Here is a 144179-nt window from a genome sequence, read left to right as displayed (position 1 = left end):
AAATTTAATTCTGTACGTAACTTACTAATTGATGACTAACTATTTACGTGATTTGCTAAAGTAGAAATTTTAGTTGTACGGAATTATATAGAACGTTTTAGTTAAGACGTTGGAATTAAATTTCCTAATCACTAACACTTAGACGAAGGCTGGAGGAGGCTGATAAGAGAAATATGCAAAACAGAAGTTTCCCTGTTCAGGATTTAAATCTCTTCCCTCTCACTCTTTAGTTACACATCCTTGCGGTAGTAATTTAATTATCAGTTTTGTAATGCAAATATTATTTTCATCAAGAAGTATTTTACGTGAACATTTTAAAATACTACAAGTTATCCGGGAATTAAATACATATCCCTTATGAGATTTATGGGTCAATCCGTTTGGACCTGTTTTAATCATCAACAAAAATTATGGTTTCAATAGGCATATGGTTGTCATAGACTCTTCCAACTCTACTCACGGGGGAGGTTAGAGCGGGGTTCAAATCCCTCCAAATCACCAATGGCAACCCCTAGGTCTAGCCAGAAGTAACGTGAAAAACAACCACGGGCTCGTACCTAGCGTCCTAGGAGAAATATAATAACCCTACCCTCAGGTGTTCATTTAATCTTCTTTATTGCAACGAATCATAGAACTCGTTGAAATTTGTATGTTATACGTAATTCAATTATTATCATCCACTATTATATTAAAATTAAAGTTATGTTAGGTGCTGATGGGGGTATCGATATACGGTGAATATACAGTGTGTAAATTAAGTATGGAAACAAATCTGTATTTTTAAAACCGAAATAGATAGAAATATTCTATTTGTGGCAATAATAGTTAACAAAGATTCCGCAATTTTTCACATGAAAAATATTTTTTTACCCCCCTAACAGGGTAGGTGGTAGGGGGTGACTTATTTTTTTCAAATAGCAACCCCTATTGAGTGACCTCTCATTTTGAAGGGTTTGTCAAAAGAAACACAATGACGCAAATCCGAGGTGAATATCTCACTCCTAGCTAACATGGCGGATATTCCAAAATGGGTTTTTTTTTACAAAAATTAAATTTTTCATTACCCACCATTTAGGCTAGGGGTGAAATATCTACCTCGGGTTTGCGTCATTCTTTTTCTTTTAACAAACCCTTCAAAATGAGGGGTCACTCAATAGGGGTTGTTGTTGAAAAAAATAAGTCACTCCCACCCCCTACCCTGTTAAAGGGATTGAAAAAATATTGTTGATTAAAAAAATTGCGGAACCTATGTCAACAATCAATTCCACAAACAGAATATTTCTATCTATTTCGGTTTTAAAAATACAGATTTCTTTCCATTATTTGTGAAATTGGTGCTTTTCACGTACAATAAATCAAATTTTGGAATATCCGCCATTTGGGCTAGGAGTGAGATATTCACCTCGGATTTGCGTCATTGTGTTTCTTTTGACAAACTCTTCAAAATGAGGGGTCACTCAATAGGGGTTGCTATTTGAAAAAAATAAGTCACCCCCTACCACCTACCCTGTTAGGGGGGTAAAAAAATATTTTTCATGTGAAAAATTGCGGAATCTTTGTTAACTATTATTGCCACAAATAGAATATTTCTATCTATTTCGGTTTTAAAAATACAGATTTGTTTCCATACTTAATTTACACACTGTATATTCCAGGTATTTCATTGACGAATGCTTAACTATATTTTATATACATGGAATTTAGTTACAATATAAATATAAGGTTTCCCTTGTTTTTATTTCCTTACTACTCAAATCAATGGAAGTAGTACTAGATGAAACTCAAGTCCCACTTAGGTCCCCTCGGGGGAAATTGGAACTGCATGTTTAATAAACTCTCTTCACCAATTGTACCAGCCTCAGTGGCCGATGTGAAGACCTGGGTAACGTTAGTCATTTAACTTGGACACGCAATTAATATTATAATAAACACAGAGTAAATAATTAAATCGACAAACTTTAAATCATATATTCACTTGAATGGCAAAAAAGATAATAGGTATCTCGTGCATGATAACTAATTGATCAGTTTTTTTTGTCAAATCCTCCATGTTAAATATCTCTCATCAACCCTATTGAATAAAATAGTTACAGGACCTCCTAGGATAATGATATAACAGTGCTTTTCAGCTGAGTAGGCTTGGGTAAATGTTATAAATCCCTTTAAAAATAAAAATAAAACAAGATAGATTTATATACTAGTATAGTTTTAAAATGAGTAATATTACTGTTTATATTGGAAATATGAGGCTTCCGTATAATATTCTACATAAATGATAATATTCTCGTTATAATAAAGGCAGAATACGATTTCGTTTGGATAAAAATTGTCACAGACTGGAAACGGAAAATAGTACAGGTAGTTGTTACGTATTTGTCATTGATAGTTTACATTATTTTAAGTATTTTTGGGACGTCCCTAGAACTTCTAATTTGTCTACAATGAACAACAATTAAAGCCTTATTATTCTGTCTTTTCTATGTAAAAAGAACTATTAAGACCGCTTTCGTCTTATATTAGTTACATGTAATAATGCAAGATAGAACTTCTATTTCCATACCGGATTGTGAATAGATTTAGTCCTTTCAGCATTATTTATTGTTTAGAATTTAGTGCTCTTACAAACTATTTAGGTTTTTTTATAATTTTTACAGTGTTTTGGTTTATTGATTCTGTGATACTGTATTTATAATTTGTTAACATATTTCCTATCTTAGTTTGATTGAGTAAAATAAATACTTTAAAACTAATCTGAAATGGTGACGATACAACGATAGGTATTTTAAGCCAAGTATTAATGGAGATGAGTGTAGGATGAGTGGCGCGGGACCTTATAGTTTCTAGTGGAATCCGAAATAAATCAAGTTAAATAGTTTTAGCCTTTATAACCTTCTTTGTTGCTTAGAGATTGTGTTAGAGAGAAGTGTTGTGGTTTGTTGACACTGTATTTATATTTTTAACAGATTTGCTATCATAGTTTGATTGAATAAAAAAAATAGAATCAAGTTCAATTCCTAAACATGTTGAAGACCTCTTACCAAGCTGGATGGCAGCTGGCACAATGAGCAAGGTGAGGTTATTAAACATGCAGCCCCAATTTAGCCCGGGGGAGAAGAGAGCCAGAGGGGTCCTAAGTGGGCCTCGTGTTTCATCTCGTAACATTTTATTTTTCTATCGCTGAAACCATGTTCAGTTCCAAAAGAAATATATGAATATTCTATGGATATACTGTAGTACAGAACATTTTATTTTACACAATTTAATGGTCTTTTATCTATACTGTATTTGATACTGATATTTTAGTGACGTTTTGAATAATTTTAGTATTTATATTTTCTTTAACCAAATCAAATGAAAGCTTATATAATCAAATTTCCCTTGTGTAATACAGATAAAAGATCCAGTATACGTCATAAAATACAAAACCCCGTTACAATATTTACAATGAGAAACGGAAAATGACTAAACTATTTATAACAGAAATAAAAAGGATCAATAAAATAAAAAATTAAATCAACCATCTCTTACAAAATGATAATTTTATCTTAGTTTCTAACTTTGTATTTAATTTCATCATTTTTTTAGGCGTTCCTCCAAAATAAACTTCTAAGACTTGGTACGCGTTACTATGTAGTGACGTCACGGCCCTGCTGACACAGCGGTATATAAACTGGTCGGCTTTTCTGTAAGCCTCTTATTTCCATACATGATGCAAATCTTGATTCAACTTTGGCGCACTCTACCTTATAAAATAATATTAAAAATATAATATGTAAGAGGAGCATTTAGTTTTAATGTAAAAAAACTTAAATAACTTGTATTACTTGTATAAAATATAAACTAAATAAATAAAAATTAAATATAAGGAGTAAGAGGTGCATCTACTTTTAACGTAAAAAAATATACTTTCAGTAATAGTCAATAACTCAATAAATAATGAGCAATGATGAAAAAAGATTATTATATTTAGTGATAAGTAATTTTATTCAATTTTGGTACCGTTGTAATGGCACTTAAGTTTAAATGGTGGGTAAAAACTGCTACTAAGTTTAATCAAAAGTTTAATCAGAAGCACGGTGTATAGTATTTTCCTCTCCCTCAATCGAGTTGTTGATCATCGATAAACTAGTTTGCACTCATCTTACTTTTGCCTATCTCAGACATTGGTTCCTCGTGTTAGAGGATATACAGATATAGTTTGAGTATTATGGCTGTTACAACATCCATGTTAGAGGATATACAGATATAGTTTGAGTATTATGGCTGTTACAACATCCATGCATCCCACCAAAACAAACCAGTATCATGAGTGCCAAAATATTTTTACCTACCCATTATAGTTGACAGTGTCCTAACAACACAAGTTCCACAACTTCCAACCTAAACCATAAAGAATTACAGTTACTAGTAATATGAATGTCACAAAATCTAACTGCACCCATGACAGTGTTGAATTTTTCGTTTCGCTGTGAGTTGCATATTTCATTATAGTAATTTATCCCTCTTATGCTTCACCAGGTTCTTGCAACCCTTTTCCATTGTGTTAATCTCATTAATATGCTCACCCGAGTGGTGGGGGTGGGAGGGGCTCTGAGTGGTTAATTCTACCCGGGAGCCCTCAACATCCTCGCCCTAACCTCGGGGAACAGCGGTGATTACTTCGTCTATGATTGGACAAATAGACCTAGTCTTCAATAAAGAAATATTTACACCTTAAAAAAACTACTATTTTAGGTAGCAAGATTGAGTAAATATAACGGGAGCTATTGTATATGTAGTGCTCACCTAATTATCGAAAGATGAGTGGTAAAATGATCAATTATATCACAGATTCATATTATGCATCTAGATTCTTACCCTGCAAAACATGTAGCGGATTGGTAACCGTGCTTGCTTCGTACAATTAAATTGTCAATGCTAGTACTAACCGCCACTAATTGTCGCTTCATTAAAATTTGCTAGTTGACGGTTCAAAACTAGACGTGATGGGCGGAATTGATTGTTGTTTCTAGTTAAGGCAACTGCTGATATTGGCATTATATTAGTCAACACAACAGTTTTTGAATAATCTCTACACCTATTGACTTTCACGTGTCTTAATTGATGTGCCAAAATCGTAAAAAATATATTATAATGTTGACTAACTAAAGTGAAAACAAATCTTTACATATTTGTATATCCTACTACTCTAGGACTAGATAAATAAACTGATTCTTTCGTATTATTACGATTAATTTAAAGAAAATTGGTCCAACTAACTTTGTAAGTATTATGAGTGTAGTTCAGTATTTAAATCATTACACGTTAAAGCTGAATAAATTTCAATGGAAGAAAGACGAAAACTAAACCTCGTTTGGGTGCTTCGGTCAATTTTAGTACCAATCACGTCGACATTTTGTTCAATGTAACGTCAGATTAATAATAACTGTGTTTTGCTGGATAATTTATTTGGAACAATAAATCCACAAGTGAAGGTAGCACGTATTGCTAATCAAATTCTGTCAGTTTTCCATTTTGAAAACATTTTATATCCAGCCTACCTAATTCTCTAAAAAAGGCACCGTTATTTTAAATTTCAAAAACAAGTTCTACCCATATAGTTTTCACTCCTAAATCGAAGCAAGAAGATTATTACAGACTTTTGATGATGCATTATAAGACAACTCAACATAAGATTGGTGAGAACAGATCAAATTTCAATTAGGCCTTAGCTCTGATTCTTCAGCATCCATTTTGGACTTGAGTTTAACGTGAATGCAATAGACACAGTGCAGTACAGTAGAGTACATGGACACTCTGTCTATATCTCATCAGATCACTCTAGTGTCAGACGCTTCTCAGCAATATGTAAAGTACCTCTTTCAGCTTTTAACGTTACGGACTTCATACACTGTATCAAATATGTTTTTATGATATTATAAACTTTAAACTTATAGTATATGAATGTTTAAAGTTAACTTTTATACGTGAAACTTACTTAGGTAGTGATGTATTTTTATTTTGTTATCCATTTTTATAATGGATAGAAGATACAATCAGAATTGTTTGTCTCTTTTGACTAATTATCACTTTAACTTCATTTTATGCATCTATTACACCCAAGCTGCGAATGCTTATTAGCAAAGCGATATGGATTCCAAATTTCCGTTTGGGTAAAAAAATATACGGACCTTTTTTATTTTGTTTTAATGTATATTGGAATTAGTGAAATGGTTTTCCGTGAAATACTAGGCCATTTTGAGGCATTCCGTAAAGAAAATGGTTTCTTTTTCATATACTGTAAGCACACGAATATAATTATTGTGACATATTCCGGGATATTACCTTTCATATTGTCTGGCAATTTAAATAACGAGAATACCTTTTGCAAATTCTTTTGAACTCTTTCTAACACATTTCTTGTACATTATGAAAAAAAACCTTCTTACACTTTTCAACCTAACTTCACTAAATACGTTCAATTAAATTTTTAAGTGTGAAATAATGGGTTGAATCAAACCAAATTATCCTTAGTGTGTTTGGGTATTGTAAACAGGATCAATGAGTGTATTGATCAAATTATTTTTACGTCCTCGTTTATAAAGTTTGTCATCACTAAATCTTAGCTGCTTTTATATGATACCACTTGGTGTACGTCAGGTTTGACTGTGCGTTAAGTAGCTGGAGTTGAATGTGAGGCTTGTAAGGTTACAAAGAGAGATAGAATCATCCAAGTAAGTGACTCAGGTCTCATCCACCGCCTTTGTAGAAGTAATTAAAACAGTCGAGTAATTTGTAAGGATGTAACCGTCGGAAGCTCGCTGTTACTTAAGCTAAGAATAAATGTCTTGTTTTGTATTAAAAGAAATAATTGTGTCTCATCTTTCGTTGGGATTTAATATGCGTAATATTGCTGGATGGATTAACATAGTCATTTATCAACTCAGAAAAAATAGTTTCAGTGCTTTAAACTTCTTCTCTTCGTCTGTTATTTAGTGGTAATTTTGCTTCGTACTTTATAGTTCGATATATTTAACTAAAGTATAACTAAGTTTCATAAAGCTGCTTTGAAACCTCTGGTATAATCAATGTTTATAAAAGTTTTTGTAATTTGTTAAACGAGTATTTAAATTTTAAATAAATGTTGGGCACTGTAATTTTACAAATAGTTCTTTTCATTCCATCCCATTGTAGTAATTGAAGTGATCAAAATATGTTGACCAAAATATTAACCCCGGATCTACTATGATTGTGCGGGAATCAAAACTATAGTTTATATGGAAACAAAAGTATGATAATAATATTAGGGCCTTAGTTAGTTTTTAGAGCAAAATCTCAGTTAATGGTGTAAAAAAAAACACATCGTTTTAGTGATGGAAAACGAACATACATATAAATAATTTGTATACAATATTGAGTTTGCTACTCAATTATAAATATGATTTTATTTACTCAAAAAATGTTTTAACTACATTATACCATCATTCAACCTAATGTTTGTTTTGTAAACCGGCAAACATTATAATTTGATTCCCCTGATATATTATCTAGAGCTTCTCAAAAACATGAAAGTCATTGTTGTTAGCTTGACATTGTTACAACATAGACGTGTTATAAGATGGGAATTCTTGTGTGTCATCGTGTTAATATTCAACAGATTCTGAACAAGCAAAATATCAATGGTGACTCAGCTCGGTGAAATTGATTAAACAGTTTCGCACATCATTAATTTTGTCTTTGTACTAAAAATACCAGTATTCCAGTATGAAATACCTTTTCATTCTTATGTCACTTAAAAATCAATCTTTGTAATATTGATGACAAACGATTATTGATGTTTTAGACAGGAGAAAGATGAAACATGTTATTCATTTTGCCGTAAGTGTCATTGCCAGTAAACGATACAAGGTGGAACGAAGTCAGGGTTAAAAAATTGTGTGCTGAACTGCTAGTGACAAAATGGCACCAATTGCGGATTCCATACACTCATAGTTTGGAAATAATAGACAAAATACGATTTTTTTTAAATATTTGTCTTTGCTTATTTAAAATGGACTAAATGCACTATTTTTTATCTAGTGTTACATTGTGTATTCTCATTAAACTTCAAATACTAACAGTACAGAATAGATGGGGAGTGAGCTATGGCTGAAAATATATTTGAAAAAAAAAATAAAGTCTTTTACATATCGTTTTATGTAGAAAAATAGAAGCGATGCAATAATAAAAAGAATTGGATAGTATACTTTATTTCTTCTTGGAGATATACAACCCATGCCCTAGAATTATCTATTTTTCTTTACAGTTAGTAGTACTAAGTACTAAACTAAACTCTTAGGTTAAGTCTTAACCTAAGAGTTTAGGTTAGGTACCTTAAACCTTAGAAACCTTAAGGGTTTCATAAGATGAAAACTGTCCATGCTTATTTATTTTGAAAGAAAAAGATCGATGATTGCCAGTGGGCATTATTGAAACCCCTTCTTATGAATACCCATTCATATGAATAATAATTTGAATATTTTGAATACATTTATACCTGTTTTATTATTCCGTGTTTTAAATATTGGATTAAACACTACGCAAGGTTGGTCAAATGCAGTATAATATTATAAACATGAAGATTACATGGTTGTAATAACTTAATGCGGATATCTGATACAGTGTAGGAAGTCCCGTTAAACGCTCAAACGAGGTACTTTACATATCGCTGAGCCAGCGCCTGACACTACAGTGATCTGAGATAAGAACAGAGTTTTCCTGTATATAGCCATATACTGTATACTGAATAACCGTATATATATATATTTAATAAATGTTATACTTAATCTTGGACTCTCCTTTGGTTCGGGAAATAATTTATTTCGTTTTAATTTGTAATAGTAAAAAAAGCTTAAACAAATCAAATTAAAAAAACAACTTTCATACACTATAAAAAACATCAAAATTTCGTAAAAAAAGGTAAATTACTTTTTAAAGTTATTTCGTAGAAAAACTCGACCAATAATTTTATATAATCATTATTGATTAAAGAACAAGTATTTATAAGAGGATGCAACTTATTAGTTAGTCGAGGATTACTTAACTCAATTAGTTCCAAACCATTCTAATTCATGTAACTTTTGAAATTGTAAAAAAATTTAAACAAGAACCTATTCAACATTTTAAGATATTATTTGTCAATAATTATTATTTTCAAGAAGTATCTTTCGTCGATTACACGTTGCAATCATAATCGATTGTGATAAAGGAGAACATAATAGCTTTGTATGCCACCCTCCTGTGAAACTCGGCATTAAATAATCACTGTTTGATGGTATACATATTTCTTACAATTACAATTCGATAAATGTAACAGTTAGTTTTATATAATACCTAAATAAATATGAAGTGCTGCAATTTCAATAGCGGTGTAAATTGATTTTTAGCGAATTTCCCTATAGGGAAGTAGCTATTACCGTAGGTGGCACGGTAAGACCTAGACCCGGGACCGATTTACTTTTTCATTTTGATGTCGCCAGAGGCCAAAAACACCATTCGTTAAAATTTTTATATATGTATATATATATAGACTTATATATATATATATACTTTTGTGCCCACCCGGTTTGGCAGTCAGTGCGCTGGTAATTTACTCGGTGTGGCAGTCACCCGCCCGAAAGCCAGTCAGCTCTCCCATAAGCCAGTCAGGTATGGCTTCCCGTGCACTTTATACGTATGAAAACAGCAAACCGGTGCTGCTGCCTGTGTCGATAAGCGTAACTGCAATACCAATGCGGAGACGGTCTCATCGTGTGTTCTATCGTGGAGTAGTGTACTAGTGTAGCCAGTACGGCACCCTACCCTACTTTGTAGCGGTAAAACCCAGCGGTCTGTAACCTTCGTTTACTCCTTGTTACTATTTGTGTTGGGATAGTGATTAACTACGTGTTAATGTTTAAACATGTTCATACTCCAAATAAATATGATGCACCTCTAATAAGGATCGTCGAATATTAATTAATTATAATTGGTTGAATCTTGATCCTACCCGTTCATCATCTCATATTTTAAGTTATTTTGATTTTTTTTTACCTTCAGTTGAAATTTTAGTCAACTTCTCCTTTATACAATATTTTTTATCCTAGTATTTACAGTGTTTCCACGGACCGGGAACTATACGGATTTTCTTTATCTCGAGAAATATACGTGAATCTTGTCCGAGATACTGGAACTGTTTTTTACGCAATTGCGTAACGTGAAGGAGTAACTATTACATATGACAACGATATTATTCTATCTGATAAGAATAACCATGAAACTACACTCGAAAGATAAAATATTTTTTATAATAATTTCAATTTTACAAACAAACTATTACAGGAATTATATTTTGGGACGGATGAATGATAAGGAAGCAACAAAAAAGTGGTCACGAGTGCAAATACGGGGGGGGAGGGGGGTACAATATAACGAACGCCAGAAACGATTATTTGTTTACTTTTCAGATTCCTTATCAAATCTCTCTCTCTATCTCTCTCTCTCTCTCGCTCTCTAACAATGTACAGATTGTGGACTTTACTATTTAAGTTTTCCTGCAATTATTTCAGTTCAATCCCATACCTATCCTTATGGTTTCCTATCTATTATTTTTCAAAATAAATAGTAAAGCAGGTTAAACTATTTTTTATTTTATTTTCTTGAAACCAAACACTCTTTACCATCCGGTATTCTGCAGAGTCAAATGTTTAACACTGTGTTTATAAAAATTGAATGGCCACACAATTTTGTGTTTTATTTTTTTTTACTAATAGTAACTGGGATATTTATATCCACCAATAAGTGCTGCAAGCTGTAATAAATGCTGCTGATTAATATCAAAATAAGTTATAATTTATTTTGTATAATACATCGGTCATTGAATACAAACCATATAATGGGTTTTCTATTTGTAACTTTAACTTGCAAATACAGTAGAACCTCGCTTAACTGGAGTAGCATCATCATGATGCCTATATATTATATAACCTCACAAATCCCAAGAAAATGTTTTATTAACTGTGTTTTTCAGTCTTATATTTCGATATGAACGATATATTTAACTATTTACGGTAATTTTTATGTGCAGTAGGTTCCCAATTATTGAAATATTACAGTTCATTTAACAAAAATAAGATGGAAGCAAAACGGAGAAATATCGATCAGTATCGTCAAGGTCAACCTATACGCTCGCACCTACAGACTGACAATCTTGCACTGACACTGACATACTGACAATCGTCTGCTTCTGTCTGCTGTCACAACACTACAATATTTTGTGGTTGGGTCGTTGGGTGATTAGTAACCATGACAACTTGTGGATGTCGAGAAACCAAAGAAAGAATAGAACAAAGAGAAATAATAAGAGGTGTTTTACATCATTTTTATCTTATTTTTATCATTGTTATTATTACCAGAAAGACTTAAGTACAGTACTATGATTTTATGGTGTTTTATGAGTTATTTAATATTTTTATCCCCATACTTCTGTTCTGAAACATCATGTAGTAGTAGCCTAGGATGACTACGGTATCAGTAGTCTTCTAGTCTACATTTTCATTTTGTTTTGTTCTTTACGTGATTTATTGCTGTACAGTAAGCAAGTTTTGTTTTGTTTGAGTAAGCATACGGTGTAGTTTTTATTAGTAAACCAAGGTTAATGACTTAACATATCACGGTTGCGCAATACCTATTGTATTTTGACTATGTAAAATGCAAATTTATAATCACGTTAACGTCCATTTATATAGTGTCCCGGAACGGCATTGTTCCTGAGTAAGAAACATATAAATATCATATTTAAACTATCCAGAAGTCCTTAGTTACTCAAACGGGGAAAAAAGTTTTAGGCTTAAATCATTTGAAACCTGTACATTACATATTTTTGGTCGAGTTTTCGACCACTGGACGACCACTAGTTAAAGTTAATTGTATTACAACAATCTTTATAGTAAGCAATATAAGCTTGAATCGGACTTATCTGCCTTCAGCTAATCCATCATATGATAGTACGTTAGAGAGTATGCCCATGCTGAAGTTTTACTTATACTTGAAGAATGACTTAATTTAGTACCAAGAAATAAATCACACCCCTTACATACACTGTGCTGTTTTAATGCTGTGTAGTTGATTGCTACTGTATTAACCTGTGATCGCATATTAATTCATTCATTAGGAACGTATTTAAAAAAATACTACTTTTATTTTTTTTATTTCTATGATTTATTTACAATAACAGAAATGTGTAAGATTAAAATAAATTAATGTGTTGCATTGTCCATTTAAAGTTACATCATAGTAAATTAAAATTCCACTGAAACTTAAACAATAAAAGCCGAAATTAGTTATAAAGAAAACACGAGTTTCCTTTATATTGCTTTTACAATCGAAATATACATACTGAGCCACGGCTCGGTCCCCCGGTACTTTTCATTTTAAATATTCAAATAAAGTCGATTATTTTTAATGTTTTATAAAACGTGACATAGCAAATTTCCACGGAACTTTTTTTGTCGGCTACTACTTTATTTTATTTTTTGGTCAGGTTAGTTTAAAAACAGTGGATTCTGTATACAAAAAGTGAAATGTTCTAAATCATATTTTTTTTATTTTTGGCTTATGTACGTAATTTAAATTGTACGAGAGGGGCTTCCCACCGTGCCGGATTGCGCCGTGCGGGCATATTTTGATCCAGTGGCGGGTGTTTGGTGTTTTGAATAAGAATACTGAATTGCTCGTTTTAAGATCGTATCATTACAAATCCTATCATTTTAAGATTTGCTTACACTTACGAGAAATGCATTTTCCATTTGTACATTTCTCAGGTACAAATTTTATGAAATAACGTACATTATTGCGTTGTTTGACAAGTAGCTGGGGACCAAGCTTTGTTCGGGAAACTTTACACTTTGAGAGTGTTCCTTGGTCAATGTAATGCTATCCCAAAAATAATAATTTGCGGTATTTTTTTTCTTGACATTTAACTTCTATTCAAATAATAATATCATAGTTTACTGAAATGATGAGATAGAAGAGTTTTTAAAAATTTGTTTGGTTCCCCTAAATGGCCGAAACTATAGAAATTACCCAGTATTTTTCACGCTGAATTCAAAGAAGGCTATTAGTAGTATGAAAATCTTCCCACCTTCCTTCCTTTGAAGTATTAGTCACTGCAAGAACTTGGACTCGCTCCAAAACCAGAACCGAAACGTTTAATTTACCCTCAATTTTTAAAATGTAATAAGTTACAATTTTCTGGAAACTCAGGACACTTTCTGACTGAAAATAATTACGGTTGATCCTTGTTGGTGAGTACCAAAAAGGAACCTTAGGTATAAACATGGTTGTATATCCAAGTTTGGTTGTCCTTGATATTGCACTATTTCATTGACACTGACAAATTAGGGCTAGGCTGCACTATAAGTTAATTGGAAGTTTATTTGATATCTAGTCCTAAGCTTATAGCCATCTTAAGGCAAACATAACCAAAACCTAACCACAGACATATAAATATAAGTGATATAAATATAAACACTCATCCTCTGTAGGCCTAAACAGCTACCTATCTATATTTTTTTGGGTTAGGATTAGTACTTTTTTGAGAGAGTGTCATTATGTACTGAGCACACTTAGATGATATAGGGTATCAGTGATTTATGAAATTATTTATTTATAAAAAGCAACCTAACGGAGTTACCTTAATGATGCACACAGTATTTAATACAAAAATTAAAGCTTATGCCTATGTATATTAGTTTTAAAACAGAGTAGAATAAGGCACCTATAATCTAGATTAGGCATTGATTAGTGTTTATAAACTAAACATGGATGAACCACTAAGTCAAGCTACTAATCCAGTTGTTCAGGCTAGGCTAAACTGAACTCTGAAAGCATCCATCTCAAAACGGCCACAACTTAAGAACAGATCCTAGAATTTGATTTATTTTAAACTTTATTTTTCTGAAATAGATAGCTAAACTGTCCAGTGCAATCATCCCACACTGCAAATAGCAACACTCAAACTTAGTTAGGTAAGCTAGTGGTAGGTTACAACTAATTATTATCCCTGTGACCGATTCAGTGTAACATCTGACATCAGTCAGAATCAGACGACATTATTGACAACGACACTCGTCGTGTCGTTTCTTTAATTTACGGTATAATATAGTATAAAACATCTACCATATCCATAATAATGTTCTACCACTGCACCTAAACAGCAGAAAAAAGCAAATTACCAAATTCAAATCACCAAGATTCGCACAATATGACAAATTATTTATAAATTTAAAACAGTATATCTTCTGTGCCAGTAGTTAATGCGTGATTGAACTTCAAACAAACAAACAAACACACAAACTTTCACATTTATAATATTAGTAAGATAAGATGTATTAATTAAATATTAATTACTAGCTGTGTGCCCGTTCTACGCACGGGGATCCTCTAGTGGTCAGTTGAAACCTTCCTAAATAAAGAAAAACTATTGGTTTGCATATTTTCAGATATGCTAGCCAAACTATTATATACAAACAAATACAGTATCTGACAGTTAAAAGTAAAAAAAAATGCGTAATAGATCTATGAGGGGTACACTTCCATATCTGTTGGCACAAACAACTAAATTAGTAATATTGATTATTCGATTGTTTAATTCCATATATCGTTTGGTTAGTTAGGTTAGGTTAACCTTACCTAACTAACCAAACAATATATAGTTAAAATACTATACCTCAACCTCGCCATCAAACATTCAGGTTGGAAATTTCACTATCAAAGGTGCTCTTGGCCTGTCCGTACGGAACACTGAGTTATATGTGCTACCAACTTATGAATAATTGTTTAAGCCTACGAACCCAAGAGATGGATAATTGGTCTGTTGGACGTATGGTCCAGCGAGCAGCACATAGCGTTGAGAAGACACATTAGAAATACGATTTGAGCACAATCCGTAAACCTCTGTTACAATCACCCACTGCAGTTGTCTCTAAACACTTTACACAACCACCATTGAAGTGCCGTCAACGAGTTGAAACCTTATATGTAAGCTATTGGTAACGCTTATGTAAAAAATGTAAGTTTCCCAGGCATATAGAACACTGAGTCAAAGTCTTTCCCCCGGTTATAAACCCAAAACTCGATAGAAATTCTATACACAAAGAAGCTCTATTTTCATTTACGGTTACCCTACACATTATTGCACTTGCGATTAATTAAATCCGTTATGTAAGGAAAAACGGTTTTAATCCAACTTGGTTTGGATTTGCTTTTGAAACTTGATCTGAAATAATTGCGGTATTTGTAAACAATATTCAATGTAAACATATCAGTGACAGCTAGAGAAAAATAATCTTGATCCGAACAGCTGTTCGCTATTTCATATGATGATTATGTGATAAACATTGTGAGAAAACTTGACAAAAATCGCACAAAATTGGGTTTTAAACGTCCGTAAGTTTTTTTTACAAAGTAGCGAGGCCATATTTTAATAGCTAAAGACACTTTCGCCAATCCAGTGAATACATTAAAATGATTCGAGGATCTTGATAGGTACTCTCGTTTTCAGGAGAAGGCCGCGTAAAATGGCCTTTGGACCGTGACAGACGGAAGATAGACAACAACGGAATTGAGATAATAATTGATGATTGAGATAATAACGGAATTGAGATGAAACTTTTTTCGGATTCTTGAATGTTTAAAACGTAAAAATAATCTAAAAGTTGATGATTCTGAGCAATGTACAGACAAAACTCTAATTTTATTTATATAGATTAGTACCTGTGGTGATTTTTATTAGAAATTTATTGAAGTAATTAAAAAGCAAAGTTAAAAACCATCTGACCAGTGTTTTTATTTAAAAAGTACGTAGGCCTATTTGATTGGCTTTGTTTTCTGAACTAAAATATCTATTTCCTGATCTATTTTTAGTTCCTGTTTTCGAAACATAATTTGGCAAAACAATTATTTATTCATTAAACAACTTGATCGAAAAATAATTTCTAAACATTGGAGGACAATTAAAAAACTTTTGAATTCTAATAAACCTAGCTGCCGTACCTGTGTTTTACATCGGAGAGGATTTTGAAGAGAAAAAGTTTGATACACGTCACATATTTCAAATCCCACTCCAAACACGTCATGTTAATACGTTTACTTCCTTAACTTAAGAAAGTCACAATCTCCAATTAGCAGGCTCGTAGCAAAATTAAAAGTTTCACAATTCGAATAGTTTCTACCTTTTGGACCGCAAAATCAAAGAACTTTATTGACAGCATTTAAAGCTGACTTCGTTAAACATTCTGTTATCTACATTCTTCAAAAATGTAAACATTGTGAAACTTTGGAATCCCATGGGGCGTAACTCAAAGAAAACACGTTAAATGTAATCGGTATATTTGTTAACCAGGTACAGGGCTACCTCTTGAATTGATATAGATAATAAATCAAAAAATAAAGAAATATAAGTTGATTGATTATTGGCTCTTACAAAAGGGTAAACAATCAAGGAACATGATTTAATTAAGTAACCACACATCACTGAGTCTATATCTTCATTCTTTCTTGTAAAAATCGCTTTGATTGTGGCTATATAAAATAGGGAAGTAATATTTCACTGTACAACGAGCTCAAAAGCTCGAGAACCAGCAATAAGATGGAAATAACCGGCAGAACCTTTAACCATCCACTGGCTCGCTAGTCGCTACCCCAGGTCGGTCGGTAGCCGGGTAGCCCATCAATGGAACCCGTTAGGCTCGCCCCTACCTCTCGCCACAAAAGAGACAAGAATTTTGCCTTGTTCCACACGCCTTTGATTGTTTGAGGCGGGAAAACTATTTGTGTGCTACGGCCCGCGCAACACAGGATATTGTTTTCGTATTAGATGGCCTTTTTCCAAGATGACCGTGACCGTTAACTTATTTTATGGACTCCCTTGGAGAATAATTCAAAACTACAAAGAACATTTCTAATCCCCACAGTATACTAGCTATTTAAATTATAAACACTTTGGTGTTTGAAAAATATTTTTGGACGATAAATTTTGCAGCTTTTTGAAATCATCCAAGATGGCCGCTTGCCTCCAAGGACTCAACAATAGGCCTAATTGTGCGACTATAAAGCAATAACTTCCCACCTTACGCTTGCGAATTAGTACGGTACATATTTGTATCCACAGTTGCCAGGACGACTATTAAGACGACCAAAGATTACATTGACATTTAGGTATTTAATCTGTAGAATAGTAATTGTTAAGTAATCTGGAAGACAACTAATTAAAATGAAGTGCGAAAGATGGGTTATGAGAGTGCTCAATGCCTGAAGCCATAATCCATTTGTTTGAGGTGCGGATTTTCAAGCTTGTAGAACAAATAAATATCACAAAGTAGAAGGGCAGGAGTGAAAGTGACTGAAGTGACGGGATACCCGGGTGGATTTTCAGTGACTGGATTCCAGTGGTATGCGGTAAAATATATAGTGACTGGCTTAGCAGCACAAATTTTACGTGACTGGCTTTCCCATGCAAATGCGGTGGTGACTGCATTAGCATAGCATTTTTTACGTAATTATATTTTAGTATTTTTAAGAAAAAAAGAGATATATACGTTCAGATATGTCTAGGATTAAGATATTTACCAACATATATTATATATATATCATAGTCTTGAAATATATTGGGGGGTGCAACTGACTGACTTCCAGTGTATATTTTATGTGACTGGCTTCCCGGGCGCGGCCGTGTATATATATATATATATATATATATATATATACGTCCGTGAACGCGATAACTTGAGTAATTTTTGTCCGATTTTGATGAAATTTTGTTTAAAGGTGTAAAGCGGGATAAACTTGAATGAGTTCGCGAACCAGCACGATCGGACCATGGGAACGGGGCTTTACAGGGGGTTTTATGGGGTAAAAATTGGTTTTTCTCACTTTTGACCCTCAAAACACAAAATTTCCCGATTTCTCTTTAGACCTTTTTAAAGAGCTTAAAAAACAAATAATTTAGTATATAAAAGTATTTTTGTTCGATTATTAGTAACGGAGAAAATTAAAAAAAATTGCTAATTTAAAATTCCCATGTTATTCTTATGGAGAATATTGTCAAATGTTGTAGTTTGCTTGTTTATGGATATATTTTGATCAAACTTGGCAAATTTATTTATTTTGTACTAAGCTATCAATATTTTACTCAAAAACACACTTTTTTAGTTTCCTTGTAGCAGCAAACCTAGGTACTCGTTAAACCTAATGTTATTAAAATATATTTAACTGAAAATCAATTCAGACAAATGGAAATTCGCTTAGTCGGCAGGTTTGCTGCGGCGGGGGTATTTTTATTTGTTTATCTTAATGTTGGATGTTATTGGAATTTACACTGAAATTTTTTGATCGGGAATAGAAATGTTTTTCTATGGAGAACATTTGACTTAGGTTTAGCGGTATCAGTTATATAATCAGACTGTCCCAAAAGTCCCGGACCGGTTTAATATTTTCTAAACGACAACAGATAAATCAATAAGATTTGGTACATCAACGCCACACCTAAAAATCTACTATTTTAAGGAAATGTCAATTTTCTGTCACATCATGGGGACGTCCCGCAAGGAGTCAGAAGGAAATCTTAAATAGAAGCATAGGTTGACATGTACATCAAATTAAAGGTCTTTACTAGCAGAATATAATGCCGCAAATTTGAACTCAAACGGACAACCAAGTCAAGAATGACAGTGGTTCAAAGATTCATTTCATTTGCATTTGGGGGCACAGCCCTAGGAATCGGAAAAAAATTGTTAACGTAAGCATAGGTCGATATGCACATCAAATTAAAGGTCTTCACTAGTAGATTACAATGCCGTAAATTCAATCTCAAAAGAACGCCTAAGTAAAAAATGGCAGTCGTTCAAAGATTCAAAATGGCAGGTTCAAGAAATCTTTGAACGGCTGCCATTTTTTACTAAGGCGTTCTTTAGAGCTTAAATTTACGGCATTGTAATCTACTAGTAAAGGTCTTTAATTTGATGTGCATGTCAACCTATGCTTCTATTTAAGATTTCCTTCTGACTCCTTGCGGGACGTCCCCATGATATGACAGAAAATTGATAGTTCCTTAAAAAAGTAGATTTTTAAGTGTGGTGTTGATGTGCAAAATCTTATTGATTTATCTGTTGTCGTTTAGAAAATATTAAACCGGTCCGGGACTTTTGGGACAGTCTGTATAATTAATATTATTGTAGTGCAATTGATAGTAAAAACAAAACTGAGTATGCAGTACTGTTTTTGCTTCTTCGGATAATCATTTGAATTTGATTTAAGGATTTGAGGGTAGGAAGTTTTCATATTTAATTTTAAAATATGTTGCATGTTTTAATAACAAATATATTAAATCGATTACGGTATATCTACTTCCAAAATCCTAACAGTTTAAATATTTAGATTTTTTCTAGTACGTTTTGTTCAAACAAAATTGAATTTCTTATGTTATTAATAACTTGGTCGTCTTAATTTCAAACTGTATTATTATTTGTGTTAATGTATTTACGATAAGATCGAGGCTACTACATAACATAATTAATTGTCAAAACACTGGTTTGGTTTAAAAAACATGGAGGCTTTCAATTGCGGTAGTACGTTTCAATTAGCATAGTACCTGAAGACAGCTGATTTGTTATAAAAGATCTTACTGTGGTTAGTAATATTCAGAAGTGGGTTTTCCATTAAACAGTAATGCTTGGTCATTACAATTAGGTTCCCCAATCCTTTAACATTTGTATCGCATTAACTTTACCGCTTTTATTGGGAGGCAAAATTAAAATGTTTTTGTGAGTGTACAGAAGTGTAGTTCTCAGTAGTTCTGCCAACGCCCGACAGGTGGTAGTAGTCGTATTAACTAAGGGCTGCTTAGTTGTTGATAGATGAATATATCAATAGAATGCAAGACTATATTCTTCGGTTGATTGATTTTAGCATTGAAACACATTTTTTTAGTAAGAAAATCCGTTAGGTGGATTTTAAAATGTTATTTTTTTTTTTCAATTTCACAGCACTCTCTATTTTGTCCGATACAAAATACACCAAAGATAACACAAAAACGATACTATTGTTTCATGTGTTAGTTTTTGGTAGGTGAAATTAAATGAAATAGTATTTTTTCCCCCAATTGCATAATACAATTCAATGATTACAAAGTGATGACAATACAATGATTATAAAGACCTTTCCTGAGCTTGCTGTAATAGATTTTAATTAGGTAAAGAGACGAGGTATTCCAATAGATGTATAACGATTTACTGGTATAGGTTCTGTAATACGTTTACTTCCTCATTACATGGAATAATGTTTTGTATATTTATTTTTTTCCTACAGTCACCCGACAAAGTGGGCTATCTTGTACTGATTATAGTACATAAAGCCAGTATTCCAACCAAACAACACAAAATAGCGTGCTGTTATTATACACGTAATCCGCGTACGCTTGAATGTAGATTGGCAACACTTAAAGATAATACGACTATGATCAGCTGCTTATATATTTATTAAATTTATTTATTTTTCTAGTTTGTCTTTTCTTAGACAGTATTTATAACATTAAGTAATACTAATAGACTTTTTAGATATTAAATAAAATATTAATTGTTAATAAGAACAAAACTGATAACCTAAAGAAATTTTTAACAGGATAATTACATGTGAAGAAAATATTTTAACTTAGCTCCTCTTTTCTTGTTTAAAATGCAGTATATGTAATTAAATATTTTAAAAAAATAATGATTAAAAACTTGTTAGTTATCATAACAACAAAATAAAATCATATATCTGTCAGTGAGTGACAATCAAACCCATAACTTTTATTAACGTCGATTTAAAGGATCTTGTTAAGCTTTTTTTATTTTTTTTTAGATCACATTACTGCAACAACCTTTTTTAAGGAGGCCTTTTTTAAACCTTTTTAACTTGTTTTAAGTGAAATGTATTTTAAATGATAATTCTTTTACCAACTTTATAATATCAGTACATATTTATTTATGAGACGTAGCCAATATATTTTCGATTTAAACAGTGTAAAACTGTTTTAAGGGAGAGAAAGAGATGTTCAGAGATTTTAAAGATATGTAGCAACGCAATCTATGAATATTTATGACGACGTTCTGTTTTAACGCTTCCCGCAAATTCAAAAAATGCTTGTACGAGAGATCCAACCCAAGTACCTTAGTGATAACTCGCTTCGGTCATGGAAATATAACTCTTGAGTAAAACTGGTATATTTACCAGACTGTTATTTTTTTTTTAAGTTAATGAACACGAATCATTCTACCAATTATATGGAATTAGAGTGCGGATTAATGGACAAACTACTATCTCGGGGATTTGCAAATTGAATAGTAATAAATAAGTCATTATTAATTATTCCTAGCTATTGCGGTTTTATTTTTTTTTTTTGGGAAATTCAATATTAATTTCGAAAAAACACAATTTTCAAGGTTACAATAAAAAATGGTCTTATATATGTTAAACAAATAAATAGTTCCATACTTTAATGTGTGTTTATATTTAAAGGGAAATATGTACAAAGGAAAAATCTATTTTTATTTCGATATAAGTTCCTGACCTAATTTTTTGCTAATTAATATTTGATCTCAATAGATAAATCATTATATCGTAACCATCGTAGTTTTCTCCAGATAAGCCACCAGTCTCATCATTTACACCTTGACAGCCTGGACGTGTGTGTCAGGTGATATACATGCATTATTCAATGTTCTCTAACAAGCCTTCTTGACAATTCTCCTTATTTGAACACAGTATATTGTAACCATCGTAGTTTTCTCCAGATAAGCGACCAGTCTCGTCATTTACACCTCGACAGCCTGGACGTGTGTGTCAGGTGATACATGCATTATTCAATGTTCTCTAACAAGCCTTCTTGACAATTCTCCTTATTTGAACCCAGTATATCGTAACCATTGTAGTTTTCTCCAGATAAGCTACCAGTCTCGTCATTTACACCTCGACAGCCTGGACGTGTGTGTCAGGTGATATACATGCATTATTCAATGTTCTCTAACAAGCCTTCTTGACAATTCTCCTTATTTGAACCCAGTATATCGTAACCATTGTAGTTTTCTCCAGATAAGCTACCAGTCTCGTCATTTACACCTCGACAGCCTGGACGAGTGTGTCAGGTGATATACATGCATTATTCAATGTTCTCTAACAAGCCTTCTTGACAATTCTCCTTATTTGAACCCAGTATATCGTAACCATTGTAGTTTTCTCCAGATAAGCTACCAGTCTCTGGAAGCTGATTATTTTCTCAGTTGAGAAAATTCTTAAATTATAGCAAGAGCTTATTCAACAGCGTATCTTAGAAACCTAAGCTAATCTTAGATCTTGTAGTTTCCAGATAAGCTACCAGTCTCGTCATTTACACCTCGACAGCCTGGACGTGTGTGTCAGGTGATACATACATTATTCAATGTCCTCTAACAAGCCTTCTTTACAATTCCCCTTATTTGAACCCACTATATTGTAACCGTTGTAGTTTCCTACAGATAAGCCACCAGTCTCGTCATTTACACCTCGACAGCCTGGACGTGTGTGTCAGATGATACATGCATTATTCAATGTTCTCTAACAAGCCTACTTTACAATTCTCCTTATTTGAACCCACTATATTGTAACCATTGTAGTTTTCTACAGATAAGCTACCAGTCTCGTCATTTACACCTCGACAGGCTGGACGTGTGTGTCAGGTGATACATGCATTATTCAATGTTCTCTAACAAGCCTTCTTTACAATTCTCCTTATTTGAACCCCGTATATTGTAACCATTGTAGTTTTCTCCAGATAAGCTACCAGTCTCGTCATTTACACCTCGACAGCCTGGACGTGTGTGTCAGGTGATACATGCATTATTCAATGTTCTCTAACAAGCCTACTTTACAATTCTCCTTATTTGAACCCATATTTAGAGATCTGAATGTTACCTGACCTTTAATACTCGAGTCAGATGCATCGTTATTACTGTTTACACTGTTTAATTACATAAATATGCAGGATTATTTTTTTTTTTTTTTTGCCAAAAGTGATTTTTTATACTATTTTTTTCTTAGTTAGTTACAAGTTTGTTTGGCGATCGTAAAATAATGTTTATAAAGTAATCATTGACATTTTCAACCACGATCAAAATTTTCTTGACGTTTTGTTATCTGGAAGCTGATTATTTTCTCAGTTGAGAAAATTCTTAAATTATAGCAAGAGCTTATTCAACAGCGTATCTTAGAAACCTAAGCTAATCTTAGATCATATACTAAACTATAGTATAGTGAATGAAATGCTAAAATCCTTTATATATTACAAAAGATAAGCTAAACAGTAAAGAAAGTAATGTTAAAATGTTTAATTCGTTAAAAATAGAAAATATAACTACTTATTGAATTGGAGTATTGAATTTAGTTAGACTAACTTGCATGTTTGATGACTCTAGTGTAAACATTCATTAAACACTTTTTAATCTTAAAACACACTTTATTAGTTTCCTTGTAGCAGCAAACCTAGGTGATCGTTAAACATAATGTTATTTAATTCGACAAATGTAAATAGGATAAAAATAGAAATAGTGTTAATTTTTTTTATAATTTTAACCATACGAGAAAGTGATTTGAGACAGCTTAGCTCGTAAAATATTATATTAAACACTGGTGTATCGAGAATGTCAAGATTAGTATAACTGCAGTAATTGAAGTATTCCAATAACGATTATTTATCTGTATGAAAAATAATGTCATCGAGTCAATCGTTTAAAGTTAAACATACATCCACAAAAATTCTAATTACACTTGCATATAAAGTTATACATAATTTCCTGTTAGTATATCCAGATTTCCAGCACTTTATTTCAATCTGTCGAGGAAATTAAATAAACTTGTGATTGACATAGAGATGATTGGTTCATACCGAAAAGGAAATTGGTTTCACCCGTCATTTGGCAATTGCATCCACAATGCAGTATAAAATCCTGTTGACCTATGTATTTAAATTCGTAATAAAATCACAAAAAAAACATAAACTTCACTTATATTTTTCAGGCTAACAGAAAAAAAATCCTGCCTTGTTCTTATTGTATTATTATATAGTTATAGTTATATTATTAGAAATCTTATTATAAATAAATGTACAAAATCATTCACAGGTCGTCTAGATTATTAAATTTATATGACATATTTACAAGGGCCTTTTAAAGTCCTTTTAAATATGTGAATAACAATGAAAGACACACAGTTTTTTGTGGTAGCTCTTATGATGTAGAAGTACTGTATTGTAAATAATTTATTTGAGGTTTTCAGTTTAATATATTTAACTTATCTTGAAACTGATTACCCAAACCTTTTATTAATAATAACATAAAATCTATTCTAATGTCATATTACCATACAAAATTAGTTATTTTTACAATCTTTCACTTTGAAGATTAACATAAGTTGTTAAAAACAAAAGGGGCACTTATGTTTTACAATTAATACATAAATCAAAAACCGTATCATATATATCATCATATATGTATCGTTTATCGTATATTCCAAGTGAAAGTTTGTAAAAATCATTAGTTTTGTATAGTTACTAGTCAGTAATTTCCTTTCTTATTTGAGTCATTTGAAATAATTATTAAAAATATGTCGTAAAGGATACATTTATACATTATAATACATCATAAATACATTTACGAAAGCATCAATGTTCTATTGTATTTCAAATAATTGATAGTGTCCTGATAGCATCGTAACGACCCTATTTAACAAAATCCCTGTAAACGTTTCATCAAGCGACGTGTGGCAAAGATAATGTAAGGCCTAGTAATCCCGCCCGGACGTCGACAGTGTAAATCCGGGAACAATATAACGCCCCTAAAATTTGGTACGATAACTTTACCTATGTTATTGTGAAAACCACAATATTTTCTGGATGACTTTAACCCAAAAAGATGCTAGACATGTCTTAATAAGGTCATATCGAAAATTTGCTTTATATTGCATCTGAAAAACATAGAGGTAATTTTATTTTAACTAGGAGGACATTTCCAATGCCAATATTAAAGTTTTTATTAGTTGAGAAATATCTTGTCAATGCCATCGATTCGTACAGTAGTGATGTTGTTTATTAATTTTGATAATTTATCTAATCCTGGAAATTAATACTTTGGTAAACTAAAAACAGGTATCATTAAAAACAGCATTACAATTTTTTATATCCAACAAACTGTTTTTATAAAGGAATACTGCGTTTATAAGATTTAAAAAAATCTCCTACAAACAACATGAACCATACAGCACAAACACAGCCCAAGATGTTATTTTCCGTCGAGCACGCGTCAGTAACAAGGCCTCTTGGGGTCACTTTATCACAATAAACTGCTTCAAGCCTAAAGTCATATCTAGTTTTTTTTTTTTAGTTTTACTCAGTTTTTATGAAATTACAAGATTTACTCCGAAGAAGTGCAAAAAAGGAAATAAAACTTTAATACAGTATAAAAAAATCAATTCATCTTAGTTTAAACATAACTTCATATTGATATTGAAATAATTAACAGATATATTATATTGCACAATATTGTTTATTACCCTTATAAAATTTATATACTCTGTTTACTTCTCTTATTTAACTATACAAAAGAGAAATAGCTTGAAAAGGAACATTCTCGTAATGGGTCTGAACCCACAAAATAGAGGTTATTGATGATATCCCATACAGAGAAAATCAACAGCAAAAGAGCTGTGAACTTAAGAGACTGTGATAAATGAAGAAACACTGTGAGACAGCTGCCACATATGGCTGTTACCTACAGTTGTGTTATCTTAGATAAATCTTAGCTTGGTGTGAAGAAATGTCATTTGTAAAAGTCACATGTAAAATAAACATTTGGTAAATTCTTTCAAATGCTACTAAAACGATACACAAATGTCCAGCCACATTTCTCTACATGATATCATTACTGCGGTCCGGGAAAACTCCGTTTCCATTTCTGAAAAGGCGAGTGAATGAAAGTAAAAGTATAAATGACCTCGAACCAGCTGAATAGCTTTTAATCGAACCTCAATAATAATCTCACCTGTGATTTCACGGTTCTGCCTTCGCCGGAACTTGGAGCATTTATCACAGTCTCACAGTGCAGCTCGCCCTCGTTAATTTATCTTGAATGATCATCAATAACGTCTTCATTGTGTATTTGTAAAACCCGACGTTAATACACGAAATGTTCATTAATTGGTGTTAAAATGTAAATAACTTAATTAATGTTATGGATTGGTGCGATTATACGTTTATCAATAAGTATCCCTAAACTTTTCTTTATACCTACCCTTATATTCCTAAAAATATGTACAAATGTGTGTTTAGTCACAAAAATAACAAAAGTGTCCCAAAATGTATTCTAAATGTAAAATCAAATGGAATATTTCTTTAGTGTATGTAATATATATATTTTGTAATATGTCTGCTAAAGGGGACTTATAGTTTTTCTGTAATACTTTTTAGACGTTGACGCCTGTACATTAAAATAAATCTCAAAACCCCTATAAACAAGGGTTACATACCTAGACTTTTTGAAAGTAAATAGATGTTTTGACGTTGGATTTAAATATAGCTTTATATTATTATTATATTATATAGCTTTTTAAACATAGCATTTGTTACTTGTATTTGTATTACTTTATATAGTTGAGGTTCTTGTTTTCCAAGTCTGTCATCACTGCATCTTACCTGCTTTTATCTGATACAACTATGTGTACGTTAGACAAACGTAGCTGGAGTTGAACGCGAGGTTTGTAAGGTTACAAAGAGAGATAGAATCATCCACCGCCTTTGTTGAAATAATTAAGGCAGTCGAGTAATTTGTAAGGATGTAACTGTCGGGAGCTCGCTGTTACTTAAGCTAGTAATAAATTAACTGTTTTGTTTTAAATGAACTTATTATATTTCATTATTAGCTAATATTTACGAATCGTAGTTAGGTAAAATAATGAGAACAATAAATTAACGTCCTAGATAGTTAGTTTTACGAAATGTAATATTCGAATTGGTTTCAAATAACCTGTGTTGCGTTGTATAAATACAAGTAAATTTAGAGCACAAAAAACTTAATTCATTGGCAATCATATACTAGTGTCTAAAACCTGCATCTACATGAATCACCTATAGCACGTTTTCATCTAATTAGAACATGGTCCAGCAACATAGACGGTTACTCTAAAAATCACAACTGGACATTCTACACTTGGTCTAAAATTTATAGGGTAAGGAAAAATGGAGTAATAATTTAAACACTTTGGTTAAGCATTGTGTATATTCCCTAGGCATGCTATAGAATGCCAACAGGTGTGCCAGGAAAAGTATAAAATAAAGATATTTTGTGGGTAAAACCCATATACTTAACATTATTAATTTATTTTGTGTATGGTTATGTTAGTTCGGTCATTTCATGTTATATTGGTTAATGCCAAGAAAAAATTAAACGCCTAAAGAGAATCTTTAGAAAAACAAATATTTTCTATATAACTAAGTTAGTCTATTTAAATAAGGTTAAGGTAAGTTAATGCCAATGAAGGATACAACGGTGCCAAAAAATTCCTGCAACACAATATTTTATACCTTATGCAGTTCCAACGGGAATTCTAAAAAAATGACTAGGCAAAGTATATAATGAGCTCTAAATTTGCATAGTTTTCGACAATGCATAGAATGCCTGGTAAAATAGCAATGCCTTTTCTATAGAAAAGAAATTCAATAGAAAATTGAATGATTAAATTAGAATATAGTCGAATAACATAGAATGTTTCTTTAATAACTACATTTTTCTCTGTTATATTTGTTAATCAACGTGACATTCAGGATGATTTATCTTAAAGAAAGCTATCCTCTCAGATTGGATTGGTTAAACGTTGGTGTATTCTACATAAATAAGTATTGGACAGTACCACATTATGTCGTTCTACCAGTTAAACTAAGTTCATTTAAATTCTAAAACAGGTTACAACTTCAATTTAGATATACGTGTCGACTACTATCCCGGATTAATGTTTACTTACTTTAGTTATTGTCATTTTAAACATAACACTCATTAATATTTACCATCCATACTCCCTTCCACCTCTAATCTTTGAACGCCCGCTTTTGAAAGCCCTCAGTTGATATTGATACGAAAATATGTTTAAAAAACCATATTGATTTCGTGCAAAATCTCAGGAAATGGTCTAGTATTTTACGTGGTGGAAAGACAAACATAATTACACTTTATTTTTTGCAGTATGGAATTCACCTATTTGACGGTGAATAGTTTTATTTTACTTCAATATTTAAACAATCCACTAGTACTCAATTTATTTTAAGTATATCCAAGTCGGAATTACGCATTAATCTCTAGCTTATCCAGCAATGAAAGTCATTGTTGTTAGCTTGACATTGTTACCACAACATTGACGTGTTATAAGATGGGAATTCTTGTGTGTCATCATGCTAATATTCAACAGATTCTGAACACGCAAAATATCAATGGTGACTCAGCTCGGTGAAATTGATTAAACAGTTTCGTACATCATTAATTTTGTCTTTGTACTTAAGTATGAAATACCTTTACATTGCATTGTTGCTTTAAAAAAACAATCTTTGTGACAAGAGATTGTCGATATTTTAGACAAGAGAAAGATGAAACTCGTTATTTATGTGATGGTAAGTGTTTTTGCCAATAAACCATATTTAAACTCTTGTACTGAAAACTCATGAACTGCTTAGAAGTACGAACATGTTTTTAGAAATATTTATTGAAATCCTAGATTGGAATTTGCAGCAATAGTGCAGCAACTTAACCTACTAGTTTACTGAAAAATCAACAAAGAAAGTTTGTACCTAACATGGTTGTTACAAGAAATAGTGAAACATGTAGGAAAAGTAAGCAAAAACGTATTACGTATAAGTTCTCTACTAAATAATATCTAAGAAGCTTATTTCATTGGCCAAGGATAATATCAATGCAAAACTTAGTCCTTGCATGCATGAACCTTCCTCTGAATAATCTCTAGTTAAAAATAACTTTATGAAGTATGTTTATAATGACTGTGAAACTGTGTTGGTCGAATTTCTAACTGGATTATTGAAAGTTTAAAACATTATGTTTTATGTCTTAGAAAATAAGGGAATTATAAATAATAAAGCTTGATTTAGAAGTGAAAAGATGATTTTTAGTGGTTATGCCAAAATTTGGATACATAATGAGGGATTATTGGTCTTAGGAATAAGATTATACAGAAGAATAAAAACAAGAGAGTAAAGACATTAGAAGTGAACAGACAATTTTCAGTGGTTATGCCAAAAGTAGATACAGAATGTGGGATCCTCGACAAGGAAAAATGAATGTAACCCGGGATGTAGTATTTGATAAATGGAAACAGAAAGACATGGATAAAAGTAAGAAAGCTTATCAAAGTCAATGTTTTGGAAATGCATCAAGAAGGCGATTCACATGAAAATAAAGAACGGAGGGTAGAGGATTGAGGATAGGAAGAGATTGGGATAGAAATAAAGCATCCAAAAGAGGTTTGATAACCTATTCAGTCATGACATATTGTGAACTGTTAAATGTTTGAAAAGGAAAATTGGAATTCTGATATTGAAAAAGAGGAATAGCCACTGAGTTGGAACAAGACCTAGGAGATGGTGTACAAAAGTGAAGCAGGCGAAAATAATATACTATAAATTAAATGGGTGTTAAAAAAGAAAGATGATACGTATAAGCTAGAACACTAATGTAGTTTCACTCACAAAATATAATAATAAAATATTTTATACGAGAATATCAAAATTATATCAGTAACACTGCATTAAATCAAATATCTCAAGTACATCCAGGCAGATGTAATAAAAATAATTTCATCGTGCTAACTATTCTAAATTATAATATCCTCCAACAATAATCTCAAGAACACATGCATATAAATTTGGCTTTATTTGTTACCAAAACTATTCGCCGTGTTATATCTTTCTGCTAATATATCCAGATTTCCAAGCATTTGATTTAAATTTGTCTTGGAACTTAAATAAATTTGAGAAAAAATTGCATCAACAATGCAGTTTTAATTTTTCATGATATGTAATTTTTTTTTATTTTCAGCAAGTGACATGGAGCAAAGATATTGTATGGCCTAGTAATCCCGCTTGGACGTCGACAGTTTAAATCCGGAAACAAATAATACCTCCAATACATGGCACGATGCGTTCAACCGTGTCATTGTGAGACTCATAATATAGTAAACACTCTGGTTTCTTTTGCTGGAGTGTGTATATCAAGTAGACACTGATTATAAACCGTTATAGTAAAAAACAGTCTAACGCTTATATAAAGATTTCTGTAAGAGACATTTTTTTACGCTATCAGGCAGTTTTTAAATGTCAAAAATAAAGAGAGTTGAGTATGAGTAATAATTATAACTGTACAGAAGCCATTCTCACACACTTCAATATCACAAAATTTACCTTTAACAAATTACTGTTGGGAGCAAAACTGATTAAATTAAAATAACAATAAAAATAAAAATAAAAATTAAAATTAAACTGTTTATTGTAATTAAAATAAAAGTTCTTAATTTTTACATGACGTGATTTTTTTAACTGTTTGGTTGTAAAGTGTTTCGATTATTTAAAGTCACATTCCTTCACACCAAGCTAAGATTTATCTAAGAAAACACAATTCTAGGTAACAGCCATATGCGGCAGCTGTCTCACAGTGTTTCTTCATTTATCACAGTCTCTTAAGTTCACAGCTCTTTTGCTGTTGATTTTCCTCGAATGTGATATCATCAATAACCTCTATTTTGTGGGTTCAGACCCATTACGAGAATGTTTCTTTTCAAGCTGTTTCTCTCTTCTATGGTTGAATGAAAAAGTAAACCGAGTATTTTAAGATATAAACTGAAGAACTAAAAAAATATTGAAATTCAATTAGTATAGACATCTTTAATTTATCGATTAAAATTCTGTATATTGCCTGTCCAGTCCTTTTATCCTCGTTGAAAAAACTGGGCGAAACACAAAAACTATAGATGAATTCAGGTCTGAAGCAGTTTATCGTGAAAAAGTGATCCCAAGATTCCTTGTTACTCACGCGCCCTCTGAGGAAAATAACATCTTGGGCTGTGTTTGTGTGTTACAACGTCCATATTGTTTTTTAGTGATTTTTTTTAAATTTTGTAAACGTGATATATTAGTGTAGGTAGATAAAAAAATCTAATGCTATGTTTTCGAAAGACCTAACATAATTATAATTATTTCTTTACAAAATGTGTGTACCATCTGGTTAACATTAAACAATAAGTAAATATGATGACATTTATATAAATAAAATAAAAATTGGGAAACATGAGTTAGCAGCTAAACAGCTTTAGCACTAACAAAAATAGTAAAGAAAAGAAATGTCAGAGCTGCTGTACAAATCGAGTCGGAAGGTCTAAAACATTTAGTCTGTAGACATGTTGACTGTTGTCTAGGAGGTTGAGGGCCAAATGGTTTGGATGACACTCAAGCTTGGAGAAGTTTTTTTTTTTAATGCAGCTCGTAACTTCTTCAGTAACAAATGGAATTTTGCAATCATTGTGAATGTTGACATTGGATACAAACCAAAGGGCTTTCGGGATGGTTCTTACTAATTTTGACTGAAATCTTTTTAATATATCCCATTGATTTTGAAGGTGTTCCTCACAAAGAAATGCCATATGTCTAAATTGTAGTGTTTGAGAAGCAAAAAATGGGTTTTCATGGGATGTAAGGAGTGCTGTGTCGTCTGCAAATGTAGATAAAAATAAATTGTAAAATAGTAATTGAAAATAAATCTTGTACGTTTGACGTTGGTTGTTTCAGGTAGTCCTGGTATGTTTGAGGGCCCACTTGTTGCAATCATTTTTTTATTTATGTCAAAAATTTGACTATAGTTAGGTCTGCTATACCAAGGCCTTATAGTGAAATCCTAAATTGTAGTGACATAGGCAAAATAGTTCAAATTGTTTGAGTTGTAATATACAGCTGCTGCCTCTTTTTGCTATCATTCTAGTTTTGTTTTTTTTCACGACATGTGCAAAAGTGTTATTCTCCTTCATCATAAGGTCAGGCTTCTGCTTGATAAGACTCAAACTCTAACTAAACACAAATCCCTTTTTTTACAGTTACAATCTGCTTAATAGCGTCAACATGAATTTCTCATAAAACTAAAACAACATGATCTTATCGACAAAATTACAAATTCTTCGACACTGCAGCAACTGCGTGAAAAAATAAGAGTCCCAACTCCTTTACCAAATTTTTCAATATGGTTTCCATCTTCACAGAGCGGACAACGAATTAATCAGGTTAATGCCATTGTGAAATAAGTGATAACAAAAACAGTTTTTTTTTTGTGTGGGTTTAAGGATATATATAAATGGACGGGAAAGTAAGAATTTTATTGTTAACAAAAGGTGTTGTACAGGATAATATACGATGCTCCTTAAATACTGTTCTGATGATTTTCTTTTCTCTTATTGAAAGCTGAATAGCTTTTAATCGAACCTTAATAATAATCTCACCTTTGGTTTCACAGATCTGCCTTCGCCGGATCTTGGAGCATTTATCACAGTCTCACAGTGCAGCTCGCCCTCGTTAATTTATCTTGGATGATCATCAATAACATCTTCATTGTGTATTTGTGAAACCAGCATTAACCTAATAAACGAAATTGAAAATATTTGTTTGACAAAAATAAATAACACAAGGTTTTGTTATCTATACAATATGGTGATTAGCATTTTACGTAATATTATTCGTTGGTGTTTTTATCCAATTTTAAGTAAATAGTATTCCTAAATATGTTGTATATACCTACGTTTATACTGCAGACATTTACAAGCTATTAAATATATGTAATGGTAGATTTAGACCTTAAACACGCCTAATAGTTGGCAACCACGATGAGACATAGTATTAGGGTTTAATCTCCAGTTTTTTTGCTTATTAACCCTACTCTTTGTTTTGCGAATGTAAAAAGTGTACAATATCTTTCAAATGTCATTTGTTTCATTAGAAATAGGGATGAAAAAAGTTTCCCTGTAAATAGGGTTGAAAATAATTTTACAAATTTTCCACTAAAATACTCAGGACTCAATGACCTTTAAAATGAGGTATAAAACTCCCCCCTTTATTTTTGAGAATTTCCCAAAAACCACCCTCACCCCCCAAAATCTGCCCTTTGGGGTTCATTTTTGGGTTTGGAAATAATTTATCTGTATTACTCGGGGTCGAAATAGGGTGTTCCAGATGCAATTAGGTTTCCATTTGCTTTCATATTGGAGGTATACAAGCCGGCCAGGTGGTCTGAGACACCCTGTATTACTCTAACGACTATTATAGTAAACTAGCAAATATTCATTCGCTATAGATTCCTTGTAAAGACTCTGTATATTTTATACGAAATAAATACAATTACAAATCCATACAGGGTGTTCTGAGGTTAGGGCAATCAACTTTACAATAAATATAATCTGGTCATAAAAATTACCTTATGAATCATTATTATACACGTTTGAAAAAAAAAATTTAAAATCAAATCGATCAAATACCGGTACTAAACAACAAAATGTATGATGATTTAGAGTAAGCCATATACAAGTTACTTCATCCATTTTGAAAAATAATATATCAGTCAAAAATATAGTTGAAATGTTAAGTTATTATTATGGACGCGAATAACAATTTAATTAATTTATTATGCCACAAAGTCATACATGCTTACACTTATTACAAAATGTTTATAATCAACGTCACGCATCCAAACGCATTTGTTTCAGAGTGTATTAGGTTTTCCATGGAGAGACCCACTTTGCATACATATTACATTTCTTTATTGTATCTTCTCAATATACATATCGTATTTGAATTGGACATATTTTGATATTAACATTGATGAAATAAAAATTTGTATTCATTGAATGAAACAGCACATTGGCAATGGTTCCGTTTGGTGTTTCAAATTGTAATAACTTATGCCGCTTTTCGGTTACTATAACAATACATAAATAGATAGGTTTATTGATTTCATGCTGCCAATTAAGTTTCCCTTAACAATTTGGAGAGGTTATTCGGAAGACCAGAATATTCAACAATTACTAGAAACAGGATTAGTTAACGATAGCCTTTGTTAATTACAATTACGTAGTACCGAGAATAAAACACTATCGAAGACCATTATATTAGTTCTGATACGTATTAGTACTAGTATCATAACCTGAATGTGGTAATTTTCTCGTCAAATATAACGAGAAAATCCTTAGTCCAACAACCAACATTTTATAAATATGTTAATTTAAATTTAAGTACCTCCAAATTGAAATTAAATAAAAGCAAACTTTAAGAGAGTAGGCGATCATTAGTATATTCATCATCCGGAATGGTATTCAAAGCAATACAATATATACACTACTCAAGTTTCATTTATATCCTTACGTAAAAATTATCTTTTGAAACATACGTGGTAGGTTTAACAAATGTCACCAATTTGTCTTACCTTTACTCATGCAAATCAAACTCAAAAATTTCAAAAATCAAATAATCAATCAAAAAAATTAAAAATTAATCAAATATCAAAATCAAATATATTTCTACTCGAAAGTTCTCCCAGAACTAAAATTAATACAGCTTGTTTTATTGTCCTTAGCAACAGAATATGGCCTTTAGTGCAAGACCTGGCCAGTGACCATGCTACGAAGCCCACACAAACAAATACAATGTTTAGCTTCGACAGTTTGGTCTTGTTGACCTTTACAATCGATTCATGTACTTCCTAACACCCTTCATTTGAGAGAGTACAGCCACTAAAAATTGAAGTTGTATCTTTCTTTGGGAGTTTATTCCGAATGCATTCAAAGGGACGGATCAAAAATGTGCGTCCAATACAGGGATATTAAAATAAATATAAATATAAACAAATGTTTTACTCTTTTGGCTAAATCCAAGGAATGTAGTTCTATTAGTTAGCCAATGTAAATTCATTTGCTCAAGCTACGGTTTATTTTTTTAACTCGTAGCTATCCAATATTACTAATGCAGTTAGTAGTATGTTCTAATACATAGCAAATGCATCCTACTAAATTTTGTCAACAGAGCTCTTCGTTTCTCCAAATCCAAAACAAATAATAAATCACTCTTTACACAGACGTATCTACATAAACCAAACACTGCTAAGAGGTTCCATGCAAATGGAAAACAAACATTCACACTCCGACTGAGAGAGAGAATATCTCTTGTAAGCTCGTTTCCATACCTTTAAGATTGATGTGTGAAGTATATGAATTATCATTGTTTTATAGACTTGATTTTCAGAGTTAATACAATGTTAAATATTTTAAAACAACGTGAATCATTCTCTTTTAGAATACAGCGTTAGTATATTTTCTTACACTTATATTTTTCATCTATGTCGAAAAGTTGTGATATTGCTAATACAAATTTATATTTCTTTGGAAATAATGATGTTAAATCACTTCCAACAGTTCAACTGTGCCTATAAATCTAAAACAGTAAGTTTGACACCCTAAATCAAGATATGCACTTACATTAAGAACCCTAGAAACGAGGAGAGGTCAAGCACACTTACATTTTTACAGTCCATTATTGTAAAAAATGAGTGAGTCACCCAGTTCCAAAGTGTCCCTTGTCCACAAAATTAAATTATTGTTGAAAAATTTGGAAATTCATATAAGTAATGACAAATTTAACTACAGTAGAACTCCAATTATCCGAACTCCAATTAACCGAATCTCCAATTATCCGAATCGCTTATTTCAACAATTTTAAAAACGTAAAGCTACAGTAATAAGTTTTGCAAAATATCAAAGAATTGTTATTAAACACATTTAGCCAATTTTGGACTTTGATGGAACACTATTGACTTGATAACATGTATAGAACACTTGTAATATGAGCATTGTAAGCTGTAAAAATGTTCTGATTTAAATTATTATTACAGTAATTAAAAGTTTACTTAGTACCAAAAATGAGGATTTTTCTTTAAAATTCCCGGAATTCCGGTAAAACTCCGATTATCAGAATTTTTGATTATCCGAATGGGGTCTGGTCCCTATTGATTCGGATAATCGGAGTTCTACTGTATACTATTTTAGACTTTTACCACAAGGTAGTTATAAATTAGACATGTTAAAAACCTTAACATGAATGAATATAAATAATAACTTTTAAAAATGGTAAAAACTGTTGGACAAAGGACACTTTGTAACTGTAACATGGACAAGGGAAGTTTTGGAAGTTATGGACGCCTTATTTCTTAAGACAAGAGACATTTTGTTTCATGATTTGTGTGAGTTAATTTCACATTAAACAATTTTAGTTATAGTTATAAAGAAATGTTGTAATTTTAAATAATTTAACCTTATGTATATTATCTCAACATACAATTGCTACCGGTATGATATGCAATTTGAAAACAGAATTTTAGATTTATTTTGTAAACCAAAAATGGTTTTCAAGGGCAACTTTTTATTAATTAATTTACACAATATGTTTGAATAGTTTTTTAATTAAAGACAACAGAAACTAAGTTTTTATGATGAATGTAAAAATAAAACATCAAAGCTAACGGGAATAAGTAGAACAATAAGTAATCCAATGAGAAAAGTATGAGTACTTATGTGAATTCAAGTATTATCGTCTTCCTACCTCCTAAACTTTTCCTTCAACGTCCTCCATGTACCCTGCATCTTCTTGATCTTCAGGATCTATGTTTTCTTGCATTTCTCTATAAAAAAAAATGTCTGAGTAGTACTTAAAAACTGGACGAAATTTCCACTCATCTCCAAAATGAAATGCAAGCAAGCGGCTCACATCGACAACTTTCGCAGACTTCAGCGCGTTTCCTGGATTAATCTTAGCTATCTGCAGTGACCTGGTATTAACACAGGTTTAAGAACCTGGTTGCTACTTTCACAATCAGTGGAGTAAGCTACTTCTCCTTTTACTAAGACCAGTGTGCGTGGGGTGCGGCCGCGAGAGATAAGAAACCTCTTGCAAGGTGAAAACTTAAAATTCCAGTCCATTGGTGGCTTCTGATACAAACATGAAGATTCTTTTCAATCAAGCATATCAATATTGTCATCTTTGATTTTGATAACTGTACTATGATTTTCAAAATTGGACATGTACTCTTCTGGTCCAACGATCGTGTCAAAACGTTTAAGTTCCTATTCTATTCGCCCAAAGACTCGATCAGGGGACATAAACGAGTGTCCTGGCTTTGGAAAGATATGTTATGAGGGGCACACTTTCATATATTTTGTGTCAATAATTAATATGTGTAAATAGTGTTACACTTTATTCGACAAACCGATCGTTGGCTTTCAGTTGAATAGACAGAGTAGTTTCAAATAAAAACGTCAATTTCTGTCGAAGTAAAAAATTAACTTGCCCAATAGATTGTTCTAGAGTCAGCAAGAGTGGTAGTATGTCCACTTTGAATAAATATCCTGCAATGTACAGTGCAGCCCCTTGCACAATATAGAAGGCAAAGTGCTGAGCACAAGCACCATAAAGATACGTTATTGCTTGGCTTGCTTGTACTTGCTTTCGTCTTTTAGAAATAAAATTTATTTAACTTTAACTTTAAATGACATTTGAGTGTTTAAAATAAGCCATTTACTTATATTTATCCGATACATCAATGAGGTTTTAAGGGTAGAATTTTGTAATCTAAATATTTTAATTTACTTATAGTGTGTATATTGGTACTGTATTATTTTCAAAATTTTTTCGTTAGCGTGATAACTCAGAGAAACAAGGGTGAGATTGTTTATGTTGAAACTGGAATAAGTACAAAAAAATATATAAATTTCAGATCTGATGAATACAAAGTTATATTGCTATAAAAATGAAAGAAAATGTTATAATCATGTGTACAGTAATGATCTTAAAAGAAAAGTAAAAACGTATTTAAGAAATTAACACCCACAAAAACATTTCATTAAAAATATACTACTATTTAGCTCCATTTTTTAAATCAAAACTTTTAACTACTATTCTTATTAAAAAGACATTGACAAATCATAGTTTTCAATACTTTAATTTAATATAAATACGGTAACAGCTACGATTGAATATAAATATGAAAGTAATTACTTAACGAACATAAAAAAACCCAGACATAATGTCTCATTTCATCTCCTCCACATGAAATATAAATTAATAATATTGCATGTTAAATTAACTAAAATTATCTAAAAGAATTCTTTTAGATAATACTACTAGATAATACTAGATATTAGAATACTTACAACTTTTAGATAAATTTCAGCAAACAAAGGCTTATACAGAGAATTTTGTTCACGTGCATTAATATGGAACATACCTCCTTCATTGTAGGTCTCTGGAACACTGTACGACTCATCTTCACCACTTGCATCGTTATCACCTTCATGGTTTGTACACAATTGACCCTCGAGGTAATTATGTTTATTAAAACTTAATTTTCCTGAAAACCTTCTTAGGCCTATTCTTGACATTGTCCGTAGCCTTTTTACACATATATGCCAAGTGGCCTTTTTCATTACACTTGTTGCATGCATATTTTAAATATTTACGATTGGTTGAGTGGTTGGTTCTACCGCAACAATAACTAAAGAAGTAATTAGGTTTACTAGGCTTGAAACTTGAACTCGGCTCACTACGAAACTTATTTTATTTTATTTATTTATTCACAGAATGCCATTACATCATAAAATGGCAGGAAATTTGTCAATGCATTATAATACTTAAATATAAATAGTAAAAAATCAAAGTAAAATAATTTAACACTTAACCCTCCCAATTTACACTTAAAAATTCATTTAAAGAATCAAATGTTTTTTTCAGTTACCAGTCTTTACATTTTTGTTTGAACTTTTTTTGGATTTGCGATGTTTTTAAATGATCAGGAATCAAGTTATACAATTTTTGTCCAATATATTGAGGTGATGCTTCAAATAGTGATAATCTATGGCTAGTGGGCTTAATTAGGTTCTTATGTCTAGTGTTATACCTATGGTTTGTGTGACCCTCCCTGAAAATGGACATATTGATGAATGAATACCCAAAATAATGCTTCTAAAATATACAGGTCATAAAATGTCAAAACGCTAAAAGCCTGAAAGATGATTTTGCATGGACTTCTTCGGGGTACTTTCGCTATAATTCTAAGTGCCTTCTTTTGCAGACTAAAAATCTTCTTACCATGGCAAGAATTTCCCCACACAAGTGTTCCGTATGACATTAAAGTTGAAAAATATGAATGATAAACTGTTAATTGAGTTTTAGTATCCGTAACTTGAGAAATTGTTTTGAGAGAAAATATTGCTGAAGAAAGTTTTTACCGTAGTTTGTCAATGTGAGGAAGCTAGTCAAGATTTTCGTTTATATGAATACCAAAAAAATTTAATGTCTCCTCAGATATTCTGATGATTTATAAAAGTGGCCTGTTTTAAACTAGTTCTATGAATTGGTCGAAAATTAACTACTTTAGTCGTGTCCATGTTCAAGGAGAGCCCATTTACTCTAAACCAGTCACTTAAAGCGGCCAATTCTGTATTTACTGTGTGCTGCAGGGATTCAACATTGGGTCTCTTACATAACAGCATTGTGTCATCAGCAAATTGAAATATATCCATCTTTGACACGTTTGGTAGGTCATTTACATAAATAAAAAACAGACAGGGGCCCAATATTGATCCTCGAGGCACCCCTACTTCAACTTTTTCCCAATTAGAATTTATAGTATGTCCAAATTTGATAGTTTTAGTCCTTTGATATCCATCCCTCAAGTATGTAGAAAACCAATTTAGTTCCTTGTTTTTTATTCCATATTCTTCAAGTTTTTCTATTAAAAAACTGTTATGAACGCATTAAAAAGCTCTGGTCAGATCACACAGAACTCCAGTTGTCTTCTGAGATCCATCCAAGGAACTCGCAACACAGTTTATTAATTTAGTCATTGATTGTTGAGCACTTAATTCTTTTCTAAATCCAAATTGGGAATCATTAAAAATATTATTATCTTCTAAAAAAGTTCTAAAAAAAAAACTAAAAAGTTCTCACCAAGCAGCTGTACTCGTTTCTGCAGCTTCTATAGACATAGCAATTTCAACCGCCTTTTTGAATACAAGAGACGATTCCGTGAAAAGTCTTTTCTTAATACTATCGCTACCGACACCAGCTACAAACTAATCTCGCAAAGAGTTGTCTCTATTTTCAAACTCGCAGTATTTTGCCCCCCTTTGTACACTCACTATGAATTCATTCAAGTATTGACCTGACTTCTATTTGATTTGTTGAAACTTATACCTTTCGGCAATTGTAGATGGCTTTGGATTTAAATGGTTGATCATTAGCTTAACTAGGTCATAATAACTTTTAGTTACGGGCTTGTCAGGTTGACAACAATCTTTGAGAATGGCATAGCCATTTTGACCAATCAAGGTTAGGAGAACATTAGCTTTCTTACTAATAGCAACTTCATTCGCTAAAAAGAATTGTTCTAGCCTGTCTGTGTAACATTCCCAGTCCTCACTGTTACTGTTAAATTTATTAATATAGCCTATATACGCAATGGCCTTTAAAGTAATATTAGTAATTGAAATTTTCTTTTTGACTTCAGATTTTCCTAAAGACTTAGATTCTTCCGTATCAGTATAAGACATGACTTGCAAATATTTAGGAACTGGGAAACCCCTAGGCCTATCTTCCTAGACCAGTTGCTCACCTGGAATTTAAAGCTTCTTGAAGTGGCAGCCTTTAAAACTTTTGCTCTCATTTTGACATATGGCTCTTCTCGTCGCCAGTATTACATCTTTACTAAGGACCTTGTTAAGCCTTAATATTAACACTTGAAATCACAAGGAGCACTGATGATACTGCTATTATAGCCTCTCATGAAAACCCTGTTATAGCTTCACAAATGTTGCAGACTGGACTCGGTGATATCTCCGATTGGCTGAAAAAATGGGGGATCATAGTAAGTGAGAGTAAATCTGTCCATACAACCTTTACAACAAGATTAGACACGTGTCCTCCTGTTACCCTAAACAACGTTCAAACCCCACAGTGCAATGAGGTTAAATACTTGGGCTTGACCCTCGATAGAAGACTCACTTGGAAAAGCCACATCTGGAACAAGCGAATTTTGTTAAATATAAAATTTAAAAATCTTTCTTGGCTATTAAATCAAAATTCTAAATTCACAAAAGAAAATAAATTACTTTTATATACAACTATTTTAAAACCAGTATGGACGTATGGTATCAACTGTGGGGGACATCCAGTGAATCAAATCTGAACGTCATCCAAAGATTCCAATCCAAGGTTCTAAGGCATTTTCTCCAGGCACCATGGTTCGTTAACAACGAAGTGCTCCATGGAGACAGTCGAACCCCAACGTTCAAAGAAGAAATTTCAAGGTTAAGTGCCAAATACTTAAAGAAATTAGAGTACCATACCAACTACATTGCTTTGAATTTGTTGGACAACAGCAACTGTATATATAGATTGAAAAGATGCCATGTTTTGGACCTGAGTAGTAGTTTTTAGAAATTTATGGACTTTAAACTTTGTACCAATATGCAAAGTGTGTGTTAGCTTTATTGTTGGATAAAGACTAACTACTGTGTTAAAATTTTATCATATTTGCTATTGTTTTATTTTTGTTGAACAGATTGTAAATTAAATAAAATGTTTAAAAAAATTGACATATGGCTCTTCTCGTCGTCAGTATTACATATTGAAATAACTAAGGACCTTGGTAAACCTTAATATTAACACTTGAAATCACAAGGAGCAATAAATACGCCATGTTAGTTTGCTAGCCACTTCCAGAGAGAGGGAGCTTGATTTATTCCACTAATAAGTCCAGCAATACATAGGGGTCAAAGTTAGTTAATCTTTGGTAATAGTAATCATAGCATTTAGCATTGGTCATGAAATAACAATAAATAAATATACTACATATAACATTATACATTTTAAATTTGTATAGACAAATTAATATTATGCATTATGGAGAAGTCACCGTAAACCCATTATATATTTTACACGTCGTTATCTCGTATTTTATCTCGATATTCAGATATACAAATTTATGATATTTTTGACAGTTGATGGTTGTGACGGACATTAGCCCAGATCGCGGATGTCCAACATAAACTACCACACATTGATGTCAGATTCACCTCCCTCGTGTCGCTTCGGATTTGTAAATCCGCAAATTCACAATTTTTATGTGAAAGCAATAACACTTGTTTTACTTTATTCGTTGGAACATGTATTACTTAGTGACAATGAATGTATAAAACCATTTCCAATTCTTCTTTACAGTGTATTTTAAAGTTAACAATATTTCAAAGTGAATTTATTACATGTTTTATTTATTTAAAATTACAAACAAGACATTGTTTAACACTTGATCACACTGCAAGAGCGTGTGATAAAAAGAGAAATAGCGCCAATCGTGACGATAGTTACATTTTTACAACTTATTGTCAAGATAGTTGTCAGAGTTACCCGCTTAGTATGAATTTTTAAAGTTCATTGTAAATGATGTAAAATATTCAAATTTATGCACAACACTATTTTAACCCATAATAGTTTTCTATATATTGTATATTTTATAAGCAATAATGTAGTTTTACGAAAGAAACAAGATAAAGTTGTTGAAAAAATTTTCCAATATTTATTAATTTTTTTATTAAGAATTTACATATGCTGCGTTATAGCTACACAACACATTTTTTTGCTGGTTGATGGAGTGATGCCTTCGGTTCATTATTGCTAGAATGTAAAATTAATTCATCATGGAGTACTTACTTAATGTTAGAAATAACGTTTTCGTTTAACATCTCGTGATGTCAATTGTAAAAGGTACTCGCAAGTAATATTGACAACACACAAGGGCCTTGTAAAGTCAGGGAATGATGCGGAATCTTAGATCTCATATGTGGTTAACAGTAAGTTATGGTCTATTCCAGATAACAATACCTTGTAGGGCAATAAACCAACAATGTTAGTGTATTTACCTTAACAATGTTTTGCTACTGTATTTGTGTGTAGTACAATAATGGTGTGTAGTGAGCTAATGGAAGTCTTGATTAAACCAAAGTGTGATATCGAAATTGTATTAGTATAAGTGTGTTGATATTTTTAACGCTCCCTTGTTTGAATAGATGGACTAGACATACATGGACTAGGACTAGGATAGAATAAAACAATTACGAATGAAATACATTTACACCCTAAGGTTAAAAATTATCAATACTAAAACACCTCAGTGTAGAATATTATAGGTTTTACAAGTAACGTTAGAGCTATTTGATCATTTCTGTGAATCAAATATTTCCAGAAAAAATACCATACTTACTATTTATCTGACCAGCCTCAATTTTATTCAGTTTCTCTAGCTTGTGACTTTAGTAAACGTGTTTTGCACATTCATTATCAATAGCCTAGCAAAGACTTACTGACCATTATATTCCAATATACAAAACATAGCTTTCAAACTTGGCTTAATAGTAATTCCAATATTTATGTATGTTATAAAAATATACACTTTGATAGAAAGATTAAATCAACGATCATAACAATATAGTTTTCAAATTAAAATTGAGACATAGATATATTTATGAATTAGTAAATATGGACATTTTCTGCGTTAGTTAAAATGAAGTCCAGGTATATTCTTTCTATATTTGTTAACAATTTGAATTTTTCTAAAACAAAATCATAAAACCTTATAGCTTTACAAATAGTTTAATTTATTGTGATTCATTGAAAAAAAAATATGGTCAAGTGCATTGAGGAATACGGTTTGAGTTTCATTTGTGGCTTTTTAGAATATAAAAAATAACCAACTATAATCAACGAGTGGTAAACAGTGAGAGGGAATGGTAAGTTATTAACGGGTATAAACTTTAGTGTCAACACATAAATATTCATTGGACTTGGGTTCACAGAGGGACACGGCTCTGTTGTTATTGAAAACAACAATACAGTTTATTTTACACCCGGAATTCATCCTCGTTTATAAAAGAGAACGCATTATTGTTCAGTGTCAGTAATAATTACAGTAAACATATTTACTTTAACGTTTTTACAAACGAAACTGTCAATTTAGATCTGAACGCACCTCATAGATGTCTTCAACGTCAAATTGGCATATCTTATTTGTCCCCAAACGATACAAATCAGTAAGTATAAATATTTAAACACTTACGTTGCACTCTTTGACGTCAACTTTTGTTTTCAATTTGACTTTTTAATTTAATTTTTTTATTTTTTATAACTTGAGTTACTTCTATATTTAAGGATTGTTTGTTTAAAAACATTTTAACATATAAGTTAACTGCAACAACGAGATGATGATCTAGATGTAATACAATTAGAGAAATGGAATTAAGTATGTGTAGAAAAATGCAACTGTTAATATCGGTGAGTATACTGTTATACTATAAAAATATATATCCACTAATGACCTGATAATGGACCAACAGTGACTTACACTTTCATATACAACTACTGAACAGAACTACTAAGCCTATAGGAATTGTTAAAATTACAGCTACTGTAGATCTAATTTTAAGTTTGAATTTCCTTAATAGCATCACAATGTAGAATATGCGTCACTTACTAAGTATTTCGAACTTAAGACAGTAATATTGTTCTTTTCCTCAATTCAACCACACTTCCCAGACGACTGTTGAAACACCAAAGCCACAAGGTTAGTGCAAGTTATCACCAGCACCACCACCACAAACGCAGTCATTCCCACAACATAGCAAAACGTGCTGTAGATCTACCTGACAAAGTTGATTGGTAAGTTTTGTCTCGTTCACTTATCAAAGATTCAGTAATTTCATTTAAAAATAATAAAACTAACTCTTATTCAAAGATTTTTCTTTTAATATCCCTAAACAATAATACGCTCCCTTGATATCTGATATCAAGGTATTGATATCTTGGTTCGGACAAGTGTTATCTGAGAATAAACTATAAGCGTTATAGTTAATTTAGATTTTTACTGTGCGAAATGCACGTTTGCATCATATAGTACATTTTATACTATAGTTCATCGGGATTTTTACCAACAATCTACTGTATTAATCGTCGCAGACCACGTTCATTTAACATTACAAACTATTTCATTAACTTTTAGCTTAGCTAACTCACTTTGAGAAGGAAAACTTTTAACATGTTACAAGTTAAATGATCAAGTCCGGTGGATGTCGAGACAATTATTAAATAGTGTCGTTTTATGAAGAAAAAAAATAGTAACAAGTTTATCGGAACTACTTAGCGATTGATAAACATAAATTATTTACAATATTGGTATTTGTATTACCAAGTGTGTAGAAGTGATGTTTGCGTGAAGTTTAATAGGATAATTAATTGCATATTAATTAAATTTTACCGATAACTATGGGATTAATTGGATATTGATTGGTCTCTTACCAACCATGAAATAACGGTGGGTTTTAAGCAGATTACGTGGAGCTCCATTTTGTGCAGTTTATATCCGTTCATTGCATATTGGTTATTGGGAATTTTATAACGGAATTATTAAAATGAAGCGAAATAAAATCATAAAATATCATAAATACTTATAGTTTTACTACTCAAATGATTTACTGATGATTTACTAAAGAATGAACTGACCTTCCATGTTGAAGGTAAACGTAGGTAGTTGAAGGGGTTGAGGGTTGTTCTGGCATTATGTATCCTTTTAAAATCATACAAAACTTGTGGTAGTTAAATAAATACAAGTATATAATATTTAAAAAATTAGTAATACAAAAAATATAATCCAGTATAGTTTTTTTATGAGTTTTAGCTTCAATGAACATTTCGACATCGACATGGTCAATATGAAAGTCATCTTTTTACTGTAAGTTATAAAGGCTTTGAGGATTAATATATTTTGTCTCAAACACGTTTTTCGTTGAACATTAAGACATCTTGAACATCAATGGTACATATCATTTCTGATGGATACGTTTCTGATGCTCACTTATTATGAACCATTAAATTACTTTTCACCATCAAAGGAGCCATATAATAAAAGTAGACGGTTATGCTTACAAATTCCAAAGACAGATTTGGTCAATCTCTTTATCTGACAATGCAGGTTGTTTGTGATGTATTATTCAACTGTTTACGACCCTTCATTGACAATCAGTGCTTTGAATCACAAAGTGTCATGCTATTTTATGCATTACGTAATCAATCGTCGTGATGTTATGCTAAGGTTCTACATTAGTGTGTGTTGGTTCATAACACAGCATTACCAAAACATAAACAATATTATTGAATACATTAAAGATTATAAAAAATTTACAATAATTTTGTTAACGGCGGTGCAGTCAATTCCAAATCGTTAAGTTTGAAACATTTGATCGACTCTGATATTCTTCTGAGCATAGTTTTAAGTACATATATAAAAAATATTTTAATTACCTTAACTTGTTTAATGTTAAAGCAAAAAATGGTCCAAATTCTTGTTTTTTTTTTAATTTTGTAAAAATATTTGCAATTATTTTAAACTGATATATATGCTTAAAAAATATATATGCCGTGTTTGATAAAACGAATACAGTACATATTATTTGTTCCCTAAATCTTTCTATTTTATTTTAATTTCATAACATTCTTACTTATTGAGCTTCCTTTATATGATTATCATTCCAAATGGCACAACTGGTATGGTAGGCTAGTACATTGCTCACACAGTATTGAGGTGGCGTACGTTACCATTAGCGCGGGAACAAGTGTCTGTGTGGTGCAGTAAAGCGCGGGAAATGATACTTGAGGGAACCGCGGGATTGTGGGTTATGTAGGACGTCTTGAAACTCACCCGCATTTGTTGATGAAGATTGGTTTTGTTCCTGTTGATTACAGAGGCCATTTATACAATTGTATTCCGGTTATAGTCATTGTTTGGGCTACTTCCAATAACAATATATGGAACGTCCTAATTAATACCTGTCAAACGTTGACGTTTACGCTTTTCTCAATGAGTTAAGTAGATTGATTAACTAAAAAACTAGTAATTAAAAATTTCGTTTGTTTAATTTCGTTTTTCCTTTTCCGCTAAAAATACAACATTGACCTTCCAATTTCATCAACACCTTTCGCTTTACACTAAACCTTAAAGAAAAAAGTGCTACATTTACATTTAGTCTATAAGAAACATTTTAAATTTGTATTGGGTTGTTTTGAGTTATCGTCGTATTAAATAAAGCAAGCAAATTATTATTATCTTACTCTGTGCATGTTTTGGAACCCAATTCTGTTTAAGATAATACTAAGGACACCAAGGCAATGAAACCTCAGATTAATCAACAAATGGACAAAAACAAGATAAATAGTTATTTTTGTAACTAGTGTGTGAAGTTGCACTTTGCGCTCGCGTAACACATTATATTTTTTCTAAAGTTACTACAGCATAGAAGTAATTAGTATTTCAAACACTAAACAACACGTTTTTAGTTACGGTTAAATCCAAGCGTTGAACGAAATGGGAAACGCTGTACCAGCTGATCGCAGTCATCATATCTTTAAGTTTTGCCAACTTATTTTCAAGCATACACGTATTTCGCACCTACAAAGGTAGACTGTTTTGTCTTGTTTGGTTGGAATACTCGAGTACGGCAAAGGCAAAAGTAAATTAATGCAGCAATTAGTTACTCTGCGTGCTAAAATCAGCGCAGGGAAACCCACTTTGTCAGGTAACTGTAGAACAAATATTAGGGATGGGTGAGAAGTGTTTTTTTTTAGTCGAGTCGAGTAGTTCATGAGAAAATCAGCAATTTTATTTTACAAAGCATTTCTTAATTCATCAATCATGGACCTGGTTAAAAACTGTTGTACCATAAAACACACACAATATGTATGTATATCAAACTAATATTTTGGTGTTAAAGGTTTATTATTAGTTGCAAAAAACAATTGCAAAATTATGGAACTGGGTTAGTTAGTAGCTAACCTGTGTTTACTAGTTAGTAAACATATGAAATCACTGTTAATGGTCAAATTAGTCATGCAAGTAATAAGTGCCAATAATATAAACAAATAAATTGTAATAAAGTGATATAGATACACATAGAATTGTGCCGTTTTCCCTCAGAACTTTTCCCTCAGCACTTTTCCCCCAGTACTTTTCACTCAGGTAAATTCTCTCAGGACAATGTGCTGGGGAAGGACCTCAGGACCAGGGCCCGGTACTGAGTACTTTCCCCCTCCCTTTAAGGGATAATAAACCAGTAAGGGAATTCTAGTAAAAGTAATAAAGAGTTGTTAAAAGGAACTGTTAGTAAACAAATGTAAGTGCAAGGTTGGGGTTTTCCAGGTTGAGGGTATAGGAATTTCAAAGGGACGGCTTATAATTACCTTAATGGAATGATTCAGCGTTTCAACCCCACCATAAAGGGGTGAGTCAGTATGAGTCATCGGTGAAATACCTAAACAACCAACAGGTAGGGAGTCATTCTACTGACAGATGGGGCATAGGAAGGTCAGGTAAAATGTCGGTGCTCCCAGAGAATGAGTTAGCAGACTTGGAAGAAGGAAGACGGGCGAGCGATAGGGTCATAAGTACCTACTTAAGCCTACTACAAAAAAGAGGCAATAAAAAGGCATGGCCTTCCATACTTCCCCTCAACACGCATTTCATGGAGAAGCTGCTAAAGAGTTCCCCAGCAGATATATTACGTTGGGTGAGGAATGATGATGTTTTTTCTTTCGACATGTTACTCATCTCCTATTTTATTCACGAAATACGACATTGGGTTCTATGTATAATAGATTTCCTAACCAAAGAAATCCTGGTGTACAACAGCCTACATGGCAATCATACGGGAGCTGCAAATAAGCTGTTGGACTTCCTGCGTTATGTAGCGGTCAACAAACACAAGAAAGTGTTAACTACTAGAAAATGGGAGATTAAAGAGAACCTGGGGCCACGCCAATTCAACAATCTGGACTGCGGGGTATTTATTTGTCTTACAGCGGAAGCATACGTCGCCGACCGAACCATAGGGTTTACTCAAAGAGACATCCAGTGGTTGAGACGGATCATGGTAGAAGAACTAAAAAGTGTTAAAATTGTTTCTCACCAGAAACCACCACCACAGATACCCGGTGTTAGTCTCCCACCAGTAAAGAAAGGCCGGAGGAACATTGAGAGGCGCACCTCCCCTATGTTCACTGAACTGACTGGACGGATGAGAGATGCAGAAGAGAGGACGAGCGGAAGACGGCAAAAAGAAACTCCCAAAAGCGTTACAGATCGTCAACTTCCTCGAGTGCAAGTTCCGCCAGCTCATCGACATCGGACAGTTCGTCTGATACCACAGTTTCGTCAACATCTACAAAATTAGAGACTGGACCCACTCTTATCGAGAAGAAACCAGGGCACCCTCTAGAGGTAGCATCGGCGGAGGGCGAAGGCAGTTGTAAAAATAAAGATTTACAAAAAGAACTAGACGCGATAATCGATGAGGTATTTGAAGACAAATGAGATAGCAATGCCGAAATGGATGACTGGAAAGTTTTGGACATATTGGAAGGCACTGGCACAGTGGAAGACGAATACCCACCAACCCCTGGGAGAACGATAGATTGACCCTTCCTCCTTCAGATTCAACGCATTGGGTAAACTACGTAGAAGTAGACGAACATTCAGTGGCGAAGGCAATCCACCCAGCGGAAGAAAACCATTCAACTACTGAACGAGTCATAACCCTTTCGGGAGACACCCCGACTAACAGAAGCCCTATAATAGTAAGGATATCTGTGAACAAAATTATGTCAACATCAGTAAACAGGAAAAGAACCAGACTGCAACGGAAGAAACAAATAAAATTCAGAGACAGGACTGCTGGTGTAAATTACTGGAAGTGAGAAGATGTTACTAAGCTAGGAATATTAAGGAAAGTAGGTTTTCTTGGTAGAAAACTAAAAAAAGGACACATGTGTAGAATTGTTTTAAAGAGCAAGTAGATATCGTTTTGTTAATAAGAGAAAATTTCTGTTTTGTTTTCGAATAAGATTTTATTTTTGTTTTTACTGATATTGAAAATAAAAGGTGTGTTATATGAATATGTTAAGTGTCATTTTGCCTGTTAGCCACTAAGGCCCAATAAATTAGAAAGGTATTTTTCATGGATAAAAAAAAATCGAAAGTTTGGTTGGAAAATATGCGTTTGGAAATAAATGAAGTACATTCATAAAAGAGGAAAAAACGCTCAGTTAAGAGCAGTTTTCTTTTGAGTTGTAGTTTTTTTGTCGTTATTAAAGAAAAGGGGGAGTGTAAGAAAGTGATATAGATCACATATAATTGTGCCGTTTTCCCTCAGAACATTTCCCTCAGCACTTTTCCCCCAGTACTTTTCACTCAGGTAAATTCTCTCAGGACAATGTGCTGGGGAAGGACCTCAGCACCAGGGCCCGGTACTGAGTACTTTCCCCCTCCCTTTGGGGGTAAAATCCGTGCATATAAGGGAGGGCACTTAGGCAGGAGATTCAGTTGAGCCTTCGGGCCCGACCCCACCGGATGGGCGTGTTTAGCCCCCAGAACTATTTCCTTTCTCCGGTACAGGACGGGCGTGCTGAGCCCCCAGTACTTTTCCCTCTTCCGGTACGGGATGAGCGTGTTGAGCCCCCAGTACTATTTCCTTTCCCCTAGTGCATGGGCGTGTTGAGCCCGCACTGGCTGGACGGGCGTGTTGAGCCCCCAGCGCTACTTCTTTTCCTTTCCCTCCGGTACAGGACGGGCGTGTTGAGTCCCCAGTCCTTTTTCCTTTCTCAGGTCCAGGACGGGCGTGTTGAGTCCCCAGTCCTTTTTCCTTTCTCCAGTACAGGATGGACGTGCTGAGCCCCCAGTACTTTTCCCTCTCTCCGGTACGGGATGGGCGTGTTGAGCCCCCAGTACAGTACTATTCCCTTTCCCCTGGTGCAAGGGCGTGTTGAGCCCGCACTGGCTGGACGGGCGTGTTGAGCCCCCAGCGCTACTTCTTTTCCTTTCCCTCCGGTACAGGACGGGCGTGTTGAGTCCCCAGTCCTTTTTCCTTTCTCAGGTCCAGGACGGGCGTGTTGAGTCCCCAGTACTTTTCCCTCTCTCCGGTACAGGATGGACGTGCTGAGCCCCCAGTACTTTTCCCTCTCTCCGGTACGGGATGGGCGTGTTGAGCCCCCAGTACTATTCCCTTTCCCCTAGTGCATGGGCGTGTTGAGCCCGCACTGGCTGGACGGGCGTGTTGAGCCCCCAGCGCTACTTCTTTTCCTTTCCCTCCGGTACAGGACGGGCGTGTTGAGTCCCCAGTCCTTTTTCCTTTCTCCGGTACAGGACGGGCGTGTTGAGTCCCCAGTCCTTTTTCCTTTCTCCGGTACAGGACGGGCGTGTTGAGTCCCCAGTCCTTTTTCCTTTCTCCAGTACAGGATGGACGTGCTGAGCCCCCAGTACTTTTCCCTCTCTCCGGTACGGGATGGGCGTGTTGAGCCCCCAGTACAGTACTATTCCCTTTCCCCTAGTGCATGGGCGTGTTGAGCCCGTACTGGCTGGACGGGCGTGTTGAGCCCCCAGTACTTTTCCCTCTCTCCGGTACAGGATGGACGTGCTGAGCCCCCAGTACTTTTCCCTCTCTCCGGTACGGGATGGGCGTGTTGAGCCCCCAGTACTATTCCCTTTCCCCTAGTGCATGGGCGTGTTGAGCCCGCACTGGCTGGACGGGCGTGTTGAGCCCCCAGTACTTTTCCTTTCTCTGGTACAGGACGGGCGTGCTGAGCCCCCAGTCCTATCATGTCTTCCTCCGGTTTGGAAGTGGTGGAGGACAAACCCAATTATATTAATGATGGCGGGGGCAGCGGTGTTAACACCCCCAGTACTTTTCCCTTTCCCCCAGTACATGGGCGTGTTGAGCCCGCACTGGCTGGACGGGCGTGTTGAGCCCCCAGCACTCCTTCTATACCTTTCCCTCCGGTACAGGACGGGTTTGTTGAGCCCCCCAGTACTTTTTCCTTTCTCCAGTACAGGACGGACGTGCTAAGCCCCCAGTACTTTTCCCTCTCTTTGGTACGGGATGGGCGTGTTGAGCCCGCACTGGCTGGACGGTCTTGTTGAGCCCCCAGTTATCCTTTGAATCTTCCCCTTCCACTCCGTGCAATAGTGGACGGTATATAATAGGAGATTCTGTTTTAGGCTGGGCAGTTGGAGCCAGACAGCCGACGAGAGCGGTCAGCAGGAGACAGCGCGGCTTTGCTACGAGTCTACACCACTATTAGAAGGCTGGGCAGCTGGAGCCAGACAGCCGACGAGAGGTGTCAGCAGGAGACAGCGCCGCACACTTCAACGAGTCTACATCACTGTTAGAAGGATGGGCAGTTGGAACCAGACAGCCGACGAGAGGTGACAGCAGGAGACAGCGCCGCACACTTCAACGAGTCTACATCACTGTTAGAAGGATGGGCAGTTGGAACTAGACAGCCGACGAGAGGTGACAGCAGGAGACAGCGCCGCACACTTCAACGAGTCTACTACATCACTGTTAGAAGGATGGGCAGTTGGAACCAGACAGCCGACGAGAGGTGACAGCAACGATAGGTTGCTCTCTGGGAGGTACGCCGATGGGACGGCATTCCAGAGGATTACAAGGGACAGTAAGACGTTGAGCACTGGACGCTAAATTAATAGTTGCCTTTGTACTACAAGGTCATTATGTTTTGAAGAAACTTTTGTAAATATTGTAAATAGTGCATAATAAATCAGATCAAATAACACTATAACAACAAGTAAGAAAAGTAATATTTTAATTTTAAATGAACTTAATGTTTTTGGTATTGCACTAACACTCAGCCAAAATATAGAAAATCAATCTTAAAGGTTGTTGCATCAGTCACATAAAAATAAGACCCCCCCACACACACACAAAAACATGGTAAATAAGTGCCAATAAAATGAAAATATGAAAGAAAGCCTTTTTTAAAACTAAAGGAACATTTAAAAACAAATAAAAAGACACTACTAGCCTAGAAACAGTAAAACATATAAAATAACACAACACAATTAAATTGATGTCCTAAACAAACTGAATGTTGTTTTTTTGGCAGGTAATGCACTGAAACCTTAAACTATATAAAAAAAAAAAAAAAAACACCTAAAACAATAACAAATACTTATAACTATAACTCCTCTTCAATGTTTTGATAGAAAATAACAAAATCAAAAATCTTATAAAATCATCCTAAGCCAAAGTATACAATTAGGCTAATTAGATAACACATAGCAAATCAGTCTTAAAGGTTATATCAGTCACATAAATTGATAACTTGTAATGAGTGTAAATAAAATAAATAAATAAAGACTTGCTCTTTTTAGAGATTATTGAAGGAGTATTTATTTATGAATAATACAGAGACCTCAATAATAAGGCTACCACTACACAGCCCTCTGTGGAGTTAACCTAACCTAATTCAGCAGAGCTCTGTACATTGGTTACCCTTTTACGGTGCCCTCCTTACAATCCATAAGCGATTTATTAGCCTATATAGGCTAGGCTGGCCGAGGGATTTCTTATGTGCGTTCAGCTATATTACCTTGACGATGAAACATGTTTAAAGGTAATTTCAATTTAGGATGATTTCAGGTTTTCATGCAAGAAAACAAGTTCCTTGACATGATCTATACAAGTACATGATCTATCTATGAAGTACATGATGATGTAGTGGAGATTCTCTCTTCTCACAACATTTCCTGCAGAGGAAAATAATCTCTCACTGTCAACTTCAGTGGCAGGAATACTTAAATATTTCCTAGCTAAGGGAGCCAAGTAGTGAAATTTAATTGAATTACTCCACCATTCGAGAGAGCTTTCACTTGGGGGGGGGGGTTCTAGGTTCACTTAAATATACTTCCAACTGGGAAGCACAAAGTGACTTCTCCGATAGGGTTGCTGGATCTTCAGAAGTTTGTGATTCTGTCTTCAAATGTTGTCCAAAGGTCATCAGATTTTGAGTTAGAAGGTTCGTCTGAAGTATAAAATATATATATCTATCAGAACAGATTATTTCCCATGCCAATTACATAAAAAGTTAGGCTTATAAAATTTTTTTGGAGGTATCTAAAAATGTTTAGTAAGTACCTATTGACTGAGAGATGCAAAACAAAGTAAGTTTAAGGTAAGGGTAGTCTAATAATGAAGGTCAGAATTTCTTCTAAATTGACCATTTTTAAGGCTAACATTTTTTTTATCTTAAATTTTAGATGAAGGTAAAAATATTAATAGCCTATTCATTAGGGTTTATGCCATCTACAATAAACAACACCTTAAAGAAATGCTATGTTTTATTTTAACATACACAATTTTAAAATATAATCTACCTAGATAGTTTACTGTGTTGTTCCGTCGAAGGCTAAAACTCGCTATGATAATTCATTAGATATCATTGGAATAGGCCTCAGTAGTTAGTTATTTTTCATGAATGTATTTGTTTATATTCTGTTAATTATTGTTATTTATTATGTAATAAAAGATATTTATTTTTATTTTGTTTTTCTTTTTTTTATTTACTTACCTTGGTCAGATTTTTGTGGTTTACTTGACGTCGATGTTAATGGTTTTGTTTGGTTATTTCTTTTCTTGTAGATCTTAACTGCCTCTGATGCTAAACTCTCTAGAATGAAAGCTTTTTCATGCGGTAGAAGCAGTGCACATTTAAATTGAGGATCTAGAGCCATGCACAATTTGTATAAAGGGTCGTTTTTTCCTTTACAAATGTACTTTTGATGCTATTTAGTAGGCTTCTACAAAACAATGCGCCTGGATTTTTGTCTTTTAGTCTTTTATCTAGTAAGTTTTCTATGGTGGAGATTAGCGGGTAGATGTGGGATATTGTTGGAGATCTGCTGGCAGAGGATTTTGTTGTGACCTCATCTAAAGGGCTCAAAATGTCGATGTATTCTTCAGCCATTTTCCATTCCATAGATGTTAAGTTGTTGATATTTGTTTGGGAAGATACAAGTTCTCCAGAAATTGCTTCTTTTTGCTGAACAAGACGGCTCAGCATTTGATATTCTGAATTCCATCTTGTTTCGCAGTCTTGAATAAGTTCCACTTGTTTCTTACCTATTTTTTTTTTTGTAGGTATGCATCCTTTGCTGCGCAGATATGCTTCTTTTATAGTGTTCCACAATGGAGCGTGCAGTGGCAAGTATATTAGATAACCCTAGCGTTACCTTTTTGGCATCTTTCAAGGCCAACTGCAGAGTGTGTGTATAGCACGCCACATGACTCTATGGAAGATTCTTCATTGCACTTATCATAGTCGCAGCATTTTCAGTAACAGCAAAGATAGGAACGTAAGTGTCATTCAGATTCCAGTCCTTTGTTATGTCATTGATTTTTTTAGCTATGTGTTGGGCGTCATGTTCGCCCGGAAGATACTCATTGATAGCCAGACAAAATCTCTTGAGTTACAAATCTTGTGACATGTAGTGTAAAGTCAAAGATCGTTGCTCCGTGAAGTCCATAAGTCAGTTGAGAAGTTCAAAAACTCAATCTGCAGCAGGTCAATTTCAATTTCAGTTCTTTTAGTTGATTCGTACAGTTCAGGAATAATTTTTATAGAAAAGGTATTACGAGAAGATTATATGTACTTAGGGTTAGCCTCCTTGAGAACATCAATTAGGCCTTCTTGTTCATCCAATGAATATGGATGACGATTTTTCACCATCCAAATACCAATTTTGTTAGTCAATATTTTAGCTTTAGGGTGCTCATTAGGCCAGAGTGTGTGGTGATCAAAACTCTGACTCAATGTTTGTTGTTTTAGGCCCTGGGGTTCTTTAAGCGTTGGGCTTTTTCAGTCTTTGTCTTAATATTTTGTTCTACCATCATTTCATTTCATTATTTGTCATGAGAGCCGAAGCCCCCTGACTACATACCCGGTACCTGTCGTGAGACTTACCCGGGCCCCATGATGTAGGCCGAAGCTTACGCATCAACCTTTTGCACATCATGGGCGGATGACTTAAGGTCATCAGGCTCACCGGCTGCCGAAGCAGACCCTTCGGAAAGAGGGTTGCCCCTCAATCCTAACCAGGGTTTCCGGCTACTTGTTTAAGCGTCACTCCACCTGGGTTCCACTAGGTCGGGACCTAGAGGACCATGGTAGAGCGCCCCGACGCATTTAGTGCAAGTAAAACTCGGGACCTATCTAATCCCTGACAGGCAAACCCGCCATCAATAGCCAGAAGGAAGGGGACCGTCAGCACGCTGACGGGGGGAACCCCAACCTCCCATTTACACCACTACCCGATCGAGGCCTTACCCAGTTGCTGGGAAACCAGAGATAACCAGAGCGATAGATCCCCAGATACCCCTGGCGGGCTCGGACCCAGCACCCGATCTACTTCGTTTGCCCGTCAGACCCAACATCACTGCCAGGCCATCAGGGTTTCCCAAAAGGAGGCAGGTATAGAAGTGGGACCCACCCGGATGAACCTATCCACCAGAGGTGGCGACACCCTTGACTCAATTGAGGTTCCGGGAAGAACCCCCCACACTCAAGATAACCATACCGTCCGTGCTCAGAGACAGGGATTGGTTTGCATAAGTGCCTACAAACCGTTACCCTCACACTGCGGAAAGTTACGTTGCCCTTGAGTGTCCCCGTGAGCTACGGGTACTTGCCCGTTTTCACCTCCAGGAAAGGTTACTTCCAAAGTCGAGGATTTGCCACACTGAATGCTGGTCGCACACAACAAGCAGGCCGAAGCCCAAAGAACCACAGACACAGGTAGGTTAGAGAATATGATGCACTTCCATCTCTCCTAGAGCTAAACACCCCTCCATCCTGGATAAAGGAATGTCACTGGGACCCAATGCCCAGTCGTCCATGTCTGTGGCCTACTTGAAAATGCCGATACCAACACCGAGCAGTTACCTCCCCTTTGGGGGCTAGGTATTTCACCTCCCAGGACGAGGCTACTTCCAAAGTCGAGGATATGCCTCACAAAATGTCAGTCGAACACAACAGGTAGGACGAGCCCGAAGAACTCAATCACAACCACAAGCTACAGGCAGGTGAAAGATCTATGAACTTAATCAACACTAGCAGAGCTGAACACCCCACCACCCTGAATGGAGGGAATGTCACTGGGTACTCTCACTTTGGGTACAACCCAAAGAGGCTGGCTTGTCCAGTCGTCCATAGCTTGTGGCCTACCTGAAGTGCCGGTTCCAACAACGGGCAATTACCTCCCCTCTGGGAGAGCTAGGGTCCGCGTGGTCGCCAGGCCACGTACCCACGCAAGCGTGGGCCCCCTGCGGGTCATTTTGTTCTACCACAAAAACCGCAGACTCTTTTTTATGTTTTGCTGTAATGTGTCTGTGCATACTTGTGGCGACTCTGGTTTTAAGGGCTAGTTTTGCCATGCAATAGTTACACTCAGCCTTCTTGTCTTGGTTAGTAAAATGGAAATGATTCCAAATAGGGGCCTTTTTTAGGGCTAAATTAATTCCTTCACTAACCGGTGGGCTTATGGGTTGACTAGATGTGCTTGGAGAGCTTGTAGGTCCTTCCTCGGTAACATTAAATGGACTATCCGGAGACCGAAATGCATCTTCATCCATCATCTTATAACAATAATAACTAACTTAAAAAGTAAATAGGTAACACTACCGGGAACTTGGGGGAGCGAGCTGGCGTAGTGGTTAGAGCGCGGGACTTCAGTCCCTGAGGTCCCGGGTTCGATCCCCGCCAAGTCACCAATGGATTTTATCTAAGTGATAATGCCGCAACCCCTAGGTCTAGCCTGAAGTAATGTGAAAAACAATCCCAGGCTCGTGCCTAGCGTCCTTAGGACAAAAAAAAAAAAAAAAAAAAACTACCGGGAAATAAAATACATTAATTCCTTCGCCAACCGGTGGGCCTATGTGTTGACTAGATGTGCTTTGAGAACTTCCCTCCTCGGTAACATTATCTGGACTATCCGGAGACTGAAATGCATCTTCATCCATCATCTTATAACAATAATAACTAACTTAAAAAGTAAATAGGTAACACTACCGGGAAATAAAAAACGAATGACCACTGACACCGACTTATTAACTATATCACTGCCATCATTGACGACTTAAATTGACTTTCACGACTTGACATTACTCCCATTAGTCATTACAACTGTGTCAAACACAAACGTCAAACGCACTACGCAGTAATACTGTTGAAACCACATTCTTTGCCTACTAGCCCGAGGAAACATCTGCAAGAACGGCTGTAAATGATCATCAATCATTGTTTTGTATCGCTGGGGATTTACTGTCACAGTGTTCTCTTGGTTATCCTCAAAGAAATACGGCCCAATTGTGTAATACGCTCGATATGTTGTTCTGAACAAACTTCTCTATGGTGACCGATGGGTCGAGGGTTCATAGTTGATCTTGTAGCTTAAAATTTGCATACCCAGCATTTAATTATGTTCACTGATGGCGTTTGGTTCGAGTTCATGAAGTATGTATTTAGCGCGGCAGTGTCGTTGAATCGTCACATAAGAAAGCATCGGGTAATAGTCGCGTAAACAGAAAACACGCTGCTCACCGGTAAAGCGATCCATGGCAAATGATTTTCCCCGGGCGTAGCTACAAAGACCTGAAAACTCCTTATCTTATCTCTCTTTGTCATTCGGCTTTCCCTAAAATAAAAGTGCATTTCTTTCTGGGACACCCAGTATTAAGATTTATTTCTTTCCTTAGCCGCTGGAAGATGGTGGATTGGCCGTTAGCCCCATCGTTTCCTTTCAGGGTAATCACGTTAGTGTTGCCGTTGCCAACGATCAAAATATCCACTGTTTGGATCTATAGTGTTGCCAACGCGTACTCAACATTTTACTCAAAGACCGTGCACATACATTGATTTTATACATTACGTTTTTGGTTAGTGTCTGCATTGACTATATATAATATATTATAGTCAATGTTTTCTGTTTTACCGTCCCAATATACAGACTGTCCTAAAAGTCCCGGACCGGTTTAATATTTTCTAAACGACAACAGATAAATCAATAAGATTTTGCACATCAACACCACACCTAAAAATCTGTTTTTTTTTAAGGAATTATCAATTTTCTGTCATGTCATGGGGACGTCCCGCAAGGATTTAGAAGGAAATCTTAAATAGAAGCATAGGTTGACATGTCAACCTCAAATTAAAGGACTTTACTAGCAGAATATAATGCCGCAAATTTGAACTCAAACGGACAACCGAGTCAAGAATGACAGTGGTTCAAAGATTTCTTGAATCCGCCATTTTGAATCTTTGAACGACTGTCATTTTTTACTCAGGCGTTTTTTATCTTGAATTTACGGCATTGTAATCTACTAGTGAAGACCTTTAATTTGATGTGCATATCGACCTATGCTTACGTTAACAATTTTCTTCCGATTCCTAGGGCTGTGCCCCCCGAGGAGTAAGCTTATAATAGCAATACAAATTAAATTAATCTCTAAACCACTGTCATTCTTGACTCGGTTGTCCGTTTGAGTTTAAATTTGCGGCATTATATTCTGCTAGTAAAGACCTTTACAATAAAAAGGTTTAAATTACCTGTATCCGTCAAGTGATCCTGGTTTGTAATAAATTGACTACAGCCGTTTTATGTTGTAAAAACACATCTTCAGGTCAAACGTATATACATTGATTTAATCCATGGAATGGTCGTCAAGGTTTAAAGTTCACAAAAATGACACATACACGTACACGAAAACATTAAAACATAAATTGGCCAACACAAAAATATGAAAAACGCGTGATAGGCATCGGACACGTACGGCGCCGCTAGAAGGTAGGTCATGACTCATTACCGTACGTCCGACTAAAGGCTGCTTAAATGTAATACCAGCGTAACTTTCACAGCTGATTTATTCTTTTACACCCCCTGACGCTGGACGGTTAGGCTTTTGATTTATCTGCAACAAAAACTTTCAAAGTTTATTCGTCTTTAGTAAACTTCTCCGCAACCAATTTACAAGGTTAACGTTTAGGTAAAGTTAGATTTTGAAATCTAAATCTTTGAAAGTCGTAGAATAATTAGTGTGGCTTAAAAAGAATACTTTTCTTTGTGCAAAAATAAAGTTAAACACATTCATTTGCAGTTCTTGTTTAATAAAATGAAAACTTCACTAACAGGAATTTATAAAAATAATGATGTATTTCCCTCGTGGAAAGACAAATAATGTAAGATTAAGTCACAATCACATGAGTTAATTAGCGAAACAGACAAGAAACAATTAGTTGTCTTTGACTCTAGTGTTATGGAACAATGCGGTTTCTGTGAGGAGTCGGCAAAGTTGAAATTCATACATCAAAAGGAAATTATTCACTATATAATCTTTTACCAAGAGAACGATTATTTGACAACTTTTAACCAGTGCGACGAAGATTCAGCAAAACATTCGATCTAATCAAAGTAGGTAATTATAACTTTTAGAAAGTTTTCTTTAAGTATACCTTTATTGTTACGCTAAATTAATTAATTAATTAGTTAACGGTGGTTGTTTAGGTTTTATTATTTATCAAGTCTTTATACATTTTGTTACAACACGGTGGGTTGACTAAGTGTCTAAAGTATCGGGGGTAAATCCTTGATTGGCTTTTTGTGTAAATCCTTTTCCCTGTCCGTTAATATATCAAATCAATTAATCTCAATCGTAGAGATATTTCTAATTCATCAAGTAGATTTTGGTTATTATTTTGTATACCCGTAAAACTATATCGACAGTCAATAACGTAAGTCCAAAATTTGAATATTTCCTTAGGTAAATATACAGTGCAAGTAATAAAAAGGTTAAATACCTGTAGTACTTGTCCGTGATCCAGGAATTTAGGTCAGCGACCCAGGTTTCGAACCTAAAGGTTCATTTTCAAGCTGATATCGAGTTGTAAACGCATTCCAAACACACAATTCTCTTCAATGAAGAGTCGTTATAACACACGAGACACGAACACGAAAACACTGCACATTAAATAAAAATTGGCCAATTATAATACTGGTACGGTAGCGTGCGTGGTGTAGCCGGCAAAAGACGAGTCATGGCTAAATTCCAGGATCACTGACAAGTACGACAGGTATTTAACCTTTTTATTAGTTAATTACGTGATCCAGAGGCTAAACATGTTATAGTGCAAGTGTTTTTCTCAAACTATTTTGAAAAATAAAGTTCAATTATATCATCGAATGATTAAAAGCATTCATGCCGAAAATAAATATTGGTCTTCACTACACAAACTTGAAGTTCCCAACATATATTGGGAACATATATTACTGTTCACGGGATCAGCTGTAATAAAGACGAAAGATCACTTACTTACTTCCGCAGCTCTCAATAAAATGGATGAAACCAGCCTTTTTATCGTGTGGTCATAAGATATCACTACGGAGATGATTTAAGCCTAAGCCCAGTAATCAATCTACCAGTTTTTTTCGATCAGTGGGATTGTTGTTTAATCTTACATTTTTTTCAATAAAAACTAAATAAAGATTAAATATCCGTAAGTCTTGTTAAAACTTAAATATAAAAGCTAGACTCTAAACATGAGACATTTTCGGCCTCCTGGTACGATAGACTAATAGGGTTGACCTGATTTAGAATATAACTTAATATTTTTTAATAACTAAACTTTTATACATATTTTATCATTGTCTGAGTTTAAGAATGTGCAAACGATATTTTCTGAGTAAAGTTTTTCTGATAGTTGAACATACTAAAGAGGGTGTTTTAACACATTTTAAGTGTTATAATTTATTTAGACCGTTCTTTTTCCAGCTATGATTACAGTAAGTATAAAACGATTGACACCGACAGGCATTCGAGTGTCTCACCACAGACTGGCCGGGGGCTGGACCAAACATGATTGTTTGCTTACAACACATCCGGTGTAGGGATTACTTCCGTCACCAATCACTGGTCCATGTCCGGTACAGCAGAACATCACCGTTCCATCAAACATAGTTCGGTACACATCAATATCACTTTAATAATTTATTTTATTTCGTGTATATTTTTTATCGGTTTATGGTATTACTATGTACACTTAGGAAAAACCATGAAACATTTTAGATAGAACTGGAACAGTTAACAATCAAAATTTGGTTTTGTCAATCAGTCATACGTTTTAGTGTGTAAATAAACTGTATTTTTTGTTTTTACTTTTCATACTCAAACGTTCGTGCTGCATTTTTCAATTTTTAATGGTTTAACAGATTTTTCAAAGTATTTTATTGGTTTAAATAACTGCTAATCTGTAATTCAAATTGGTGCTAGTACCGCAACTAGTTTCGACTTTTCGTGAAGTCATCTTCAGACACTGAAGGATGTCATAATCGCTTCATCATATCGATTCACGTCCAGTACATTAACCACGTAGAGTAGACGGACACAAACGAGAACACGTAAATAAAAAATGAGGGCGGTAAAACGTCAAACAGTACATAGAATGATAAATTGGCAGTAATAACGCTAACTGGGAATGATGAGACATGAAATGGGAAACTTAATGAAAAGTCAAAACTATTTCCAGGACTTGCAAACATTTGAATTACTCAGAAGCAGTTATTTAAACCATTTTTAATATTCAACGCGATTCGCTGGCTCACAAAAAATTTTGTTTCTAAGTTAAAATGTATTTAATTTCAATTCAAAATCTGTTTACGTAGAATAATAAATAGAGCTAACAGTCGTAAGATTAAAAATAAACCTCAACAACCCTGTACAATGCGGCAGCAGCCTGCATACATTTCTCAACGCGATGTACATTTAACAACAGTTGTAAAACGTCCTACGATAAATCAAGCTGTGCGGAGCTCACGTTGATCGTTAAACGTTGTTGTAAACAACTGTGTAACAATCAAACGTTGCTTTAATACAGCATTGAAGTGAATGAGGCCTGCATTATAAAACATGAATGTGAGTTTGCGTTGCTGTCTTGAAGTAATAATGATGATAGGTAACAAAGGTTATACGTTTAACACTATGTTTATATTGGACTTATTTACTATTTTTAATTAATTACGATTTGTTTTCCGTTAAGTAAGTTGAGACGCACCGTAAATTCTGAGTAAGCTAAAGAGTATTCAATTCAAAAAAGAATTTGATAAAAGAAGTAATGTAGCATGTAATGTAAGACAAATTGTACACTCAACAAACCTTTCAGCATAGTTACCTGAGCAAACTTTAAGCAATGAATTAAAAAAAAATTGTTTGTAATAAACCTTTTGGTAACATGCAAGTTTCGTAAGTAATCGAAATACCCCCGCCGCAGCAAACCTGCCGACTAAGCGAATTTCCATTTGTCTGAATTGATTTTCAGTTAAATATATTTTAATAACATTAGGTTTAACGAGTACCTAGGTTTGCTGCTACAAGGAAACTAATAAAGTGTGTTTTTGAGTAAAATATTGGTAGCTTAGTACAAAATAAATAAATTTGCCAAGTTTGATCAAAATATATTCATAAACAAGCAAACTACAACATTTGACAATATTCTCCCTAAGAATAACATGGGAATTTTAAATTTACAATTTTTTTAATTTTCTTCGTTACTTATAATCGAACAAAAATACTTTTATATACTAAATTATTTGTTTTTTTAAGCTCTTTAAAAAGGTCTAAAGAGAAATTGGGAAATTTTGTGTTTTGAGGGTCAAAAGTGAGAAAACCCAATTTTTACCCCATAAAACCCCCCGTAGAGCCCCGTTCCCATGGTCCGATCGTGCTGGTTCGCGAACTCATTCAAGTGTATCCCGCTTTACACCTTTAAACCAAATTTCATCAAAATCGGACAAAAATTACTCAAGTTATCGCGTTCACGGACGTATATATATATATATATATATATGTATATATATATATATATATATAGTCTATAAGTCTATAAGTCTATATATATATATATATATTATTTTTATATATATAAAAATTTGAACGAATAGTGTTTTTGGCCTCTGGGGACATCAAAATGAAAAAGTAAATCGGTCCCGGGTCTAGGTCTTACCGTGCCACCTACGGTAATAGCTACTTCCCTATAGGGAAATTCGCTAAAATGTTACAACAAACATACAAAAGGTAATTACTACTGCAACCATTATCACTTATTAAGGGAAACATCACTGAAGCTTATAAATGGAACACCCTGAGAAAAATATTTGATCTCAACCCTTAAAAGGACTGTTTCTAGTTTATGAAACAATATTCAAAACGTATCTGGTTAAGTCATACAACAAATATTTTGTGTTATTTCTAATTATTAACACAAAAAAACAACCTTTTTCGAAAACATTGTGCAGTACCCATACTCAAACTTAAAGTGGTCAATTTAAGTTGCTTGAATGTTAACGAGATCTATTGAGACTGTGGAAGGTAAGGTCGGTTGGTTGTGACAGCGGGCCTGACTCTGCAGCGATGCATGAAATCTCTGGACCTTCAGCCTCGGGATTAAAGGACATTTAGCTCTGACCACATGCAATTACAAGCATGTTTTCCCTCATCTGGTCTAAACTTTCGTACATAGAGACTTCGCGTTTCTTAGTACATAGATAGATTCAATTCAATGGATTCTGTATGGTTTATTTTTTGTATTTTGGCAAATTCCAAAATAAATTAATTTTATAACATGTTTTTGCAATGACAAATAGATTTCTACTGTAAATATTGTTAGCTATATGACCCCACCTTAACACAGGTCAATTAAAAAAAACTTTAATATGTAAAATCCTTTTTACCGAATTATTTTCCATATAGGGAATAAGCTATTAGTTTATAAATACTGTAGTATGATTCCTACGTGTGAATTGGGTTCCCTTAGAACTCTTGAATACGTAACTGGTTATTTGAATTGAAAACAAAACAAACAATTATTTACCTATACTTTGATTGACTGAAAACAACAAAGCCTTAATCTCTATCACAGACCTGTTTTCAAGATAAACTTAAAATACTTCTTGAAACTTCTTGAAAAAAGTATTTCGGCATTTTCGTCTAAGATAACAAAACTGATTCCTGCTAGTTCCTTTTTAGATTCCGTACAATTCTTCAATGATGTTTTGCTAATCGACATATTATTATACTGTATTTACAGGTTAAAAAAAAAAAAAAATAGTCATCAAACGGTAAACATGCAATTGCAAAATCACCCTATTAGATTTTCCTTTTACCAAAAACTGCCCCCAGTAAATATCTTTGGTGCATGATAATAGGTTCCAATATGGTAGTAACTCTATAATACAATATTCCATATCTCATCAAACGTTCAAACCACGAGATGTAAACATTTTAAAAGCTCTCCCCCAAAACCCTTCTAGAAAAACATGATTCTGCATCTATACTTGAGTATCACATCCTTAATCTTCTTGAATGGAGAATTGAACGGTTAAATCTTTTCATAATAAATTTATACGCTTTCAGGGATAAAAAGTTAAATGTTATTGGAAAAGATTTAACTCCATTTTCATATTCCTGCTTAAATCCAGTATTAATTGTTTTTGCCACCTATAAATTATGTACTTGGGTAGTTTTTCTAATCACAATCTATCCCTAGTAGTATTGTTTGTACTCTAAAAACTATTATGTAAAATCATTAACAACGTGCAACTATGTTGGACTGATGTGTCCACGGTGCCATTATCAGAGTTTCGCTATTAGAAACGACAAACACCAATATGTATGTAAATGCTCTCATTCTTCCTCTTGCACAACACAATTGACTGGCTTTTGCAGCTACAACTATGTCAAACAGTGGAAGGTTTATAATAGACGCCTACTTTGTTTCGACAAAACATAATTTTCTTTTTTCATTTGTCGTCTATTTCAAAAGGCAAACCTTCACATAAGCTGCGTATGAGGCGTAAGTTAAACTTTTCTAGAGAAAAAGTGAGTTGTTGGAATCACCTTACTAGTTTAGTTGCGTCCTGGTACCTAACCTGTAATATAATTTATGGATGTAGACCTCAATTTCACGTTTCTTTTATGTAATGCAAAACTTTTTTATTACTTATTATTCAAATGCAAAATGTGTTCTTTACAAAACAAAATTTTAAAAAGTAAATCACGCTATGTCCTATCAAATAACTTGCATAAGTTAATTAATATAGTTTTAACGTATAGTTTCTAATGTAATGTTTAACAAGGTACATTCTGTTAAAGTTACTAATAACGTTATGTTAGTTTAGAGCAACAATTAACAATACGTATCCATCTCAAATACAATGTTCGATTCAAGTGTTCCATGAACCACGAATTGCAGGTTGAAATCACATCAGAAGCTGAGCGTGGTGCACGCGACACACCAATTACAGGAGAAATAGTGAAATAAACCCTTTGAAGCCTCTGGCAATCCTGTTATTACTATGAACACTGATATCAGTTCAAACACGTAAACGAATCTTCTACTTTTTGATTATTTTAATGTAATTGAAATGAGATTCTTTTATTGGTATTTCACTTTGATTTGTTTGTATTTTACCTATTCATATGATGGTTAAAATGATCTAATGTCCTTAATGTTAAAAAATCTTTATTTAACGTGTGATACATTTAACTAGGTGCTGTTTTCAGTGTACCGTTTCCTTTATCATTAGTACTACAGAAAAAAAGCATTTTCCCAAACAAAGTGATAAAAAACAAAAAAAAAACCCAAATATTATGTGATTTTGGATGAAAGAAAATAATGTATAACTACACCAAGTGAATGTGAGTTAAAGTGTTCCCTACGATTTTGCAGGCGGATGGGCTTCCAGCTCATAAGTTTGTAAATTTACAACATATAAATGGAGCTAAGAACCTGAGCTATCATATTTAATTTGTTTCTTTGTTACTATTGATATATGAATAGAAATCCGCCACCTTTTACCAGGCACAATGACTTAAACTGTGTGTTCTACTGCGGCCAATTTAATCATACATCTTTGTTTCACATGATGTTTAGCTTTGTTAAGCAACTATATACGAAATGTTACTTTTGATTGGTAAAATATGTGCTATAATAGCTGTAAAAATGTTTCATACGTAAAACACACGAAATATATTTTCATACACTTCATGTAGTCAAATTAAAATACAAATTCATAAATTATGCTACTCTTTTACTTTTTTATATATTGTTTCTTATACGCAATTAATCAAAGTAGGGTGTTTAAATATTGCTTCACGAGGCCCAATCAATTGAAACTGTTTTTGTTGATTCAATCATTGAGCATAGAAATTGAGTTTTAATGATTCTTCTTTGATCAGTATTGGATTTTAAAATCCCAAAGTCAATTATTAGATTAAAAATAATAGTCGATATAGAATATAATTAGTGATTGTATCTTAAAACTACCCCTCCTCAAAAGAGCTGTTTATAGAGATGTTTATATCTCCTGTTTGTTTCACTTAATTTGAACGAAAGAATGGTCGCCTCAAAATTTTGCTAGATCCTGTTATTATGATTAAAAATTTTCCTACATTTTGGGTTTTGTTAATTTGTTAATTAAGGTTACAAAGAGAGATAGAATCATCCAAGTAAGTGACTCTGGTCTCATCCGCCGCCTTTGTAGAAGTAATTAAAGCAGTCGAGTAATTTGTAAGGATGTAACTGTCGGGAGCTCGCTGTTACTTAAGCTAAGAATTAATTAACTGTTTTGTTTAAATAATCCTAATTATTAATCATCAAAGTCCAAGCCGCATTAGCTGTACGTCGCTTGAAATTTTATTAAACGAGAAGGCAGTAAAATTATTATTACAAACGTCAAATTATTTATTAATGTTCATTTCACTCATAATTAGTTCAAACAAACTCTAAACCTACACGTTTTGTAGAAATTTGTTTGAAATATACTATGGCAGCATTACAAAGTAAAATTTTAGCATTACATACACATATTCGGAAAAAAATCGTCCAAGCTCTTTGGAATAAAAGTACCACCATAAATAGCAGGAAATAGACAATGATATATCCAATTTCCCGTCTGGTATAAGCCAATCATCATTCCTGTTTTGTACGGGGTTATTCAATTGTCTTCAAAAAATCACAATATAACTGCACTTGTGTCGAAATCTAAATGTTCACTGGTAACTACCGTAACTTTATAACAAAATTAAAAACTGTGTGCAATGTATCTGCATATGATTACAATATTTTATCGTAATACAAAACATATTTTTAAAACCATTCCGAGCTTTATCTGTCCTTTGCGTTGAGGTATTATGCAGAGTTTACATTCCTAAATAATCGCGTCTTAATCATACACATCATGAAATGTATTTTTTCGCTATGTCCTCAACTAATGATGATATTTTAAAATAGTTATTAGTTGTTGGTAATGAAAAGTAAAGTTTTAAGTAATTTTTTTTTTACAATATTTTATGAAAGGGGTATTCTTACAAAGAAAAATCTCGCATCCTCCGATTAATATAGTTTTGTTGTCATTCTAGCTTGAGCTAAATACAGCAGTTTTACAAAAATATCGCTTCATTATCACACATGCAAAGGTATGTGTACAAATGGATTGTGTGAACACAATTGGTCTAATAAGTACCAAATTTTTGATCACGAAAACAAAAACTCGTCAATTATTTATTTAGCCCTAGGATAAAATCTTTAATATTAAAACTTGTTTTCATTAATATCACTGTGTATGTATATTTGCCCTCACTAGCAAATTTATAAATACTTATGATGTATATTTTGAGTGAACTACTTTAACTGTTCAGTTGGACTTAAAAACCTGAAATGGTCCAATTGAAAAATTGTTAGTGAATTACGAATATTGAGTCTAAACATCAACATGATACTTACAATTCTCAGAGTGATAAATCTCACCTGTGGAGACATACCAGATGACAGACCAGATGAAGAACATACACATCTAGTGTATGTTCTTGTAACCAATCTTACAAAGGTACGAGCTTAAGGCACAAACCCTACAGGACAAAAGTAATTTAAAAACAGTTCTCAGTAATAGTTTGAACTATTTGTCATCTGTAGCCGTTTAGTTGCTCTCTATAGCCCCTCAAACTCCTGATGCGGGTTGAAGGCACTCGTATTAGAGCGCGGAGCTTCGGCCACTGAGTCCTCGTAACCGAATCCAGTGAATCACCAATACATTTAAACTACATAATGTTTCCTGTAGGCTTAGTCAGAAAGAATGTGGAAAAGGGTTATAAGCTTGAGCCTAAGGTCTTAAGATGTGGAGGTTTAGATGATCATTTAAATCATTTGAGGTCCAATTGAATCTGTGTTTTGTGCCCCAATGAAATTAGGTTGAGGTGAGAGCATCGGTATTCGAGCAGAGTTATTGGATTGGAAGTTGTAAGTTTTAGCGGGAGACATTGGCGCCAGTTCACAGACCGCGACCAGACCATAGAGTTATGTGGCGTTACGACGGTCCTAATGCTGCACACCCACCAATATTGCTCTCCTGGGCGACCAGTGCAATCTATGGAAAATCTTACCTCATAACGAACTGTACGTGGTTATACTTGAAGAAATCGTATAGTTTCTTTAACTTTTATTCTTTTCTTTAACTTGAGCTCTAGCCCGCCGAATAAAGGGAACAGGTAAACACCTAACCTGCTGCAGTATTCACATATGAAATGATACAAGCAGTATTGGCAGCTAGTCTCAAGAGAGAATATATTCAGATGTGAATGAGGCTGAATTTATAATTGACATACCCAGAGCTCATATCATGTATTCTCAATATAATGTAACTTCTCGTGGAATTTTATGAAAATATCACTGTCGTTTGAGAACACGGGCCTTTTATTTTTATAAGTACAAATAAAAATGCGTATTGAATAAAAAGTTAATAAGTTACAAATGTATTTATGGGTTTGATCAAATAAATTGCAGATAAAATCCTTATAAAAATAATCACATAAATAACAAAAGGCTAATGGAAATAACAATTATATACGTATAAAAGATTTCCGCTTAACTGAAAATAATAGTTACCATAAATAGTCAATTTTACGTTTCAACGTTTTCTTACCTATACTTCTGGTTATAGGTTTTACCGTATTGAAATTGATAAAAAATAAATTGTTGTGCTCTAAAACCTTGTTATTTGTTATGATTTTCATTAACAAAATTTCTTTTATATCACTTCGGGTTGCTATACTATAGCGACACATTAAAATATAGTATACATCGTTGTAAGTATTATAGCCTTACTTTAGCACCATTAAAAATAATGTTGTTTATAGCAGATAAAATACAGTACATATAAATAACACCTATTGTTAGCCAGCCTGCTTCAATATTATTATTGTTATTATAACTTCATAAATCATTTCGAATAAAGGGTTACATATTCACAACATTTTTGTAGGTTAAGCTCATTCATCTCGTACACACGGTAACAAGAGCTTCTTGCCACGGGCTAAATTGGGCTTGCAACTTTAATAAGCTCTTTCTTTCTGTTATTTTTTTCGTCTAAAAAGGTTCATACTTATGTTTTGTATCTTAAAATGCCAATTAAATTACAATTACCAAAGAGGATGTTTCAAGGCCTCAATTAACACTTTAAAGCAGCTCAGTCAAACAGTAAAAGTAAAACTTTCTCATAAAATTTTAAAAATACCACCCTTCGAAGGTAACATTTTTTGAAAGGAATATTAATAACAGATCGACGCTGCGAATGCTAAAAGTACTTATTATGTTGCACACGGTGTCTTTTGTTGACATGACCATAAAAATGTGACGACCCTATAAAATTCAATGAGTTCCCTCGTAGAAACTCCCAATTACAACGATATAAAATTTGTAATTATTTATGCCATTACACTTGTAGTGCAGAAAAGGAGATTGATATAGATTTGATATGCTTTGGGTAACAAAAAGTGGAAATGGAAACACCCGCTATCCTACCATTATCCAGTAACGATTGGTTTCGCACACTATTATCACACGCCATATATTCTAAATTGACATTGCCACGAGAGATCAGAGAGATAGTGAAGTTGGACTGACAACTGCTGGGGCGTGATTCAAAAAACGGTTATCATAATCATATTAACTAGATGTTGAAAAATCAAAACCGGTGCTAGTGGCAATTGAATAGTTATGTACCCAAAAATGGCATGTGAATTATAATACATTTTATAACACACTCTAAATGTTTACAATCATCTGAATGAACGGGGCCAAATCGTCTGCTAATGAAATAATTAAACTTCTCTTGTGTAATTAAATGTATGACAAAACTACAGAGTGTCCCGGAACTCTCTACCAATATTTTAGGGCATTGCTCCTGGGTAATAAACATAACTAAATATCACATTTAAACTGTCCGGAAGTCCTTAGTTACTCACACAGCCACCATTTCGTTTTTTTCAGTTATTAATTGTTTTCTAAAGAATGGTTAAACATACGAAATGGAAACTTTGCACGAACATTTATCACAACTAGACAAAGCTACCAAAAAATTATCACGATTTTTCAAAATCATAAAACAAAATGGCGGCCATTTAAATTTTTTGTAAAATCAATGGGTTTTTAGTTATTTAAGAAAGAACATTTTAAATGGCCGCCATTTTGTTTTATGAATTTGAAAAATCTTCATAATTTTTTTGTAGCTTTGTCTAGTTGTCATTAATGTTTGTATAAAGTTTCCATTTCGTATGTTCAACCATTCTTTAGAAACAAATAAATAAATGAAAAAAAAAACAAAATGGCGGCTGTGTGAGTAACTAAGGACTTCCGGACAATTTAAATATGATATTTAGGTACGTTTATTACCCAGGATCAATGCCCTAAAATATTGGTAGAGAGTTCCGGGACACCCTGTATAAACACTAAGAAAATTAAGTGCTAAGGAATGAGATTTAAAAATACAATCATGTAATCAAAAGCATGGTTAATCCCTACGTGTGAGTTCGTACTGTATTGCTCGTAACTCAGCTTTTAATCTGACCGTGTATTATTAATAGCTCTATTGAACATGTGTGTCCTAGATACCGTCTAACTATATTATTCACAAAGGATACTCAATGGCCTACCCTTCGCGTCACTGAGTACTATAATTCGCATTTTCCATCGTAAAGCATAATAATACTCATATTTAAAACAGAATCATATATGATACTTTAGCTGTAATTTCATAAAATGCCATATGCAATAATGAAAAGGAATTTTACTAAATTGAAGATTTTGTTCTTGGTTTTAGCAGGAATTGAAGTAATACTTCTACAACATGTGTAATCATTCTTGTTTATCACCGCAAGATAGATATCGGTATAAGTAAAAAGTTTCAACTTCTACGATTCTTTTTAGATTCTTCAGTGATTAAACTCTCGTTTAAACATTTGACTGAAAAATTGCCCATGATTCACTATTATTTACATTTCCGGTAGCCTAAGGTGTCAATAGTTGAGTTCATGAAAATCGTAGATATCAAGAAAATTGTTTTTCAAATCAAAAAGGTAGAGAATTGAAATCGAAATCAAATGAGCCCTTGTTTGTTAAAATCTGATGACAAACAACCGAGTTATCAGTTTTCTTCTACATTCGGTTACGTAATTCAATAGGACTTCCATATTGTTTATTATTGATTATTTTTCATAGCAGTACGGTAAATCAACAAACTATACACACACAAAAAATCCAATACACTTGACAAATAAAATGCTATACCTAGGTTGCATCAGATAATGCACACTTTTCATTCTCCATAAATCGTGTGAACAAAGCGTCCTTATGCAAGGTTGGGGCTCGTAGAGCTAGGCAACACTTACGGTTAATTAAATAACCTTGTGGTACTGTGTGGGGTCTGCACAAACACATCAGCTGTTCTACTATCAGCTCAATGAACCTTGCTTCAAATTTAATTGGGCATAAATAGTTACCGAAACACAAATGAATGCTGCAAGCAAATTTTCCAAAAGAAGAAATAATATTAACAGATAAATAAATAAAGAAGTGTGCAGGAACATAGTCTCTGAAATGTGAAACTAACAATAAATCATATGCTACACATGATGTGATATACCAACACGGGAAAGAGGCTTCATGCAAATGGAAAACAAACATTCACACTCTCCGCGAGAATTTCCCTCTCGACGGGGTTCTCAAGAGTAAAAGATTCAAGGCTTGCATTTGTAGATTTAATAACTCTGTTTATGTCTGATATAAACTTAAAAACTAATTTTTACTTTTTTGGTTTGGAAAAACTTTAGCACTTGATAATAACTACTAATGACGCAATTGTTTCTACGAACCTTTTCTCAACTCACTTCATTTCTTGTTTATATTGGTTACTTACAGATACATAATTTCACATGTTATCAAACAAAGGAAACTAATTACTGACAGATTCATTTTTTATGAGTGCTCAAAGTGAATACCTCATCACTTCGATCGTATAACACAATTCAATCGAACAGAATTAAATATGAGACACATTGAAACTAAACGAATACATTTGTTCGACTTTTCAAAATCACTATCAAATTTTACTGTAACAAATTACATTTGCAAAAAAATTCCAATATTGGTTCAAATATTTTTACTCCTGATTAAAACCTGCAAAATACCATACTGTAATAATCTACGTTCACGTAAATATGTATAACCTTTATGGTACACTTTATTGCAATAATAAAATACATACCTTATCTCAATACAAACTACTTCGGATATCGCTATAGTATTGTGGCCCTTTGATGAGATTGATGGTGTGAAAACTGATTATTGATTCTGTGGTGATGTGATGTATTGATTGTAATTAAGTGAAATGTGTTGGTAATTGGCTGTTGTGGGTGTTAGGGCCTGGAGGACCCTAACATGTTGCAATTAAGAAAGTGCTGTACTCTACTACCATCTTGAAATGACAATTAAATTGGAAACGTTGTTGGGGAACCAGAGGGCGGAAATCTTTACCCAGACCAGAAGCAGGCCAAGCCAGCTTGATTACTTATTTTTAACTATTTAAAAGAACTATAGCTAACCTTCCAAACTAAACTGGTAGATAGTGTAAATGGTAATGAATAAAAAACAGGTAAATATCACTCCCTAACTCATTACTGAATCAATTTGGACTCATAAGGCGATTCCTGAAAGAATTGATACTTAAGCCTTCAACGTGGTGATTTTTGCATGTCTAGGAATGATTACCTCGTTAAGCGAGGTAATCATATAATTTGGAATTTACATTTCTGCGAATGGGGCGAAAGCCTGCCGGCTTCCCCTTAAATAATTAAACTAGCCTATCATCCTGGTCTTAGCTCTACTTAATAATTAATTATAGACTCATCCTGATAAAACGAAGGCATGTCGATCTCAGTAAACGGACAATCAGAAAATCCAACGAAGGGGACGGAGGCCGGCGACAGACAAGACCGAGGAAAACTCGATTTCGTAGCTCCTTGACGTTTCTCGAAAAAAGGCAAGCGGCAGACCGAAGGAGGCGCGCCGATCGCAAGGCCAGCGATTTAGTTGTGTGGCACTATATAAAATAGTGGCGCTGAGCGTCACAGTATTAGTTGCAACGGTAAAATGAACCGCAGAAATGTTCGCCCAGGCTAAAAGTACATTTTCATCGGTGAAGCTGATATACTGCAGTCTACAGTTCTATTTTAAAACAGGTATAACAATCCTTCTAAGCAATAACTTTACATTCTTATTGAACAGCTTGAAATATTCTCATACTTTTAAAGAAGATAAATAGAACGTAAATGATTGATGTTAGCCTATACTCAGTCTTTTTTGTATCATTTCCTAAACCATACCGCGTGATCAATAGAATAGTCTCGTTGCAGTTGAATCTACAGCAGAAGCCAGTCTGCCGTATGATGCGGCGATTGAAGATGTGTCATGTAGTCATACATTATTCATCATCACTTTAGAACTATTTCGCGTCCTCACTATTACATCTGGAACCTTGACGTTTCTTGAAAACAGATTTAATAAATTTTCGATAGTTTTTGTCTTCCAAATAGGCATTGGCCTTATATATTTCGAAATCTATAACGATAGACTTAAAGCCTAACATTTTGTTTATCAAATAGACAATTTGAGTGGTTTGTTTCAAAGTAATTGATAAATGTTTAGTCTGTCCTACGTCAATATGAAGAATAAATCGAAATAAAAAACTGACAAAATAATTAATTCAAGAAGCGATTTAATAAGTATAAATCTTTATCAACCTATAGCTGTTAATATTAAGCGAAGCCATGCCAAAAGATGTGAATAACACCGACCTTCCTCATTTATTTAAGGCAGGCGTGGGTTTTAGAAACTTAATCTGTGAAGGTCTTAAAATATGCTTAGGTTATCAAAATGTTTAATCATCGAAATAACATGATTTTTTATCTTTTAAAATTGGTTTAGCCTGGTAAATAGCTATTTAAACATGTTGAAGTTTTCAATTTGAATTATTCTTGGCTCTCAGTGGAAGTAGTAACGAAAATTGTGTATATTACAACTCTTAAAACATAGTTATTACAAACAGGTGTGCAAACTTGAAATTGGAAAAAAATGTTTGAATTCTATATTATTGTAGAGGGTTAACTTTTTTCTTATTTAGATGTTAGAGAAAGAAAACCCCTTTTTTTACTAGTAATTATAAACGTATAAAAGCTTGTATAACACAAACCACACTTGATATTGATGCTTAATTGTAAGCCCTGCTAAACAAAAAAAAATGCATTTTTGTGTGTCGCCTACAAGTAATTGTCAATTAAATATTCCGCTTTTGAGATTAAATTTAAATTGATAAAAAAAATGTACTATCCTTTTTACTATTGAAGAAAGAAAGTAACACTAGTAATAAGTTAAATTAAACTATTTCTTAGATTGACACTAATATCATATTCTATTAATAATAAGACACATTTCATAAAACTATGTGAAGGAACGAGGAAAGTTCATTCATACAAATTATAAAAGGATGTAAAGCAAGAGTAAAAAGTAAGTGTTCTTGACATATTCTCGTTTCTAGGGTTCTTAATGTAAGTACGTGTCTACCTTGAGGGTGTTGAATTCAGTATTAAAGATTTCTTATGCACATATTTGAGGGTTATGTGGTGAATAAAGAAGAAGAGATACATTGTTCTGATCAACAAAGTCATGTTTTACATTATAAAAAAAGTTTAGTAAAACATTTTGTTTTATAAGCGGAAATTTCAATTTTGTCATTAAAAACCAAGATATTTGTAGTACCGTGTCCATTTAAAAATTAGGTAATGTTCGAAAAGTATATCTCGAAACTAAAATAAAAATATCATTAACTATAAATTTAAAATAAAAACTTCACCAATGTTTTAAGAATTTTTAATTTACGAGGCCTTTTGCCAGCTATGCTGGCATCATCCGACACATCACAAAACTCAAGGTTAATTTTTTTTTTAATGCAACGATAAATCTTAAAGAATGTAACATATAGGTAGTTAAAAACTATTATGTTAAGTACATTTAGCTACAAAGAAAATAAAATATGTACTAGCAGAGTACCCGTCCTTCGTACGGGGTTTGCATTTTAGTTTAAAATGCTTATTGCAGTTATACTCAAGCGTTGAGTTTGCAATGGGGGAGGACAAAGTTTGATAAAATTTGCTTCTTTAAATTGACGGTATACTATGGGGTATTACACATCTACCACAGTAAAATGTTCTACCACTTCACCTAAACAATTAAAAAAAATTTATTAAAAATTAGCAAAAAATTACAAATTATTTATCACATTAAAAACATAAAAATAACTGTAAACCTTAAGTATGAGAGAACTTGGGCAGTTCTTATTCCGTACAGACAAACTTTCACCTTTATAATATTAGTAAGATAAAAACGAAATATAAAGTAGAATTAACTTATAACTTTGTAAATTTAGAATTTAGGAATGTTCAATTTTGAATTGGACCATTATTATTATTTACTAAATTGCCCATTTTATTTATGAATAATGATTCCGATGGATTTTGTTAATTGGATGTTGTTATATTTTTTAGTAACATATATAAATCTTGTATTTTTTATTCATATTGTGTATTAATATCGCTTCTAAACAATGGTTTGCTATTGCAGATTTTTCAGGTCTGTTGTGTGTTATGTGAGAAGTGTGTTCTTTAAATCTAGTTTTGCATTTCTTTTTGTTTGTCCAACATACTTCACCTAACAACTGTCACACTGAATTTTATAAATGCCAGATTTTGTTGTATTTTCTAATTTACTTTTTGGATTTCCAGTTTTTGCCTTAAATGAAACCATTAATTCAGCATTTTTCTGAAACGTTTTCTTGATGTCTTTATATTGTTTATTATAGGTAGTGCTTTCCCATTTTGTCTTTACTTTGATTGGTTCCAGTTTAGTTATTTTCTTTTTATAATTTATTCTTAAAGCTTTGGTCAACATATTGTCTACAATTTTGGTCTCATATCCATTATACTTAGCCACATATTTTATGTAGTTTAGCTCTTTATTACAATTTTCTTGGGACAGTGGGATATTTAAGAGGCGATAAATCATTGAATTAAAAGCTGATCTTTTCTGTTCTGGAGGGTGATGAGAATTTTGAGTGATAAACCTATTGGCGTGGGTTGGTTTCCTGTAAATAATATCAAACTCGAGCCTTTCATCACTCCATAGGATTAGTACATCTAGAAATAAGACCTTCTTATCATTTTCAACCTCATATGTGAATTTTAATGACGGATAAAAAGAGTTCAATTTCTTGACAAAGTCATTAAGGTTTTCTTTCTGATAAAAACTGCAAATATGTCGTCTACGTACCTTGACCAGGTTCTTGGAAAATATGCCATGACTTCTTTTGCTTTTGTTTCAAAATGACTCATAAATATATTTGCTATAAAACATGGTAGTGGATTTCCCATAGCCGTTCCTTCAGTTTGGGTATAAAAATTATTATTATATTCAAATGTTTTTTGGAACATACACATATTAGTCAAAAATACATATTCATTAATTATTTCTTTTGGTAGATTTAATGAAATGAGCCAATTTCTTAACAAGTGTCTCGTAATTAACTAAATGCATGGGACTTATTATTTATAAATAAAATGGACAATTAAGTAAATAATTATAATGGTCCTAGTCAAAATATAACATTACTAACTTCCAAATTTACAAAGTTATAGGTTAATTCTACTTTATATTTCATTTTATAGACATATAATTTTTTCGTAATATAAGCTAAATGTACTTAACAGAATAATTTTATTTTTAACTACCCATATGTTACATTCTTTAAAATTTATCATTGTATTTTTAAACATAAACATAACCTTCAGTTTTTTTATGTGTCTGATGATGCCAGCATAGCTGGCAAAAGGCCTCATAAATTAAAAATTCTAAAAATATTGGTGAAGTTTTTATTTTAAATGTATATTCATTCCAATATTCCCAGTTCTTCTTGAAGAAAATCGTTGACTAGTTTACCGAGTGTCTTACATCTGGTTTCAAAATTGTTCCAATTAATCTACTTCACATGTCAAGATTCTTAAAGGTATGGAAACAAGCTTACAGAGATATTCTCTCTCTCTCTCGGAGTGTGAATGTTTGTTTTCCATTTGCATGGAACCTCTTAGCAATGTTTGGTTTATGTAGATACGTCTGTGTAAAGTGTGATTTATTATTTGTTTTGGATTTGGAGAAATGAAGAGATTTGGATTGGAGAAAATATAAAGTCATAATTTTGTTTTAAATACAAGTTTTGATTTTCACTGATACGATCTCCATTCCTTGAATTTGTTGATACCGCGCTCTAAAAATCAGACCAGCTCGCTCCTCCTCCAATATATATATTGGACTACTTATCCGTTAAAAAACCTTATACTCCGTTGTAAGAATGTAGTAGTTGTTCTTTAAAGCAAATCTTGTCAGACGCTACATGAGGTGAATCAGCTAAAAAGGTTAACAAGTATAAACTCCGTGGTGTAAAATTGTACAGTCAAACTCTTGTATTTGTGTGGGATTCTTACTATCTCCATGTTTTGCACTGACACAAAGATTTCATCGATACGGTCCGAGAATTCATGGTTTCTTTTAGTTTTGACTTGAACACACGAAGAATTTATAATATGTAGTAAATACTTACCTGTACTTGTTTTAGCCTACTTTACATTTTGATCCCAGTATGTAGGTCAAAGTAGTATTACATGCGTTAAATGCAAACCTTTAAGGCATTACTAATTAATAATGTTGCTGTCGATTTAGAAGTAAATAACCATCATTACAAATATGTTTGCTTAATTACATTGAGGAAAGGATAAAACAATGTAATTTCATAATGAAGCTTCTTGTAAAATATTTCTTACGTATTTTAAAGATTGCTCCTTTGTATGGATTTTAAATCCACACTAAATTTGGTGCGTATCAAAAGATCTTTAATGATACAATTATAACATTTATTCATTCATTTTTAATTTAACTTTTAAAATTTATGTAAACCCGAAAAGTGTAAAAATAAAAAATAAATAGTTCAACAAGTAGTCGAGAAGAAATAATACATTGCCACAAAGTATCACCATCATCCGCTATTATTGAAAATAATAGTTTTTTCCTACAGTCACCCGACAAAGTTGGCTTCCCTGTACTGTTTATAGTACAGAAAGCTGCTAATTGCTGCATATTTATACTTTGCCGTACGGTTTATACTTTGCCGCACGGTTTATACTTTGCCGCACATCAGGATTCCAACCAAACAACACAAAACAGCGTGGTTTTATTATGCACGTAATCCGTGTACGCTTGGAAATAGGTTGGCAACACTTAAAGATAATAATACTATGAACAGCTGATTGACTATTATAACTACGATTTAACCTGTCATTTCGTGTTTATAGTTTTGGTATTTCTGAACTTTCTGGACTTTTCTTTTAAACGTTTTTAAAACATTCCTATGGTCTTAATAAACAAGAAAATACCTTTAAAGCATTTTTTTTTGGCGCGGAAACCACTTCAAATTACAAAAACATACGGAACTATATTCTCAAAAGACGAGACGGAGCACATTTCTTGCCAAGGAAAAATAGCGGAGTGATACGGACCACGGGTACTACTTTCTCCAGGGCACCATTTGTGTAATTGTGTTGCTAGCTGAACCTAAAAACGTGTTGTATAGTGTTTGAAAGACTAATTATTTATGTTTTATAGTGACTGTAGGAAAAATATAATGTGTAACACGAGTGAAAAAGGCCTTTGCTGCACTCGAGATTAACATTGCTCTCGTGTGCAGCAAAGTGCCACTTTCACCACTAGTTACACAAATAACTATTGCTTTTAAGAGGTTGTTCAAAATTGAATTAGAATTGACTTTTAAGTTGGTAAAGAATAATCAGCGACATACCAATAAAATATATTTAAAAAATGTTATAAATGCAGGAATTAGGATAAGTATGTTTTACGCGTGATCCTAACGCGCAAACAAAATAATATCAAAACAATGTGTAGAGATATATTATAACTCTAGTAGCCTATCTGATTGCGTGAAAAACGATATACCGTAGCGAGGAGACATGCACATATGTGCGAGTACTTCCGTGATTTGGCAACAGAGTAAACATGTTAACGTGGGATAGATAACCGCGCAACAGATACTGCTCTATAAAACGCGATAGAATATCTCATTTTGTCACGAGATTTACTGAAACTCATTTATTATTTATTGAACGTTTCACGAATGGAATAAGCAAAATAGAAAGATTTATAGTCGTATCTTAAAACTGTCTGTATCTAAATAAGCTTATGACACATAGTCTACAAATAAAAACAATGTCAGATATAACCAAGCATCGGCAATACAGGCATTTTTCTTACGATTCTGTCCTGTTTTGTAGCTTGCAAAATAAATAAATAAATGGGAAAACGCACCAAATTTTGTCTATTATTTTTTTAAAGAAAAACAAAGAATTTGTTAACTTTCTTTTCCTCTTAGAATTTTAATATAAGCAGCAAACAATTTCAACAATTAATCATATCTTTCTAATTTTATCTGTTATATTTTCTGTTTTTAGATAAATATAGTAATGATACGAGTAGAAAAGTTAAGGTACCACCCTTGGCAAGTGCCTTAAAAACTTCTATGAGTGTCGTTAATTCTTATTACGCGACTTGCGTACACTACTTTATTTACAACCGTTCATTGATTTCTAAAAATCACTACTCATAACTTAGTTTTCGTTTATAACCTCACGTATCCACTGATAGTGATGCAACGACTCATAGTTCCATTTATGATAGTATGATTAAGGGGGAGTATCTGTGTAATTTCACTTATCAGAGTAAAAGATCCGAAAGTTTAAATTTGTAATCAGGCTAATAGAGTAGTTAATGACAATACACGGATGAAGTGAAATTAGTGATTCTATATAAACAAAGGTTAATATTGGACGTTGTTACAAGCTTAGTCCAGTATCCCAAGCTTAGGAAATTATGTTGCTAGGTGAACAGAGGACATCATAAAACGGACCTTGAATAATGCGGACCCAGATTATAAGCTTAACATAGCTCCGACTCGATGAATCCACGTGCATAACACATTCACTGAGTCTTGTGTTGTAACCAACACTGAGCAAGTTTGTGTGTTGCATGTTTACTTGTCAATGTAGCCTAATACGTACATTTCTGTTTTATTTCATGGTGTTTATTTAGCTTTCATATGTATATTGAGTAGGTAAGATTACAGGTTGATCTGCTAATTCTTATTTTTATCCTGGTTTATGTTTTTTTTTTCATAAACTATGAATGTATAAAGGTTGGCAAAAGATTAAAATATCAGTGTCATGTAAACAAATAAAATATTTACATTTTATTCGTGAATTCTTTAAATAATCTGTCAATATGTCTTGTATTGTGATGTTTTAGTCCAGGGAGCCGAAACCTCATTGCACTGAAACCATCCACCCCGCTGTTCTAGGACCATGCCTTCAGCCTTCTTTTTTAAGTTTAATAGACAATGATTCACAGAATTTTCACTTGCGGTAATGGTAGATTGATGTAAGCATTTTATTTAGTTTTACTTGATTCAATATAGAAGAAGTTTGATTCTATTTTATCCATTAACTAGCTGTACCCGCGGGCTTTGCCCCGTTTAACTTTATAAGTGAGCTCGTTCGCATGGCTCAATCATGTCCTGGCTGAAGTTCGTTCGCTACGCTCACTCACTTTTAGGTTGGAGCTCGTTCGCTGCGCTCACTTGCCTTCAGGTTAGCTCGTTCGCTACGCTAACTCGCCTCCAGGTTGAAGTTCGTTCGCTACGCTCACCTACCTTTTGGTTGCAAATTAGCTGTTGTCATAAATGTAAAAGAAATAATAGTGCTGCACCCTGTTGATAATCCTTGTAACTTTAATGCTATTGAACATCATAGAACAGAACCAACTTGTTTAATTGAAACAGCTGTTAAGATTCATTAATTCCATTTAAATGAGTACTCATAAGGTTAACATGGAAAACTCCAGAGCCACTGGGGCGGAGCCCAAGAGTCCGATCAGAATAAAAACAGCTTAGTTTTCCTATTTAATGCCTAAAGAATCAGTGTACCAAAGTTCAGCCTCCTAGGTAAATGGGAAGTAAGAGAATTAGTGATGAGTGAGTGAGTGAGTCAGTCAGTGAGGGCTTTGCCTTTTATATATATAGATTAGTTACGTAAAATTGTTCATAGAATAACTCTATTAAAATATAACATCATTACAACAAAACCACAGTCAAAATCTCTACAATGAGTCTGGTGATAACTATTGATGTCAGTTGAATACCTAAACTGTTAATTCAAGTAAAACTAAAAGAAAATGTTAATGCAAATTTAATCATCGATTATATCACATCAGCTATATTATCACATCAGCTACATTAGCTATCGTATCTGATTGTAGCTAACAATCACTAAAGGTAGTCAGCGCAATCCGTAGGGTTGGGGCTCATTAAACTACGTGATTATAATAGCTGAAATGTATACTTCGACATCAAAAATCAATGATAGCATGCGATTAGCTTACAACCATAGAGTGTACTGTATGTCCTTCCCGGTGATTATGCCGTGCACACCGCATTGAACTAAATACAGATATAGATGATTAATTATATAATAAACCTAGCATACTCAGAATTGATGCGATATGAAATACTGGGGAGATCTATTTCATCCAATTAAATAAAGTAATGTGCAGATGTAGATCTGCATTGTGCATCTGTACATCTGCATTGCATATCATATTACAATAAAATATTGCATATCATATTACAATAAAATATTGCATATCATATTAAAATAAAATATTGCATATCATATTACAATAAAATATTGCATATCATATTACAATAAAATATTGCATAGCATATTACAATAAAATATTGCATATCATATTACAATATTATTTTTAAACTACTAATTTTATTTTACTTATAAATCAACTACAAGATGTACTACGTTAAAAAAAATACCCCTACCGCAACAAACCTGCATTCTAAGCCAATTCACATTTCCCGGAAAGGATTTTCAATCAAATCTATTTAAATAACATTAGGATTAACAAGTACCTAGCTTTGTTGCTACATGGAGGTTAATAAAGTGAGTTAAATATTGTTACTATAAAAAAGTGTTCACTGGTAAAATTGCGTCATTATATGAAAAACTTAAGACATTAAAAGTAAAAAATAAAAATGTTTTGAAATATTTCAAATAATTATTTATTTGCTACAATAAAACTATTGAGAATGTATTCAATCAGTTTTCAAGAAACGTCACACTTCCTGTAATAGTGAGGACGCGAAAGAGTTCTAAAGTGATGATGAATAATGTATGACTACATGACACATCTTCAATCGCCGCATCATACGGCATACTGGCTTCTGCTGTAGATTCAACTGCAGCGGAATTTTCCTATTGATCACGCTTTTGGTGGTTAGGATATGAGACAAAGTCAGAGCGGAGGAAATTTTTATAAACTTACTACTTAAGTTTTACCAAATGTGTAATATCGACTTCTCAAACTTACAAAATATTCAAGATAGTTCTATTGTTGAGCTACAGTTTCGAATGGTTGCGCTATTTGTATGTTGTTTATTAAGATGAACAGAAGATACACGCTATAAATTTTAATATTTCAACATATGCCCCGGAAAACTGTATGATGCGTTCGACTTCATTATTATAAAGGTCACCTTTCAAAGAATAACCTAGTACTTTGTATTACCTGCGTTTAACAGTTTAGAATATTACGTTTCAAAAAAGAAAAAGCGAATATAATAAACCCTATAAAATAATCTAAATAACAATTGTTGCTTCATAGAATGAGTTTGCCAAGCAGATACTGTTGCCCAGCTATTTCGTAACACTTTTTGTGGTTAAAATACATTGTTAAATTGTGTGTATAGATTATTAAATCCACAATACAAAACGCTGAATCTTTTACCCCTGAGAACCCCACCAAGGAGGAAATTATTAAAGAAAGAGTGAATATTTGTTTCCATTGAATGAAACACCCTTCCCATTTTCGTACATCACATCGTGTGTAAGGTATGATTCATCGTTAGTTTTACATCTTCATAAAGACACATTCACACATATACATGTGTTAAATGATCCACTTTGGAGCTGTGCTTTCCAACCTGTATTGCAAAATCGCTGAGCACTTTGACAACTAGTTATTCCTGATGTTATTTGAGGCGTCTTACTCGTCAGTAAGGCTTATAGAACGGTTCATGTGTCTGTGCAATGTACACACACAACAGTAGTCACAAGGTTACTTAATTAACCTTGTCTAAGGGTTGGCTAGCTCAAGTGTCTAAACATTGCGGTTGACTTAACACCCGAAGATATAAATGCAAAATGTGTATTAACTTTACATACTTATTAACTTAAGTTTAGTTTGATTTATTTGTTTGGAAACAGATTCACCGACTTTACTGGAAAAATAAATTATTTCTGCGTGGTAACTAATACCTAATACGTTTTTGTGCACGTTCAGTGCGATTAAGTAATGTTCTTTCTTGATTTATTTATTCAGTTTGATATTTCACGTTGTTAATTTTTAATTTTCATCCTTGTTTTATATGTTTTATTTTTATATTCTTCCCCGTCGGTTTTTGGTTTTTACATTAACTAGTTCGGTTGAAATGCCAGGTGAGCAATGTACTGTTGCAGTCTGTAACAATATTCGTGATTAACATAGTGGCAGACCTAAAATAGTTTGTCATCGTTATCCTAAGGACGAAGAAACATGCAATCAATGGGCCATTGCTATGCCATTGCTATAGCCATTGCTACAAACGGGGAGATTATTAATTTAACTCTCGTTTTGAGTAATTTTTTCTAAAGAATTAACTGATGATTATGAACGTGATTTCAAAGCGGAAGGGTTGAATTCAACCCCAAAAAGAATTTCTCAGCCTGGTGCATTTCCATCTGTCAAACTATTTGTAAACTTTCACTAAGAGAAAAACCGCCTCAAAATTTAAAGTATAGAAAATATAATCTTTCTGGATAATAACAATTTTAAATTGCTATAAATAATCACGATACCCTCGTCCAGTAAAAAATTGAAAAAAAGAACAATGATAAAATTGAACTTCATGCGGTCGAAATAAAAATACTGGAAAAAGAATATCGAAACTTAAAAATCCAATAAACGTCTATTACTTCTAAATTTCTACATTTAAACTGTGGGTGTCACATTTTGATCTTAAAGAAGGGGTAATGAAAATTGGTTTCAAGCAAGTCGTATAAAATAAGAGGTGTGCATGCTCATCCCCCCCCCCCCCCCCACTGCAAGAAGCCAAAGTGTGTCGTAGTTTGCAATGCTCTCCAGCTGAGCTGTAGGTAGGGTGTCATAGCTTAGAATGGTATAGCTTATAATTGATCATTCGTTCCATAATTTATAATCGTGAAAATCTGGCATAGCTTATAATGGAAAATTTAAATTGTTTTATAACTTATAAAGGTATAACTTAAATAAAGATGCCTATTCATTGTCAGCATAGGATTCTATCAAATAAGACATAATCATTACTGAGGCTGCCTTAATAGCTTAAACTTATTAAGTTACCTGAAGATACTGCGGTATCTAATAAAAATGAGGGTGACAAGTAAGCGTTATGAAGTGGCACAAGTAAAGAAGAATTGAATATGATACCGGAAGGAGGTATGAAGGATGTAACTGGGTATATTTGCCACAGATTTCGCAATAAATACCCTCACCTCGGAACTGCGACGCGATTTTCTGCACTGGAAAAATATTACAAATAAGTGCAGTCGTCAACCGTTTGCCGGGGATAGCTCAGCCTACAATGGCCGGGTAAAGTTCCAGGGTCTGCGATAAGGTCAGGGAAACCACTAGGCCAAAAGCCGGGTCTAACCGGTATAGGACTGGCTCATACACGGGCACTGTGAACAAGTCAGTAACAAGTCACCAAAACAAACGTGCAATAATCACTACCAGGCCTACGCCGATTCTCCACACTCCTAGGGGGTCGTTGCTGACTACGCAACTCGGGCTTCGTCCTAACTATCCAATAGTTAAGCCCAGAGTGCCTAAAACACGGTGAGTTACACGACGACTTGCCAATAAAAACCACAACGCGTGTTATCACCAGGCGGGGTCTACTAGGCCACTATAATCCAATACACAACTCTAATGCCCAAGCTAAGAATCAAACAGTCCACTCGATACTAATACCATATAATAATATACAAGTATACTATAGACAGAGTGGCTACACCGCTAGTAGCTGGTCTCAATAAATACCAAGCTAAACAAGCAAAACTATATGTAAATTGCAATAGCCTACTATTAAATTATTGAGCAACTTCGTAGCAGATGAATAAATATTAAATACGTTCCAAACACTAGATAAATATATTATCTGATAGCCGGTACTCCGCTATCCAAGCTACCAAGCTAACGTGTTGGATTACTAAGCAAGCTGTTAAGGTTGAGGTAAAATAATCAAATGATTAATTAATAACAACCCTACTGCTACTACTACGACATCAACGTTATATTACTTAGCTGGGCTTCTGTTAACAGGCTAATACAATTAGCTACTAGCCTACTGGCCGCGTGCTTCCAATTACGCACGCCAAATCGTGCAGCCTAGGTTTGTCGGGCCTTACAGTTATTAGTAATATAACTAACTCTAGGTGCAACGCAAAATAATATCTACTACAGCCAATAAATTATATTATTTGCGCTCTAGCACCTGCCCAGAACCGTCAGGAATATACTTTAATATTATTCCTGACTAATATAAATCCTAACTACCGTCAGGCTTTGACCAGCACGGTTACAACTCTAACTCTCGCAATAAAACCAGATATTAATATTATCAAACTAATAATATCAAGTCGTCCACTCACCACAAGTGGGTCAGTACCCAACTTAACACCAACACTGTTCACCGGTATCACCACACTCCGATGTACCACCAACGTACGCCAGCCGTCTCCACAGGCACAGGACACCAACACTCACTACTTGACTGTCCGAGATCCACCACTAGAATGTCCTACCTATACTGTCCTGAAGATCTAGGATATCCCAGGCTTATCGGCACTGATAAGCCGGGTCAAAGGGCGCTCGCTAGCCTCGCTGCCGCCGCTCGCTCACCTCAACAATCGGTGCGCGGCCAAATAGCAAAAATATACCCCCCTAGGGAAAATAACTCGTTACAGAACTATGGACAACCAAGTTACAAGAGATTATTCCAAATGAATCAATTTGTTCAATCGAGGAAAGCTCATTTTCCTTAGTCCACAGTTTATTGCACTAACCATTCATTTAGACAAATTTCCCAAAAACATATGGCGATAAAAAAAAGCCCAAACATAATTGCCAATTTATATAACATTTTGAAAAGAAAATCAGATTATTACGAGAAGATTTTCCGAAACCTGTTATAAGAACCTGAATCAGAACTCGAACATATGAAGAGTAAAATAGTTTACACAACACTATTCGATATTGAATATAACACTATATAAAAAAAAAATACCATATTGTTATATATTCATTATTAATACGTAATGAATGTCATTCGAACATCATGTCAATGACATTAGGAAATTTCAGGTATACATATGATTCAGTAAAATAAAACACGTTCATAAAGCAGTTTGTTTGGGCGGAGTAGGCGAAGCATGGTGGGGGGGGGGGGTCGCACGTGACGTAACTGCTCGAACTGGACGAGTTTACGGCTCGCAATGCACACACCTTCTTTTTTACTAGTAGGTAATAGTAATTTGATCCTTTTCCATTTCCTACCAATAGTAAACGTTCACACAACACTAGTAAACGTAGCTGATGATTTAAACATTTTAAATCCCAAAAAATAAATGTTTCAGTAACATTCTTTTGACATTTGGTTTTTAAACTATGTCAAGCAACTATTTCAAGCCAAAGATCTAAATATTTCATTTTTTCAGGACAGCATGCACTAAATTATTTACTCCATTCAAATAGTTGTGACATATAACTAATTAGTGTTGTAATGTAGTGATTTTATTATAGAATACCAATTTAGGTAAAACGGCTGCCAGGTAAAAAAATTGCCAAAATCATTAAAAACTGGCTTTTAGAAAACCCTTTCTACAGCCTAAGTGAGTATAATGAAGGAGATTTCTCACCAATGACGATTGGACTTGAATAAAGTGATTTATAGCAGCCTGTTCTTGCATGCCGTGTTTGGTATCAATATCAATCTTTTTTACTTATTTTTATATATATTTTAGTGTTTTCTGCATAATGTTTGTGCATGTTTTTATTTCATTATTATGGACTGGCTATTGTACGTCAAGAGGACCCAAGAGAATTATAGTTTGTTCATTTGTGACCTAGCCTATTACTTAAATGTTGAATGGCCCAATAAAATTTTGATTTTGATTTCGGTTGAAAGATTCAGTGAGATGACCTAGTAAGAATCCCGTAAAATATTGATACCTAGATGTTTTAAAACCCATGTTTGATCAAGTTCAATGTAATAAGTATTTTTTACACTAAACATAATGCAAACAAACACAAGTTTCAACCTTTTTTTTAAAAAAAAAACATGAAAAGAGCTTATTAAAGTTGCAAGCCCAATTTAGCTCGCGACAAGAAGCTCTTGTTATCGTGTGTACAAGATGAATGAGCCAAACCCACGAAATATTGTGATCCTGTTAAATTGAATTGTCTCTTCTGTCTAACCTTTAATTTGAAACTATTTATTGTTATTATGTATTAATTAAGTTGCATTTTATACCCCTTTCGTAAACAATAATACGCATTTTCTCAAAATTCCACTAGAAAATACATTCTATTGAGAATACATGATATGAGCTCTGGGTATGTCAATTATAAATTCAGCCTCATTCGCATCTGAATATATTCTCTCTTGAGACTAGCTGCCAATACTACTTGTATCGACTCGTGTTAATTTTCCAAGAGAGGTGTCAAAATGTTCAACCAATTTCATTTGTTCTTTTTGAAATGGCTGAGGTGAGTGCTTCTAATTTTCCAAATGGTAACTAACAGAACCAATCAAATTAATAGTATCAAGACCCATTAGCACTTCCCCTCCTTCCTATAACCGGGACATCATTAAATTAGTTAACAAATTTTGAGATTAAGTAAATTTCAAATTACTACACTATAAAACGTTTTGTAGTATAGCTTAAAATGGGAGTATCAGATGAAACTAAGCTTATGATTTCCAGTTGGTAAAATAAGCGTTAAACAAAAGTTATACACAAAAAATATATTTTGTTAAGTTTTAAATTTTGGGAATAATAAACATTACTTTTCAATTTAAAGAATAAGCCTTGGAGTAATACCACGTACAGTTCGTTATGAGGTAAGATTTTCCATAGATTGCACTGGTCGCCCAGGAGAGCAATATTGGTGGGTGTGCAGCATTAGGACCATCGTAACGCCACATAACTCCATGGTCTGGTCGCGGTCTGTGAACTGGCGCCAATGTCTCCCGCTAAAACTTACAACTTCCAATCCAATAACTCTCAAATTCCAATACTTTCACTTCAACAAAACCTCAAGGGGCCATTATACACCTTGTTAATTCAATATATCTTGTAAGTAACTGGGTATAGTGCTTCAGCGTGTGCACTGCATAAAGTGCTTTTCAATAGTATTTAACAACAAAACAACGGAAGGAAGGCAACAACTGTTGAAACAAAGATAGATGCCAATATAATATTCCCAATCTCATTCTTGAGAAGGTTTGAACGGACAAATATTTATGCTCTGCTCTCATATCCCTGCGCATCGTACGGATGAAGTGGATAACCTGAAGTTGAAAATTGTTTTTCTGTTTCAAACATCAAAATATATAATAGACATTACTCGAAAATATTATCGGATATTATCACTATTCCACTTTTATTTCCACAACCCAGATCCAGGTTTAATACGTGTTTATTTCGATCCGTTAAAGAAATTAAATGACCTCGCGAATGACACAGAGATGATTGGATCACACCGGACAGGAAATTGAGTATACCGTTGTCTGTTTCCTGCTATTGATTGTACTTTCATTCATGTAAGCTTGGATGAATAAGTTTAGAATGTTGACAGTCAAATGGTCCCGAAGCTATCACAATCTGTGCTAAAAGCAAATTATATGTTTGGCATGAATTTAAATATAAACGTCCATTTATTTTGAATCTTAAAGTTATATGTTATGAAAGTATAATATATGCACTCATATTCTAGCTTGTTGAGTCGGGTTTTGTTCTTTACGCAAATCGCATTACCCCATCGTTGACTCAGTGTTAATAGTCCAATATTAATTATTTCTTTTTGACATTAATTCGTTTTTGGGAACAATTTTACTTAACCCTAAAAATAGTAGTATTTGTATTTTAACCACAAATGCATTATACGTAATGGAAACCCCGATAACGGACTACATCTATTTACTATGTTATACTGATGTGTTCAGGGTACCGATAAGGCAGTTGCGCTATTAGAAACGACAAAACACCAATATGTATGTAAATGCTCTCATTCTTCCTTTTGCATAACACAATGTAACAACCGATTACAGCTACAACTATATCATCAGTGGGAGGTTTATAATATCTACTGTGTGCCTTCTTGCATGCCTAGCGCTGGTGTTCAGCTTGTTTCATTTTTCATTTTGATGGTATAGCCTCTGGATCACTGATTTTTACAATAAAATATTAAACTAGTGGAACCCCGTCGAAATCGACGGTTAATCTTGAGGTTTTATGTAAATTCAGCTAACTGAGATAGATATAGTGAAGTCATTAAAATCTTAGTTAAATGAAGGGAGGATAAGCATAATAATAAGTATGACGATTGTGTTCCTTAAAAAACTTGATTGTTGAATTCGTTTAACACAATGTCCTACCTTTTTATCATCTTAGGTTGCCCAAAAGGTTTTTTAGGAGTCTTTATAATTATTTGTTCATGAGTTTGTTTCATGTCAAAGCCACTTTCACTATATGGGAGAATGAGTTCATATAATTAGTCTATTATGTTACGGAAAGAGTCAATATTTATTACTAACAACTAATTCCATCTGCTTTAGAAAAATCATTCAGATTGTATCCAGATTTATAAGTAAATCTTCATCTTTGGTCATAAAAATACAGAATTTTATCAGCATTTAAATAAGTTTTTTTTTGTATTTGATAAAAATATCTGATTCTCCAGATAGCAGTAACATTCTTACTTCGATCTAAGCAATTTCAATTCCTTCTCTTAGGTACCACATCGACCCATGTATTTAATCATCCTGTTCTTACTTGATAATTCACTAACTTATGGGGTAATTTTGCCTGGCCATATCGACAACTATCGTACAACCTCTTAAACGCCCGCTCCCGGTCACTATATACCTCGTCCACGGTTCTCTCACGGTCATCTCCAGGCTCCGGTCCTGTGGTCAGAGACGACCCGATTGCCCTAGGTAGCCTGAGATCTCTCCCAAAACACAGTTTGGCAGGTGAAAACCCAGTGGAGTCGTGAACGGCGGTGTTCATTGCGTACTGGAACTCGGCAATGAGTGCATCCCAAGTACGATGATTATCCTGAACGAACTGGGCTATCATAGTTTTGATAACCCGGTTTGGCCGTTCAACCGGATTGGACTGCGGGCTGTAAGGGGCAGTCTGTCGGAACTCGATTCCCCACTCTTTCGTCAGGTCTCGGAACACCTTAGAGACGAACTGGGTTCCATTGTCACTCATTAAAATCACAGGGGCGCCAAAACGCAGCAATAGCCCGTCCTTGAATGCACTAGCTACAGCCTTGGCCGTAGCTGACCGCAGGGGTCTTATTTCAACCCACTTGCTAAACAGGTCCTGGAAAACTGCAAGAAAACGATGCCCACCTTTGGATCTGGGAAATGGACCCATCAAGTCGACCGACACCGAATGCCAAGGCCCTTGAGGGTTTCGAAAATACATTTGTCCCGCCGGTTTCTGCTGCAATACCTTAAACTCCTGGCACGTGGCACAGGACCTAACGTATTCTTTCACGGCACGACGCCATCCCGGCCAGAAATAGCTTTCCCCAACCCGGGCAATTGTTTTCTTAATTCCCAGGTGGCCCGCCATAGGAGAGTCATGGTTCTCTACCAACACATCCTTAACCTTAGATGGTGGTACACAAGTCCTCCATACTACTCCGCCTTCATCATTCTTATCTTTCCCAAGACGCCTGTATAACTCCCCATCCCTAATACAATAACTCGGGACACGTCTGGGATTGGACAACACACACTCTTTAGTGCGCTGGTACCATGTGACATCTTCTGGCTGCATACCCTCGGTCTCTAATGCGGCCTCTCGTGGGTCTCCTCCCATCACAGCTACGTCAGCCGGGGTATCGCCATCTTCACCACCCACGGGCTGACGGGAGAGAGCATCTGCAACACGATTCAACGTACCCTTACGGTACCGGATCTCGAAATCATGCTGTTGCAACTCCATAACCCAACGAGCAAGCCGACCGGACGGTTCCTGCAGCTTCATCAACCATCTTAATGCCACATGGTCCGTTATGGCCACGAAGCGATAACCCTCCAGATATGGTCGGAACTTCCGCACCGCCCAGACCAGAGCCAAACACTCCTTCTCGGTAGTCGTATATTTCCGCTCTTGGTCTGTCAACAGACGGCTCGCGTATGCCACTACGGCCTCTTTACCGGCCTGGTCTTGCGTCAAAGCCGCACCAAGGCCATCGTTTGAGGCATCTACCTGCAGCACGAACGTCTTCGAGAAATCTGGGCATGCCAAAACTGGTGTTGAGCTCAGGCGGTTCTTCATTGCTTCGAAAGCAATCTCCTGATCTGAGCCCCACTGCCATTTCTCCCCCTTCTTTAGCAACTTGGTCAAAGGCCTGACCAACGACGCAAATCCGTCAACAAATCTCCTGTACCAGCTGGCCAGCCCAAGAAAACTTCGAAGGTTCCTCACGCTTCGCGGTGTAGGAAAGTCATTGATTGCCCTGACCTTCTCTGGATCGGTTGCGATCCCAGCATCGCTGACTACGTGACCCAGGTATTTTAACCGGGTCTTACAAAAATGACACTTGTCAGGATTCAGGCGCAATCCCGCCCCTCTCAATCTGGCGAAGACGGTCCTCAACAATTCCAGATGTTTCTCAAAAGTTTCAGAAACCAAGACCAAGTCATCCAGATACGCAAACGCCGATGGTTCTAGGTCCGGGCCGATCACCTTGTCCAGCAAACGCTGAAACGTGGCCCCCGCCGAATGCAAACCAAAAGGCATCACTTTAAACTGAAATAAGCCAATCCCGGGCACCGTGAAAGCGGTAACCGGGCGACTCCGTTCATTGAGAGGCACCTGCCAATAGCCACGGTACAAATCGAGAGTACTTATGTACCGGGCCCGCCGAAGCTTTTCTAAAATGGCGTTTATCCTCGGCAGGGGGTAAGCGTCCGGCACGCTGGCCTCATTAACCTTTCGCAAATCAAGGCACATCCTAAATTTGCCCGAGGCCTTTTTTACCAGCACGATCGGTGAGCTCCATGGAGACGAAGAAGGTTCTATAATCCCATCCTTCAACATAACATCCACCTCCCCATTAACCACAGCTTGCATAGCTGGATTTCTCGGGTAATGCCTCTGCTTCACCGGAACCACTCCCTCTTTCAGCCTTATAACGTGCTCCAAGAGATGGGTCTTCCCGGGTACATCGTCAAATTTTGACAGCTCTCCCTTCAAGAATATCGCCAACGACTGGCTTTGGGTTTCCGTCAACGGCTTTATCACTCCCTCGCCCTTGACGTCATCACAAGCGGGATCATAATCCACGCCACTACCCACCAACGAAGTGTCAGATACTTCGGCTTCAGGAATAAGACGGGGATCTCCATCGTCAGGGCCTCTGGGGTCTTGGTCACTAATTTCGACCGTATCTAGGCAGCCCACTTGACCAGACCAGTCCTCACCCACGCCCATTCTTATCACCTCCGTCACGACCGTCACAAGTCCGAGATGTCGTATTACATCCATACCCAAAATCATATCCGTGGTAAGGGTGGGAACGTACAAGGCGTCTCCAACCCACCGTCTTCCCGCAGCCTCCCCTGCCAATCTGAACGAATACTCGGCCCTAGACCGCGACCCATCTGCCATCCTCAGAGGAGAGGGTTTCTTAAAAGGTTCTACCCCCTGGCGTTGAAGATGATCGGCGACTTCTCGCCCAACCAGGTTAACTACGGACCCAGTGTCCAATAACGCCTTAAAAACGCTGCCCATCAGCACAACTTCAACAAAGGGCCTTGTCTCCGAAACCAGCCGGTTCTCGTCTACTCCACCAACCAGGCTGTTTAGTTTTCCGAGCCACTCGGACCACTCTTCTGAGGTCGTTCGTTTTGGGTGGCCTTGCCCAGTTGACCTCCTGATGTCTGAGCTGGCCTGCCGTTTCCCGCACGACATCCACACTGATTCACCGTCATGCCGGGTTTGCCACACCCATAACAGAAGACGGTCCTTGGTTTACCACATTCTCGGGCAAAGTGACCAATCTCCTGGCACCTAAAACATTTCACCGTCCCCTTTGGACCCTCAGGCGCTCTAGCTGCTGTCACGGGCCGTTGACCGTGGACCCGATCCGACTTCGAAGCCACCCGCCCAAGCGACTCAGCTTCCGGAGATGGTCTCTCGAAACTCCGCTTCTCGACGGCGGCAGTTTCGGCGCGCTTCTCCACCTTCTTTTTGGGTGTGTAGGCGGTTTCCAAAACCAGCGCTACGTTTGGTGAAGGAGGAGGTCGGAAGGCTGCCTTCTCTCGCAGATAGGCCTCGTAATCTTCAGCCAACTCCACCATCTCGGCCAGGTTGCTGAAGTCACGCCGGCGTACCATCAGCTTGTACTCGGGACGCATATTATTGTAGATTAAGTCCAATCTACCATGCTCCGACAACGTACCGCTACGCCTAAGCAAGGTACTTATGGCCACGACATAATCTCGGAAGTGTTCGGTCTCACCCTGCGTCCTTTTCCGGATCTCCTCATCCAAATTCCTCTGATAACCAGGTGGAAGGAACTGGATCTCAAATTGATGCCGAAAAGCTTCGAATGAATACAGGAGCTCCTTGCAATTCCTGTACCATAGAAGCGCTGAGCCTTGCAACAGCTCCGGCAGCGCTCTGAGCAGGTCCTCTGATTTTATAGAGTACGAGACCATCAGCTCTTCAAGGCGCTCCAGGAACGACACAGGGTCTCGTCGGCCATCAAACCTTAAACCCCACTTCCGTACCATGTTGCATACTCTGGAGCAATCCTTTGGCTCCACCCTGCTGGCCTCATTTGAGAGCATATCCGAGCCTCGAGGCAGCTCCAAGCTAGAAGGCCGGGCTGGTCTCTCAGAACTATCATTGGGCCGCTGCCATCCCTCGGGTCTACTAGGTAACCCAAAGGTAGGCATTGGAGCAGCCACAACAGGGGACGTAGGGTTGGCGGGTCTCCCGAACCCATAGCCGACCTCATTACTCGGCGAGCCCCTCGCCTGTCGCACCACCAATGCAAGTTGTTCTCGAAGAGTCCGGGTATCAGTCTCCAAAGACAACCCAAGAATCTCTTTGACCGCCTCTAACTCCCTGCTAAGTTCCCCTATCTCTATTTGGCCCGATCCCGTATTACCCAGTACCTGAGGTACGGTTCTCAGGGGGTCAGGAAACTCCATAGTTGTAGTAGCCGGCACTATCGGTGCAGCCGCCCCAGCCGTACACAGCCTATCATCGCTGTACCGACGGGCATTCCGCTGCTTCCAAAACGACGAGAATCTCTGCCGTAATTCCGCAGAAGTTCCAGTGGTCACCAAACCATACTGGTCCATCGTCCTCATGAGCTCCCCTTTCGAGAGGTCATATATCCAACCCACGCGACCGTCCCGGGGCTGCGACCCCAAGGACATAGTCGCTGGCGCGGAATAAGTCAGAGACGTTGTCACCGTCGTACCCACGACCGATGAAATAGTCGGCCAAACAGGCGAAGACGCAGGCCACAATGACGACGTCGCCATCACCGACAGTTCGGAGCTAACCCCAGAACTAGTTGTAACAATAGCAGACGTGATAGGCGTACCGCCTAGCACAGACGTCGTACTCGTAGTCACAACCATATTTAAAATCCAAATACCACGACTAATCCGCAAAAATAAGAGCGAAACCAATTAAAATATATTTAACACCGTTATAATAAATCAAACCAATTATAGGTGTGAAAGTCAAACCACAAATACACAATAAGGGTTATCACTCAAATAATATTCAATGATAAAGCTCAATTAATTAGCAAAATAATAAATCAAACCAATTATGGGTGTGAAAGTCAAACCACAAATACACAATAAGGGTTCTCACTCAAATAATATTCAATGATAAGGCTCAATTGATTAGCAAAATTAAAATTACTAACTAATATCTATGTATACAACCACTAAATAAATTAGGGTTCACAACACACCACGCTGTAACAGAAAACAGGTTAGGCCTACCCAACCGACTATAAAATCACAGCAGGTCTGCCTAAAACTCTGCTCAACAGCTCAGGTCCGCAGCCAATCTGCACAAGTCCGCAGCAAATCTGCACAAATAAAATTATTTTGTTCGGGCGCCGTTAATACGTCAGCAACTCAGCACCACTGCCAACCTCAGTCCCTGTTCGCAGGCGCCATCTTGCGATGCAGCCTACAATGGCCGGGTAAAGTTCCAGGGTCTGCGATAAGGTCAGGGAAACCACTAGGCCAAAAGCCGGGTCTAACCGGTATAGGACTGGCTCATACACGGGCACTGTGAACAAGTCAGTAACAAGTCACCAAAACAAACGTGCAATAATCACTACCAGGCCTACGCCGATTCTCCACACTCCTAGGGGGTCGTTGCTGACTACGCAACTCGGGCTTCGTCCTAACTATCCAATAGTTAAGCCCAGAGTGCCTAAAACACGGTGAGTTACACGACGACTTGCCAATAAAAACCACAACGCGTGTTATCACCAGGCGGGGTCTACTAGGCCACTATAATCCAATACACAACTCTAATGCCCAAGCTAAGAATCAAACAGTCCACTCGATACTAATACCATATAATAATATACAAGTATACTATAGACAGAGTGACTACACCGCTAGTAGCTGGTCTCAATAAATACCAAGCTAAACAAGCAAAACTATATGTAAATTGCAATAGCCTACTATTAAATTATTGAGCAACTTCGTAGCAGATGAATAAATATTAAATACGTTCCAAACACTAGATAAATATATTATCTGATAGCCGGTACTCCGCTATCCAAGCTACCAAGCTAACGTGTTGGATTACTAAGCAAGCTGTTAAGGTTGAGGTAAAATAATCAAATGATTAATTAATAACAACCCTACTGCTACTACTACGACATCAACGTTATATTACTTAGCTGGGCTTCTGTTAACAGGCTAATACAATTAGCTACTAGCCTACTGGCCGCGTGCTTCCAATTACGCACGCCAAATCGTGCAGCCTAGGTTTGTCGGGCCTTACAGTTATTAGTAATATAACTAACTCTAGGTGCAACGCAAAATAATATCTACTACAGCCAATAAATTATATTATTTGCGCTCTAGCACCTGCCCAGAACCGTCAGGAATATACTTTAATATTATTCCTGACTAATATAAATCCTAACTACCGTCAGGCTTTGACCAGCACGGTTACAACTCTAACTCTCGCAATAAAACCAGATATTAATATTATCAAACTAATAATATCAAGTCGTCCACTCACCACAAGTGGGTCAGTACCCAACTTAACACCAACACTGTTCACCGGTATCACCACACTCCGATGTACCACCAACGTACGCCAGCCGTCTCCACAGGCACAGGACACCAACACTCACTACTTGACTGTCCGAGATCCACCACTAGAATGTCCTACCTATACTGTCCTGAAGATCTAGGATATCCCAGGCTTATCGGCACTGATAAGCCGGGTCAAAGGGCGCTCGCTAGCCTCGCTGCCGCCGCTCGCTCACCTCAACAATCGGTGCGCGGCCAAATAGCAAAAATATACCCCCCTAGGGAAAATAACTCGTTACAGAACTATGGACAACCAAGTTACAAGAGATTATTCCAAATGAATCAATTTGTTCAATCGAGGAAAGCTCATTTTCCTTAGTCCACAGTTTATTGCACTAACCATTCATTTAGACAAATTTCCCAAAAACATATGGCGATAAAAAAAAGCCCAAACATAATTGCCAATTTATATAACATTTTGAAAAGAAAATCAGATTATTACGAGAAGATTTTCCGAAACCTGTTATAAGAACCTGAATCAGAACTCGAACATATGAAGAGTAAAATAGTTTACACAACACTATTCGATATTGAATATAACACTATATAAAAAAAAAATACCATATTGTTATATATTCATTATTAATACGTAATGAATGTCATTCGAACATCATGTCAATGACATTAGGAAATTTCAGGTATACATATGATTCAGTAAAATAAAACACGTTCATAAAGCAGTTTGTTTGGGCGGAGTAGGCGAAGCATGGTGGGGGGGGGGGGGTCGCACGTGACGTAACTGCTCGAACTGGACGAGTTTACGGCTCGCAATGCACACACCTTCTTTTTTACTAGTAGGTAATAGTAATTTGATCCTTTTCCATTTCCTACCAATAGTAAACGTTCACACAACACTAGTAAACGTAGCTGATGATTTAAACATTTTAAATCCCAAAAAATAAATGTTTCAGTAACATTCTTTTGACATTTGGTTTTTAAACTATGTCAAGCAACTATTTCAAGCCAAAGATCTAAATATTTCATTTTTTCAGGACAGCATGCACTAAATTATTTACTCCATTCAAATAGTTGTGACATATAACTAATTAGTGTTGTAATGTAGTGATTTTATTATAGAATACCAATTTAGGTGAAACGGCTGCCAGGTAAAAAAATTGCCAAAATCATTAAAAACTGGCTTTTAGAAAACCCTTTCTACCGCCTAAGTGAGTATAATGAAGGAGATTTCTCACCAATGACGATTGGACTTGAATAAAGTGATTTATAGCAGCCTGTTCTTGCATGCCGTGTTTGGTATCAATATCAATCTTTTTTACTTATTTTTATATATATTTTAGTGTTTTCTGCATAATGTTTGTGCATGTTTTTATTTCATTATTATGGACTGGCTATTGTACGTCAAGAGGACCCAAGAGAATTATAGTTTGTTCATTTGTGACCTAGCCTATTACTTAAATGTTGAATGGCCCAATAAAATTTTGATTTTGATTTCGGTTGAAAGATTCAGTGAGATGACCTAGTAAGAATCCCGTAAAATATTGATACCTAGATGTTTTAAAACCCATGTTTGATCAAGTTCAATGTAATAAGTATTTTTTACACTAAACATAATGCAAACAAACACAAGTTTCAACCTTTTTTTAAAAAAAAAAACATGAAAGAGCTTATTAAAGTTGCAAGCCCAATTTAGCTCGCGACAAGAAGCTCTTGTTATCGTGTGTACAAGATGAATGAGCCAAACCCACGAAATATTGTGATCCTGTTAAATTGAATTGTCTCTTCTGTCTAACCTTTAATTTGAAACTATTTATTGTTATTATGTATTAATTAAGTTGCATTTTATACCCCTTTCGTAAACAATAATACGCATTTTCTCAAAATTCCACTAGAAAATACATTCTATTGAGAATACATGATATGAGCTCTGGGTATGTCAATTATAAATTCAGCCTCATTCGCATCTGAATATATTCTCTCTTGAGACTAGCTGCCAATACTACTTGTATCGACTCGTGTTAATTTTCCAAGAGAGGTGTCAAAATGTTCAACCAATTTCATTTGTTCTTTTTGAAATGGCTGAGGTGAGTGCTTCTAATTTTCCAAATGGTAACTAACAGAACCAATCAAATTAATAGTATCAAGACCCATTAGCACTTCCCCTCCTTCCTATAACCGGGACATCATTAAATTAGTTAACAAATTTTGAGATTAAGTAAATTTCAAATTACTACACTATAAAACGTTTTGTAGTATAGCTTAAAATGGGAGTATCAGATGAAACTAAGCTTATGATTTCCAGTTGGTAAAATAAGCGTTAAACAAAAGTTATACACAAAAAATATATTTTGTTAAGTTTTAAATTTTGGGAATAATAAACATTACTTTTCAATTTAAAGAATAAGCCTTGGAGTAATACCACGTACAGTTCGTTATGAGGTAAGATTTTCCATAGATTGCACTGGTCGCCCAGGAGAGCAATATTGGTGGGTGTGCAGCATTAGGACCATCGTAACGCCACATAACTCCATGGTCTGGTCGCGGTCTGTGAACTGGCGCCAATGTCTCCCGCTAAAACTTACAACTTCCAATCCAATAACTCTCAAATTCCAATACTTTCACTTCAACAAAACCTCAAGGGGCCATTATACACCTTGTTAATTCAATATATCTTGTAAGTAACTGGGTATAGTGCTTCAGCGTGTGCACTGCATAAAGTGCTTTTCAATAGTATTTAACAACAAAACAACGGAAGGAAGGCAACAACTGTTGAAACAAAGATAGATGCCAATATAATATTCCCAATCTCATTCTTGAGAAGGTTTGAACGGACAAATATTTATGCTCTGCTCTCATATCCCTGCGCATCGTACGGATGAAGTGGATAACCTGAAGTTGAAAATTGTTTTTCTGTTTCAAACATCAAAATATATAATAGACATTACTCGAAAATATTATCGGATATTATCACTATTCCACTTTTATTTCCACAACCCAGATCCAGGTTTAATACGTGTTTATTTCGATCCGTTAAAGAAATTAAATGACCTCGCGAATGACACAGAGATGATTGGATCACACCGGACAGGAAATTGAGTATACCGTTGTCTGTTTCCTGCTATTGATTGTACTTTCATTCATGTAAGCTTGGATGAATAAGTTTAGAATGTTGACAGTCAAATGGTCCCGAAGCTATCACAATCTGTGCTAAAAGCAAATTATATGTTTGGCATGAATTTAAATATAAACGTCCATTTATTTTGAATCTTAAAGTTATATGTTATGAAAGTATAATATATGCACTCATATTCTAGCTTGTTGAGTCGGGTTTTGTTCTTTACGCAAATCGCATTACCCCATCGTTGACTCAGTGTTAATAGTCCAATATTAATTATTTCTTTTTGACATTAATTCGTTTTTGGGAACAATTTTACTTAACCCTAAAAATAGTAGTATTTGTATTTTAACCACAAATGCATTATACGTAATGGAAACCCCGATAACGGACTACATCTATTTACTATGTTATACTGATGTGTTCAGGGTACCGATAAGGCAGTTGCGCTATTAGAAACGACAAAACACCAATATGTATGTAAATGCTCTCATTCTTCCTTTTGCATAACACAATGTAACAACCGATTACAGCTACAACTATATCATCAGTGGGAGGTTTATAATATCTACTGTGTGCCTTCTTGCATGCCTAGCGCTGGTGTTCAGCTTGTTTCATTTTTCATTTTGATGGTATAGCCTCTGGATCACTGATTTTTACAATAAAATATTAAACTAGTGGAACCCCGTCGAAATCGACGGTTAATCTTGAGGTTTTATGTAAATTCAGCTAACTGAGATAGATATAGTGAAGTCATTAAAATCTTAGTTAAATGAAGGGAGGATAAGCATAATAATAAGTATGACGATTGTGTTCCTTAAAAAACTTGATTGTTGAATTCGTTTAACACAATGTCCTACCTTTTTATCATCTTAGGTTGCCCAAAAGGTTTTTTAGGAGTCTTTATAATTATTTGTTCATGAGTTTGTTTCATGTCAAAGCCACTTTCACTATATGGGAGAATGAGTTCATATAATTAGTCTATTATGTTACGGAAAGAGTCAATATTTATTACTAACAACTAATTCCATCTGCTTTAGAAAAATCATTCAGATTGTATCCAGATTTATAAGTAAATCTTCATCTTTGGTCATAAAAATACAGAATTTTATCAGCATTTAAATAAGTTTTTTTTTTGTATTTGATAAAAATATCTGATTCTCCAGATAGCAGTAACATTCTTACTTCGATCTAAGCAATTTCAATTCCTTCTCTTAGGTACCACATCGACCCATGTATTTAATCATCCTGTTCTTACTTGATAATTCACTAACTTATGGGGTAATTTTGCCTGGCCATATCGACCACATATAAAGCTGTGCATGTTTTTCGTGGATGGAATGAACCATAATTGTAGGAAATTTGATCACCAATCTTCAACATTTGGGGAACCAAATCCATCCAGCATTGATAACAAATTATGCAAATGCGATGAGATGTGATGACACTGTTGTGTTTCCGAAATGTTTTGTATGTAGTGAGGTTTAGATGCGTTGTTCGACCTAGCTACATGTGTACATCAAAGTAAAAACCCTGTAGGCCTACACTTTTTTTTTAAATACCTGAATTGACATTAGTTCACCTACTTCACCAAAACCATAGATGAAACATACTCCGTAGTTAGTCTATTCCAAAACTTGAACACAGCTCTCATCCTCAACGTAAGTTACTCATCTATGACACAATTTTCAACCCGATTATCGAAAACTGTCATTCCAATAAATGAATTTCTGGTGTTCTTTCTTGAATTTCAACCTTACAATATATATAAGATAACCCGATAAGGAATAATTATATGTTCCTTTGAAAATGATATGTCACACTTATTTCATAATTTAAAATTTTCTAAGAGCAATAAAGCATAGATTTTTTAACAACCCCTTTAAAACGAATCATAAATTCATCATTTTGTAGAAACTATAAAAAACTTGCCATGCAGTGGAGAATCAATTTAAAATCATAAATAATAATGTTAACATTTAATTTTGACAGTTTCAGTAGACCTTTGAATACAGTTTTAATATTAACAGCTGGTTTATTAATAGCTGGTAGTGTAAAATTATCCATATGGTCATAATGTAAATACAATTGCTGAGTGAACTTTAAAGGCCTCTGGGGCAGAGCCCCAAGGAAATTTACCTCGTTTCTCTTTTGAGGGCTCACCTACAGACCAATACCTTTCTTTAGACACCCCTACCAAGTTTCTACACCCAGCTGTTCTCTCAAATTAGCTGTGACAAAATACCCGTTTTCCTCCTTAAGAATAACATGGGATGGGACTTTAAAGGCCACTGGGGCAGAGCCCCGAGGGGATTCACCACTTTTCTCTTTTGATGGCTCATCTACAGACCAAGACCTTTCCTTAGACACCCCTACCGAGTTTCTACGTCCAGCCGTTCTCTCAAAATAGCTATGACAAAGAAAAACAGTTTCAAATTAATATATAGATTACCTGTATCTGTCAGTACTCGAGCGCCTGTATCGCTTTTTACAGCATATCTTAAGGTAGTTTCAGGGTTTGTTCGAGGTGGTGGACAGATTGTTCCTCACAATCATTACACAGATCTGATATCATCGCCGCGGTGGGTCCAGTCTACAATCAGTATTTTTTTTGTAGTTAGTTGACTACAGCTGTTTCGTGTTTATATTAACACATCTTCAGGTCAAAATGTTGCATTGATTATTCTATGGAATAATCGTCATGAGGTTTAATGTTTGCAACTTACTCCACTTTATTACTTGATTTTATAAATATAAAACTACTTAAAATAGATAATCAAAATTCCAATAAAGCTACAACAAGATGTATTGCGGTTCTATAACTTATAGGTTATTTTGGTCTAGGTTTTATATAGATAGAGATAAGTTAACAATTCGGAGAGCAATGATCCTAACTTAGGGGTTGGTTCGTGTCCTGTATGATATTCTGATAGGCTAATTAACTTAATTTATACTAATTTAGGCTAGTAAATAATGAAAGTCAAAATTTTAGGCTAGAAGTTCTTAGCTTGAAACAGTCACTTGAATTTAGGCTACACAAGTATCTTCGTACTTGTACAGTATCTTCGAATTCAATTAAGTTAATGGGATTGTTACTAGAGTTCACAATGGACAAAGATGGTGGTTGGAATGATTGGTAAATTCATGTAATGATGGATTTCATTATTTAAATAGCCAGGTACTGTATTATATAGGCCTTAAGACAATTTAATTAAGTTTAATTATTAAATCAAATCACATTACGATGTTTATTTTGCCAGTTTTTAACCCATCCATTTATTGTTTGCATCAAACGTTTTCACAGGTTTCAATGGTGCAGATGAAGATATTAGTTCTGTAATTTACTACTAATTGTCGGTGTCCACCACCTTAGACCTTCATTAATAACCAGGGATTATCTGACCTAGGCCATTACAATCACAGCTCCACTAAGCTGTGTATAACGACCAGGTCTGGATCATGGCTACGTAACCACCGCGTAGTCTCCTATTTTATGGATAGGTATCCATAAGAGGAATTAGTCTTCATTTTTGCACTTATCTCAAATAATGCTGATCATGTTTTATTTCAAATCTTTTTTGTTTAAATCGAATCGCGTGAGTAGTATGAGTAACGCTAATTCTAATATCAAAGTAAAAGAGCAAGCGCCTGGGGGCAAAGAACGCGGCTTTGGATTCTCAGGCTGCCAGGTTCAAATCCCACTCTGTGACCGCTATGTAATAAAAGCCATGGCCTTCTAGGATTAACCAAAATTAATGGGTAAAACAGTTTTGGACTTAAGAATTTCGTAGAATCTAAATGCTTAGGAAGAAAATAAAACAGAAGTTTCTTTAGTATAATGAAAACCAATATCTAATACCATTGCATTATACTTAACGTATTAATTACTGTTTGAAGATTTTAAAATTTGAACGAAAACACGTTGAAAATATTCACAAGTATCGAAAAAATAACATAATTGATACTATTAATTTTGTTCGAGTTCCTTCCATCAGCTACAAGCTAAAAACAATATCTATTTGAAAATCTGACCAATTTCCGTGCTTATAGTTGATAAAAAGTGTGATAATTAACAATCAGCGTTGTTGTGTCTCAATGAAGCAGGTAGTGAACTGTATTCTGTTGCCTCGGGCCAGCTAGCGACCGTCGTCTTGTATAGCAATCTACCAATCGTGAGGATGTGATATAACATAATTATAGTATCAGGTTGTCCACTGCAGTGGGTGTTGTTGTGTCTCAATGAAGCAGGTAATGAACTGTATTCTGTTGCCTCGGGCCAGCCAGCGACCGTCGTCTTGTATAGCAATCTACCAATCGTGAGGATGTGAAATAACATAATTATAGTATCAGGTTGTCCACTGCAGTGTGTGTTGTTGTGTCTCAATGAAGCAGGTAATGATCTGTATTCTGTTGCCTTGGGCCAGCCAGCGACCGTCGTCTTGTATAGCAATCTACCAATCGTGAGGATGTGAAATAACATAAGTATAGTATCAGGTTGTCCACTGCAGTGGGTGTTGTTGTGTCTCAATGAAGCAGGTAATGATCTGTATTCTGTTGCCTCGGGCCAGCCAGCGACCGTCGTCTTGTATAGCAATCTACCAATCGTGAGGATGTGAAATAACATAATTATAGTATCAGGTTGTCCACTGCAGTGTGTGTTGTTGTGTCTCAATGAAGCAGGTAATGATCTGTATTCTGTTGCCTTGGGCCAGCCAGCGACCGTCGTCTTGTATAGCAATCTACCAATCGTGAGGATGTGAAATAACATAAGTATAGTATCAGGTTGTCCACTGCAGTGGGTGTTGTTGTGTCTCAATGAAGCAGGTAATGATCTGTATTCTGTTGCCTCGGGCCAGCCAGCGACCGTCGTCTTGTATAGCAATCTACCAATCTTGAGGATGTGAAATAACACAAGTATAGTATCAGGTTGTCCACTGCAGTGTGTGTTGTTGTGTCTCAATGAAGCAGATAATGATCTGTAGTCTGTTGCCTCGGGCCAGCCAGCGACCGTCGTCTTGTATAGCAATCTACCAATCGTGAGGATGTGAAATAACACAAGTATAGTATCAGGTTGTCCACTGCAGTGGGTGTTGTTGTGTCTCAATGAAGCAGATAATGATCTGTATTCTGTTGCCTCGGGCCAGCCAGCGACCGTCGTCTAGTATAGCAATCTACCAATCTTGAGGATGTGAAATAACACAAGTATAGTATCAGGTTGTCCACTGCAGTGTGTGTTGTTGTGTCTCAATGAAGCAGATAATGATCTGTAGTCTGTTGCCTCGGGCCAGCCAGCGACCGTCGTCTTGTATAGCAATCTACCAATCGTGAGGATGTGAAATAACACAAGTATAGTATCAGGTTGTCCACTGCAGTGTGTGTTGTTGTGTCTCAATGAAGCAGATAATGATCTGTAGTCTGTTGCCTCGGGCCAGCCAGCGACCGTCGTCTTGTATAGCAATCTACCAATCGTGAGGATGTGAAATAACACAAGTATAGTATCAGGTTGTCCACTGCAGTGTGTGTTGTTGTGTCTCAATGAAGCAGATAATGATCTGTAGTCTGTTGCCTCGGGCCAGCCAGCGACCGTCGTCTTGTATAGCAATCTACCAATCGTGAGGATGTGAAATAACACAAGTATAGTATCAGGTTGTCCACTGCAGTGGGTGTTGTTGTGTCTCAATGAAGCAGATAATGATCTGTATTCTGTTGCCTCGGGCCAGCCAGCGACCGTCGTCTAGTATAGCAATCTACCAATCTTGAGGATGTGAAATAACACAAGTATAGTATCAGGTTGTCCACTGCAGTGTGTGTTGTTGTGTCTCAATGAAGCAGATAATGATCTGTAGTCTGTTGCCTCGGGCCAGCCAGCGACCGTCGTCTTGTATAGCAATCTACCAATCGTGAGGATGTGAAATAACACAAGTATAGTATCAGGTTGTCCACTGCAGTGTGTGTTGTTGTGTCTCAATGAAGCAGATAATGATCTGTAGTCTGTTGCCTCGGGCCAGCCAGCGACCGTCGTCTTGTATAGCAATCTACCAATCGTGAGGATGTGAAATAACACAAGTATAGTATCAGGTTGTCCACTGCAGTGTGTGTTGTTGTGTCTCAATGAAGCAGATAATGATCTGTAGTCTGTTGCCTCGGGCCAGCCAGCGACCGTCGTCTTGTATAGCAATCTACCAATCGTGAGGATGTGAAATAACACAAGTATAGTATCAGGTTGTCCACTGCAGTGTGTGTTGTTGTGTCTCAATGAAGCAGATAATGATCTGTAGTCTGTTGCCTCGGGCCAGCCAGCGACCGTCGTCTTGTATAGCAATCTACCAATCGTGAGGATGTGAAATAACACAAGTATAGTATCAGGTTGTCCACTGCAGTGTGTGTTGTTGTGTCTCAATGAAGCAGATAATGATCTGTAGTCTGTTGCCTCGGGCCAGCCAGCGACCGTCGTCTTGTATAGCAATCTACCAATCGTGAGGATGTGAAATAACACAAGTATAGTATCAGGTTGTCCACTGCAGTGGGTGTTGTTGTGTCTCAATGAAGCAGGTAATGAACTGTATTCTGTTGCCTCGGGCCAGCCAGCGACCGTCGTCTTGTATAGCAATCTACCAATCGTGAGGATGTGAAATAACACAAGTATAGTATCAGGTTGTCCACTGCAGTGTGTGTTGTTGTGTCTCAATGAAGTAGATAATGATCTGTAGTCTGTTGCCTCGGGCCAGCCAGCGACCGTCGTCTTGTATAGCAATCTACCAATCGTGAGGATGTGAAATAACACAAGTATAGTATCAGGTTGTCCACTGCAGTGGGTGTTGTGTCTCAATACCTAGTCAACAATACCACCTTCCATCGCATACCTGCCTCTTCCATAATTATTATCACCACAATACAATTACTCCATACTATACACAATTTCTAGTAAGTCTGAATAGAAACTACCAAAAATAAAAAGATAATATTCAATAAAATTCACAGTACACATAATACTGTGTAACTTTGGTGTCCTAACATCACTAAACGAATCGTTCACACCTATCCTTTAAATCAATTTCCCTGAATCAATTGCTAAATAAATAAGAGTAAACAAAGAAAAGTAAAAACCATAACATATAGTTTTTTTATTGGCTGTTTGGTTAAAATAACATCCATATGTAAAAAGAAATGGTCGCATGTTGAAGGAATTTAAAAGTAAACATGCTAGTAAAGCTAGTGACGAAATTATCTATGTTAATAATCCATACCGTTATCAGTTTTAATATCTGTAATAATTACCCACCTATTGAATCAACCTACATCGTAATTTCCCATATTAATTTAAAAAAATTATAAGATATTTAAAGTTGAAATAAAAATGACATTTTGCCTACATCAGCCCCCACACGTAACCACAACTAAACACACGCCAAACAATCTTTTTTTATTTCATAAAAGAATGGTTTATCTAATTGCAGTATCCTAGGTCAATGAGGCCGCTGTGTTCCATATATGTCATCCATCATTTTATCTTTGGATAATACCCGGCTATGGTTGTGGTGGTAATTTAAAATCGCGATTCCCGATTATTCTTTATCTCCTTTTCTATAACATCAATGTTTCTGAGCCTAATCCATACAAATTGTAAGCAGACTAACATTAATTGTAAACAAAAAGTAAATATTGTTATTTTCCAACTCTTTCCTAAAACAGTTGAGCAGTAAAATTATTTGCATATTGTAACGTCTCAATGACTTAAATCTGAATTTCATTTAATTGTATTTATTTTATTTTGTATTTTTATCAAAGTTTCTCAGGGATGGGTTCTTTGCCACGTGACTGATTTTATCCTAACTGCAGAATGTGTGAAATGTGAGATATAATGTTAAGTTATACAGAGCCACTATGTGTAAGTGTTATTTGGTCGCAGCACTCTTAAAATAAGGTGCCAGACAACTACCAAATATGCGTGCTTGTTAAGTGTTAAGCCGCAGCACCAGCGGTCAGCCGGGGCCTGACAAATGCTTTGTATGGAGTTAAATTGTTAGTGCCACTACTTGTAAGTGTTATTTCGGTCGCAGCACTCTTTAAAAAAAAAGGTGCCAGACAACTACCGAATGTGCGTGAGTGTTGAGTGTTAAAGCCGCAGCACCAGCGGTCTGCCGGGGCCTGACAAATGCTTTGTGTGTAGGCCTATTCTAATTTCTATCCTACTTACTTGTCTAATTCAAATTACCTTATTAATATTTCAAATGAGTACACAATTGGGACTGACCTTATTCCTTGTTTTTATTTTCTTTTACAAATACAAATTTGATTACTATTGATTATTGTTTTATTTGCGCCTGGCAAATGGTTTAAACCCGCAGCGCTGACTGTCAACTCGTGAAGTGTACTCATTTGAAATATTAATAAGGTAATTTGAATTAGACAAGTAAGTAGGATAGAAATTAGAATAGGCCTACACACAAAGCATTTGTCAGGCCCCGGCAGACCGCTGGTGCTGCGGCTTTAACACTCAACACTCACGCACATTCGGTAGTTGTCTGGCACCTTTTTTTTTAAAGAGTGCTGCGACCGAAATAACACTTACAAGTAGTGGCACTAACAATTTAACTCCATACAAAGCATTTGTCAGGCCCCGGCTGACCGCTGGTGCTGCGGCTTAACACTTAACAAGCACGCATATTTGGTAGTTGTCTGGCACCTTATTTTAAGAGTGCTGCGACCAAATAACACTTACACATAGTGGCTCTGTATAACTTAACATTATATCTCACATTTCACACATTCTGCAGTTAGGATAAAATCAGTCACGTGGCAAAGAACCCATCCCTGAGAAACTTTGATAAAAATACAAAATAAAATAAATACAATTAAATGAAATTCAGATTTAAGTCATTGAGACGTTACAAATTGGCACCCAACTAGGTGGCTTGATTTTATCACGGTTATAGATTATTTTAATGCAGAGATATAATTTACGAAAATATATAACACCTACACTTAGAGCACAAGAAGCACACTTAAATATGAGCCGGCAATTAGACGAAATCAATATGGAAGAATTATTAAGTCCTAATAATGACAATCCCGGAGATGACTTATACAGTATCGACAATCAAAATTTAGCGTCTGGCGACAATCTTAATCATAGTAATGTAACAAGTCCCAGTAGAACACAGCACACAAACATGGACCAAACAATAATTAGGCCTATATTACAGACACTTGAAGAGTTTAAAGAACAAGTATTGTCACAATTTAAACAAACTAAACAAGAAATAGAAAAAGTTCGGAAGGATCTGACCATCGAAATAAGACAAATCGAATCCAAATTTGATACAAAAATAACAGAATTAAGGGAAGAAGTACACAACCGTATTGAGGAAAGAATCGCAATGATTCAAGAGAATCAGGAAAGAATCAATAAGGAATTTGAGGCAAAGTTAAATGCTGGGAATAGTGGGAAACCAGTAGGCCTACATATAACATGTCCTAGCACCATAACTAAAGACTTACCAAAATTCAATGGAAAATCAAAAAACCCAAATCAATTCCTTTCTAGGCTGAAAAACTATTATAACAGGGAAAATGAACGAAGGCTTTCACAGGATGAACAATCACTGAATTTAGAAGAAATCTTAGATATATGCTTGGAAGGAACTGCAGCACGATGGTGGGATCTAGTTAGGACTTCAGTACACGATATTGAAGACTTTGAAAAATATTTTATGAACAAATATTGGAATGAGGAGATTCAAGATGGGATTAAAACTAAATTAGACTTAGAAAAATACATACCAAGAAGGGGACTGACAAGAACAGAGTATTTCATCGACAGAGTAATACTGTTGCAAAATATGACACCAAAATTCACAGAGAGGGAAATAGTTCGTCGCCTTGTTCGACATTTTGACGAAACAATTCAACAGGCCTCCAGAGTGCAAAACATAGTTTCAATACATCAAATGGAGGAACTATTAAGTAGAGAAGATACGATAGAAATTAACGAATCTATACGGAACGAGGCAGAAAGGAATGTAGAACGAAGAAGTTCATACAGTCACAGACCATCAGGAAGAAACATGGATCAACGAGGTTCATTTAATCACAGGCCATCAGGGGACAGACACTATTTTGAAAAGAAAAATGAAAATAGGAGGGATCATTTCCAAAATAATTATGGAAATAAAAACAGCTATGATCACAATCAAAAACCAGGAGATAGTAACCGAGAAGAACCTAAACAAAAATATTTAAACTAGATAGCACTGGAAATAATGCAGGCCTAAGGGAAGTTTTGACATCACCGGACAAGACACTTAATAAATTTTCAGTGCAAAATGAATTAGAAAATATTAGGCCTATAAATAATATTTATGTTGACAAAGAATTCTTACTAAATGACAACATCAATAATGTTGAAGAAACTAAACACATGTATCATGTACCAGAAATTGACATTAATTTTGAAAAAGTAAGTACAGTGTGTATATTAGACACTGGAAGCGCTGTTACTTGTATGCAAAGGGAATGGTTTTTAAAAAATAAACACAATTTAGGAAAATATGAAGAATTTCCATTAACAAATACTATAATAACTACAGCAGTGAATCAGAAGTCCCAGCGAGTTAAGAGTATTATCTTAATAAATGCAAAAATAGGCTCAATAAGTACACAAATTCAATGTTTGATTATACCAAACCTGATTAAGGAAATAATAATTGGAATCGATACGATGAAAGAACCCATCCCTGAGAAACTTTGATAAAAATACAAAATAAAATAAATACAATTAAATGAATTTCAGAGTTAAGTCATTGAGACGTTACAATATCCTTTTCTTTTAAGACTCGTGTACAGAGCCTCGATTTGTATACAGCAATGGTTTTACATATCTCTATGCTCTAATTATATCTTCTAATCTTACTTATTTCCTAAAATCAATGACAAAGTCAGAGTAAATAAAATTACCCTAATAGTTCCATAGAATATTTTTATATTTAAACAGCTGTTAGTTAAAACAAATTATATTGCACTAAAATCAAATCAAAGATTGCTTTGCAAAATAATTTGAACATCCTAGTATTTTACTTTGTACATTTAATTAATCCATCATCCTCTTACCGAAGAATTTCACGTATCAATTGTCGGCATTACACATAGTATAAATAAGTCAACCCTTAGTATGTCTTTTCATTTTTATCCAAATGCTGAATTTGTGTCACGAACGCTGAATGTTTACAGCTGTTATGTTAAACAAATTATATCATACCAAAAGCTAGTTTAGAATGTTAGCGTCGGCTGCTAGTCTTTTTTTAAAATTAAAACTTAATTTCTAATTAACTGGGACCCTAAACTAAGATTATGGCTTCGAAATTCCCTAGTTCTCAACATTATCTATTTTTCAACAAAAAAATCATGAAAATCCGTAAAGTAGTTGATTCAGGATCGTGAAAAAAAACCTGTCACATATTAATATTATAGATGATGTGAAATAACACATGATGTTAAACACTTGGATTAGCGATTAATAACACTTGCTGTATCCACTATTAGTTAAAGAATCGCCCTCTTTTTACATAGTACGAAAACAATAAACACCAATTTACGATTTAATGCTGCTACATAACCAATAGGTCCCTGCTACAATAAAAGTTCATACACATCCATGATAAGTACAATTTGTATACTTAAGTATAGTAGTACAAAATGATTTAACTGTACAACCTTAAAGCTTAACTATTGACAGGCAAAATGCAGCATTGAATTGGTTTTAAAACTTTATGTTAACGTTAAATCCTTTTCGGTTGTATACGAACATAAAATCAACTGTATTATATAAATCACTCACTTTTGATTAAGAACTTGTATAGTTCAAACTCAGTTATTTCTTAGCTTAAGATAAGTGTACTTGATACTAACTATTCCATAAATTATTGAAAATAATGAAAGTAATAAAATAAGTCATGTTGAGGTTTACCGAGCTTTGTTTAATAGTGATGGTGATGTTCTGGTGTACCTGATATGGACCCGTGATTAGTGACGGAAGTAATCCCTACACGGGATGTGTTGTAAGCAAACAATCATATATGGTCTAGCCTGGGGCGAGACATACGCATGGCTATCAAAGTCAATAGGCTGATAGTGATTGTGATGTTCTGAAGTACCGGACATGGGCCCGTGATTAGTGACGGAAGTAATCCCTACACCGGATGTGTTGTTAGCAAACAATCATATTTGGTCCAGCCTGTGGTGAGACATACGCATGGCTATCAAAGTCAATGGGCTGATAGTGATAGTGATGTTCTGAAGTACCGGACATGGGCCCGTGATTAGTGACGGAAGTAATCCCTACACCGGATGTGTTGTTAGCAAACAATCATGTTTGGTCCAGCCTGTGGTGAGACATACGCATGGCTATACATGTCAATGGGCTGATAGTGTTGGTAATGTTCTGGTGTACCTGATATGTACTTGTGATTAGTGACGGAAGTAATCCCTACACCGGATGTGTGGTTAGCAAACAATCATGTTTGGTCCAGCCTGTGGTGAGACATACGCAAGGCTATCAAAGTCAATAGGCTGATAGTGATTGTGATGTTCTGGTGTACCTGATATGGACTTGTGATTAGTGACGGAAGTAATCCCTACACGGGATGTGTTGTTAGCAAACAATCATGTTTGGTCCAGCCTGTGGTGAGACATACGCATGGCTATCAAAGTCAATTGGCTGATAGTGATTGTGATGTTCTGGTGTACCTGATATGGACCCGTGATTAGTGACGGAAGTAATCCCTACACCGGATGTGTTGTTAGCAAACAATCATGTTTGGTCCAGCCTGTGGTGAGACATACGCATGGCTATCAAAGTCAATTGGCTGATAGTGATTGTGATGTTCTGGTGTACCTGATATGGACCCGTGATTAGTGACGGAAGTAATCCCTACACGGGATGTGTTGTTAGCAAACAATCATGTTTGGTCCAGCCTGTGGTGAGACATACGCATTTCTATCAAAGTCAATGGGCTGATAGTGATTGTGATGTTCTGGTGCACCTGATATGGACCCGTGATTAGTGACGGAAGTAATCCCTACACCGGATGTGTTGTTAGCAAACAATCATATTTGGTCCAGCCTGTGGTGAGACATACGCATGGCTATCAAAGTCAATGGGCTGATAGTGATAGTGATGTTCTGAAGTACCGGACATGGGCCCGTGATTAGTGACGGAAGTAATCCCTACACCGGATGTGTTGTTAGCAAACAATCATGTTTGGTCCAGCCTGTGGTGAGACATACGCATGGCTATACATGTCAATGGGCTGATAGTGTTGGTAATGTTCTGGTGTACCTGATATGTACTTGTGATTAGTGACGGAAGTAATCCCTACACCGGATGTGTGGTTAGCAAACAATCATGTTTGGTCCAGCCTGTGGTGAGACATACGCAAGGCTATCAAAGTCAATAGGCTGATAGTGATTGTGATGTTCTGGTGTACCTGATATGGACTTGTGATTAGTGACGGAAGTAATCCCTACACGGGATGTGTTGTTAGCAAACAATCATGTTTGGTCCAGCCTGTGGTGAGACATACGCATGGCTATCAAAGTCAATTGGCTGATAGTGATTGTGATGTTCTGGTGTACCTGATATGGACCCGTGATTAGTGACGGAAGTAATCCCTACACCGGATGTGTTGTTAGCAAACAATCATGTTTGGTCCAGCCTGTGGTGAGACATACGCATGGCTATCAAAGTCAATTGGCTGATAGTGATTGTGATGTTCTGGTGTACCTGATATGGACCCGTGATTAGTGACGGAAGTAATCCCTACACGGGATGTGTTGTTAGCAAACAATCATGTTTGGTCCAGCCTGTGGTGAGACATACGCATTTCTATCAAAGTCAATGGGCTGATAGTGATTGTGATGTTCTGGTGCACCTGATATGGACCCGTGATTAGTGACGGAAGTAATCCCTACACCGGATGTGTTGTTAGCAAACAATCATATTTGGTCCAGCCTGTGGTGAGACATACGCATGGCTATCAAAGTCAATGGGCTGATAGTGATAGTGATGTTCTGAAGTACCGGACATGGGCCCGTGATTAGTGACGGAAGTAATCCCTACACCGGATGTGTTGTTAGCAAACAATCATGTTTGGTCCAGCCTGTGGTGAGACATACGCATGGCTATACATGTCAATGGGCTGATAGTGTTGGTAATGTTCTGGTGTACCTGATATGTACTTGTGATTAGTGACGGCAGTAATCCCTACACCGGATGTGTGGTTAGCAAACAATCATGTTTGGTCCAGCCTGTGGTGAGACATACGCAAGGCTATCAAAGTCAATAGGCTGATAGTGATTGTGATGTTCTGGTGTACCTGATATGGACTTGTGATTAGTGACGGAAGTAATCCCTACACGGGATGTGTTGTTAGCAAACAATCATGTTTGGTCCAGCCTGTGGTGAGACATACGCATGGCTATCAAAGTCAATTGGCTGATAGTGATTGTGATGTTCTGGTGTACCTGATATGGACCCGTGATTAGTGACGGAAGTAATCCCTACACCGGATGTGTTGTTAGCAAACAATCATGTTTGGTCCAGCCTGTGGTGAGACATACGCATGGCTATCAAAGTCAATTGGCTGATAGTGATTGTGATGTTCTGGTGTACCTGATATGGACCCGTGATTAGTGACGGAAGTAATCCCTACACGGGATGTGTTGTTAGCAAACAATCATGTTTGGTCCAGCCTGTGGTGAGACATACGCATTTCTATCAAAGTCAATGGGCTGATAGTGATTGTGATGTTCTGGTGTACCTGATATGGACCCGTGATTAGTGACGGAAGTAATCCCTACACCGGATGTGTTGTTAGCAAACAATCATGTTTGGTCCAGCCTGTGGTGAGACATACGCATGGCTATCAAAGTCAATTGGCTGATAGTGATTGTGATGTTCTGGTGTACCTGATATGGACTTGTGATTAGTGACGGAAGTAATCCCTACAACGGATGTGTTGTTAGCAAACAATCATGTTTGGTCCAGCCTGTGGTGAGACATACGCAAGGCTATCAAAGTCAATGGGCTGATAGTGATAGTGATGTTCTGAAGTACCGGACATGGGCCCGTGATTAGTGACCGAAGTAATCCCTACACGGGATGTGTTGTTAGCAAACAATCATGTTTGGTCCAGCCTGTGGTGAGACATACGCATGGCTATAAATGTCAATGGGCTGATAGTGATTGTGATGTTCTGGTGTACCTGATATGGACCCGTGATTAGTGACGGAAGTAATCCCTACACCGGATGTGTTGTTAGCAAACAATCATGTTTGGTCCAGCCTGTGGTGAGACATACGCATGGCTATAAATGTCAATGGGCTGATAGTGATTGTGATGTTCTGGTGTACCTGATATGGACCCGTGATTGGTGACGGAAGTAATCCCTACACGGGATATGTTGTTAGCAAACAATCATGTTTGGTCCAGCCTGTGGTGAGACATACGCATGGCTATAAATGTCAATGGGCTGATAGTGTTGGTGATGTTCTGGTGTACCTGATATGGACTTGTGATTAGTGACGGAAGTAATCCCTACACCGGATGTGTTGTTAGCAAACAATCATGTTTGGTCCAGCCTGTGGTGAGACATACGCAAGGCTATCAAAGTCAATGGGCTGATAGTGATAGTGATGTTCTGAAGTACCGGACATGGGCCCGTGATTAGTGACCGAAGTAATCCCTACACGGGATGTGTTGTTAGCAAACAATCATGTTTGGTCCAGCCTGTGGTGAGACATACGCAAGGCTATCAAAGTCAATGGGCTGATAGTGATTGTGATGTTCTGGTGTACCTGATATGGGCCCGTGATTAGTGACCGAAGTAATCCCTACACCGGATGTGTTGTTAGCAAACAATCATGTTTGGTCCAGCCTGTGGTGAGACATACGCAAGGCTATCAAAGTCAATGGGCTGATAGTGATAGTGATGTTCTGAAGTACCGGACATGGGCCCGTTATTAGTGACATCAGTGTATTTACTATCAGTATATCAGTACCAATGTCAATCATCAGTATAAATCATAGTCATTACAGAAGGTGGATGCAATCACCTATAGTCCTTTTATGGTCAAAGTCAAATATTTAACAAAGGTTCAAATACCCCTTTGGTGTTATCTGCTCTCATGAACCTCCCACTTGTGAAAATTGATAGTTCTTTTAGTTATTTTTTGATAGTTTTTTGGTTGTCAAGTATTGATTACATTGTTATACGATAGTGGTTAAGTAAAGCTATTAGTTTATATTTAGTTAGGAACTGGCGAATACATTTGCAGACCAACATGGATATTTAGGCTATAAAAATATCATTCATTACCAATAACTATTGCTAAGCATGTTCTTTTACATCAGCATGGCTGTTTATAGATAAAAACTATTGTTTATTTATATTTTTAATATATCAAAACAGTACATTATTCACTTGGCCACAGCCTCACGAAAGCCAAAACCAGAAAACGGAATCCAGAAGAAAATAAACTTAACTGCATTACGCAGTACAGCCTCTGTTAACATAAATCTATACCTCCCCTAGAGTAATATTTTCGAAAGTTCAATAACTACAGTCAACTACTAATAGATAAATCATACATAGATATTTGAAAAACGTAAAACTTTTTGCTCAAACTTAACGTTTAACAAAGCAATCATTTAATAAAGCTATATAAACTGTAATAAGAACCACGAAGATTGAGAAAACCGTAAGCCGCGCATACCAATCAACCGAATACTTGAATGAAAGGTCTTTATGAGTAACTTCCCCAAACATATTTGTTTTTTTATCAACCCGGGGCACGAAATCAGTTAAAAATATTGAAGATGCATCAGCTATTATACATCATATTGTATATCACAACATTTATTATTTGTTTTTATTTACAGTTAATTTGCTTACATTCTTCTGAGTTAATTTTTTTTATTCTCATTAAACTTTTTTTATTTTAATCAAAAGATTTTCATTTAAATAAGCAATACGTACGATTGAGATTTGCCTATATAATCCATATCAAGTTCCCTTTGCAAAATCAGGCAGGGTTATAATTTAATAAATAAATAATTATTAAATTGTTTTAATAGATAAAATTTTCAATTTTTATAATAAATGTATTTGTTAACAGTTCAATACATCAATTATTTAACTTGTTTAGTGCACATTATCACGTTTGTTCTTGAACACTTTTAGGTAAATTATTATGAGCTGGACACCATGCAAAGGTACAAGTAACACGTTTCCTTGAGTTCGGGTTGCGCCTGGGCACTAGGCAGGTGTGCGGTTCAGATAGTAGTAAAGAGTGATTCTTGAATTTCAGTTTGAAATATCTAGAATTGTAAGGCTTAGCTGAATTGATGAAAATGTTGATTCATCAGCAATAGGTGCAGACACTCCCAGACAGGAGAAAATGCGCACAAATACGACCAGATATTACCACTACTAAATTTAATCCCGAGATATCTGGAACTAACATACCTAGCTCAAGTGCTGGTTAAGTCACAGAGCTCGAAAATCTGGAATAACATTACATAGCTCCAGTAAAAGTGAAGATGATATTGAGGAATCTAATGAGATTGAAATATTCTTGGACGAAGAGAACCAAACACATCAAACTATAGTCTCTTAGCATTGTGTTGGACAACTCTTAAATCAATAAAATTTTTAATAAATCCCTCCAGTAAGATAACCCCCTCAATATATGGAGATTCTCTGTCATTGAGAACTGAGAAAGCTTTCATCCGATAGGAATCTGAAGTTTGTCTTCCCAACCTCCGAGGCCACCTTTTTTTTCTCTACGAGGTGACAATCTATGGACTTGAACAAAACCGTTCCGGACATATCAACTCATTCTGCGTCTGGATCTCGTCGTGAACACATCTTGGCTCCCGATGACGACCAGGGCAACGTTTGACTCCGGAGGGACTGTGCGTGGGCCGCCTCCAACGAAGACATTCCGAGGGATTGCGCTTTAGTTCGGGGACGAAATAGTTATTTGTGTAACTAGTGGTGAAAGTGGCACTTTGCTGCACACGAGAGCAATGTTTACGCACGAGCCGCAGGCGAGTGCGGAATGATCTCGAGTGCAGCAAAGGCTTTTTTCACTCGTGTTACACATTATATTTTTCCTACAGTCACTATAAAGCATTAAATAATTAGTCTTTCAAACACTATACAACACGTTTTTAGGTTCAGCTGGCAACACAAATGGTGCCCTATAGAAAGTAGTACCCGCGGTCCGTATCACTACGCTATTTTTCCTCGGCATGAAATGTGCTCCGCGTTTTGAGAATATAGTTCCGTATGTTTTTGTAATTTGAAGTGGTTTCCCTGCCTAAAAAAATGCTTTAAAGGTATTTTCTTGTTTATTAAGATCGTAGGAATGTTTTAAAAACGTTTAAAGGAAAAGTCCAGAAAGTTCAGAAATACCGAAACTATAAATACGAAATGACAGGTTAAATCATAGTTATAATAGTCAATCAGCTGCTCATAGTATTATCATCTTTAAGTGTTGCCAACCTATTTCCAAGCGTACACGGATTACGTGCATAATAGAACCACGCTGTTTTGTGTTGTTTCGTTGGAATCCTGATGTGCGGAAAAGTATAAACCGTACGACAAAGTATAAACCGTACGGCAAAGTATAAATATGCAGCAATTAGCAGCTTTCTGTACTATAAACAGTACAAGGAAGCCAACTTTGTCGGGTGATTGTAGGAAAAAATTATTTCTTAATCGTAAAAACAATTTACACTCTAGTTTTCATTTCAGTTTCCATTTTCTGTTGATCTTAGATTGTCAAGAGCTCACAGGCACAGCTCGATCCTACAAAAACGTGTACAAGAGGTATGAAAGGAAGACCCCGTACATAAAATTGCCGGATACAAAAGACTGTTAAAGGTTGGGCGACGGTATTTACGATACGGGCCAGCTGTTCCTGTAGTGTATAATGAGGAACGATTTTGTTCAAGTCAATAGATTCTTACCTTGTAGAGAAAAAATAGGTGTTCTGAGATTAAGTTAAATGGAAGGCCTATTCATTTTCTGGTATTCAGACATGTTGGATGTGATGTTAAAAAACCGGCAACGGCACAGTAGTCAAATCAGGATGCAAAATGCGGGGTGAGATCCAAATCATAAAAATGCATTACAATCACATGAGGTTTTTTTTCGAAGATGGTTTGAATTGTGAAATTTCAGTTATCTTGATCGTTTCGGCTATGACATTAAAGTTGAAAAAATCCTAGCTAATCCTTGTGCATTTTACCTTGCATTAAACGGGAAAGTAGGTTTCATTTTTGTGTTATATGTCATAGTACGGAGATGCTAAATCCAAATTTTTTACCTCGGTGACCTTCCGGATAACCACCAACAAGCATAGAAATCGGTGGAATTTTGCACTTATTTTACGATTGTCCGATTTCGAATCTGAAGCATAACTTTTGTCATGAAAAACATCCCCGATGATTTTAAAAGTAAATTAATCTAGTTATATTTTAATACCAAATCGGCCTAATAGTTATCAAGAATTGGTTCCGCAAATAATGATTAAAATTGCCAAATTTGCACTTTTTAAGTTTGGCTAATTTTTACCCTGACGAATATTGTTTCAATATAACAACCATAACGAATATACAAAATTCGTTAAAACTATAATCGCGCCTACAAATGTTTAAACTGAATTTAGATAAGTTTTCTATAGTTTCAAACCTATTACATCTCTACAAGTCTTATTTTACCTTTATTAATTTTATTAAATCACTACTAATCAAACTAAAAACTCACATTGGTTAAAAGCCGCCGAGATACAATTTATTCCAGTAATTATAATTTGTATACTACATTATTACTTTATATTATATTATTAGTTTATCAATGCCAAACAGTATGTTTATTTACAGAAAACCTTGTGACCGTAAATTCAAACTGATGTCACTCTTAGACAAAGCTGTTCCACATAGAAACCGCATTGATTCATAAGCACCGGAGTCAAAGACAATTAATAGTGTTTCTTGTCTGTTTCTCGAATTAGCTCGTTTGATTGGGAATTAATCTCACCTTGTCTCTCTATTTGGTAAATAGTTTTTATTTACATACATTAATCTGTTTTCAATAGTTTAAAATATTGTTGATACAAGCTATCGAAATTAAATTTATACAATTTAAAACCATTTTTAACTCAGTTTAAATTAAAAAGTATAGTAAAAAGTATTAATGTTCCAAATAATTTAATTTCTCACTAAGGTCTTAGCCGTTTTCCTCGGAGTTATTTTCCTTCTTGCTGTATCATGTAATCATTGTAATCAAAACGTAAATAAAATTATACAGGGTGATTTGTACTCAGTGACAAAATTTTTTTGATGTAAATAAAAAGTAAATGAAGTATGATGATGCATATCAAATGTTCCAAGTCTCAAAATTAGCGTCCCAAAAAATTATTTTATGTTTCTCAAAAATAACCATACTTTTAAACTTAATACAGCGATTTCTCAATTACCTGTAAATGGATTTGAGTAGATAGTGTCATTTTCGTGTTCTACATTAAATTTTGAACAAGAATAATGGAAAATGACGGAGGATCAGTTGTAAACACACCATTGTAAATAGATTCAAAGTAGTGGTGGGAATCACCGAATGAAAATAACCGAATCAATCGGTTATTGATGCTGAATAGACTAATTCGGTTATTTTATCCTGGTTCGGTTAAATTAGTCTTACCGTGCGATTCGGTGATTTAGTTATTTAGTTGATTTAGTTTGTCACATCATCAGGTAACTAAAATTTATTCGGCGATTCGTTCGACTAAAAATCACCGATTGACGCTGAGAGACTAAATGCCATTCAGTTTCCCATAGGATAAAAATTAGTTGTGGTTTGTGATAGTGAATAATGACTAAAATTGATTCGGTGATTCATTCAACTAAAAATAACCGATTGACGCAAAAAATAACTGATTGATTATTCGGTCATGGAAACCATTCGGTTATCCCATCACTAATTCAAAGATAAAAATTAAGATATTTGATAAATCAGGATGCAAAATGCAGAGTGAGATCCAAATCATAAAAAGTAAATCATAAAAAGTAGTACGGAGATGCTAAATCCAAATTATCGACCTCGGTGACCTTCCGGATAAACACAAAAAAGCATAGAAATCGGTGGAATTTTGCACTAATTTTATGTTTGCCTGATTTTGAACCTGAAGCATAACTTTTGTCATGAAAAACAGCCATAATGATTTTAAAAGAAAATTAAAATACCTATATTTTAAGACCAAAACAATTATACGGGCCTAATAGTTTTCAAGATTTGGTTCCGCAAATAATAGTTAAAATTGCCAGATTTGCACTTTTAAGGTTTGGCCAATTTTCACCCTGACGAATATACAGGGTGTTGAAAATGTCTGGAACCAACATTATATCTGGTGAGTGGTTAAAGAAAAACAAATGATATTTTGTGTACGGATATACTATGGTTTTACCTATCTTTTGGTGCCTTATGAAAATTTTTACCACTTATAGGGAACGTCCTGTGGAGGATGCAGTAATAAGTTTAAATGGAAGCCTATGGTAAATGATACATCATTTTAAAGGCCATTTTTTTCTGAGTAAGGAGCCACAAGTTTCATCTCAAAAGGACCACCCTAGCAAAAATGACGACTGTTTGAATTTAAATAACCACTTATAGGGAACGTTCTGTGGAGGATGCAGTAAAAAGTTTTCATTGAAGCCTATGGTAAATGATACATCATTTTAAAGGCCATTTTTTTCTGAGTAAGGAGCCACAAGTTTCATCTCAAAAGGACCACCCTAGCGAAAATGGCGACTGTTTGAAATTTAAAAATTCCGTTCCCTATAAGTGGTTTTTTAAATTTCAAACAGTCGCCATTTTTGCTAGGGTGGTCCTTTTGAGATGAAACTTGTGGCTCCTTACTCAGAAAAAAATGGCCTTTAAAATGATGTATCATTTACCATAGGCTTCCATTAAAACTTTTTACTACATCCTCCACAGGACGTTCCCTATAAGTGGTAAACATTTTCATAAGGCACTAAAAGATAGGTAAAACCATAGTATATCCGTACACAAAATATCAGTTGTTTTTCTTTAACCACTCACGAGATATAATGTTGGTTCCAGACATTTTCAACACCCTGTATATATATTTTCTAATAACAACCATAACGAATATGGGAAATTCACTAAAACTATATTTGCGCCTACAAATGTCTAAACTGAATTTAGATAAGTTTTCTATAGTTTCAAACCTATTACATCTCTACAAGTGTTATTTTACCTTTATTAATTTTATTAAATCACTACTAATTAAACTAAAAACTCACACTGGTTAAAAGCCGCCGAGATAAAATTTATTCCAGTAATTATAATTTGTATACTACATTATTACTTTATATTATATTATTAGTTTATCAATGCCAAACCGTATGTTTATTTACAGAAAACCTTGTGACCGTAAATTCAAACTGATGTCACTCTTAGACAAAGCTGTTCCACATAGAAACCGCATTGATTCATAAGCACCGGAGTCAAAGACAATTAATAGTGTTTCTTGTCTGTTTCCCGAATTAGCTCGTTTGATTGGGAATTAATCTCACTTTGTCACTCTTTTTGTAAATAGTTTTTATTTACATACATTAATACATACATTAATTCGATGACACCACAAGCTATGTATGAAATACGTTATAACCTGACTAAATAGAGTACGATTCATGAAAATAAAAGGTTGTCACGCTTTTCGTTTAAGTGGTTATCATTTTCGAACGTAAAGGTTTAACTTAGAGTGAGATAATAAGTGGTTGAATAATAACAGTTTCTTCTCTGAGGTTGTGTAATATTTATACATAAATACTATAAAATACACTGGGTTTTGGATTTTTTACGGCGAAACTTTGAACCGTAGTAAATTAGTCAAGGAAAAATTTAATAGATTAAAAAGAAACTTAATAGAATCAAAAGAGAATAAATCTGCTGTGAAAGTTACGCTGGTATTACATTGAAGCAGCCTTTAGTGCTGTTGTCACAGTTTTCATTTCTCGCTACTATTTTGTTATATGTACAGTGTGTAAATTAAGTATGGAAACAAATCTGTATTTTTAAAACCGAAATAGATAGAAATATTCTATTTGTGGCAATAATAGTTAACAAAGATTCCGCAATTTTTCACATGAAAAATATTTTTTTACCCCCCTAACAGGGTAGGTGGTAGGGGGTGACTTATTTTTTTCAAATAGCAACCCCTATTGAGTGACCCCTCATTTTGAAGAGTTTGTCAAAAGAAACACAATGACGCAAATCCGAGGTGAATATCTCACTCCTAGCCCAAATGGCGGATATTCCAAAATTTGATTTATTGTACGTGAAAAGCACCAATTTCACAAATAATGGAAAGAAATCTGTATTTTTAAAACCGAAATAGATAGAAATATTCTGTTTGTGGAATTGATTGTTGACATAGGTTCCGCAATTTTTTTAATCAACAATATTTTTTCAACCCCTTTAACAGGGTAGGGGGTGGGAGTGACTTATTTTTTTCAACAACAACCCCTATTGAGTGACCCCTCATTTTGAAGGGTTTGTTAAAAGAAAAAGAATGACGCAAACCCGAGGTAGATATTTCACCCCTAGCCTAAATGGTGGGTAATGAAAAATTTAATTTTTGTAAAAAAAACCCATTTTGGAATATCCGCCATGTTAGCTAGGAGTGAGATATTCACCTCGGATTTGCGTCATTGTGTTTCTTTTGACAAACCCTTCAAAATGAGGGGTCACTCAATAGGGGTTGCTATTTGAAAAAAATAAGTCACCCCCTACCACCTACCCTGTTAGGGGGGTAAAAAAATATTTTTCATGTGAAAAATTGCGGAATCTTTGTTAACTATTATTGCCACAAATAGAATATTTCTATCTATTTCGGTTTTAAAAATACAGATTTGTTTCCATACTTAATTTACACACTGTATAATTATAACCATATAGGGAAGTCTTTGTTTTTGCTTAACCTTAAATTGATATAAAAATGTAAAAACGTTGGGTATATAAGTTGAAAGTATGTGATTATTTAACTTTGCTATATTTTTTACTGTCCAACTGTTCCATACCTTTATCATTTTGCCCTTCAAAATTACACTTTGATATTTTTATGTAACATGAAACATTTTCCTCGACAATGTTCTCACAGTGTAAACTAAACATAGGAAGTTTGGCATATCCATATCTAGTTTACTTCCCTCAATGCTTAAGCAGAACTTTAGACATCAACAGAATCTAAACTTAAAACGTACACATGTTTGCTTTCAAGCAATTAGTGTAAACTTTGGAAACTTCCTTGTTTGCGTCAAAATTTTTGAGGTTGAGTTTTGAGTGGATATATACATTATGGGCCCCCCTGAACCTAAATAGTAGTTTCTGAAGTGATGTCTGTGTGTGTGTGGATGTGTACAGACCGGTGGTCCGATTTTGAGGGAATTCGGGGTATGTAGGTACTAATCCACGGCATCTCAAGGAGTCTTTTTCTCGAATATGGCTCGAACGATTTTCAAAAAATTTAGTATGTTTAAATTCTGAAATAAATGTACAAATTTCAACAGTCACAACGAAATAATAAGCTACTTATCATTCGTTTTAATATGCTTGAGTTTGAGCTGTGGTCGAATTCATAGCTGGTTGTTGTTTCGAGCTTATCGGCGAATTGATTTAAAAAGTACTATTCTAACTGGGCTGGACAAGGTATTTAGAGTTTGCGGGTGTGAATCGGGTTTCACCCTGCATTGTAATCTCGAACTGTTCCATAGTACGGGATACTGTCTCACTTGGTTTCTCGATCCGGACAAACAATCGAGCGTCGTAGTGAGAAAAGGTGAAGCAGAAACACTGAGTAAACTGTCAACTGAGCAAAACGCATGCGCGGTAAAAGATACGTCTTTCAAAATACGTCGCTGAAGCAACGCTACTCCGTTGTGAAATGGCATTTAAAGTTTCTTTTTTGTGTATGTTTTTGTATATTTTGTTGTCTGCACAATTTATCCTATTTTAATCAACATCTGTTTAGAACTGACAGACCTTAATTCACAGTATTTAAATTAGCACCTATAGGTATCAGTTTTATAGTTTTTTTTTAGTCAAGAGTACTTCAGATCTCGCAACTATTTTCAATGATCTTTTTATTCTGGGTTACGTGATTCTAACGAAACCCATTTTAGGGGTTTCATTTCAACTTGTACTGAAAACTGATGAAACTGCTTAGTAAGTAAGAACATGTATTCAGAAATATTTATTGAAATCCTAGATTGGAATTTGCAGCAATAGTGCAGCAACTTAACCTACTAGTTTACTGAAAAATCAACAAAGAAAGTTTGTACCTAACATGGTTGTTACAAGAAATAGTGAAACATGTAGGAAAAGTAAGCAAAAACGTATTACGTATAAGTTCTCTTCTAAATAATATCTAAGAAGCTTATTCCATTAGCCAAGGATAATACCAAGGCAAAACTTAGTCCTTGCATGCATGAACCTTCCTCTGAATAATCTCTAGTTAAAAATAACTTTATGAAGTATGTTTATAATGACTGTGAAACTGTGTTGGTCGAATTTCTAACTGGATTATTGAAAGTTTAAAACATTATGTTTTATGTCTTAGAAAATAAGGGAATTATAAATAATAAAGCTTGATTTAGAAGTGAAAAGATGATTTTTAGTGGTTATGCCAAAATTTGGATACATAATGAGGGATTATTGGTCTTAGGAATAAGATTATACAGAAGAATAAAAACAAGAGAGTAAAGACATTAGAAGTGAACAGACAATTTTCATTGTTTATGCCAAAAATGTATACAGAATGTGGGATCCTCGACAAGGAAAAATGAATGTAACTCGGGATGTAGTATTTGATAAATGGAAACAGAAAGACATGGATAAAAGTAAGAAAGCTTATCAAAGTCAATGTTTTGGAAATGCATCAAGAAGGCGATTCGCATGAAAATAAAGAACGGAGGGTAGAGGATTGAGGATAGGAAGAGATTGGGATAGAAATAAAGCATCCAAAAGAGGTTTGATAACCTATTCAGTCATGACATATTGTGAACTGTTAAATGTTTGAAAAGGAAAATTGGAATTCTGATATTGAAAAAGAGGAATAGCCACTGAGTTGGAACAAGACCTAGGAGATGGTGTACAAAAGTGAAGCAGGCGAAAATAATATACTATAAATTAAATGGGTGTTAAAAAAGAAAGATGATACGTATAAGCTAGAACACTAATGTAGTTTCACTCACAAAATATAATAATAAAATATTTTATACGAGAATATCAAAATTATATCAGTAACACTGCATTAAATCAAATATCTCAAGTACATCCAGGCAGATGTAATAAAAATAATTTCATCGTGCTAACTATTCTAAATTATAATATCCTCCAACAATAATCTCAAGAACACATGCATATAAATTTGGCTTTATTTGTTACCAAAACTATTCGCCGTGTTATATCTTTCTGCTAATATATCCAGATTTCCAAGCATTTGATTTAAATTTGTCTTGGAACTTAAATAAATTTGAGAAAAAATTGCATCAACAATGCAGTTTTAATTTTTCATGATATGTAATTTTTTTTTTTTCAGCAAGTGACATGGAGCAAAGATATTGTAGGGCCTAGTAATCCCGCTTGGACGTCGACAGTTTAAATCCGGAAACAAATAATACCTCCAATACATGGCACGATGCGTTCAACCGTGTCATTGTGAGACTCATAATATAGTAAACACTCTAGTTTCTTTTGCTAGAGTGTGTATATCAAGTAGACACTGATTATAAACCGTTATAGTAAAAAACAGTCTAACGCTTATATAAAGATTTCTGTAAGAGACATTTTTTTACGCTATCAGGCAGTTTTTAAATGTCAAAAATAAAGAGAGTTGAGTATGAGTAATAATTATAACTGTACAGAAGCCATTCTCACACACTTCGATATCACAAAATTTACCTTTAACAAATTACTGTTGGGAGCAAAACTGATTAAATTAAAATAACAATAAAAATTAAAATTAAAATTAAACTGTTTATTGTAATTAAAATAAAAGTTCTTAATTTTTACATGACGTGATTTTTTTAACTGTTTGGTTGTAAAGTGTTTCGATTACTTAAAGTCACATTCCTTCACACCAAGCTAAGATTTATCTAAAAAAACACAATTCTAGGTAACAGCCATATGCGGCTGCTGTCTCAGGCTGCGGCTCCACTTGCCGTAAACTGCCGCGCTGCAAATTGTAGCGCGCTACACGCTTCAGTTGGTGGCTCCACTAGCAGCAGAGCACGAACTACAATCTGCAGCGTCCTCATGTGTGCACCGTGGCTCCACTAGCAGTTAAAGCTATGGTTCCACAGGATGCGGAATCTCCGCCAGCGAAAAATCAGAGGTGTGGTTCTACAGACTGCGAAAATAACGTTGCGGAGGTTCAGTTCTGTGCAAACTAGCGACGGAGTATGGATAGAAAGAGGAAAGCCCTTTTGGCTTTGATGCTATATGATGACATTGATGTTGATGTTGTCGATCTTTTATCTTTGTTAGTGTCAAGTCGCAGTGACCGAAGTGACATATTTAAGAATCGGGACAGTGAAGGGGCGTATAACATTCTGGTTCGTAATCATTTAGTTGACAACGAAATTAAGTACTTCCGTGTGTCAAAAGACCAATTTTTCTTTTTGGTTGATCTCATCAAAGATGACTTACCCACCAACGCTACTAATCGAGACAAACAACTATTGAATGCCGAGATAAAACTAGCGGTACCACTAAGGTATTTACCAATATTTAATATTTTTGCTATTTATTTAACGAAACTTAAGGGGGTTTCAACCACGATCAGATTCCGTTCAACACTTGATACCCAAACATCACAGGATAACTGTTCGTCAGGTCTACCATTTTCGACAGTTTATGTTAAATGCATTATAATAATTTATTTAAGCAGTTAGTTTGTTGAAAGTCGGTGTTGCGATTATAGGTATTACTTTATAATTGGCTCAAATGTTGTGTATTAACGTGACCTAAACAAACCATTACTTTTATCATTGAATGTATTCTGGTGTGATTGTGTGCATACGTCTTCGCTAATTTCTCAGAAACCCACTGACATGCGATTTCCACATCATGTTGAGACACCAACTCGACAAGTTCTTCCTCTTCAGTCGAAGGAAAAACGTTCATCTATAACTCTTTTTACAGCACAAGACCTTGAAACTGCACGGTCACAATATTTGATGGCTCTTCTCCGCTGGTGGAATCCGCACTGCTACTGATGCTCTCAGACCAGTATGATTTCTCCGCCATGCGGAACGGAAATTTCGGGATGCGGAATCGCAAGTCAGTGGAACCGCACACATGGGAACTCCATTAAACCAGTGTCGTTTTAATTCCGCAGCGGAAAAAATCGCACCGCACGGCGGAGATTCCGCATCCTGTGGAACCAGGCCTTAAGTGTAGCGCGGAGGTAAACGTGGCCCTGGATCATGCCACAAATTAACATTAGTGTTGTTATCAGTGTACTTTATCAAGACGACGCCAATCATAATAATTTTTTGGAATATTATTGAATGTCCCAAAACTCTTTTGATTACTTAATAGTAATCAACACGTTTAGTATCAACACGTTTAAAGAAGAAGGATATCAAACTAAGAGAAACAATTGGAGTAGAGGAAAGGCTTTCATTGACATTGTCTTTTAAGTCATTTTAGTATACTGAATTTTAACTAATTAATTTTATACAGTGAACCCTCGCTTCATCAATCCTTGAGTGTGTCGAATTACTCTACTATAATAATGGTCATTTTATCTTTATTTCTATTCTATTTTAATTTTATTACATTTACCCTCATAAGTAATATTTCTAAGTAACCAATGTAAGGTGAAAATAAATGAGTTTCGTGAGTTTTTGTTGTAACTATAGTAATAATCTAAACCAGCCATAGGAGCTTTTTATTATAGTACTAATAATCATAAAAATTTTACTACTGCTGCATTTAAAAACAAATTGAATCTTTTCACGTATTCGTTTCTCCAATCACTACTGTATTACTTTATAATTTAAGGTAGGAAACCCCTACACAACCTCTATAAAACAAGATCCCCACACTCCCGATGTAATAATTTTCTAATATAATAATTTCACAGTCCAGTTGAGGCTCCATTGGTTACAAATCAATCCACAAAAATAAAAAAAAACTAAGGACAATAAAAAGTCGATACTGATTTAGCGTGTGTCTTGATCATTTATGCCTGACGCCTGTACGTAGGTACACTGACTTGGCGCGGCACTACAATCTACAGCTAGTGGAGCCACCTGTTAGCTGCAAAATGTAGCGCGAAAATGATCCGAGTTCCATTCCCGCGCGACGCTACATTCTACGGCGCGCCGTAAAATGTAGCGCGCTGCAGACTGTCGCTAGTGGAGCCACCTTCGTTTGATCGCTGCCTTCCCATTTCCTCAACTGACCAGCTACAATTTTGTGACGGTGCAATTTCGTCCTGGGACAAAATTGTACTGTCGGCCTCGGATAGCTAATCTAATTGAGTATGTCCAGGGTTAGTGGTAATAATAATAGTATTTCGTTTTAAAATATGGGCTCAGATATGGTCGTTAAAGCATCAGCTTTCAGTAAATGACACATTCATCACTGCCCGGGTTAGGCCTTAATTTAAACAAATTAGTAATTAGGTGTTAATTCCGTGAGTGAAACACTGGTCGTAATTAACTAAAATCTTAACTTCGAAAATAAAATAAAACCTCTACTTAATGGATATACCGTGTTTCACTTTTGGAATTAAAACCAACTATACTTACAACTAACCGAATCGATTGTCGCGGGTCCACGAGCTATTTCGCCCTGGCCTAACACCTACTATTCGACGACACCAGAGTTATTTCACCACTGGCTAATTACCGGGCTATTCCGCCCTCGACCTACGGTTTCGCGATGTATATGCGCGGATCCGAGAGCTATTCCGCCCTCGGCCTAACACCTAGTATTCGACGCTAACAGGGTTATTTCACCACTGGTTTATTTACCGGGCTATTCCGCCCTCGACCTATCGTCTCACAATATACGCGGTCCGAGTCCGAGAGCTATTCCGCCCTCAGCCTAATCCTAGTATTCGACGCTTCCAGGGTTATTCCACCACTGGTTATTACCGGGCTATTCCGCCCTCGCCCTACCAGGGAGATGTTGCTAGCTATTCGCCCAGCACTCAAGTCCGCCTGAGCCTTGTCCTGCGCCTCTTTTATATGTGTCGCGACGCTAGCGCAGTACGTGGCCGCTCGGAGAACTAATGACCTTGCGCGGGACATTTGAAATCGTCTGAACGCTCTCTTTCTGATCTCGTAATATTATAACCGTTACAATTTGCAGCGCGGCAATTTACGGCAAGTGGAGCCGCGGCCTCACAGTGTTTCTTCATTTATCACAGTCTCTTAAGTTCACAGCTCTTTTGCTGTTGATTTTCCCTGAATGTGATATCAATAACCTCTATTTTGTGGGTTCAGACCCATTACGAGAATGTTTCTTTTCAAGCTGTTTCTCTCTTCTATGGTTGAATGAAAAAGTAAACCGAGTATTTTAAGATATAAACTGAAGAACTGAAAAAAATATTGAAATTCAATTAGTACAGACATCTTTAATTTATCGATTAAAATTCTGTATATTGCCTGTCCAGTCCTTTTATCCTCGTTGAAAAGATAAATTATTATAAAAACTGGGCGAAACACAACAACTATAGATGGCTACAGGCCTGAAGCAGTTTATTGTGAAAAAGTGATCCCAAGATTCCTTGTTACTCACGCGCTCTCTGAGTAAAATAACATCTCGGGCTGTGTTTGTGTGTTACAACGTTCATAGTGTTTCTTGGTGATTTTTAAATTGTATAAACGTGATATTACTCAATTAAGGGGATACAAAATAGATCTAATGATATGTTTTAAAAAACCTAACATAATTAATAGATTAGTTATGTATATGTTCGAGGAGTGAGATCCACCTATCGGATTAGATTCTGGTATGTTCATCGTTGGCTGTCGGATAGGATTCTTGGACGTTTGACGTTGGTAGTTTCAGGGAGTCCTGGTAAGTTTGAGGACCCACTTGTTGCAATTTTTTTGACTCGTGTCAGACATTTGACCATAGCAATGAATACAGAACCTTATCCAGACCTTATGCAGACCATGGTCTGCATAATAAATAGATAAAAAATAAAGAGTCTTAACTCCTTTACAAAAATGTTCAATATGTTTCCACCTTCAAAGAGCGGACAGTGCATTAATCAGGTTAATGCCATTGTTAAATAAGTGATAACAAAAAATGTTTTTTGTTTAAGGCTGTCTATATTGACCCAGCTCCTCAAAATATAGGAGTGAGATAAATTTTGGAAAATGTCAAGATTTTCTTAACAAATATGTGATAGTAAAAGATATAAATGGACGGGAAAGTAAGAATTTTATTGTTAACAAAGGGTGTTATACAGGAAAATATAGGATGCTCCTTAAATACTGTTCTGATTAATTTATTTTCTTTTAGTGACAGCTGGGTAGCTTTTAATCGAACCTCAATAATAATCTCACCTGTGATTTCACAGTTCTGCCTTCGCCGGAACTTGGAGCATTTATCACAGTCTCACAGTGCAGCTCGCCCTCGTTAATTTCTCTTGGATGATCATCAATAACGTCTTCATTGTGTATTTGTAAAATGGCATTAACCTAATAAACGAAATTTAAAATATTTGTTTGACAAAAATAAATAACACAAGGTTTTGTAATCTATAGAACATGGTGATTAGCATTTTACGTAATATTATTCGTTGGTGTTTTTATACAATTATAAGTAAATAGTAATCCTACATTTTTTATATATCTACGTTTATACTGCAGACATTTACAAGCTAGTAAATATATGTAATGACATATTTTGACCTCAAACAATGGTCATCATCACGCCTAATGGCTGATAACCACGATGACACATTTTATTAGGGTTTTATCTAAAGCAGATATGTTAGGTGAATAAGAATGTAGGTGAAAAGGCTGGTAATTTATGATCACCCTATGTTAAACAACAAGATATTACTCTAACAACTAATATAGTAAACTAGCAAATATTCATTTTATGTAAACTTCCTTTAACGACTCTGTATATTTTCTTTGAAACAAAAACTACAATCCATACTAGGGTAAGGGCAACCAACTTTACAAAAATATAATCTAGTCATAAAAAGCACCAAACGAATCATTATGGTACATGTTTGATAATATAAAATGTAAAATCAAATTGATAAAATACTTACCAATAAATGTATGATGTTTTAGAGTAAGTCATATTCAAGTTTATACTTCATCCATTTTGACAAATAATATTTCAGTCAAAATTATAGTTTAAAAGTTCAATTATTATAGCTTTTAGACGCAAATGACAATATAATTTATTTATTATGCCACAAAGTCATACATGCTTACACTTATTACAAAATGTTTATAATCAACGTCACGCATCCAAACGCATTTGTTTCAGAGTGTATTAGGTTTTCCATGGAGAGACCCACTTTGCATACATATTACATTTCTTTATTGTATCTTCTCAATATACATATCGTATTTGAATTGGACATATTTTGATATTAACATTGATGAAATAAAAATTTGTATTCATTGAATGAAACAGCACATTGGAAATGGTTCCGTTAGTAAACTAGCAAATATTCATTTTATGTAAACTTCCTTTAACGACTCTGTATATTTTCTTTGAAACAAAAACTACAATCCATACTAGGGTAAGGGCAACCAACTTTACAAAAATATAATCTAGTCATAAAAAGCACCAAACGAATCATTATGGTACATGTTTGATAATATAAAATGTAAAATCAAATTGATAAAATACTTACCAATAAATGTATGATGTTTTAGAGTAAGTCATATTCAAGTTTATACTTCATCCATTTTGACAAATAATATTTCAGTCAAAATTATAGTTTAAAAGTTCAATTATTATAGCTTTTAGACGCAAATGACAATATAATTTATTTATTATGCCACAAAGTCATACATGCTTACACTTATTACAAAATGTTTATAATCAACGTCACGCATCCAAACGCATTTGTTTCAGAGTGTATTAGGTTTTCCATGGAGAGACCCACTTTGCATACATATTACATTTCTTTATTGTATCTTCTCAATATACATATCGTATTTGAATTGGACATATTTTGATATTAACATTGATGAAATAAAAATTTGTATTCATTGAATGAAACAGCACATTGGAAATGGTTCCGTTTGGTGTTTCAAATTGTAATAACTTATGCCTCTTTTCGGTTACTATAACAATACATAAATAGATAGGTTTATTGATTTCATGGTGCTGCCAATTAAGTTTCCCTTAACAATTTGGAGAGGTTACTCGGAAGGCTAGGATATTCAACAATTACTAGAAGCACGTTTAGTTAACGATAGCTTTTGTTAATTACAATTACGTAATACCGAGAATAAAACACTATCGAAGACCATTATATTAGTTCTGATACCTATTAGTATTAGTACTAGTATCATAACCTTATTGTGGTAATTTTCTCGTCAAATATAACGAGAAAATCCCTAGTCCTAGAACCAACATTTTATAAATAAGTTAATTTAAATATAAGAACCTCTAAATTGAAATTAAATAAAAGCAAACTTTAAGAAAGTAAGACATCATTGGTTTTATTCTGGAATGGAATAAAAGATTCCGTACATGTTTCGGGTTTGTACCTATCCCTACATAAAAATTATTTTGTAAAACATACGTGGTAGGTTTAAAAAATTTGTCTAGTTTGTCTTTCCTTTACTCATGCAGATTAAGTCAAAGTATAACAAAAATAATGGTACCTTTACTGCTAACCTGACTATATAGTGTCTATTGCATAACATGAGACCAAAAATTTGAATATAAGCTATAAAGCTGTATTTTTATAAAACAGAATACTAAATTAATAATTTACTACTTAAATGTTTTATCTAACTAAAATTAATACAGCTTGTTTAATTGACTTTAGCAACAGAATATGACCTTTAGTGCAAGACCTGGCCAGTGACCATGCTACGAAGCCCACACAAACAAATACAATGTTTAGCTTCGACAGTTTGGTCTTGTTGACCTTTACAATCGATTCATGTACTTCCTAACACCCTTCATTTGAGAGGGTACAGCCACTAAAAATTGAAGTTTTATGTTCCTTTGGGGTTTTATTTTTATTTGGGGCATTCAAAGGGGCAGTGCGGCCATTACAGGGATATTGAAACAAAATCTACAAAGATAAACAAATGTTTTACTCTATTGGCTAAATCCAATTAATGAAGATGTGTTAGTCAACCAAAGTAGATTTCACTGCTCAAGCGGTGGTTTAATTTTTAACTCGTAGCTATCCAATATTCCACGTAAGGTAACTGCATTCTACTAAATTTTGTCAACAGAGCTCTTCGTTTCTCCAAATCCAAAACAAATAATAAATCACACTTTACACAGACTTATCTACATAAACCAAACACTGCTAAGAGGTTCCATGCAAATGGAAAACAAACATTCACACTCCGACTGAGAGAGAGAATATCTCTGTAAGCTTGTTTCCATACCTTTAAGATTTATGTGTGAATTAGATGAATCATTATAGACTTGATTTTCAGAGTTAATACAATGTTATATATTTTCATTGTGAATTAAACATGAAATGGTGAATTAAAGTAATCATTCTCTTTTAGAATATGGCGTAAGTATATTTTCCTAAACTTATATTTTTTCATGTACGTCAGACAGTTGTGATATTGATAGTACAAATTATTTATATTCTATTGGAAATAATATGTTTAATCACTTCAAGAGTTCAACCGTTCCATTAAAAATCTTAAACTGTAAGTTTGACACCCTAAATCATAAGACATGCATTTACAGAAGAACCCTAGAAACGAGGATAGGTCAAGCACACTTACTTTTTTACCTTGCTTTACAGTCCATTATTGTAAAGAATGAGTGAGTCACCCAGTTCCAAAGTGTCCCTTGCCCACAAAAGTAAATTATTGTTGAAAAATTTGGAAATTCATATAAGTAATGACAAATTTAATTATAGTATTTTAGACTTTTACCACAAGGTAGTGATAAATTAGACATGCTAAAAACCTTAACATGAATGAATATAAATAATAACTTTTAAAAATGGTAAAAACTGTTGGACAAAGGACACTTTGTAACTGTAACATGGGAAGTTTTGGGAGTTATGGACGCCTTCTTTCTAAGGACAAGAGACATTTTGTTTCATGATTTGTGTGAGTTAATTTCACATTAAACAGTTTTAGTTATAGTAATAAAGAAATTTTGTTATTTTAATTAATTTAACCTTGTGTATATTATCTCAACATACAATTGCTACCGGTATGATATGCAATTTGAAAATAGAATTTTAGATTTATTTTGTAAAAAAATTGTTTTTAAGGGCAACTTTTTATTCATTAATTTACACAATATGTTTGAATCTTTTTTTAATTAAAGACAACAGAAACTAAGTTTTTATGATGAATGTAAAAATAAAACATCAAAGCTAACGGGAATAGGTCTTCTTCATCTTCAGGATCTTTGTGTTCTTGCATTTCTCTAAAAAAAAAAAAATGTCTGAGCAGTACTTAAGAACAGGACGAGATTTCCAATCATCTCCAAAATAAAATGCAAGCAAGCGCGTCACATCGGCAACTTTCGCAGGCTTCAGCGCGTTTCCTGCTTTAATCTTGGCTATCTGCATTGACCTGGTATTAACACAGCTTTAAGAACCTGGTTGCTACTTTCACAATCAGTGGAGTAAGCTACTTCTCCATTTACTAAGACCGGTGTGCGTGGGGTGCGGCCGCGAGAGATAAGAAACCTCTCGCAAGATGAGAACTTAAAACACCAGTCCTTAGTTGGCTTCTGATACAAACACGAAGATTCTTTTCAATCAAGCATATCAATATTGTCATCTATGACTTTCATAACTGTACCATGATTTTCAAAATTGGCCCAGTACTCTTCTGATCCAACGATCGTGTCAATACTAAGTTCCTTTTCTATTCGTCCAGACTCGATCAGAGGGCATAAACGAGTGTCAAGGCATTGGAAAGATGAGCTATATACTTTCACTGTTATGAGGGCACACACTTTCATATATTTTCTATCAATAATTAATATGTGTAAATAGCGTTACACTTTATTCGACAAACCAATCGTTAGATTTCAGTTGAATAGACCGAGTTTTAAATAAAAACGTCAATTTCTGTCGAAGTAAAAAATTACCTTGCCCAATAGATTGTTCTAGAGTCAGTAAGGGCGGTAGTGTGTCCACTTTGAATAAATATCCTGCAATGTACAGTGCAGCCCCTTGCACAATATACAAGGCAAAGTGCTGAGCACAAGCACCATAAAGATACATTAGCTCTTGGCTTGCTTGTACTTGCTTTCGTCTTTGAGAAATAAAATTAATTTAACTTTAACTTTAAATGGGTGTTTATTAAAAGTGAGTGTTTATTAAAAAATAAGCCATTAACTTATATTTACCCTATTTATCAATGAGGTTTTAAGGGTATAATTGTATTGGGTAAAATGTTACAGGCTTTTTTTCCAAATATTTGAATTCACTTAGAGTGTGTATATTGGTACCGTATTATTTTTCAATAATATTTTTTTGCCTGATAACTCAGAGAAACAAGTGTGAGATTGTTTAGTTGAAACTGAAATGAGTAGAAACAATAAAAATATTTAAAATTTTAAATATCAGATGCGATATATACAAAGTTATACTGTAATGCTATATAAATGAAAAAAGAAATGGTATAATCATAATGTATAGTAAAGTAGTCTTAAAAGAATAGTGAAAAAGTATTTAAGGAATTAACACCCACAAAAACATTTTATTAAAAATCTACTGCAGTTATTGCTGTTTGCATTAGATTTAGCTCCATTTTTTTTTTTTTTTACATAACTTTAAACTACTCTTCTTATTACAAACGTTGACAAAACATAGTTTTCAATACGTTAATTAAATAGAAATATGGTAACAGCTACGATTGAATATAAATTTGAAAGTTATTATTTAACAAACATAAAAATAGCCCAGACATAATGTCTCATTTCATCTCCTTCACCTGAAAAATATACCATTATACATTTTAAATTTGTATAGAACTACGATTGTTTTTTTAAATACAAGTGCATTTTCAAGTAACTAAAATTAATATTATGCATTATGGAAAAGTCACCATAAACCTAATATATATTTTTCACATCGCTATCTCGTATTTTATCTCGATATTCAGATATAAAAATTTATGATATTTTTGACAGTTGATGGTTGTGACGGACATTAGCCCAGATCGCGGATGTCCAACATAAACTACCACACAGTTGATGGTTGTGACGGACATTAGCCCAGATCGCGGATGTCCAACATAAACTACCACACAGTTGATGGTTGTGACGGACATTAGCCCAGATCGCGGATGTCCAACATAAACTACCACACAGTTGATGGTTGTGACGGACATTAGCCCAGATCGCGGATGTCCAACATAAACTACCACACATTGATGTCAGATTCACCTCCGTCGTGTCGCTTCGGATTTGTAAATCCGCAAATTCAAAATTTTTATGTGAAAGCAATAACACTTGTTTTACTTTATTCGTTGGAACATGTATTACTTAGTGACAATGAATGTATAAAACCATTTCCAATTCTTCTTTACAGTGTATTTTAAAGTTAACAATATTTCAAAGTGAATTTATTACATGTTTTATTTATTTAAAATTACAAACAAGACATTGTTTAACACTTGATCACACTGCAAGAGCGTGTGATAAAAAGAGAAATAGCGCCAATCGTGACGATAGTTACATTTTTACAACTTATTGTCAAGATAGTTGTCAGAGTTACCCGCTTAGTATGAATTTTTAAAGTTCATTGTAAATGATGTAAAATATTCAAATTTATGCACAACACTATTTTAACCCATAATAGTTTTCTATATATTGTATATTTTATAAGCAATAATGTAGTTTTACGAAAGAAACAAGATAAAGTTGTTGAAAAAATTTTCCAATATTTATTAATTTTTTTATTAAGAATTTACATATGCTGCGTTATAGCTACACAACACATTTTTTTGCTGGTTGATGGAGTGATGCCTTCGGTTCATTATTGCTAGAATGTAAAATTAATTCATCATGGAGTACTTACTTAATGTTAGAAATAACGTTTTCGTTTAACATCTCGTGATGTCAATTGTAAAAGGTACTCGCAAGTAATATTGACAACACACAAGGGCCTTGTAAAGTCAGGGAATGATGCGGAATCTTAGATCTCATATGTGGTTAACAGTAAGTTATGGTCTATTCCAGATAACAATACCTTGTAGGGCAATAAACCAACAATGTTAGTGTATTTACCTTAACAATGTTTTGCTACTGTATTTGTGTGTAGTACAATAATGGTGTGTAGTGAGCTAATGGAAGTCTTGATTAAACCAAAGTGTGATATCGAAATTGTATTAGTATAAGTGTGTTGATATTTTTAACGCTCCCTTGTTTGAATAGATGGACTAGACATACATGGACTAGGACTAGGATAGAATAAAACAATTACGAATGAAATACATTTACACCCTAAGGTTAAAAATTATCAATACTAAAACACCTCAGTGTAGAATATTATAGGTTTTACAAGTAACGTTAGAGCTATTTGATCATTTCTGTGAATCAAATATTTCCAGAAAAAATACCATACTTACTATTTATCTGACCAGCCTCAATTTTATTCAGTTTCTCTAGCTTGTGACTTTAGTAAACGTGTTTTGCACATTCATTATCAATAGCCTAGCAAAGACTTACTGACCATTATATTCCAATATACAAAACATAGCTTTCAAACTTGGCTTAATAGTAATTCCAATATTTATGTATGTTATAAAAATATACACTTTGATAGAAAGATTAAATCAACGATCATAACAATATAGTTTTCAAATTAAAATTGAGACATAGATATATTTATGAATTAGTAAATATGGACATTTTCTGCGTTAGTTAAAATGAAGTCCAGGTATATTCTTTCTATATTTGTTAACAATTTGAATTTTTCTAAAACAAAATCATAAAACCTTATAGCTTTACAAATAGTTTAATTTATTGTGATTCATTGAAAAAAAATATGGTCAAGTGCATTGAGGAATACGGTTTGAGTTTCATTTGTGGCTTTTTAGAATATAAAAAATAACCAACTATAATCAACGAGTGGTAAACAGTGAGAGGGAATGGTAAGTTATTAACGGGTATAAACTTTAGTGTCAACACATAAATATTCATTGGACTTGGGTTCACAGAGGGACACGGCTCTGTTGTTATTGAAAACAACAATACAGTTTATTTTACACCCGGAATTCATCCTCGTTTATAAAAGAGAACGCATTATTGTTCAGTGTCAGTAATAATTACAGTAAACATATTTACTTTAACGTTTTTACAAACGAAACTGTCAATTTAGATCTGAACGCACCTCATAGATGTCTTCAACGTCAAATTGGCATATCTTATTTGTCCCCAAACGATACAAATCAGTAAGTATAAATATTTAAACACTTACGTTGCACTCTTTGACGTCAACTTTTGTTTTCAATTTGACTTTTTAATTTAATTTTTTTATTTTTTATAACTTGAGTTACTTCTATATTTAAGGATTGTTTGTTTAAAAACATTTTAACATATAAGTTAACTGCAACAACGAGATGATGATCTAGATGTAATACAATTAGAGAAATGGAATTAAGTATGTGTAGAAAAATGCAACTGTTAATATCGGTGAGTATACTGTTATACTATAAAAATATATATCCACTAATGACCTGATAATGGACCAACAGTGACTTACACTTTCATATACAACTACTGAACAGAACTACTAAGCCTATAGGAATTGTTAAAATTACAGCTACTGTAGATCTAATTTTAAGTTTGAATTTCCTTAATAGCATCACAATGTAGAATATGCGTCACTTACTAAGTATTTCGAACTTAAGACAGTAATATTGTTCTTTTCCTCAATTCAACCACACTTCCCAGACGACTGTTGAAACACCAAAGCCACAAGGTTAGTGCAAGTTATCACCAGCACCACCACCACAAACGCAGTCATTCCCACAACATAGCAAAACGTGCTGTAGATCTACCTGACAAAGTTGATTGGTAAGTTTTGTCTCGTTCACTTATCAAAGATTCAGTAATTTCATTTAAAAATAATAAAACTAACTCTTATTCAAAGATTTTTCTTTTAATATCCCTAAACAATAATACGCTCCCTTGATATCTGATATCAAGGTATTGATATCTTGGTTCGGACAAGTGTTATCTGAGAATAAACTATAAGCGTTATAGTTAATTTAGATTTTTACTGTGCGAAATGCACGTTTGCATCATATAGTACATTTTATACTATAGTTCATCGGGATTTTTACCAACAATCTACTGTATTAATCGTCGCAGACCACGTTCATTTAACATTACAAACTATTTCATTAACTTTTAGCTTAGCTAACTCACTTTGAGAAGGAAAACTTTTAACATGTTACAAGTTAAATGATCAAGTCCGGTGGATGTCGAGACAATTATTAAATAGTGTGTTAAATAGTAAATGATGTAAAATATTCAAATTTATGCACAACACTATTTTAACCCATAATAGTTTTCTATATATTGTATATTTTATAAGCAATAATGTAGTTTTACGAAAGAAACAAGATAAAGTTGTTGAAAAAATTTTCCAATATTTATTAATTTTTTTATTAAGAATTTACATATACTGCGTTATAGCTACACAACACATTTTTTTGCTGGTTGACGGAGTGACGCCTTCGTTTCATTATTGCTAGAATGTAAAATTAATTCATCATGGAGTACTTACTTAATGTTAGAAATAACGTTTTCTTTAACATCTCGTGATGTCAATTGTAAAAGGTACTCGCAAGTAATATTGACAACACCCAAGGGCCTTGTAAAGTCAGGGAATGATGCGGAATCTTAGATCTCATATGTGGTTAACAGTAAGTTATGGTCTATTCCAGATAACAATACCTTGTAGGGCAATAAACCAACAATGTTAGTGCAATTACCTTTACAATGTTAAGCTACTGTATTTGTGTGTAGTACAATAATTGTAGTGAGCTAATGGAAGTCTTGATTAAACCAAAGTGTGATATCGAAATTGCAATAGTATAAGTGTGTTGATATTTTTAACGCTCCTTTGTTTGAATAGATGGACTAGACATACATGGACTAGGATAGAATAAAACAATTACGAATGAAATACATTTACACCCTAAGTTTAAAAATTATCAATACTAAAACACCTCAGTGTAGAATATTGTATAGGTTTTACAAGTAACGTTAGAGCTATTTGATCAGTTCTGTGAATCAAATATTTCCAGAATAAAAATAAATTAAGACCATACTTACAATTTATCTGACCAGCCTCAATTTTATGCAGTTTCTCTAGCTTGCGACTTTAGTAAACTTGTTTTCCACATTCATTATCAATAGCATAGCAAAGACTTACTGACCATTATATTCCAATATACAAAACATAGCTTTCAAACTTGGCACAATAGTAATTCCAATATTTATGTATACCATTAGAAGGTATCTTATGGCATTTAGGTATTCTTGTGTTGAAATAGATCTAAAAGTATAATCAAAATCAAATTAGCTCGTATTTTTCTACAGAATCTCCTATTTATGCACTTTGATAGAAAATAACATTGTCGTTTTCAAATTAAAATTGAGACATAGATATATTTATGAATTAGTAAATATGGACATTTTCTGCGTTAGTTAAAATTAAGTCCAGGTATATTCTTTCTATATTCGTTAACATTTGAAGTGTTCTAAAACAAAATCATTGTTAAAAGTCAAAAATGGAAAGAGAAATAGACTAGATAATGAGCAGAAAATAATTTAATTATTTACAAAAGAAAAGTTACTCAATCATAGTAAAATGCTACCAAACCATTATTCCTGTAATCACAACATAACAATTCATTCAAAAATCATATGTGTCAAAATTATAAAAGTTCATATTTTCATAGCAGCTGGAAAAGACAATACAAAATATAAACCATAGATTATTTAAGTTAAATCAAATGTTTGTATACTATATCCAACATTCTCCCACCTTTTGACTTGTAAAGTCAAAATATTAATTATCGCTTCAGGTATCTTCGTGGGGGTATAATTTTTCTTCCTCTTTGTGTGTAAACTGGTTGATCATGTTCACTATCAACACCTTCAGCTACTTGTTCATCTTCCACTTCGAATGTTTCATTACCATCTTGATTGTCTTTCTGCTGGACCAATTCAAGTGGAAACACATGTTGCATGGGTCTCAGCACTGTTCCTTTTGATGTTTTCATTTCCACAAGACGTATGTTGCCATCTTTTCCAGGAAGTATCTTCTCAATCTTCGCCAAAGGCCAGTCCATCCGTTTGGTATTGTCGCTTCCAAGTAAAACGAGTTCTCCAACTTGCACTTGACGAGATTTCTTCTTCTTCGAATGCAACACCAATTGACTTAAATATTCG

Source organism: Macrosteles quadrilineatus, unplaced genomic scaffold, assembly GCF_028750875.1.
Source record: "Macrosteles quadrilineatus isolate MER2022 unplaced genomic scaffold, UCM_ALF_1.0 Scaffold_2__2_contigs__length_208266976, whole genome shotgun sequence".
Classification (NCBI taxonomy): domain Eukaryota; kingdom Metazoa; phylum Arthropoda; class Insecta; order Hemiptera; family Cicadellidae; genus Macrosteles; species Macrosteles quadrilineatus.
This window is presented reverse-complemented; position numbering follows the sequence as displayed.